The sequence below is a fragment of the Myripristis murdjan genome, chromosome 23 (assembly GCF_902150065.1).
Source record: "Myripristis murdjan chromosome 23, fMyrMur1.1, whole genome shotgun sequence".
In the NCBI taxonomy this organism is placed as follows: Eukaryota; Metazoa; Chordata; class Actinopteri; order Holocentriformes; family Holocentridae; genus Myripristis; species Myripristis murdjan.
In genome coordinates, this window is record NC_044002.1 from 11,729,674 (window position 1) to 11,871,674 (window position 142,001).

At 41.9% G+C, this 142,001-nt stretch overlaps 9 protein-coding genes and 1 long non-coding RNA gene across 15 annotated transcripts in view; 3 read left to right on the forward strand and 7 right to left on the reverse strand.

Annotated features, from left to right (window-relative positions):
• Positions 1-6,562: 6,562 nt before the first annotated feature.
• Positions 6,563-35,181, reverse strand: ube2h (ubiquitin-conjugating enzyme E2H (UBC8 homolog, yeast)). Its single transcript, XM_030046241.1, has 7 exons — positions 34,912-35,181; positions 15,154-15,230; positions 13,653-13,727; positions 13,517-13,556; positions 12,705-12,757; positions 11,021-11,149; positions 6,563-10,304 (listed from the first exon to the last, which is right to left on the reverse strand). Exons 1-7 carry the CDS (start codon positions 34,962-34,964, stop codon positions 10,180-10,182), a joined length of 552 nt encoding a protein of 183 aa, XP_029902101.1. The 5' UTR covers positions 34,965-35,181; the 3' UTR covers positions 6,563-10,179.
• Positions 35,182-36,220: 1,039 nt separating this feature from the next.
• On the reverse strand, positions 36,221-41,487 carry zc3hc1 (zinc finger, C3HC-type containing 1). The gene is made up of 10 exons (XM_030046240.1): positions 41,325-41,487; positions 40,318-40,420; positions 39,981-40,131; positions 39,776-39,859; positions 39,516-39,643; positions 38,964-39,103; positions 38,414-38,684; positions 38,036-38,239; positions 37,574-37,786; positions 36,221-37,406 (listed from the first exon to the last, which is right to left on the reverse strand). Exons 1-10 carry the CDS (start codon positions 41,456-41,458, stop codon positions 37,335-37,337), a joined length of 1,500 nt encoding a protein of 499 aa, XP_029902100.1. The 5' UTR covers positions 41,459-41,487; the 3' UTR covers positions 36,221-37,334.
• Positions 41,488-44,209: 2,722 nt separating this feature from the next.
• klhdc10 (kelch domain containing 10) lies at positions 44,210-52,404 on the forward strand. The gene is made up of 9 exons (XM_030046165.1): positions 44,210-44,437; positions 46,392-46,613; positions 47,190-47,344; positions 47,717-47,865; positions 48,183-48,267; positions 48,708-48,774; positions 48,872-48,919; positions 49,158-49,297; positions 50,274-52,404. The coding sequence occupies exons 1-9, from the start codon at positions 44,347-44,349 to the stop codon at positions 50,481-50,483; spliced, it is 1,167 nt and encodes a 388-aa protein (XP_029902025.1). The 5' UTR covers positions 44,210-44,346; the 3' UTR covers positions 50,484-52,404.
• A 337-nt stretch (positions 52,405-52,741) lies between these two features.
• Positions 52,742-62,690, reverse strand: cax1 (cation/H+ exchanger protein 1). 4 transcript variants are annotated; one of them, XM_030045350.1, is made up of 20 exons: positions 62,511-62,690; positions 60,936-61,109; positions 60,339-60,472; positions 59,963-60,071; positions 59,643-59,759; positions 59,491-59,552; positions 59,086-59,268; positions 58,368-58,553; positions 57,675-57,774; positions 57,002-57,143; positions 56,632-56,815; positions 56,401-56,500; positions 56,161-56,279; positions 55,889-55,926; positions 55,474-55,724; positions 54,974-55,107; positions 54,481-54,575; positions 54,145-54,223; positions 53,945-54,053; positions 52,742-53,249 (listed from the first exon to the last, which is right to left on the reverse strand). In XM_030045350.1, exons 1-20 carry the CDS (start codon positions 62,575-62,577, stop codon positions 53,176-53,178), a joined length of 2,457 nt encoding a protein of 818 aa, XP_029901210.1. In that variant the 5' UTR covers positions 62,578-62,690; the 3' UTR covers positions 52,742-53,175. The 4 variants fall into 4 exon arrangements, with proteins under 4 accessions (XP_029901210.1, XP_029901209.1, XP_029901212.1 ...); XM_030045349.1 differs by having other exon boundaries at positions 54,974-55,110; XM_030045352.1 differs by having other exon boundaries at positions 55,597-55,724; positions 62,511-62,689.
• Positions 62,691-63,594: 904 nt separating this feature from the next.
• On the reverse strand, positions 63,595-75,293 carry smo (smoothened, frizzled class receptor). The gene is made up of 12 exons (XM_030046227.1): positions 74,418-75,293; positions 72,546-72,754; positions 71,843-72,052; positions 71,237-71,409; positions 70,476-70,695; positions 70,202-70,325; positions 69,900-69,992; positions 69,478-69,586; positions 68,700-68,885; positions 67,395-67,543; positions 66,551-66,685; positions 63,595-66,305 (listed from the first exon to the last, which is right to left on the reverse strand). Exons 1-12 carry the CDS (start codon positions 74,677-74,679, stop codon positions 65,683-65,685), a joined length of 2,493 nt encoding a protein of 830 aa, XP_029902087.1. The 5' UTR covers positions 74,680-75,293; the 3' UTR covers positions 63,595-65,682.
• Positions 68,908-73,850, forward strand: LOC115355435 (uncharacterized). Its single transcript, XR_003927882.1, has 4 exons — positions 68,908-68,999; positions 69,496-69,589; positions 70,442-70,608; positions 73,731-73,850. It is a non-coding gene; the product is annotated as an uncharacterized LOC115355435 (long non-coding RNA).
• A 2,496-nt stretch (positions 75,294-77,789) lies between the features above and the next one.
• On the reverse strand, positions 77,790-86,261 carry tspan33a (tetraspanin 33a). Its single transcript, XM_030046108.1, has 8 exons — positions 85,717-86,261; positions 82,987-83,044; positions 81,966-82,093; positions 81,312-81,386; positions 80,491-80,586; positions 80,177-80,305; positions 79,871-80,032; positions 77,790-79,054 (listed from the first exon to the last, which is right to left on the reverse strand). The coding sequence occupies exons 1-8, from the start codon at positions 85,816-85,818 to the stop codon at positions 78,953-78,955; spliced, it is 852 nt and encodes a 283-aa protein (XP_029901968.1). The 5' UTR covers positions 85,819-86,261; the 3' UTR covers positions 77,790-78,952.
• A 7-nt stretch (positions 86,262-86,268) lies between these two features.
• LOC115355341 (zinc finger protein 260-like) lies at positions 86,269-95,694 on the forward strand. 3 transcript variants are annotated; one of them, XM_030046105.1, is made up of 8 exons: positions 86,269-86,412; positions 91,086-91,288; positions 91,466-91,576; positions 92,063-92,158; positions 92,650-92,760; positions 93,355-93,475; positions 93,985-94,185; positions 94,367-95,694. In XM_030046105.1, the coding sequence occupies exons 2-8, from the start codon at positions 91,139-91,141 to the stop codon at positions 95,413-95,415; spliced, it is 1,839 nt and encodes a 612-aa protein (XP_029901965.1). In that variant the 5' UTR covers positions 86,269-86,412; positions 91,086-91,138; the 3' UTR covers positions 95,416-95,694. The 3 variants fall into 3 exon arrangements, with proteins under 3 accessions (XP_029901965.1, XP_029901967.1, XP_029901964.1); XM_030046107.1 differs by lacking the exon at positions 86,269-86,412 and adding an exon at positions 86,540-86,560; XM_030046104.1 differs by lacking the exon at positions 86,269-86,412 and adding an exon at positions 90,549-90,664.
• Positions 95,695-97,213: 1,519 nt separating this feature from the next.
• LOC115355306 (glycosyltransferase family 92 protein F13G3.3-like) lies at positions 97,214-102,610 on the reverse strand. The gene is made up of 8 exons (XM_030046054.1): positions 102,543-102,610; positions 101,647-101,960; positions 100,638-100,794; positions 100,320-100,421; positions 99,653-99,848; positions 99,267-99,381; positions 97,609-97,783; positions 97,214-97,389 (listed from the first exon to the last, which is right to left on the reverse strand). The coding sequence occupies exons 1-8, from the start codon at positions 102,591-102,593 to the stop codon at positions 97,231-97,233; spliced, it is 1,269 nt and encodes a 422-aa protein (XP_029901914.1). The 5' UTR covers positions 102,594-102,610; the 3' UTR covers positions 97,214-97,230.
• Positions 102,611-114,385: 11,775 nt separating this feature from the next.
• Positions 114,386-142,001, reverse strand: part of cacna1c (calcium channel, voltage-dependent, L type, alpha 1C subunit) — a 239,468-nt gene continuing 211,852 nt past the window's right edge. Inside the window, exons 33-52 of the mRNA XM_030046392.1 lie at positions 137,250-137,435; positions 133,838-133,975; positions 131,409-131,474; positions 130,935-131,026; positions 129,169-129,331; positions 128,410-128,537; positions 127,936-128,032; positions 127,188-127,290; positions 126,877-126,978; positions 126,459-126,586; positions 126,228-126,368; positions 124,646-125,010; positions 124,111-124,137; positions 121,433-121,561; positions 121,151-121,275; positions 120,862-120,959; positions 120,249-120,345; positions 119,874-119,982; positions 119,355-119,523; positions 114,386-118,754 (exon numbers count right to left, since the gene is read on the reverse strand). Of these exons, the coding sequence (XP_029902252.1) occupies positions 118,242-118,754; positions 119,355-119,523; positions 119,874-119,982; positions 120,249-120,345; positions 120,862-120,959; positions 121,151-121,275; positions 121,433-121,561; positions 124,111-124,137; positions 124,646-125,010; positions 126,228-126,368; positions 126,459-126,586; positions 126,877-126,978; positions 127,188-127,290; positions 127,936-128,032; positions 128,410-128,537; positions 129,169-129,331; positions 130,935-131,026; positions 131,409-131,474; positions 133,838-133,975; positions 137,250-137,435 (2,976 nt within the window). The 3' untranslated portion in view covers positions 114,386-118,241. The remainder of the gene's footprint in view (positions 118,755-119,354; positions 119,524-119,873; positions 119,983-120,248; positions 120,346-120,861; positions 120,960-121,150; positions 121,276-121,432; positions 121,562-124,110; positions 124,138-124,645; positions 125,011-126,227; positions 126,369-126,458; positions 126,587-126,876; positions 126,979-127,187; positions 127,291-127,935; positions 128,033-128,409; positions 128,538-129,168; positions 129,332-130,934; positions 131,027-131,408; positions 131,475-133,837; positions 133,976-137,249; positions 137,436-142,001) is intronic.

A 142,001-nucleotide genomic window follows, 5' to 3' on the forward strand; every position in this document is an offset into this window, starting at 1 on the left:
ACTCAGTTTGGCAATTGTTTGTTTAGTATTCTGCCACCAAAAACCATATTCTCAAAACCATACAACCTGAGGTGGGTATGAGGCCTGTGGCGTGTCTTGTCCCGGTAGGCAGCAGCAGCTCCCGGGCCCCTGGGGGCCTCTGTGTGGCTCCTCATCCTCTACAGGCCTAGCCTAAGTGGTCCAAGCTCTCCTCGGCTTTTACGCAGAGCTGCGCAGCACCACAGGGGCCCCAGCTGAAGTGAGAGCCCAATGAATGGCCCTAGTTCACATTTGGTTGCCTAATATATGAGGGAGACTACTACCCATGCTCCTCTCCGATGGCCAGCCAGAGTCCATTTACCTGCTGTTGATAATTAGGCAGATAACTAGGTGGACAAAACTCGTCTAATATTTAGAGGTGATGTGGATGGGTTTGGTTACACTCCTTTCAGAGTGAATAGCGACAGTGAAATCTATCCGCGGTGACTCGCCGTCCTGGTCAGCATGGAGAGCCAGAGCTCGAGGCTCTCCAAATCGGGACTTTGGTCTCCACCTGGAAAAGCTGAAACTCGAGCCGCGGATCATCTGTGTGAGAGGCGGGTGTGTATAGGAGATGAGTAGCCCTCGATGAATATTTAAAGTATTCATTTGGTGCTGCGCTGTCGTGCCCGGATCCAGATGAAACAGCTGCCAGCAGAGGGATCAAATAGACGGTGTGCGTTTGTGGCACCGCGTCTCCTGTATAGGGGATCCAGGCCATGTGACGAGACTAGGCGGATGAAATAATAATGCGGGAAGATTTAGTCTGGAACTCAACATGAGTTCACAACTAAATACAAATAAATTAATCAATTAAAAATATTTCATCAGAGAGACTAATTTTATTGAGAATCAGGTTTGGATCAGTGCTCCAGAAAAATAAAAAACATAAAAATAAAAAAACATAAAATAAAGTAGGGTATTTTTATAAAGATTAACTACCACATTAATCTTTTTTTCATTTGTTTATCAGCAGAGAGGAATACAGTTTCATCAAAGCGTTGCCTCCAAATAGATATTTGCACCTGTTAATATTGTGTAACATTTTTAGCCAGTTTGTGCATTGTTCCTAATATCGGCTATATTGTGAAAAATAAAATAAAAGGATAAATGCAAATATGATATCGCACAAGATATTTAGCCTAAAAATACATGCTTACTGCGGCTGATTCATGCGGACACAATTTAAACAACAGCTGTTTTGTACATGAAATATGTTTGATACAAAAAAGAGGGGATGAAAATAAAAAGTTCCAAAAATAGATAAATTAATTGTACCTTTGCTTTAAAGCCTGTTTAATATTGAAATAGCAGGTCTGATAAACAATAGTAATCATACAAAACAAACAGTTAAATGGGTCATGTCGAAGGAAAGGCACATTTTACGCATGCTGTTATTAATGCGTCAGGATGTCTATAAATGTACGTTTGTCATTCTGTAGATATTTTTTAAAAAATGTCTAACTTATGGGTATAACAGATTTTATATCCACAATGAAACCCTGTTGCTTTATATCAGCAGTAAACAGACAGTCTACAAATTTACAATGAATGAATAAATATTATCATTTTATTATTATAAAGCATATTTAAATAAAAAAAAGGATTACTATTAACTGTTTTCTATACACACTAATTTGTTAGATAAATGTTTTTTTCTTGTTCATCTGAGTATCAAAACATTCTGTCTCTCTCTCTTTTTTTCCCATAAAAACCAGCACCTTCTCTCACGCCACATGTGTGCTGTCTGTGGGCTGTCTGGCTCCCTGTCACTGTGCTGCAGGGGGCCATGTTAATCAGTGGTCATCTATTAGTAAAGAGCCAGGGATCATTGTATAGCTGCCCCTCTCCCCCTGCACCCCCCACTGTGCCAGTGAAACAGAGCTTGTAACCTGACACAGACCCATTGCCTGTCACTCAAAACCCAACCTGAGAAACCCAACACACAGCCTGCGTGGTGGTGTTTTTTCACCCAGATTGGTTGGCATGTCAGCCTGGACAGACCGGCCAGCTCCAGTCTGCTGACTGGCAGCCAGATACAGGGAGGGAGCGGCGAAGGGAGCAGGCAAGGAGAGAGGGGCTGGGGAGAGAAGAAGAAAACAGAGTTAGTTCAGTGCTACTGAAGCATGGTGGGGTGGCAGAATCAGTAATGAACACCCAAACCAGCAAGAAAAAAATGCATGTTGCATGATAAATGTTCTTTAAAGATTCAATATTTAAACATATCAGTGGTTTCAGAATTTTGTTTTAAAATCTGGAAAAGCACCTGTTTTTTTGGAGGCATTTCACTCAGTATGTCAGTTCATATGGTGTTGATATTTCTTTGGTTGCATGTGCCAACCAAGACCAAGTCCAGCTGTGATGTGCTGACAGGAGTTAGGGTGAAACTGACTGGAAAGAGGGATGGATTTTTTCAAATGCTTAAAAACTTAAAATTTAACCACCCAGTCAAAAACATTTGATTTGATGTACTGTATATAAATAGGGAAAAATTTGAATTCTTACAAGAGGGCTCCTTTAAGCCCCATCTGCAGAAAACACCAAACAAAGAGTAAATAAAATCCCTAATTGAAAATGGCTGTTAATAATTGAGTGTAAATTTGTGAAATATTGTCATGTGGATTTGTGGAGGCCTTTTATCATAAAGCAAAGACAACTGGGCGTGTACATCTATTTGCTCTATAGTCTGATAAACATGGATAACCGTAACATGGCCCATAGTCTTCATTAAAGAATCTGCCTCTAAATCAGCCTAAAAGCCTGCTATGGAAAATACCACAGCCAGCAGTGATTGATCATAACTTGCAGCAGACAGCCCATGAGCCTAATGTGGAGCCTCGGGGCATTGTAATGCCTTAAAAGGCCACAGCGGCCCCGGTCACCTGACCACACTGCTCAGCACGGACCAATCAGACTGTTGGTGTATGGCTTGGGCATTACGTCATGGAGGCCTGCAGTTTGCCTTGACCAACGCACTGCGGATAAAACAGAAGCTCTAAATATTTCATTGAGGAGCTCAGGTTGCTGGACTTCTGGAGGTCAGGGCTGTGGAGAGACAGATAGCCTCTTCCTCTCCTCCCCTCCTCTTTTCCTCCTCCTCCTCTGATGCAGAAGAAGGGGAAAGAGGGTGAAATCACAGGGGCAGGTTGCTACAGCCAAACAGTCTGCTGGAAACAATAGTGAGACTTGAAAAGAGACTTGAAATGGAGCACACAGAGAGGGGTTATGGAGCCACAAAGCGTTGTCAGTCATTTACGCTATCACTAATGCCTCCTCAAATGTATTAACCTGAACACTCACAAGAGGGGCCTGCTGCAAAACGCCATCTGTCTCAGCAAAGGAGAGCATTTGCACCACTCACATGCTCTCCCTCCACGGTCCCCTGCTCTGAGGACGTGCACTGCAGTGAAGTGACTCAGTGTGAGGAAAACATTTTAAACATGCACGCATTTATCAGCCACGTGCATTTTGCAGAACCCTCTCCCTTGTTTTGCAGGTTGGTTGCTGGCAGACAGATGCGTGTCGATCACCTGACTGACATTCCTGGCCAGACTGAAGACCCTCTAGGGCTCTGGTGTGGACACGCTGGAGCTTGTGGCCCGGGACAGGATGTACATTCAGAGACACCGGGAGAAGGAGCTGTGTATAGGTTTATGAGAGAGTGAGAGAGAGGGGAGAAAAAAAAGATACTACATGGGACAGACAGATTCAGATTCAGCATTTCTTTGATTCAAGTATTTTCCTCTGCTTAGCAATAAAAGTGCAAAAAGCAATCCCACCAGTTCCGTCATGGCACGGCTTTGATTATATTCACTAAACAAACAACAAAGCTCCTACTCAAGACAGGTCATCTCTGTTTCAATCCTTTTTTTTCTGTCTGTATCACAATAACACCTTGTTGCAGGTTACCAATACAAACCTCTTTTTAATCTCCAAAAGAACGTGACAAATATCAAACTGTGGAGAAACTCCGTGCCTGGGCATCGCTGTCAAAATTAAGAAGGGCAGGACGAGCAAGCAGATTGCTGCGTGAGAGAATACATTTTTTAGACAAGAGGGGATTAAACAGCCTTATGTCACAGCATTTATTTTCCCCTGCTGTGATTATACAGAGGGGTTGGAACAGAGGGTGGAGGAGGATGGAGTGGCACCCTCATCTGGGTCAGTGGTGAAACTGCATCCATCACTACATGTCGAGGCCGCCCTCGCTGCAAGGTTAATCTGACAAGTCCAATGTCCCCTCCAAAATAAAACCCCAGTCAGTACTGAGATGCTGAGCAAATCTGACATGGATCGCTAAAGTAAGCAAGACTAATGCAGTGGTGCATAAACCCGGCCAGCACTCTGAAGGGTTAAGAGGCAGGTTGTTGGCCCAAACTTCAGCTGAGCTCTCAGCAGCATTCCCTCAGTGATGCCTAAATTGCAACGTGGACTGTGAATGTGTGTCTGATTCCACACTTACACAAACCACTGCTTGTGCATAATGTCATGGCAAAGAAAACAGCAGAATACAGCAGCTACACCTCGACTCTGGGAGAGAGCACAGTAGACAGCGCTGTCTCTCTGGACTGGCGGAGTCATTCATCACCACCATTTCAGACGTGAAGGCCTGGGGTACTAACCTCATTCTCAAGTTTCACAGCACTCACAGGGGTCCTATGTGAGACAGTGGCCCATATTGTACAAGCTGACTGAGACATGGCAGATGAGGGAGGGAGAGCCAGGAATGTGATGCCATACTGACACCTTGTGGAAGTGCTGCCATTACAGGGGAAAGCATGGGCTAGGCTGCAATTTACTGACAAACACACATTTATGTACATATTTGTTTTACCTATACATTATTTTATTCAGTATCAAATTATAGAAACTGATTCATATCCCTTAAGTCGTATTACGTCACTCGCACTGTGAGGTTTTCTCTTAAGCCTTTTTTACGACAAACTGTGCAGCCTATAAAAACAGAAGCTATGGTTAGTCTTTTGATACTGACTTGATGCCATGAAACCACCCCTGCTCACGATATTTTCAGTGAAATTCCCTGGATAAGATGTTTTTGTGCATGTTTCGTTCCAGGCTTAAGTACCAGTTGTTCATTTTTCACGCATGACAGAAGCAATCTAGTTTCTTCTGACCTTTCCCACACAAGCATAAATCCTCAATCAGTCTGAAGCTTGCAAAAATCACTTTTTTTTTCTTTAGTGGCAAATTCCACCAAGTTTGTTGACACTGTACAACCATTTCAACACAGGTGGAAATAACTCGTTACATTTACTCATGCTACTGTAACTGAATACATTTTGAGTGCCCTTTTAAGTGAGTAACTGTACTTTAACTTAAGCACATTTTTGCTGAAGTATTGCACTTGCCTGGAAAAGGTCACATCTAACAAAGACATTTCTGAAAAAGTAACTCAGTAACTCACTTTTAAATTAGCTACTGGGCATTTTTTTCTATTCTTTTTTCTTATATAAAAAAAACAAAAACAAAAACAAAACATCCATACTTCTGTTTAAGTAATATATCAGCAAAGTAGTAATACAGTCCTTTTAGCCTGGGTTGAATGTCACTCGACTAAAAGACAAAAGCTAGCTAGAGAACAGTGAGAATGATCAAACTCAGACAAGGGCCATTTATACACATTTATTGTTTTATTAAAAAAGAAGTTATAACAGTTTATTTTATACACAACTATTTAAGAGGTTATAAGCCTATTAATAGAGAGCATTTGTCCTTTGACAAGCATGCCCACTTCACAATGCAAAGGAAAAAAAAATAGAGAGAAGAGGGGGAAGAGGGAGAAAAAAAAATAAGACCAAGGACGGATTTTAAAAACAAAAATAAACCTTTTGATTTTTTTTTTAACCCTCAAGTATCACACACTAGGTACCAAATACATAGTTACTATAAAAAACAGCCATTTTCCATGCTGTGTGTGACTGCTAAGCCTCCTAGTGGCAACAGTAGGCCGGCACGGGGCACAAATCCACACAAGCACAAAGACGAGAATGGGAGGTGTGCACCGAGCGAGCCTCAACTCCACACCAGAAGCATGCAAGTGCACAGGAAGATACAGCCAACACATGGGGGGAGGTGATACTACAGGATTAGGGTGCTGGCTCTCTGCAGCTGCGCTGATAAAATGAAGAATGGGGCCTGGAGGTCCTCTCTGTGGATGGATAACGGACCAGTCCATTTAATTTGACAAGGGCCTTCGTCCACAGTGTCTCCAGCAGGGTGCGGTGGAAGTGTGAGTGAGGTTGTGGGGCTATGGCTCTGTACTGCACTTTGTCTGCAGGTTTACAGTTATGCGTAGGGCCCCGTAAATCCCAGATCTTGCAACACGTGAACACAGGGTGACCGGGTCAGTGATTAAAACTCTGGGTAGTAAACACACTCTAACTGTAAGCCTATGGTCTTGCAACAGAAGAGGGGGAGGGGGAGAAAGCCAAAAGAAGATGAAATTAAAGCATGAATAAGAATGTGTTTGTATTTTTTATCTTTTCAAAAAAAATAATTTAGAATCAAAGTTGCAACAGAAGCATACTCAGTCACTGGTTTATTGGACATTTCTTTAGTCCTTGAGGATTAAAAACAAACTGAAACACAAAGGCTATAAATATTTCTCTTGCCATCGGGGAAGTCTGGAGACTAAAAAGGAAGGGGAGAGGCAACTGAAAACACCAATTGGCCATAATGTTTACCATAGCAACACCAGGCTGCAGCTGAATAAATCATCAATTTATTGCCCAGTGGATGCACGCTGCTGAAAACCAAAGCTATGATTTTACCCAAACACAAGAGTCCTGTTTTTGAAAAAGACCAAAATATCATTTGTTCCCTCTTGCACCACTGCATCACAAGCAAATGTGCTTTATTATTATGTCTCAACTTGTATATATTTTCAGCTCTCAAGTACAATACTGCATAAATGTCAAGTAAAAAAAAAATCCAATCCAGAAAAAAAAACAAACCTCAAGATCAAATTCTCGTCAGTGTGACAATTTAGCTGAAACATAATCTACACCTTTATATAACAGTGGTGCTTGATGATTGAGATTAAAAACAGAAAAGAAATAAGTTTCTCTTTAATGAATAAATATAAATATATAGGCAGCTTGGGAGAAAACTCAAGCCAATTGTGAGACGAGGACTCTGCATACAGGTCTGCGGGCTACATTTTGTTGTGAGTAGATGCAGATCGCAAACCTCACACCACAGCCACTTTGAACACATGTCAATCACTCAGATGGCAATATATCTCCTTGAACACAAACATTTAGGAAATCATACTGACTTTGTAATATTCTCCCTGCACCAATTAAAAATGCTGCATCCTCCTGAAAGCTAACACCAAAGTAATACCCAAATCTCCCTTGGGCCAGTTGAGAGAAATGATTATCCCGCAGCTTTAAACAGTCAAACTCTTCGGTTAAATACTGAAAAATAAAAACAAACTTAAATGGGGCAGTCTCTATTCCAATGTGGTGCTGATTTTGGGTACATAATTTGACCATATTTTGTTTTTTTATGCCTTTGGAGATAATCCAATCTACTGTATGGGGCTGAACCAAGCTTTTGATTTCTATACACATTGAGATCAGGCTCACTACACGTCAAATGTCGCCCTAGTCTGAAATCACTCACACTCAACTGTACAACTCTGTCTCTGCAATAAGAGGACAAGCAGGTATGTCTATGGAGCATCTTACATATACTACGCAACAGACACTAACTAAAACTCAGATGAACAATGAATGCCTTATTAGATAATTATACCAAACTACCTAAGTCTATCTGTAATACAGCCATATATCATGTGTTGTTTAGTTGAAGTCACCACCCAGCAAAACTAACTATCCTGACATCATGTCAAAAAACACAGCTTAGCAAGTTCAACAAATGTTAGCATGATTTCCTCCCTTGCAATACCTTTTTTTTTTTTTTTTTTTTGGAGTGAAAATGTTAATCACTATGCAAGATACAAACAAACCGATGCCTTCCAAAACCCAAGCCACGAAAGCCTCTACCAGTCCTACATTAGCTCAGTAAAGCCCAATGCAATTCAACCCTGGGTCATACCCCTAGTCTGTACAGAGCAATTCAGATGTGGAATCACAAATTCTACAGGGTCAAACTGCAGGAAGAGGAGAAGAAAAGTAAACTGGGGAAAACAAAAACTGTGCTTGTCTTGTCCTTTCTTTTTTCTTTTCTTTTTTAGACCTTCATGGCTTTCTGGAAACATGGTTTTGGACTCCTTCAGTGGTCACCTTCCTTTTGTGATGAGGCACTGAAGACACTGCTGCGTGAGGGAGCTGAGATCAGAGGCGATGAGAAGACACAAACAGGTTCAGTTTTCAATCTCTCACCCAGGATCCACAATCTGCCGCAAAGCAGCCAGTGATTATTACTGCAATCTATAAAGTAAAAAGAAGGTGATATATATATTTCAAGGTTCTCTAGGTAGTTTGACTGCCGTACTAGCCTCGACAAACGACACCTGGTGTGTGTTTCAGTTTCGACGCTGTGTGATTCATGAGGCTTGAAACAGAGAGGAGTCTTATCACTGTACAAGATAGATGCTGTACACAAAGAAAACCCAAATGTGTTTAACCCTCATAGGGCGAAAAGTACAACAGGAAATCAAGTAGGAAAAAAAAAAATCCAAGCTGTGATTGCCTTCTCTTTCCATATATCTTGGACTCCAACCTCATGTCCCAACATGTTGAATTAAAGGCGAATGACGCTTTGCACTCAAAAGTCAAATCTGTAACCCATAAATGAATATGACATTATTTTGCCTTCAACAGAAATGGTCACAGGCATTAATATGACTGCCTGTGAGATAACCTATTTTGTCATCTTCTTCAAAACAGTGATCATGTAAAAAGGATGGGTGCCCCCCGCCCCCTTTAGGCAGGCAGGCAGGAGCCTCTGAGTCCAGTCGATGTGGCGTGGGTACATACCACAGGTCAGACCAATGTGAAGGGCATGCGTCAGAGCCAACGCCGGCTAACAGCGGAATGTGAGGAGGACCGCTACTACGCCAGCCCTGTGAAACTCGCTGTCATTTCCACTATTCACTCCATAACCATATGACCATTTCAGTGTTGCTATTGCGCTCAATTTACAGTCATGTTTCAAGCGTCAGCCTGGATGATTGTTCCTGACCGATCACAGAAGTAAACATTTGTTTTGATAACAGGCATACATGTGACTGCAGGATAATGGCCGTCCTGCCCAACACACTGGTGAGTCCAACGAGAACAACTGATGCTCGTGTGCTTGAGATACCTTGATGAGATTTGAAATTCATATGGTCACATGGTTAAAGCATAACTCTGAACATTTTCCCCTCTAAATTTATTCTACTAAAATCTCCACAATTACTTCATTATAAAAAAAGGGAACCTGCATCTTGCATGACTCAAGAAAAAAAAAGCATGTCTTCTTCTTACATGGATACTCACGCAAAGACATTTCTTTTTAAATTTCTGTAAAAATTTGTGGATGTATTTTGCTGAACAACCAAAGCATTAGCCAAAACAACACCAAACCTGGCCTTAGGATAATTGACATTTACAGCTTTTCATCAGTGTGTCTAATTACAGAGTGAGCATTCAATGTGTTGAACAAGACATGCTTTGGGGTTAACTTCTGGGCTGTCCACCAGCGGGACTGTGCTGGAGAGCCGTGCACTAAGAAGCTCTACAGTGAGCCATCTGATGATAAATAGGTCAAAACTGATAAGCATGATGCAAAACAATGAAAAAAAGAAATCTGACCCAGAGTTATGCTTTAAGATGCAAATCCAAGTGAAAATGAAAATGACATGCTCATAGGGAGAAATCTCAGCTACAACTACACAACCACACACACCTTAGAAAGGGAAGGGCGGAGGGGAGAGTGTGTGAAAGCAACCGCGACATCTGGGTGGGGAGAAACGGCTACAGAATGGGAGGGGTGTCTGTCATATACACCAAAGGCTAGATATCCATAAAAATCCTTGTTTAGTAGTAATAGTAATAATAAAAAAAATCAACTTGTTTAAATATGAATATTATAAGTCTGCTTTCTCATGGTTAGGAAATCAAATATAGTCTCTGTGGGGGTTAAAGGAGGCGGGCTGGGGGAGGAGGGGCGGGGAGGGCCCGCCTATCACTACAACTCCATGTCCTGGGCCTCGTCTTCTGAGAAGTCAGACATGGAGCTTTCAGATGAAGAGTCCCCGGCCCCTTCTTCTTGCTCCTTCAGAGCCTCCTCTGTTGCATATTTCTGGATGTACTCTGGAGAGGGGGAGAGGGGGAGAGAGGGAGAGAGGGAGAGAGAGAGAGAGAGAGAGAGAGAGAGAGAGAGAGAGAGAGACACGAGAACACAGAGTCAATGAATGACAGACAAAAACAGATCATGGCAGAGTCACATGTAACTTCAAGGGTTGGGAGGAGTACAAAGAGAGCACACCCAGGGGATACTGGGAGAACCGAAAGATCCCGTGGATACAAAGACACACACACACACACACACACACACACACACACACACACCATAAATAGGCGAACAATGAGACGTACGCGGCATCAAAGAGCAGCAGGGGGGCTGATGGCCAAAAGCTGTGATATACATTACAGATGACTGGACTAAAATCAACCATGAAATCTATTGTATAATTCAATTTGGTTTTAAACAAAATCACATCTATAAACAATTTCACAGCGGTGCAGGAATCCAGAATGTCTTTGTTGAACTTGGACATAAACCAAGTCTAGATGTCACGTCCACACTTTGTGAGGGACTGGTGACTCCTGGAATCTAACCATGCACATGCCATGTCAACAAAGGGTTTATGTGCTTGGTGTGATGGGGCAATGAGAACTACTTTTAATCCTCTGTTGAATAATAAACATAATTTCCCAGATAATTTAAATTCTTAATTAAATTTTTAAGTAAATTATCCATACTTATGTGACTGTAAAACACCCAACATGACTTAATGAGGCTGAACCTTTGATTTTCTGTTTGTACTCCTCTGGCCGGTGGAGGTACATGGCGGCGGCGTCTCCATTTAACGGGTCGATGGGGTTTGGGTAGGCCAGCAGTTGGGGCAGGAACGACTCAAAGATGTTGGTCAGATCTGGGAAAGAAGACGACAGAACATCACTAGCAACAACTCTACCCAAATACTTCAGGAAGTAAAATATTAATGTAAGAGTTAAAGACATTCCCTCCCTGACTGCCCAGTTTTTCTTGTGGTTTCATACAAAAGGAAGCATTTATCTGAGAGGACTTATCGGAGAAAAATGATGCTACATGAAAACTGGTACAGTGCACTGCTGAAGCTCATAATCAATTTACACTGATGTCAGTCATAAAAGACAATACAAAAGGATCAATCATGCAAGATGTAAGTCCCAGGTACCACACCTAAAAGTGTAAAATCCTCAGCCTGACAGCTTCAAGGAGGCCAGAAGTGTGACTACACTAATCCCTTTCACTAGCTGTGCTGCTAGCAGGCCTGCTTTCTCTCCAAGCTGAGGCCTAGTAGAAAAACCTGCAATTCTGCTACCGTCTCCTGGGTGTCACTGTTGGGTCCTCGTGTGGAGTAAATAAACACTTCCCTGTTGTCCACTGTTATTATCCTGTTTGGATGATTTAATCAGTTGCATTTGTTCTCTCTGTCTGCAGAGAACAAATACAGACAATGCTTGGTTGATTTGCCTATTCTCTCCATCAGATTTCCCAATCAGATCTTTTTTTTGTCTTTAAACACTCAACAAAAATAAATCACTGTATTCCACAAAAGCACAAACAAAGCTAAAATGTTCAAAAAAAAGACTGGCTACTCTAAAAGGGTCTGGCTTGATTTTAAAGACAAACTGAGCAAGAGCAAGCTACCTCACATGGTTGCTGAGTGGACCCTGGATCTGGCAACCTGATAATGATTGTCCAATTAGAAAATCCAGTCTCTTTCATATCAAAGCCCTTGAATCAGGGAGCTAATTTATTATCAGGTTAATTAAATGCCATTTAGGGCTTTTACATGCTCCTCTGAGTCATATCTGAGAACACCAGTGAAAATAAATAGGGTGGGCTGCTGAAACATCTGTTAAGGATATCACCATAAATCCATTTATATTGCTCAGCAGCTATCTCAGCCATGTGGAGGGGCTGTAATGAGAAATTAATGGGAAAATGTACAGAGAGAAGGGCACGGGGCGATCGAGAGCGGGAGAGAGCGATCACAAGAGAGACTCGGTGGCAGAGAGAAAAAGAATGAGAAGAGCAACTGGGTGAGAAACAGTAAGGACGCTCACTGCCATTGAGAGAGTGCAAGCATATACCTCTCTCTCTCTCAGCTGACAAGCAGTAAATCATTCCTGTCGGGGTGAATGTTTTCTGACCTTGCTGGCTCAGGGTATTACCTCGTTAGTGTTCACTTCACCCCCCAGTAAGTAGATTAGGGCCACTACTGTACCAGTGCATAATGCTACCACGCCTGCTAGACCGGGGCCTGCAGGGACTAGTAGTTCACCTTTTTGGTGCCGGCAGCCATTTGTCCACTTCTTCACACATCATCACACAGACCGAAATTAAAAAAAAAAAAAAAAAAAAAACAATAGAAAATGGAAGGAGTAGGATACACTTTGGGTCTATGCTGTAGCTTCAACACGCACAGAGGAAACACTCACCGTACAGGGCCGTCCATGTCTGGTTGATGACATCTAAGCACACTGTCCCTGACCTGGGAAATGGAAAAGAAAACCCACATAGACAAGGACAAGGGGGAGGGGAGGTACGAGAGAATTAGTGCCTATGTGAGTCTACACCAAAGCAGCTTGATAACCGGCAACAAAGAACCCTCCACGCACGTATGCACCACACCTGCTGTAACTGTGGTCGATAATGCAGTAAAAATGCGAGGAAAATTATTCTGAGGATTTGGAGATGGGATGTGGGGGGCAACGTTCAATCTAAAACATTCGCATTCACATGACAAATGCTGTTATACTAATATTGCAGTCTTAATACACAGCACTGATGTTTGTTCAGCAAAAATGTCCTGTGTGTAAATATCTTATGAAAGCACCACCAGCCTTCCCCGCAATATCGTTACAATATCGATTGAGGTAAGATATTGTGGTGTTTGATATTTTTCATATCACCCGGCCCTGGTTGAGGCAATGCATTTTCATCAGGCTCTAAAAGATGACTGGGTTCAAATTTTGAGTCTGGCCTCTCAATATTTAATCTCTGGGAGAAATAACAAAAACAAAAGACAGCATGCATCTTATGGAGATTACTGCTTTTGGTTATGAGAGGATGCATGCAAGGTGTATGCAAATGAGCTATAAATGTGCTGAACTAACGTTTACAGTATGGCATGACAGCAGCAAGTTTGATGAGCACCGGCTGATTTCTAATGACAACTTCTGACACTTTTTGTCAGGTCTTAACTAATGGAAACACATCAAAATACTGGCACTTCAAAAACATGACTTACGCTTCATCAATGTTGGGATGAAATATCTTATTCATGAATCCTGAAAAAAGGAAGGCAGAGATGAGGGCAGTAAGTGAAGTGAAACCTGAAAATGTTAGCTGATAATCCTGCACGCATGTACAGCTCGTGCTCCTACCTATTGATGGGGATTTGAAAGGGTATTTGTCGGGAAGATCTACTCGCACCTTCCACACGCCTCCCTCGTACGGCGCTGTACATGACCGAGAGAGAATAGGACAGAAAGAGAACAGACTTGAGGACAGAAAAGAGACTTTCATTCCTTTCAACATCATATCCCATCTTTTATGCACTCTAGTGGATTTGGACACTGTAGGGTTGTAGCAAATTGTGTGTGCTTTTTTCCTCCACTGCTTAGAAACACAACACAGAGAGAGGGGCACTTCACAAACGAGCGACCCACCCCCTCCCATTTGCTTTGATTCTGTTTCAGTAATGTATTTCAGCCTAGGGCCTTGCAGACTTCTTTACTTCCAAATCAATTGGGTGTAATACAGTGACATCAAAGAAAAAGAGAATGTGATTGTGTGTGCCTGTGTGTGTGTGTGTATGTGTGTGTGTGTGTGTGTTTGTGTGTGTGGTGCTCTCCCAGAATAGCTGTACGTAACTGGAGCCTCGTGTGCCGTACTGCAACTGGACAGCGCACAGACACAAACACTGACACTTGTTGAGGATGGATGACAGTGGGCACATGAACACATACGTGCACACACGCACACACACACACTCCTACAGAGAACACAGTTTCTAAGCATCATAAACAGGGCAAAACACCCACTTCCTTTCTTTACTGATGTGTAAGTAGCAGTGGTTTTGGTGCGACAGATGTTGCGAACAGCATAAGTAAGAGGAATTTCCTGCCAGGGACGCTGTCCTTCTCTTCCCCTCGTGCCTGGCTCCACTTCAGTTTACACTTTTGTTGCCTCGGGCCTGGTTTTAATCCACTTTATATTTTTGTCCTGCTCTCGTAAACTCCTCTTTATGTTCAAAACATGGTATTGACTGACATTCCTGCACTGGCAGCCCCAAGAGCCGCTTGCACTGTTGCTTCATGCTGTAATAGGAGCCAAAATTTAGACATGATCCCATATGGTCTTATAGTCAGATCTGAAATGTTAATTTGATTTGAGAGAAGGGAGCAACAGTCTTTCCTCTGTATTCATTTAGCAGTAGAGAGAAATTAAAATGAACATTGTAATTTAGTCTGTTATCTAAAACTGAAGTAAGTGTAGTCCAAATGCTAAAAAAGCCATGATTACATTTTGATTAAAACCATAATCAGCACTAAAACCTCAACTTGAACCATATCTTAGATCCAAACAATGACTGATATGGGACAAAACTAAAATTGTCGCCCAAAGTAACTGCATGAAATGACAGAGGAAAAACTGGGGGTAAAAAGGAGAACGTTTCACCCCAATCAGAACCCAAATGGGGAACACTCAAACAAATGTTTGACAATTTATTTTTTAAGAAACCAGGGTCGAAACATATCCTAGATCCTAGGGCCACTTTCTGGGACACATTAGCCCAATGAGGATTCACCACTGAATTAGGAAGCTTGTTTTATGTGTCAGGAAAAAAAAATCAGTCTTCAAACAGGGGAAAGAAACACTTACTTCCTTGTGGTCCAAAAAACTTGACTACGAATTCATTAAGTCCACTGAGGATGGTGACTTCATGCTTGCTCTCAATGCTGCACGGTTATTAAGGACAACAGCAATTTGGCTTCACAAAAACAAATATGCCTACACACAGTCTATAAAATGACTTGCTGTAATATAAATCATAAATAATTCATAGTTACTGTTTCAGGTCCTGAAACAATTTGACCTCTCTACAATGAAAATTCACATGCTGTTGTTTCCAGCATGACACATCATCACGCACTCTGTTACAAGGAAGATGAAAACGACGGCAGAGTCTGACCTCATCTTTCTTTCCCTCTCTCCCGCCCCATCTCATTCTCTTTCCCATCATACACAGTTATGACAACTGAAGAGAGAAAAGATAGCTTTTGACAGAAAATGAAAACTAATCAATGCAGGGAAATTCCATCGGGATCCCGTACTGACCGCCAATCTACTGCAGGACATTTGGAGAATCACCTTCAATGATGATCACTATCTGCATGTGGATTCTTCATTCTGCACACCATACTGACTGCAGACACACGCCAACAAACATCCTGAGACTGGATTTGAAGTTTAAGTCCATCAGTGACTGCAAGCCCAAAAATGAATACACAAACACACAGACACACACACACACACACGTGGATCAGAGCAATTTGAAATAGAAGGAAATGGTGGGAGGAGAAGCAGGAAAAAGGAATCTCCACATATTTTCTCACAAAAGGCCAAGCTCTCTCTAATGAAGGGGCCATTCATCAGGGTTAGGGGCCCAGCCGCCAGTGGATCAGATTCTACCATCCTCCTTTTTCAAAAACCTCCCTTTACATGTCATGTGTCCACCACACGGACAGAACCGAACAGGCCTCCTTCCACCTGTCACTCTCTAATAGCCGCCTTGGGGATAAAACACAGGTCCCCGCTGAGGAACACAGCAGAAGAGGCTTTATCCTCCAACTGAGGGCCTCACACTCTGACTTAAACAACGACCCGTTCTCCAAACAAACAAAATGTGCCCTCTTGACTTGCCTCTTGTGCTGCCAATAAGGATAAAAACATGAAATCAATTTTTTAAAAAATCGTTAGCATGTATTTAATAAGCTTCTGATCCCACTCCGGGATCACTGATGACACTGAGCATCTCAATTCATAACGACTTAAAGGACAAGAAGTAATTTTAGCGAAGAATCGGGTACAACCTGAAACACTTAATAAAGTTAGGTTGTTCCCTTCCCATTACTCACTACTGGCGATGTTTACATGCTTTAAGATTACACATTTGCAGGAATAATTCATTCTTGTTCCAAATGAAATCATATCAGGTGGTTCAGACAGACCAGAGTGGCCCATCCGGTCCAAAAACACCTAAGAAACCATCTGAGTAATCCAGCCGGTATGAAAACAGCAGTATAACATAGGAGCATGTCAAAAAATGTGCAAGTCACTTCACTGCAAGGTTCTTGTGCTCAAACTTCAAAATAGTTTTCAGTGTTGATTATAATTGTCCTCCCTGGTAAATGCTTAATGCGGTGTAAATTTGCATTTAACCAAACATTTAAAACAATCATTAGTAATCTTGTGTAATTAAGGTAAATTGTCAACAGCAATTATCAGGAAACCAACATCCCTTCCCTTGAAATTCATTCTAAAACCTCACATCCATTTCATAATTTCGTGACACATCTCTGCATTTGGATGTCGACAGCGTTGTTTTAAAACTCCCTGTTAAAAGTGTCAGACTAAAACTCTTCACAGGACAAAACTACTTCAATGTGACCATCTCTACGCAGCATACAACAGATGGTTGAGTAACTGTCACCACGCAAATGTACAGATGCTCATTAGCTGTCATTTTCAGCGTAAGTGAATAATAATAACACGTGAATTGCACATGACTCAAGCAACACAGATTCTCAACACATTTTAATAGGGTGCAAGAATCTTGGGACTCTGGGAAAAAAAGGCTGGATGCTAAGGCCTCTGCTATATAGGAACTTCATGCTCATTTTTGTGTTAATCTATTCTAATGTGATTCACCTCCAAACCTCCAAACCGGCCGAGCTTTAGAGAATTTGCATTTCCCCAAAAACATCTGCCGTAGATGTTTTTCCCTGTGAAATGGGTGAATAATCGGTTAGCGTTTTCCTCTGTTCCTGCCCATTTAAAATGGCAGCTACTCCAGTTACAGACATAATTACAATAATCACAGACCCTTAAGCATGCGTTAGTGTATCTTCTTTTATTCACAGAACCACATGGCTAAAACCAATATTATGGCTATGTGAATACACTCTACCCTAGCCTTATCATTCTACATCTCTACTCTCATTTATGCAGAACTCACATCCTAACAGACATTAGGCCTATCTTCCGATGTGCATGAACAAAAAGACTGGGGATTTAAAAACAGGTGGTATAGAAACTGAGAAGTATGGATATGAGATAGCGAGGGAAGGAATTAACAAAAGAGAGCAAAATACTGATAGAATTTGGTAAATAAAGAACAGAGAGACAACAGAAACGAGAGAAAGGATAAAAAAAAAATCCCAGCCATACAGTAGCAGCTGGCTTGTCAATCCTGATTGAGTGTGTATCCCATTAGCTGTGGCACTGACCCCCAAAGGGTTAAATCAAACTGGAGGCTATTTTAAGCTCTGACTGAATCTGTGAAGGGCAGACTGAATCCCTAGCTTCACGCAGGAAATGTGTCATTGTCATGAAGAAGAAAAACTTCTCTGTTCTGACTCGCGTTTGAGTCAAGAAGCCATCTGAGGTTCTTTCAAAAAAAGGGACATGGCAGAATGAATGACCACTAACACTAATGAGTGACTAATACTTAGAAATCAAGCCAACAAAACATCCACGAGCCTCAGCACAATAGCGACACTAGTCTGAGGCAAAGCCCCACCCACATGGGACTATATGCAAAATGTTTACATTCTGCAGCTTATCAAGCTCTGTCCTTCGTGTAAGGGCATCTGTGCACCTAACCAACAGGCCAGACACTGCTGTCTGAGGGAATGCGTATATGGAGGAGCAATCCCCAAGAGGGGGATGGGGTGGACTGTGTGTGGATGTGAGTGTGTGTGTGTGTTGTATGTGATAAAGGAGAGTGGGGGTCGGTATAAGCTATTAATGGGGTTGAATAAACAGTGATCCTTCTGCAGGCTAATTGACACAAGTAAAAGCAACCTAAGCCAGAGAAGAATTGGCCTCACAATGCTTGTCCTGTGTCAACTGAGACATTTTTACATTACATACATTTAGCTGACATTCTTATCTAGAGAGGCTTACTGCAAAAGTAGAGTAAGTTAAGAATAAGTTTCCTACATCACAAAAATTACACACAGCCAATAAGGAGACCAGTAAGGAGAACAGAGATCAAGGCCCTGGACCTGGAGAGCTTTGAGAGAGCACCTTGTAGAGCACCTGCTCATTTCTCACATACTGTTACACTCGCGTGATAACAATGTGAACACAGTGTGTTCAGTAGCAAGCAGAGCAAGAGTTTGGCATGACTGGGCACCTCCCAAGTAGGAGTGTGTGAATGTCTGTAACCCCAGTCCAGCACACTTTTACAAATAAACACGCACTCACCCCACCTGCCCCACCGCTTTCCAAACTCTCCCTGAGGCTACTGATGTTAATGAGAATGTGCTCATAGTTACCTGGACTGGTTAAAGAAGAGTTAAACACAGTAACAACAACAACAACAGCAGAACACGCTGCTCACATCCTGTAGCATAAAGAACGCTCCAGTCTCAGGCCGTGATGTAAACAAAGCCACACTCGCCTTTTCCACTCGTCTTTGTGTTTAGTGAGGCCAATCCCAGCACAATGAATTCACTCTGATGGGATTCTGGTTGTATTTCATGCCATCATGACACTTTCATGGTCTGACCGACTGGCTTTTTGATTGATACAGGGAGGCTCAATGAGCCAGGCACTCATCCCCCCCCCCAAGCCCAGCAGATAAATTCAAGTCACTGTCAACAGCTGCTCACTCCCAGTATGGAGGAGTTTGGCAAGTCTGTTAAAACAGAAGGGAGTTCCTGCTCGAGCTTGTAAAGCTCCACCTGTTTGATGGAGTAGATGATGGGGTGAGAGTGTAGTTGACAAACAGCCCTCCAGCCAGTCAAACACACAGGGAGAGAGAGGACATATGCAGATTGCCTAAAAACCTGACAGGCAGGAGATACTTTTACATTCCAGGAGTTGTGGCATTGGTGATGTAGGTTTACATCATTTTACGCTGTGTGTTACGGATAAAACTTTAGTTGAAAACAGTGGTTAAAATGAGTGGTTACATTATACATTTGCCAAAAAAAACTTTGTCTCAATGGCTTACATCATAAGCAAGTGTATTTACATGCATTGCAACCGGGACAAGCCCATATTCTGAATATGAAAACGACACTTATTACCAACTGTGCTGTGTCGAAGCAGTCATGCACATTTCCATAGAGTCATGAGCATCAACATTGTGTCACTAATGAACACAGCAGGAAAGCTAAACAATGTTAGACTGTCTCCATGTGTACAGGTATATGAAAAAACAGCTTACAGTTCTTTCCATGTAAACGTCATATCCTCACTAAAGACCTTAGTAATAATAAGGCTCATATTCAAAGTATTAGCGCGCATGTGAGCCTATTCATTGTAATCAAACCAGGATTCAACTGTAACAAGTTTAAGTGCAAATGTATGAACTTCTATGTGAAGTGTTTTAGTCAAGAATATGTGCTAATTTGTTCCCCACACCCTGCACTACTCCTGTATGTGTGTGTCCATCCCCCCACCTAGGATTAGTATAGATAAGTCATAATCTGTGGATAGCACTAGGTCAATAATATCCCTTCGCGCACACATATAATCTGATACACAGAGTCCAATCAATCCAGAAGAACGAAGACACACATCCTCACAGCCACATTTCCCTTAAAACAGACATTTTTTATTTTAAGACCTGAACTGCAGCCCTCTGGGAAAACTGTTAGTGATTTATGGGACTCAAGACACTGAACTGTTCACTTGTGCGGACAATGTTGAACAACTCAACATTATTTTTACATGTGTGGTTTATAAGTGAAAGGTTTGTTTTTGTTTACAACGTATGTAATTTAAACAGTAGAGATAGGAGACTGTAGAAGGAAAAAAAAGTTCTCCCCTTCTTACTTCATGTCTACAAGTGAACCTTTTCAAGACCATGACCAAATACATTCAAAGATTTCATTTACTGAACTGAATTTTTACACCTTGTTCTATTCTACGATTTCCCTGAAGCCAAGGCTTATAAGATGCCCCTTTCGTAGTCTAGGGCAAGCAACCTTTTTCCAGCACAGCTGGGGCTAAGCTTTGGTAGCACACTCTGAGAAGCGAGTGCCAACTTAGCTCTGGAGAAAGACAAATTTAGCCCAGGGCTAAGGTCAATGTTATCCTTGCAACCTCACTTTGTAATGCAAAGCCAAGGGCTCAAATGTAAAAATATGCAGTAAAAAACCTTTGCGGGTGTGGTTTAGACATGTCTTGTTTCCTTTTGGCCCAGTCAGACCACTATCCTTGTCTGACCCAAGCTCAAAATATCCTATCCTGACCAACCACTTGCTAAGCAGGGAAAACAAACATGATGCTTCATCATAAACAGCACTGTGTCAAACAATGCGGTGTAAACTGCACTTGACCGTTTCCCTCTTTGGAGAACGTACTTGCTGACCCGATGGCACAAAAGTTGAAAAAAAAAGAAAGACAAGAAGGGAAAACTCAAACTGATCCTCTAATCAAACTTCCAGCTGGGTTCATTATGAATTTTTAAAAAACAACATTGACTATTGCAAGTTTCAGTTCACAAACAAAAAAGCATTTTTACCCATTTTTTATCACTTATTTTGCACATTTCAAAATTCTGTGAAAGATGGAAAATGCTGTGTCCACATGTATCATAAGAACAAAGTCAGCAACAAAACATTGCAATACAATTCTTTCCGCCAGTGTTGTGAAGTCCTATGCCGAACACAAAGAAACCAGATTAAAAAAGGCCAAACTGACACAGCAGGCCAGACTAGGCACTTTATTTCTAAGCATCCAGCTCGCTGACCACCTGCTGAATGTTTCGGCTTTAAGTCAAACCTTTTCAAGGTAAGGTATGGAGTGTCAAGACAGATTAGGGAAAAATAATGGAAGAGGCAATAAGTCACAGAATACCAAAGAGATGGAGAGAGCTAGCTAACAAAGTGCAGATGATCCAAATGCATCACTTCACTCAGGTTTTCAAGTTCCAAGTCAGCAGTGAAAATGACTGTCATTAATAGCCAGTGACGATATAATGTGTTTGTATCACTTTGAGAAATGTGTTTGTGGTCATTCTGTCTCATATTGTGGTGGTCTGCAGTAAACAAATCTGCACTGGAAACACTGTCATTTATGGGCAGAGCCAGGGGGAACGAAAAAGAAACAAGGAAAGAAAGGGTACAATAAGGTCAGCCAACCACATAACCAGTGAGAGGGATGAAACATGGGAGGACATACATAAGATGACAGAGGGGGCTGACAGAGTTTACAGTGAAAGAGACAGAAAGAGAGAGAGGGAGAGATAGTGAAAATGAGAGGGAGAGTTGAGCCTGGTGAATGCTGATCTAGCCTCACAGGCAGATCTGTGGATGTGAATGACATCATTGCTGTGGACCGCAGGCAACAGCCCGTGGTGACTTGGCCTGTGTGTGTGTGTAAGCACATGCACCAATCTAAAAGTCTGTTATACGGGAGAAAAATCAGTGTAGGCAGCAGTTAACATAACACAGCGCGGAGAAGGCCAAAGCACAAGGCAGCTGAGTTGTCCATCCACTCTCCGTGGACAAAAAGGATAAGACTATTCACTGGTCAGTGGGCTGAGGCTGTGAAGTATCCTGCCTTAGGTGCAACTAGGACTGGACAAGCTATCAATACTATATTAATAATGTGACATGAGACTACTTAGGGGCTTTTGGCTTTTGTTTTCTTTCCTAGTTTAACTGGCCGTGTTACTGTAAAGACATGCAATTCTCTGAACTCTGTTCTATTGCCACCACCTGCTTGGTCACCATATTCACATTACTAATGATTGTTTATCAAACGTCTTTAGTGTGTAAATATCTTATGTAAGAACTAACAGTCATCCCTAAAATATTGTCACAGTATAAATGTTGAGGTTTGGTCAAAGACACTGTGATACTATATTTTGTTTTTATCGCCCAGCTCTATGAGCAAGGCAAATAATCGGGAGACCCACTGCCAATGGGGAATAGAGCTCTGTTTCAGAGAGGTGAGACTTCCTGGCAGCCTGTCAGCATTAGGCTGACTACATACTGACAGCAAGAAGTCCACACTCACTTGTGCAACTGTATTTGCCCCGGGCAGCTGTGTGGTCTTGGACAAAGATAATGTAGTGTTAAGATGGAATTTTACATCAGATAAGGACTGAATGATGTAAATTTGCTAGCCCAATTTACCGGGCTCTAAAGGCAACAAAAACACTGCAATCACTGTAACTTCCCCTGATGGCTACACATTTTAAGAGTGCATCTGCCGTTAGAGATGAGGAACTATGAGGCATCAACCTCTCTCTCTTTCTCTCACACACACAGAAACTCTGGCCACCATGTACAATCAAAGCCCTTGCAGATGAAAGGCAGGAAATATAGCAGCAGTCCTCGGGGTGAGAGCAATGAGTAGGTTTCCTCCACCAAAAGAGACACATGCTTTGACTACTAAAAGAAATGCACAGTCTATGATATAGTGCCTATTTCTGAGAGAGAGTGAGAAAGAGGGCTGACATCTGAAAGCATTAAAATTCATTATACAAAAAGAGGAGCAGAAGGAGGCCTACCACATCTTAAATACAAAAATGGAGCAGGCGGCAAACTCTATACCAGTATCCTACCATCAACAATGCTGTTCTTTCTTCTTCTTCACATGGTGGGCCGAGTGCCCACTCTGTTGATATCAGGCCTTACTGAAACAGAGACAGAGGGGGGAAAAATGCATTTCGGGAATAAATGCAGTTGGATGCGCATGCAATTTTTGGCTACTGTCTGCATAGCTATGTGTGCATGACTGTAAATGTAATCAGGTTCTCTTGTCTACCTCAATCGCTACAGGTGTGCACAAGTTTCTGATGTGTGTGTAAACTGTGAGTGAATGTGCATGTGCGTAAATGTGTGCATCCGATTTTGTGTGCATTAGTGTACTGCTCCGTGCCAAGCAGGATTACTGTGCGTGACCTCCACTACACTCAACGGTCTGGGAACACAGGCTGCTAGTGTAGCACAGCAACCACCCTGGGTACAGGCCACAGCAGGCAGAGAGAGAGAGAGAGAGAGAGAGAGAGAGAGAGAGAGAGAGAGAGAGAGAGAGAGAGAGAGAGAGAGAGAGAGAGAGAGAGAGAGAGAGAGAGAGAGAGAGAGAGAGAGAGAGAGAGAGAGAGAGAGAGAGAGAGAGAGAGAGAGAGAGAGAGAGAGAGAGAGAGAGAAGTGCAGTTGCTGTGAGAGTGTGATTTAATCAGCTCCACACCAAACAAACATCGCTATCCTTTGCAGCCGTCTCCAGCCAACCCCACTGACCCACTCCGGCACTCTCATTCCCTCCATATCTCTTCATCTTCCCCTCATACTATGAAGCTGCCGTTTTCCCCAACTATTTGCTTTCTTTCATTGCTCATTACGGCCAGGTCACACTAGAAGGTTATGATGCATATTCTAGGCAAGACTGGACCCTCCTGACGGTCAGGAGCCCCCGCACCCAACCCCACCACCAGCTCACTCCAACAGCCAGCAGATTATCCCATTGTGTGACTGGGCTCAACACTGGAGACTTTGGCCTTCCCCAAAAAAACAACGAAAAAAAGACCAGCGACAGCCCAACATTTTCTCAAATGTGTTTGATTTTGTCTTTCCCAGTGTGGCGAGGTTTGTGTAGTGTGAAGCAGTCCAAGGCTGCCCAACACTGAAATCTGAGAATGATCCTGGCAACATCCGATGGGCCATGTTTAACAACAACTCCTACTCACATAGTTTACATCAGAAGACATTCACAATTACACTTGCTCCATTTGTGATTACTTGCTACAAAAATTTATATGGAGGAATAAATCGCATAAACCGGCATATTACTTCAACATGCCTGGCTCAATTCATACCAGAATGCATTTACAAATAAAGGGAAAGAGGTCTCGTACAAAATCCAACCATGCTGTCCTTGTAACGCTGTCACTTCAAAATACCACTGTCATGTAAATGTATGCTGTAACTGTGAGGCTACAAAGTATAAAGCATCTATTTTATAACTGCATTCACATTGAACTCTCCTGAAGAAATGGAAGGAGGTGTTTGAATCATAAAAATCGGATATTGCGTGATTCTTCATTTTAATGGATGCGGCGCCCCAACATTTGCCCTGCTGTGTAGCAGGCAAGCAGTCCAGTCATTCAATCTGAATAGTGCTTGTTGGGCAAGATTTGAAAAGTGTTGCAGGTCACTTTCTGGCCTCGTCAGAAAAACTAGCCCTTACAGAATAGGAGAGTCCAACTCAGAACGCTAGTGAGGAGCTAGTAAAACTGTACAAGGGGCTGAAAACAGAACAGAAATCTAGGCTACTAAAGGAAGGTGTCCTCAGGGCTATTACAAATTGAGATCAACCAAAACCAGTAAGACCATTTTACAGTACTCTTTTTCAGTTAACTGAGAGGATGAGGAAGTATTCATTCATTTGGATTCTGCTGAAAGGTAGCTAATCTTCGAGCCTGCTTCACAGAATTCAAAAAGTGTCTGTTATGTTAACAGACAGATGGTGACTGATGGTAAAACAGGGCTATGGCAGTTGCTGCCATGTTTACGTTTAGTAATGAGGAGTTTAACTGCATGTTTGCCTGACTGATCTGGGAACTGTGGTAGCCTTCAGTGTACCGGACTCTCATAATTAAGAAGCTAATGCCTCCAGTTATTCATGGATCCAAATCTGATTCTGACAGGCTCTGCAACAGCCACCGCTCCTTAGCCTATTTGTCTCCCGATCAATGTATGGGCTGGCTGTTCTCGGCTCTCTGACACGCTAGGGCCCCAGCTGTCCATGACTGGCCTGGCCTCCTCCGATAAGTGAATACAGGTGGACCGGTAGGACAGTAACAGGCCTGCAGCCTTATACCAGCTGTTCTCACTTCCCCCTTTTCCTGCCCACACCTTAGGGGGGAAGAGCGTGTGCTGGCTCTGCCCTCCAGCTCCGCTCAGGGACACTAGGGTCTTAATGACCCCTAGTGCAACACAAACAGTGTAGCTGTAAACAGATTAAGCACATGTGATTGTTCTATGTGCAACCAAAACAAATGAATTAGCCATGAGGAGTGGCGTAATCCTTCAAAGAATAGCCTAGTCTAGTCCTGATACAACCCATGTTTACAAAGCAGCACTGTGCAGATTCACATTATGAACAGACCTAGGGAAAAAAAACACTACCTCCCATAATTCTATCACTTTCTGAAGTTTAAGGAGGGTTCAGGGGACACATGCAGCCATCAAAGCAATATTTTCAAAAAAAGGCTACAGGGCTAACCAATACACAATAACCTGCATGCACTAGTGAGAACATACAAGAACATCCTAATTTATATACGTCAAACTCAAGGCTCTTGACAAAATTATATCCAGCCTGTGAGACGATTTTTGATTTTCTATTAATACTGGCCCGGCATATTTCCCACAACACAGATACAACAAACCCCAACAATGCACTGCAACACCCTGCACTATCAGCAGCACAAAGCACCAGCGTGCCCCCGGCCGCTCTTCCTCCTGATGAGCTCATCAGAAGCACAGATCACCTCCATCAAGACAGCTATTAGCCAGCAAGTTTGTTAACAAGCCAGCAAAAAGCCAAGTCGAAATAAAAAGAGGAAAACAGGTGTTTCCAGGACAGGTGGGAGGTTGTTTTTTGTAATCACAAATCAACCTGCCTATATTTTTATGTTTTACTTTTTAAATACTTGACCAAATGACTCATGAGGTTTAGCATGAAAATATTAGTTTTATTTCTAATTGATTTGTGTGTCCGTGATGTGTATGTGTGAGTAAATACATGTATGACTGTATTTTTTTTTCTTTCAGCAAAATGTCAGTGATCTGGTTATTTTTGACTCCATGTGATGAAACTATTAGTCATTTGAAAGGATTCAGGCTAGGCTTGCAGATACAAGAAGTTATGCCAGAAATATAGGAATGATGTACTGGTCATTTTTCACTCTTTAAATCAGTGTGGTTTCAGGCATCCTTGTTTTATTTTACAGAAACATATTTTTGGGAGGAATGCTTCATAGGGAGTTCATATTTATGTATGAATTGTTATTTTTTTCACAGGAAATATTCTGATCAAAAGAATGACCACTTTGGGTCGAAGCGTTCAATAAATATAAGTTCAAGTTTATTTAGAGCCCCAAATCACTGTTTACAGTCTCAAAGGTCTTTACAGGCCCACAAGTATACAACAGACAAAACTGGCTGACACCCCCTGTCTTAATCCTCATCAGGCGACCCAGTGGGCCTTGTACGGCCCTGGAATTGGTTGTGATTTTTTTTAATATGCCCATTTAGTGACTAACTTTGACATCGCTGCCCTAATTGATCCCCAAGGAGAAATTGGTGAAATATGTGACAACCCTGAACAAAACAGGACTGTGATCCCAACTTTGATCCTTTACTTTGGCAGCTAATATTTAAATTAACAACAAAAGCAATCAAACTGAAAATGTGTGGGAAATTTAAAGCTTGGATATAACACTTTTTTTTTTTTTTTTTAAATTTTTGCATTTCTGCCTTATTTGATAGGGACAGTAGACAGAGACAGGAAAGACAGGTAAGACAGGTGAGAGAGAGAGGGGATGACATGCAGCAAGGGGCTCGGGCTGGAACCGAACCAAATGCTGGCAAGTTTTGGCAGCTAATCTCTTTTACTCTATCAGCCACTTTGCCTGGTTATATTTTGCGGGTGAAGAGTCAAAGTGTCTGGTGCGTTTTAGGGAACTACTAACCATTGTGTCAGTCAGATGAGATCAAGTAGATTAATTTCCTGCTCTGTTCTCATCTCTTTATCAGCTGCTTTCAACAACATTCATTCAACTTTCATTCAAGCTACATCAGCTAATCACTAAAAGAATGTGCGGGTGTGTGATGGTAACATTCTGTACAGCGAAACAGCAAAACTGTTCTCCCTGACAGCAGTCAAATCTAGAATATGTTCATGATGTTAATTCGTAACTAATGAATCTCTCCTTTCAACATCTCAACACTGGTGTTCCTGAGCAAAGCTGGTTCTGGCTATCTGTTCTGGAAACATCTAGCTCCTCCTGACACATTAAGTGTTTGAATACTGATGGAGCACCGGGTTCCAGTGAGTGCGGCCTGTGTAAAAAGAAAACCTGGCAGCACGTTTTACATATCAATGGACATATGGCCCCAAAGGTCTGACTCGCTGAAATCCAAATGTAAATGCCTTTGAGTGGCTCAGTACATACTATACTCACTGGGTGGTGGAAGGTAGATAAGTCTGCATTACTCAGTGTCACAGTCTGCTTTAAGAATGAGTGGTTAACATATGAAATGTTAATACATTTAATTGTGAGGTTGTGCCATCAGCTGCAACTTTGTGATGCAATAGGTAGAGAAATAGCCAATGCAAAACTTAAATAGGTAGTCTAACATGTTGAACCTGTGTACATTTTCCCAGTCCCATTCATAAGTCTGACAGGCTACATTTTCTCACCTCATGCAGAGATGAGTAACAGACTTACAACACAAGACACAGCCAGACACCATCCACCCCTGAGGCTAACACACCTTTGGATGAGCCTTTTGAACTAACAATATAATAACAGCTTTGACAATGTGGATGGATAAAGCTGTCTTCACAATCCATGATTTACAAATATGCACTTGCACTAAGACATCATGTGCATTATCAAAGTGTACTCTTCAAGCAAAAGATAATGAAACAATAATACAGCTCAATGCTTCACAGAAAACCAAAAATACTATAATTACACTGAGAGGCAGATTTGGTTCCCACTAGATATATGCCAGGCTAGCTGCTGGCTACCTCGCTGGAGCAATACAGTACAGCACAGGGTGAGCTCTTTGTCTTCTGTGGTGAGAGATGAGAACCCACCCACCAGAATCAAACATGAACCCCCGAGCTGCTCCTCCTCTCAACCCTTCACTAAATCAACAGTCTATTTACAGCAACAGCACCGTGTGTGTGCGTCTCTCTCTCTCGATCTGTGCACACAGGATATGATCATTAATGATCATGAAAACTCTGTTATTGAGCCAGGGCAGGAGAAACAATGGCCTGAATCCCAGGCAATTGTATAATGAGCAAATCTCCGAACAGACAAGGCGACAAGCTTGGCTGACTTGTAAGAAGAAAAAAAAAGAGAGACACTGAATTTCAACACTCAAATGTTGAGAAAGCTGCCATTGTGCTAGGATAGGCAAAAGGCAAACCTTGGTTGCGAGTGGTGTGAAACAGACACACATACGCACACGCATACACAGCTACTTTTATCAAGCTGATACAGACGAGAGACACACAGAGGCAGATTGTCAGATAGAGCCCAGCATACTGTATAGGGTGTGGATAGGACTGACGACATGTAGGTTCCACTCTCTAGATAAGGCCTCTTTCTGCTTCATATCTACGCTATTAGCTGATACCATTTGAGAAGCTGTGTTTATATTAAGATATGTTTCAGAGGAATGGATTCGGTGTTAATAGCCCTACACTCCATCATATGATTAAACATGTAGCTGGCCCATTGGCACTTCTTAGATTTTCTACATAGAGGCAGCCGTGCACATGAGCGTCACAGGCAGCCTCAGCTCCCTAGAGCCAGGGAAAAAAAAAAGAATCACACGAAACAAAGAGAGGAACTTCAGTCCATCTGTTTTTCTGAGAGAACTCAGCCATGCGTGCAGGAAGCTTCACTGTTTGCACTGCGGGATTAACAGTGAGGGCCTCAAATCTCCTACTGTCAGAGACGCCTTGTTCCTGGACCCCAAAAAACAGGACTGTCAATCAAGGTGGGGGTCCCCATTTATAAAGGGCCTCACCCATAATATACTGGATTATCTTATGGTCATCCATGAGCAAATGAAACAGGAAAAGGGCAGGATCTTTGTTAATGCTGGATGATATACCATGGATACACACAAGAGCCATACCCTGTTACAACAGCACTGTAATATTAGAGCCACTTACTATTTTGATGAAGTACACTGATGACACATAAAGTAAAAGGTATTATCCCTTATTATCCCAGGTAAAAGGTATTATCCTTATTGATTGCCCTTATTAATTCTGAGGAGGACGTGTATATAAAGAGAAGCCGCTGGGTTAGAGAAGGATTTTCAGACTTTGAGACAACTGAGATGTGGATTGTGCAAGAGGGGCTACAGCACAATATCAGGAAAAAGTCTCTGAAATATTGAAATATTGTGCATTCAGTGTATGATAAAGCTTTCCTTCTTTTGTAGTAAAGTACAAAGAGCAAACAAACTGAATGGAGAAGAAACCAGTGCGAAGCTGTGTTGATATCCTACAGTCAAACTGCTCACATTAAGTGTCCCTTAATCAAACACTGTCAAATGTTATTAGGAAAAATAAAATACTGACAAAATCGCCCCCTCCTAACCTGACTTCACCAAAAGCACAATAAAAGAATATATCAGTTTGTTTAGCTACCACAATTTCATACTGTGTCCACCAACAGAGTATGTTCAGTAGTAGGGCAATTCGCTAGATAACCTAAGTCAGTGTTTGAGCTCTTTAGTACAGATTAAAAATTAACCTTGAGGCACAATGAACATGGACCAGAAAGTGATATCTGGGCCTCAGGGTCAACAGTATAGTCTATAATAACCAAGAGGGGACCACTTTTACATAAACACAGCTCTCCTGTCCTAGGTTCCAATTTAAAAAAAAAAAAAAAAAAAAACATATTCTCAGGTAGGGTCAACCATACCTTAACATGTATTGTGTACTTTTGTTTACCATGTGAACTTTACTTATCTGCTGTCTTCACTGTCAACATACAGTAAAATTCGAAGAACTAGTACCATTGTTAATAACTCATCTGTAACCTCTAAGTGCCCTGATAGCTTGTGTGCACCCACTACGATGAAGTTACTTATATTAGATCACAGCAGCATAGCATACTGTTTGTTTATGCAGCTGCATCACCAGACCAGAGTTTTCCTCATTCTCATCACGGGTTCAACGTGCTCGTATTCATTCAATCCGCCTCTCAGTCAGGAGCAGGCAGAGAACTGCTGGCTCCTTCCCTACAGTCAACTGTGTCTAGTTGGTTCAGCTCTGCAATAATAGAGCTGGTTGCAGATTAGCTGCCTGTGACTGTGTGACATGGTCTGACACAGCAGCGGGACGTGGAGGTCACAGGGGCTCCTGTAAATGGGAAAGACAAAAGACCTCACTGCTGATGCTGTCCGGATGTCAGGCTACAAGGGCACAATAGGGCCGAAACGCCAAGCCGAGAGCAGATAAAGCCCAGGATTGGTATTCCACTCAGGGAGGGTGGAGGGTTGCTGCGGGGAAGGGAGTGGGGGAGGACGGTCTGGTAAGCAGGAAGGAGGTGGACATTGCCCCAACCAGCCTACCCCCCTGCTGTGGACAGCTAAATAATATAAGGGTCACCACTGCTGCTTCAGCAGTCACTTCAGGATAAAACTAAGAGTTCCTCTGAAAAAGATCGAACATACAGAGCTCTTCTGTGTGGTGATACATCAAGGCACATACCCTTCCAACGCTCAAGATGCTGATTTGGGGGAAAAAGACAAATGAAGAACCCTATAGACTGGAGTTTATGCCAGGTATTATGATGGATACTGGGCCTGATGAAGCATGCCAAACCCCTCCCAACAACCCCCTATCTATCTCCCATATAATTCACTGACGGCCATGCTTCACAGAACTGCTATCCAATCACTTTTAGGCCTTCCGGCAGCGACAGAGAGACTGAACAGCTCAACTAAGGAGCAGATTAGTTTATGCTAAAAAAATGTCTCGACATAGCTTCTGATGTGAGTGCTCTCATCTATGAACACTCACCTTAAATCTTCAAGAGCACGCTATTAACAACAAAGCACTTAATGAGAAAAATGGCCAAAACAATGACTAAAGTAGGCAATGGTTCAACCGTGCAGCTTCAAAGGGCTGAGCAGAGCTAGGGTCACCAATTTGTGAAAAGGTTTCACACCCTTAATTTGTCCCTTGATGTTATGTTAAAAATCCTTTAGCTGTCTTCAGTCTTAGGACTCCTAAGTCATGGCACAAGGGGCTATAAAATTTCATGACTTTCCAATGACATAAAGCACAAATTCCATGACCTGTATCTGCCAGTGGCCATGTGAAATATTTCTGGTAATATTTGAGTATTCCTTCCAAAAGATAACAGGCATGCCTTGCTCAATGACAAAACTAGCTAACTGAGGAAAACAAAGACTATCAACAAATTTCCATGAAAAACATAAGATAATGTCTATGAATGTATCATTTTTATAACACCGTATACCAAATACACATTTAGATATTTTTAGGGTTTCCCATGACTACATGAATCCTCCACTTGCATAAGCTCTCTCTAAATCTTCAAACTGTTGTACTGATAATCCTACACATTCTCATTTCTATCCTATTCTGTGCTTTACAATCCATAGGCCTTGTCTCGCAGACACTGTAAGGGCTTGAGGCTGCATTCACAAAAGGCCTAAGCTTTTGAAATCTACCTGTGCTCAAATTCCAGGATCTTACTGCTCAATAGCATCTGTAAAGTGAGTAGGCCTGTAATGAATAAATGGGAATAACAGCACAACTACCTACACAATATGTGCAGTCAAGCCCACACAACAGCATGAATGTAAACCTTTTCAGAGCAATATACTAAGGGCCATGTTCAAGAACATCATGTTCCTAAATTGAGGCAACATGTCCAACAGAATGACTGAATAGCAAATGGTCATAATGTACACAGGTACTTAGAGAGTTAAGTTGATTTAGGGAGGCCTACAGCCTAATAAAAAAGATGTCCCTTGCCACTTAAGATCATAAGTTTACAAAGTGGAGGAGGGAAATGGCAACAGTAAGGGACAAACAGATGCACACTGCATGCAGTATTAGCATAACACAACATTTGCAATGCTTCCTCCATATTTCAATAAATGCCTGCAAAGAGTTCATTAAATTGCAGTGTAAATATAGGGATTGTGTGTTTGGTGTAAAAGGCAGGTTGCCATTCCTTTACCTGGCTTCAAGTGAATCTGAAACCCTGTGATACTACATGCTGAGGTCATTCTAACATTCATTTTCATGAATTCCCTAATGGGCCCCGCTCTACATTCCCAGCTCTCCGGTGGCCACAGCAAATTAATGCGTGAGGGCTCTCAGTGTCAGCCCATAAGAGCGGCGCTGCTCCTGTCTAAAAGCCGGTGTGAGTTTCGGGTTTTGGTTTCACCGGGGGGAGATGCAGGGACAGGGAGCACAGAGAGGAGGTTGTTACTGCTAGTTTTGCTTCAGGGACACACACAGAAGGAACTGCTGCCCAGACCGGTAACCCAGAATCCTCATTCCCTAAACCCAACAAGTAGCCAACAGTGAGCTTGGTTATGTAGCCGAGTCAGATCTCTGTCCTATAGACCTATATACAAACACATGTGTTCACATATGTAGCTCCCTTTCTCAACACTTGCCGTGCAATTGCAGCTTTAAACACACACAGGTCCTTGTATGTAACTGAGCAGGTGGCACTCAGCAAACCTGCTCTCATTTGTCAGTGAGTGAGAGCTTCAGGAGAGAGTGGGGGCTTAGCTTAAGAGACTAGCCCCAATGCAACAGGGCACTGTGTTTGCATGTGTGTATGCTGCAACTCTAAATACGTCTTGTTCTATCTGCTGTATGGCTCACCACTTCGTCATGGCTGCCATAGCCTATATGGAAGTGGAAGGAGGTGAAGTGGGGGGAGCATAAACTTGCTCAAACAAGCACTGTTGCTAGCTAGCAGACGTTACACAAACGTCTCAGGCAGCAGGCCAAACTCACAAAAGTGGCTCAAAAAGAACTGGATGAGGCCTTCATGCCAATGTATAGTTCACATATTGTAGCCACCTGCAGGGTCAAAAGTATGGGCTAACAATAGTGACACTGCAGTTCCAATTGTAATGTGATAGTACGAGGAGCTATGTGCTATGAAATGCTGGGTGAAAAATATGAGTCAAACAGGATGGGTCTACTTAAGAATAAACAACTGAGAGACGGGTTCTCAGTTGTACAAACAAAAACTTAAAACCTTCCAATTTGTGAGCCATTACATTGACCTTTTTGAACCAACTTCCCCTTGTTTTTGATTTGTTTTGACCAGCCCAGTTCTAGCTCCATATTTGACTAAGAGCTACTGCCGTCCCATCAACTGTTTTAAGTCCCTCCCTCTTGTGGTTTCCGGCTAGTAACAGCCTACCCAATCATTAAGCTGGTTTCCACTGTGCTGGGACAAAAACAAAACTTGTTCTTCATACTGCTGCCTTCTAGAACATTGCAGGGATTGAAAATGTGTCACTACGAGTCTCTTTTAGCACTTCCTCTGTCGGCCCCAGGTGAACAAAAGCGCTGCAAACACAAACGTAAACAGTGATGGCAATGACTTGAAAAGAGAACACACTGGATGAGCGCTATTATTGCATGTAAAAGTACAGCTTTCCACATTGGGGGAAAGGGACAATTCATGTGCATGACACCTGCTGTACCACTCAACAAAACACTTTCCAATTGCAATACTTCTCAAACAACAGCCTACAACACCCCATCAGGCGAACTAACCATCCATATTTGCCTGCAGACATTAAAATACAGTGAGATACACAGATCAGGTGGCCATTTTGATGCTGAAATTAACCAGCAGACTAGAAAGCCAGGCTCAGCTGCGTGACAAGGTACATTTCAAGTGGCAAGATTCAACAACCCAATTTCAAGGCTACAAAGTAAGCCAAGAGTCAGGAGGCTGGACACACTGCTGTAACGTCAACATTTCTCCCAATGTGTCTCAGAACAAAGGCTGCTGCATTTTCACTTAGCCTGACGTTATGTAAACAAGCTCAACGTGTAAATGAGCCAATGTGACTCAACTCCCCTGACAACAACACACTGCACAAAAGAAACTACACGGCCGTGGCTTTCTTTTTAAATTAACCCACCGCTGCCACATCTCTACTAACCCGTGGTGCAACAAAATGAAAGACACTCCAGGAAAACGAGAATAGCGCCTGCTCGGCTGTTGCAGTCATTTTCGACTGTGGACAGCCAAGCTAGACAAGCTAACCTCATCGTGGAAATTACCAAAAACTACAGTTGGGTTAAATATTGAAAGGACGTGGGAGCGATTTGATTAGCTTATGCTACTGTCCCAAATCAGCCACGGCAGGCAGCCGAGCTGAGCAGGACAGAAATAGCTAACACTGGGCTTATGCTAGCAAAATATTGTTTACATAAAAATACCAGGCAGTGACAATGAAAGCTCTCAAAACGTTTGGTTAGCAAACACCTGCAAGGCAAAAGCAGCACCACCAGAGAATATCTTTTGGCTCATATCACATTTCTAAATACACCAGGACGCAGCTAAGTAGACAAGCGATTGAGAAGACTGTTGTTTATGTTCAGAAAGGATACAGTTTCACCACATCGGTATCCATTCGCCTTTTACCCGGACTTGGAGACGACATTTTTGCTATTCCACCGTAGAACACCGATACGTAAACTGGTAGCCAGCCGCCTCAAACGCTAGATAGTCTAGCTGACTGTACTATCCGAAAGTTAACATTTGCTTTCAAAAATGTGAACAGCGAAACGTCTCCACGGTTCAGTGTGTCTGTGTCCTGATCAGCTAGCGTCAGACCTCTGCTGTTCACTGTCTCTCAGCGCCCTGACAAGCTCCTATCCCTCCGCGGGACACGTCATATATGGGCGACCAAACGTCACCATAAATGGCCATATTTGTAGTTTTGACATTTAATTGTATTTTTTTTTTTTTTTTTTTTTTTTTAACTATTCTAAATTTCTTATATTTGTCAATGGGCTTCAAAAATGCTGGCGAGCCATAAACATTGAATTCATTCAGTTTCTGTGTGCCAAGGCTGGTTGCTCCCAGCCACCTTACTCTACCAACATAACAATGCACAGTCTGAAATGGCAAGAGTTGGCTTCACTTTACTTATTTACTTATTAGTTAGTTATTTAGATACTGGTGGGCCCAACAAACTACTTATTTCTTTGCCAGTGTCAGCAAATGATCAGCTATACTGCTATAAAAAAAACACCTTTGTGAGTGTAGATGTCTGAAAGTTAAACAATGATTTTTGCACCTTTTGGCCATTGTAAGATCCCATTTTTACCATGATTTAGGAAAGGAACATTTTTCATTTTTACAAGGTTTTTACTTTCACAGTTCAGGAAGTTACCCTCAAAATACTGCAGCAGTGGCTCTGTCCTGTTCTTTTTCTTTTTCTTTCTTTTTTTTTTTGGTGGTGGGCTGGCAAAGCAACTGGGGTTCATTCCCTCTCACTGTAAAGTGGATGAAGCAGACTGAAGTGCAGTTTAAGTCTGCAGCATTACAGGGTACAAATGGGACCTAATCAAGAGAATGTTTTCGAGCGCACAGCCGTGACTATAAATACACCATTGCTCCAAGGACAGGCTCATGGCTGCTTTCCTAAGAGCCATGTTTTCTGTCTTGACTCCTAACTATTGTCAGCAGTTAGAGAGCTGCACTCAGTGGAGCAAACTTAAGTCATTTACAAAAAATAGACAATCCTCATGAACATAGTTTTGTTAAGCCCTCTTTACAGCAGCAGGAGGAGGTGATGCTGTGCTCCAGACAACAAAATGGCTGCTGGTGGGGAAGTGCTGAAAGGCAGGGGCCCACTGCCAGTGGAAGAAATTATTTACCCCAAAGTAACTAACAAATGTAAGCGGCAAAACATTTGCGACAAGAGTCAGGCTGTTTATTTCAAACCTCAGAAAATACTTTAACCGACAATAGGATCATTTTGAGAACATTTCCGATTTCTCTTTTATTATCTATCTCATATTTAAAATGATGCAGGGGGACAAAATGCAGAGTGAAAAAGCAAAAAAAGTGTTTTTTATTAAAAGCCCTTAGGATATTCTAAGGGGATAAAAGAACATGCACAATAGAAAGGACTGCATTAGCTATGAGAAGTCACAGGGAGGTAAAATGAAAGCCTGATCCTAATCCAAAGCACGTTTAGAGTTTCATGGCACAAAAATTCTACCTGCCTGCAATATCTAGATTAGCATAAACAAAACAAAACAAAACAAAAAATACCACCACTCCAAAAGGACTTCTTTTTCTTACTATAAAAAGGACTTGTAGCTATATTTTTTTTTTATCAATTTAGTTCAAAGGTTGTCCAACCTGTTGTTAAATGTGTAAATGCAGTCTAGAAAAAACAAGAGCACACACAAAAAGGACTTCCTCAGTTTCCGCTAAGTTGAAGTTAATGTTTACCGTTCCCTCGAATGACTCGACATACATTGAAGGTAAACATTGCCTTTCCAGTGTCAAGCCATTTGGCCCTTTCTCATGTTCAGGGATTCATTGTCTTTTGTATTTCACGGAAATCCAAACCATCTTGTTCTCGTGAAGGATTCCCCAAGCAGACTTCATGTGAGGTTAATGGTAGATGCCTCGTCTGTGGCTTCATTTCATATGCTCGGATGTGTTTTCTGTGTGTGACATCTCTCTACTGATCCACATGATGCAAGGCCTATACATTCCCTGGTAGATGCACACCTCAATATCCATCCATGTAGCAGAACTCAACATGTTTTCCAAAGCCACTTAGGCAAGCTTCGTGTATTTCATTGTTCACAGAGAAGACAATCATCCTTTTTGACTACACACATCATCAAACTGCCTTCCCTTCAAATACATTTTGGCTGTAAACACGACTTAAAGGATGGGAGAAAAACATTGATATGACACTCCTGTCAGTGGCTCTACAAAAGTCAGTACCACAAAGAAGAGGATAAGTCAGTTCAGAGTGTTGCAATGCTCTCGGGGTGGAGACGGTCTACTGAGATGGAGAGGATACCTGCCACTGGCGAAATATAGCAAACACCCTTTTAGACTTGGCATTAGGGTTCTGGAAGGAGAGAGAACAGAGAAAAGTCAGATGTTGTTGCTTGCATGCTTGTAGGGCTAAAACTAAAATCCCAGAGCTCTAGTTTATGAAGTTTGCCAAACTTCTGCTGAAACTGAGCGATCTGCACAAGTCCCAAATATGTCCAAAATCTAGAGTATTCAACTTGCCTGGGCTTGACTTCCATTCCCTGTCTTGGTGTTCTTCTTCAAGGGGATGAGGAGGTCCAAAGTGGCTTTCCAGCCCTGCTGATACAGTGTGGAGTCTCCTTCCAGGACGGGGATGGCTCCTGGGTCAGCGTTCTCTTTCCCCACATTAATCCAGGGACACCAGTCTCTATGCTGGGCGAGTGGGTCAAACGCATTCCTGTGCAGAGGTCCCTCCTGAAACAAAACCATAAGACAGGCCAAAAATGGCATTTGAAAAAGCTTATGCAAATATGTAACCCGAGTTCATCTTTTGAGATTAACTATCAGGGACATTAAGGTTAAACAGTCTTGGCTTTAATGCCAACATTCAGTAAGCTAATGCTGTGCACTTAGTGATGTAAGCACCACTGATCATAATAAAATGCAACAATCATGACCAACAAAATGGTAAACTAGCCACAATGGCAGCTATTTTGCTCTTACAGGACCACTGGCTGATGACAGGCGCAGACGTTTGGGAGTGTTTTGCGGGCTGGCAGTCCCATCGCCCCCTGTATTGTCCCCTTGTACTCGACTCCGGGTCCCAGGCCTCTTGCCTCTGGTCAGGGGACTCGGCAACTCTTCATTGGGGCTGGGAGAGTCTCTGTTGCGGGCACGCAACACCAGGGGGGATGAGGTGCTTTCACCCTGTAGGTCACAACACCAACTGTGGTTAGAAAACAGCCCAACATGTTTGGAAGATTTCACTGACCACTGTTGTACATGAAACAAGCAAAGGAACACACCATTCTTATTCATTATGATTCAACATACATCCATCAACCGAGTTTCTGTGGTCAACTTGATTTGCTTGAAGCTCACCTGCTCGGAGCGGGTACTGTCCTGGCTCCTCAGCTTCATGCGGCAGGGGGTTGTGGGAGGGGTGGGGGAGGTGGAGGCGGACCTGTCCCCCTGACTCTCTTGTGGCGCCGCTGAGGCAGGAACTGGTGTTTGTGCAGAGGGACTTAGAGTATCTGAAAAGGTGTCTGCCTCCGCTCCTGTTCCCTCCATCTGGTGGAAGTTCCACAAGCCCACCTTGCGCATGCAGTAGGAGCAGGTGAGGATGGGCAGGTTCATGGCGTGCATAGACGGGCTGAGGAGATACAGAAGATGGTAGGCCATGCTGTTAGGGTGGTGCAGTTAACATTTGTACCATGTTTCCCCTCAGTTTTTCAATTGCTGCCTTTGTTTTTTGTTTTTTTTTTCATGCCATGTCTGTATGCACCATCATTCTTTTGACATCTGTATGAATGCTTACCCTGGCTTTCTGCACAAATGGTGGTAATATCAAAACATATCTTGGATAAATGTTACATAAAATGAAACCTTATTTTCTGAGGAGTTAAGTAAAACCAGAGGATTTTCATCTTACCTAGCAGCCCAGCCACACAGAGAAACAATGCATGCAGCAACCTGGACGGCCAAGGGTTCAGAGGATGGAGTCCCACCCTGTTTTTTCTGTTCTTCCTCGATCAGCTGCAGCAGAACACTGATAACATCCTCAGTCAGAGACTGCAAAAAACAACAACAGCTAATTACAAGAGCTCAGATGAAAATGCAGTGTCTCTCTGAGATATATACATTTACACATAATGTTCATGTTTTTCATTCTACATCTGAAAATCTCTATCCTCCTCCCCTTCTGCAGTGTAACAATGGAGTCTGCTCTTCACATAGCAAGTTCACTTCTACGATCTTGCCTATGTTAGTGGCTCCCATGTTTTTAATCTCATGCACTTCCTCTCCTCCTTGTATTGCTGTTTGCATTTCCTGCCTTACTTCTATTGCTCTTTTTTGTGCTCTTTGTAAACACTATTTTTAGAAAAGTAAAAAAGTAAAGTGATAAAGTTTATTATTTGTTTAGAGAACATGTTTTTAACAATTTTCAAAAAACACTAAGAATAAGACTCCTCTCCCTCCTCACCATGGATTTGAGCTGCTCTGGCTTCATGGCAGGCAGCTGCTGCTCGAGCAGACAGGCGCTCTGGAAGCGCTCTAAGAAGGCAGCGAGCAGCACTGAGGGCTCAGAGGCTGGCACCAGGCAGAACCGCTCTGAAACGACAACAACCTTCATATATAACCACCATGTGTAACACACATAACTAAAATATTCATCCAGCTCAGTGACTTCATCACAGCTTATGTTTTGCCATTATGAAACCAATGGTAAGCTGTTACTCTTACCTGGACATGGGAAGTCTGGCCAAGGACAAAACTTCTCATGCTGTGTCTGCAGTTGCCTTGATATCTCTGCAATGCGGGATTCATCTGAAAGAACAAAGAGAGATGGCTGACCTTCATGATTTGGCAAAGACTGTATCAGCCTAAGTTTGCCAAAATATAGTTTACCCTGGCTTTGACATTTTGAGTCAGTCAAGCTTTTGCTCACATTTTTCAAAGTCCAGAGTTGGTTGCAGAGATGCACAGAGGAAAGCCTGGCAGCTGGAGCATTTGAGCATATCACAGCCTACGTTGATCCAGCCATACCTGGCACACCTCAGAGGAGAGAGCGTGCGGGGCTTGCCTGCCCATCGCAAACAGTGCAGTGCTAAGGAAAGTTTCACTCAGACAAGTTCCCAGGGGGATCACTGACGTTTCACAGCATCAGTCATACAATAAAAGACAGGAACATAATGAAAGTGTTGCCATTACAGTCATACAAGGGGTTATTATGACTTGAGAAAGAGCAAGGTGCTCCATGTTGTATCAACACAGTTAAAGGATATTGAATAGGATTCCACTCTTGAGAAAAAGGCTTCTCTGTTGGTTGCCTCACAAGGCGCTTGAGTGATGCTGTTTGGCTCCCCAACTTTCGAATCCCCTTGTGAACTGAAATTCATAAAAAAAACCACATCAACACATATCAAAGCTTGCACTGCCTTGTTTAACAGGTTATTTGACACATTTAATACATATAATCAACTGACTTTTTGTGCACTGTGCTATATGTCCTGGTAGGCAGACCAGTCTCATTTCAGTCAAACATTTACATAATCTAATGTGGTGTTTTGTTATCTGAATGCAACAATGTGCACAACGGAAAATGAAGGAAAAGCAGCTTCATCCCATCTTGACACTTGCAGAGATATAGGTCTTCCTGGGCTGTTCAGTCACACACACACACACACACACACACACACACACACACACACACACACACACACACACACACACACCACACACACAGAGAGAGAGAGAGAGAGAGAGAGAGAGAGAGAGAGAGAGAGAGAGAGAGAGAAAGAGAGAAAGAGAGAGAGAGACATGTCCTTCCACATGGCCTACATATTCGTAACAAGCGAGAAAGGGAAGCACCAAGTGGACAATGCACAAGCAAACAAAATTCAACAGCAAAGTGTTTCGGGGCAATTCTTCCATGCAAGCACTGCCCACCCTCCCCTCCTCCTCCTCCTCCTCCCGCTTTATCTTCCTCACGAGGGAGTGTGCAGAGCTGATTATGTAACCACGACAACACAACAACTGTAGGGCTGCATGAAAAATAGCAAAGCAGCGGATCACAAGTTAGAGAGTAAACCCGAGGTATGACTGAGTCTGGTTTGCTTTACAAACTGTGAAACCCCACGGAGCCTTGCCCCTCTCCACTACACTGGCTGAAGGCGGCTAAAGCAGCAGCGCCGCCGAGCTAAGTGAAGCTAGCCGAGTAGCTCGCATCAAGCCGCTCTGCATCTGTTTAATATGAGCTCAAAAACTCCAGCAGGACTCCTCCAAAACACACCTATTGGCTCTGCTGTCCGCCGACGACAGTCCCTCATTGAGGAGTTCACGGACTTTCTCCGGGGACGCTAAAGAAGACTTTTGGTGGCTGGAGTTGCCGAGACGATCCCCACGACCGCCTCCGACAGTCGCCATGATCGGTTCTGAGTTTTAACGTGTCCCCCCCGGAAAATAAGCCCTGCGCGCAGCCTAACTGGGGTTCCGCTTTGCAGGAGCCCACTTACCATCAGCATGCACAGGCACATGGAGTGAAACTACCCGGGAGCGCGTGTGCTTTGTGTTCATAGATGTATGATGGTGTAAATGAGTCTTTAAAACATGTAATTTCATCTCATGGAACTTTTGTATTTGTATTTGAGATTTTATGCATTTTGTGTCAGAGTTTTGCTTGTTTAAAAAAAAGAAAAAGAAAAGAAAAAAAAAAAAAACCCGGTGAGTTTGGCATTTTCAACAACAACAATACAATTCAGTGCACGAACAAAACCCATGCACTCTCACTTTAAGTCATTTACAAGTACACACAATACCACAGATACTACTAACAATATTTTCTCATGATAATGATGCTATCACAATACAGGCAATTCTGCGATATGTGATATATTGTAAGATAATCAGCTATGATACATCAGAATATCTGCAACAGAAGGAGAAAAAATACCCAGAAAAGGCAAATCACTTCCCAGCATTGTTTACTGTAATTTGAAAAAATATTTCTTTATGCTGTAGGCCTAAGAATCCTTTTCCTGAGTAGGCCTATGTACTTTTCATGACTCCTCATAGGAATATGTGGTATAGTGGCATACAGGCAACATTCACGCTGCCTAAAGGATGACCCCTGTCAAGTTTGGTGACCCCATGACCCCCCCCCCCCCCCCCCCCTCTAGCGCCTCCCGCAGGCCAAATTGTCAGTATTGCAGTGGTATATCTCAAAATGTACTTGGCAGATTGCCATGAAATTTGGTGGCAGTATCATATTGGCCAGAGGATGAAATCTGTCCATTTTGCCAACCCTGTGATCTTCCCTCTAGTGCCACCATCAAGTTATTTTTGCTTCATACTGAACACTAATATCTCTAAAAGTCTTTGAATTGCCATGAAATCTCTTGGCAACATTCATGTTGGCCTGGCAATAATAGTGACGCTATGCCCTTCCCTCTGGCACCACCAGCATCAGAATCAGGAATAACATGTTTGTTGCATCTCTGATAATACTGTAATAGCCAAATAGAAGCGCACCCTTCCTCCATTTACTAAAAGTTGTATCACAAAAATGTGGTTTAACTTTGAGCAGCAGAATGAGGTATGGTAATATAGATAAAAGCACAAAAACTGCACAGGGAAATCGTATTTGCCAGCCACCTGTGAAACCTGTTGAGCAGCTGGACAGAGTGGTTTCAGAAACAAAGTAAGAGTTCCTGATATGACATACAGCTTTGACAAAGCTGTACAAGCCGTACTGTGAGCTTAAATCCACCCAGTTCTTCATTTGAGCCAAAGATATGTGGTCAAGCTGCACCACAGATCCTCTGTCCCCTCACTGCATTATTCAGAAAAACATATAGGGGAAGCATTTCTGAGGGAGCAGTGGCACGATGTCACATTAAAAGACCCTCTGTTTTGGAGCCACACGAGTCTCCATGGTTGCCTGAGACTGAATCACGTTTCAGATTTCAAAAACAAAAAAAGATGATATCCATCCAAAAACAACTAAAATAAAATAAAACTGTCCCAGCCACAAGATTCATCCAACTATGCCAAACACAATGACATCCAAAATATAAAAAAGAAATTCTGAACAAAAATTATATCCAATCATTCCAACTTAAATGACAAAGTAAAAAATTAAAACCAGAACCACATAATTGACATCTGTCACTGAAACATTTCATTTTGAGAAAGTTTTTGAAACTGTATCTGTACGCTGTATCTGGCCAAAAACATGCAAGCTGTTATCCTCACAGTGTTACCAAAAGATCATTCGCCTGATACGATCATGGGGTGCAAATGAATTAATTTCCAGCAGGTGAAATCACTTTATTAGTTCATAAAATTTCAGTTGATCCCACAGTGAGGGAAATTGCAGATTTTATAAAATAAGCATCATATGAATCTTTTTAATTTCTCTTCATCTTCTCATCTCCTAAGCCCTCTCTCTCTCTTCCTTTCCCTTACACTAAAATGCACGGCCTTTCTCTCCACATAAGAAAATACAGAAGAGGAAGAACAGTAAGCACAAAACTCTGAGCGGGTTTAAAGAAGGAACCTAGTAGCATTAAGTTAAGCCACAGTGGTGAATATGAGTGAAATGGAAAAACGCTATTGTCGCATTGGCATGCAGTTAATCTTTGAATAGTGGCATGCCAACCTAATGACAAAAAAATACTCAAATAATAAATAAAGACAGTCCACTCATAGACCATTGATTCTACAATCTCAACTAATCTTGCAGCATTTTTGCGAATGGGGAATAGCTTGCACAGACACACGGGGGCCATGACAAAAGGATACAACATGCCCACATTTTATAGAGCATATTGTCACCTTTGCATACACAGTCCAATCTAAGCAACTTTCCTCTTATTTTGTCTCAGGAACCTGATGTGCAAAGTGCAGCCTCCATGGATTTCATATGAATTAATAATACAAGTAACACAAGGGAAGTCACACCAAGTCTCAAAAGCTGACAGTAAACAATGCAAAAGGTGGGGCTCCCCAGACTTGATGATGATGATGATGATGATGATAAGGGGGGCCTGGGCTGGACCCCAGTGTTGACCCAGGGCAGCTGTCAAGTATTGTTGTTGTTGTGGAAACACGCACAGCCCCGCCCACCTCTGCTGACGTTACGCACCAATAACAAGCCCTCTGATTGGTCCATTTTTTGACGGCCGGGGGGAAATTTGTGAATGGCCTTAGCTGAATGAGATGTGCAGTCATTTATGATGCTTTACCTGCACTTTACAAGGTTGCGTTTTCATTTTGCGTGATACTAACCAGGACTGGACTGTGACAGGGACAATATGTCGGACGCTGGAGGCACCCGGAGTCCAGACCAGCTGAATAAATTTGAGAAACTGACAGGCAGGCCGCCGCTCACTGTAACGCTAGCAGGTCAGTCAAAAACATTAGCGAGAAATGCTAGCTAGGCTAACTAGCCGTCAAGTTATTGATGTCACATTAAACCAAGCAAATCAGCGCCGCACGACTGAGATGTGCTCCACACGCAATGTCAGCTTCACGTTTATGAATTTCGACATTGCCCTTAGAAGTGACATTGATAACTGAGACACTTCAGCTAGCAACATGCATGAAAACCTTCTTGCCGTTGCTAGCTTCTCGTTAGCAAGCACAGCCTAGCAAAGGGGTGTGTTGTAAAGTGCAAAACTGTTTAATATTCTGACTCTTCATCTGTAAAATCCTGTCTTTTATACAGTTAACTCATTGTTACGGCTCATGCCTACATAGCGTGCAGCATCGTGGAGAAAGTGTGCTGCTAAATTGGGCCGAATAGCTTTAGACTGTCCTAGTCAGTTCAGAATATGATTAATGTTACATTTTGCAGATTAAATTTATAGTTTACCTAGATGCAGTCACTCTGTTGCTCAGTTAAAGATGTATGTGTGTTTGTGCGTGTTGGAGAGGCACTCTGGGAGCCTCCATTATTTTGTTACCCCTTACTAGACGTTTGTAGTTGCAGCAAAAGCACTGGATGACTTTTTAGAGGGTCTGTTCACCAGCCAGTAAGCAAGCATGGGTAAAACACTGATCCTGTGTCCATGAGGTGTTCTCAGTAACTAGTCTGTGTTTGATTGCCAGTACTGCAGTGGCTGGAGAGGTATCCTGGCACATCTTCACCCACAAACATGGTTCATGGATGCATATTGTTTAGTACAGGGGAAGGACAACAACTGCAGGCCTAAGAACATAGAATTCCTTGTAAAACCAAATGCATATGACTAATGAACCATGATGCCCTGATGACGCCTACACACCAAAATGATCTAATGAATCCGAATTGCTAGAATCACTTTTTTTTTTTTTTTTTTAAACTATAACAAGTGGCACATCCTTTGTAGCCCTTATAGATTTTAAGTAGGATAGGCTTACCTGTTGACAAGGTTTTGCTGGTCACTCCTCAGATTTGCTATTCATGTACTAGCAGATGAATGGATCATGAGATGTAAACTGGGCACCAGACTATACAGTGCAAGAAAAAAAAGTATGAGCTGTTATTAAGCCAGTGCATTGATTAAGTTGTTGAGCGCAGAACTGACATTGGGTGTACAAATCCAAAACAGTCTTTTTTTTTTTTTTTTTTTTTTTTTTTTTAATTGATTACATTTTACAAGCTCTTTTACTGTCATAATAATATGATGTGATATCCGCAGACTGATCAAAGCTGGAGAACTCCATTGCTCTGAAAATCCTGAAACTGGATAGGCTTGCCTAGTTCCTTGAGCTTCAGACAGCTTTACTTAGTTCACAGATATTTTGATATTTTGACTGTAGCTGAGCTTATCTTGTCTTTTGACTTGCTTGTGTTTGACAGCAGCTGCTTTGTTTTAGTATGTGGCCACTGATAGAGGTTTATCATGGTGCTGTGTATCTGTGGGTCACAAATCAAATGAGTCTACACTTATGTAATTGAGTGTAATCGGGTTGGGAATACCGAAAAAGCAGGAAAAGAAGAACTGTCCAATTTGAGTAGGGTTGCATCCTTGGTCAACAAGTGAGAGAGAGACAGATAGAAAGTGGCAGAGACAGGCAGACAGAGAGAGAGACAGAACATGTTGCAAGTGTAAGCAATCTTTTGTTCTTCATCAAGAGGGAAGTTAGCCCTGTGTTCTCAGCATGCCCTCTTGAAAGACACTCTTCATACTTTTGAGTGATCTTCAATATATGATGAGCTCTTGCAAGCTTTTGTAAATCTTCTTGTTCTTCTTCAGTTGCCAGAGTAGTCAAAAAGATTCACATAGACCCACACACAAATTATACCTGCACAGTTTTCCTGTTTGCATGCTGCTGTATTCTTCAGGCCTTGTAATGCTGTTCCCTCTCCCTCCAGGTCATCGCACACCCCCTGCCCGCAGTGGGCATCGCTGTGTTGCTGACAACACCAACCTGTATGTGTTTGGAGGATACAACCCCGACTATGATGAGTCAGGTGGCTCGGAGAACGAGGACTATCCGCTGTTCAGGGAGCTTTGGCGGTACCATTTCGCCACAGGCTCCTGGCAGCAGATCCGCACAGAGGGCTACATGCCCACGGAGCTGGCCTCCATGTCAGGTGAAACACTGTATTTCCACCAGGGTTGAACATTTTAATAATTTGCAACAGTCAAGCACCAGGATTTTTCAGGAATAATTTGTACACAAACAAAATGCAGTGTTTACTATAATTTTTGTAGATGCAGTGTTAATTTTTGGTTCTGAGACCCAGATTCACTCCTGACAATTTCCAGGAATTACTTCGATATTTTCATCATTATACATGAAAAGCTGTACTTAAACTGGGGAGATGGGCTGAGCAATAAGACCAGATGATAAATTTACTGTTGGGGCAATTTCCAGCTGTATGGAGCAACTGCAGCAAAGTGAAGGTACTTGAAATAACTCCTATTTGCACAAGGCATTACACAGTAGGCTCAGGTGACTGCCAAAGCGGCCACACCATCAATATTTCAGCTGTATTAGCCTAAAAAGCTTGACAGACAATTTGTCTCACAATGGCTCCAGGGATCATTAATTTTAAGCTCACAATGTTCAGTATTCAGGTCTGCCTTACTTTATAGCACAAGGAGATTATAGTGACTTTGTGAAAGCACTCGCGGCTCTAATGTTTTGTTCTGCTCTGTTCCTTCAGCGGTTTTGCATGGCAACAATCTGCTGGTGTTTGGTGGCACCGGCATCCCCTTTGGTGAAAACAATGGGAACGACGTGCATGTTTGCAATGTGAAGTACAAGCGATGGTCACTGCTCAACTGTCGGGGGAAGAAGCCCAACAGGATCTATGGCCAGGTAGCCCCAAGAATCATTTGGTCATTTGATTTGTATGTTGTTGGGCATGTCTGCTTTATTTGATAGTGACAGTAGAGAGACAGGAATGGGAGGGGAGAGAGAGGGGATGAAATGCAGCGTGGTACACACTCACACAATTTTAATAGAAAGAATTGAGGGTAAATACCTGGTCGTAATGCATGAAACTCTTCTTCTTATGGTCCACTAGAAAGATGCCATTTTGTCGAGTCACTACCTTTCTAATGGAAATTATACTTCTTGTTGTTATTTTTAACTTGGTATGAGCTTTTCAGCTACACAAACTTTATAACACTGACTTAATAAGGCTGTTGCTTGTTAAGCTGCAGTGTCATATTTTTCCACCTCATCTAGGCAATGGCCATTATAAACGGCTTCCTGTACGTGTTTGGAGGGACAACAGGCTACATCTACAGCACAGACCTGCACAGGCTGGACCTGACCACCAGAGAGTGGATCCACCTTAAGCCCAACAACCCGCCCCACGATCTGCCTGAGGAACGGTAGGGCATTTCACCTCAATGCCCCGCAGGAACAAACCATGCTAGGAAACTTTTTAGTCCTTTAGTACAGATTTTTTTTTTTTTTTTTTTAGCTCCTTAGCACGTTCTTTTTTCCTTAGCGTCATCTCTGTTTTAATGGAACGGATGACACAGCAGTGAAGGTATATATACCCAAGTACTAAACACATTTGTAAATTTCTTTGTGTTTCACAGATTGTCATAGTAACTCTCTATTGGCATGTGGAAGTAAAAATATATAGAAAAAAGCATCCTTCTTCTTGCTGACTGATAGTGACATGGTGTTGTGTGTTTCACAGGTACAGGCATGAAATAGCACACGACGGACAGAGGATCTACATTCTGGGAGGAGGGACGTCCTGGACATCGTACCCTCTGGACAAGGTGCTGTAAGCTCACAACATATTTATCTAATAACTATAGATGTGTGCCAGCCATGTTTTTGAAATATGGAAATTTCATCACAGTCTCTCACAGCAGATCATCTTACTTTTCACAAGACAGCTGGTCTAAATGTTCAGTTTGTCATCCAAAGCACATTTGTAGGTGTTTTGCAGCAAAAAAAAAAAAAAAAAAACACTTTTATGGGACTAAAAATTTCTAACAAACAAACAAAATCTGTCATATTAATCAGCTGCATCTGCATTACTGTACCTTATTATTTTTTTCTTGTACACAAGCTGACTCTTCAGCACTACACAAAATACCCGTGGTAGTGCTCATGTTTATGTACTGCTAATTACTATGCAGGTAGGCAATGAGGGTAAGACAGTGATGACAGGTTTTCACTGATAGTAGCTCTTCTGGATTATGTTTTTTCATAGATACATGCTTACAATCTGGAGACCAATTCCTGGGAGGAGATTACAACTAAACCTCATGACAAAATAGGTTTGTGTTGCACTGGATGATCTATAAAGCTTGTTTTTTTTTTCTTCTCACGGCCGTCTCATTGCAAACTGTTCTAAACCCTCCGTGACTTTGACAGGGTATCCTGCTCCTAGAAGATGTCATAGCTGTGTGCAAATACGGAACGGTGAGAATTTTCTGTATGAAAACAAATACTGCAGTGCCACTATTATCACTTCATATATAATTTTTTTTCTCCCTTTGTTTTCTATCGTAGTGCAGAGGTAAACAAGTACTGCCGACCTTTGGTATCACATTCTCATCAGTGAAACCTTCACTGCTTTGTTGACTTAAAACCAGTCGATTCCTGGCCAGCTGATGACAACAACTCCGTGTTTCTGACTGTGTACTCTTCTCTGTTGTAGACGTATTTATCTGTGGAGGTTACAACGGGGAGTTGATATTAGCGGATCTGTGGAAGATCAACCTGCAGTCGTTCCAGTGGAGTAAACTACCGGCGGTGATGCCAGAGCCTGCCTACTTCCACTGTGCTGCTGTCACCCCGGTTAGTACAACACTACCCTTTATGGTAACTCTGTGTCTTGGCCCAAATGCCTGTGTGGAGTCTGGAATAGCAATATTGCCGTGGCCAGTTGCTGTTTTCGTGCCAGTGGAAACAATCATCAGAATGTACACAGAAACTGAGCAAAAATAAAGTGTTTGAAACTAATATCACATTCCAACATGACATCCTTCAAGAAATGATTTTAGGCTTCATTTCTCATTTAATTTGTGTCAATTTTTGTCTTTTTACTTGTCCTCCTCCCCATATGGAGGTCAGAGGTCAGGGTCAATCATAGAGTGTTGCTCACAGACACATGGTTGCCAAACACACAAGAAGAAATTCCTTTTTTTTTTTTACCCCATTTAATTTTCAGGGCATCTACAACACTCAATTTGTAATATTGTTTTTTACTACTTAAAATCATTATATGCCACACGTCTGCCACCTCTTTCTCTCCTGGAAATATAATGCAGACTTTATAGAGGAGGATGGTGCTGTTTTTACCCTTTCTGGCCACAATAAGTCAAACGTCTACTCTTTGCCTGTTGATTTTTTATTTATTTATTTATTTGATTTTTTTTTTTTTAACACAGTGGTTTGCTTGGAATCTGTATTTTCTTCTATGGCTGGCTGTTTGGTGCCAGCATTTCTACAGTCTCAGGTTGCACGCTCGGTTGTGTCACGATCAGAAATCGCTCCATTTTTACTTGCCAAGAATGCACTGGAAAGAATCCCTTGGTCATAGGCGCCAGAGACTCCTCTACGGTGGCTCATGAGGGACAGTTGTCGCTTCCACCTAGGGATGTTGACAAATGAGAGGAATAGATGTGAAAGAGGTTGAAAGCAAACACTTGGATTTCAGCTTTTGTCCCTGTGCTTCAATTTCAGTGGAATGCTATATGAAATTTCCTCTCAGCTCCCATGTTTATGTTTTCATTTCTGTCTCTTTCTCCTCTTTCCCGCCCTTCCTCCCCAGGCCGGCTGCATGTACATCCATGGTGGCGTGGTGAACATCCATGAGAACAAGAGGACTGGCTCTCTGTTTAAGATCTGGCTGGCTGTGCCAAGCCTGCTGGAGCTGTGCTGGGAGAAGCTGCTCAAGGCTTTCCCCCACCTGACGTTACTCCCCCCCATGCAGTTACTCAACCTGGGCCTCACACAGGAACTCATTGAGCGCTTGAAATAGACCGCTCAGGGGAGGATGGACAGACGAATGGATGAGGTGGGAGGGAGGCGGTGATGTCTGCCAGAGCACAGGATTTATTTTGCGGAAAAAATCTCGGGAAAACGCCCTCTTCTTCCCCTGCCTAACGTAGCCCTGCCTTAAAACCAAAAACAATGGGATGCCTTTTTTGTTGTTTTCATTCTTGTTTGTACTTATGAAAGAAATGTGGAATGTTTTATGGATTTTACTCAAACCACCCTGCCACCAGTGTCCCCCACAACATGTTGCCTTTGCAGTAGCAAGGTATGAGTTCCACCTTCCCATCCTCCAAATTGTGACTTCTGGAAATATTTTATTTCACACCATGTCATGTTTATAACCATCTCTCTCCTCACCTTTTTTTATCAGCTTTCTTTACCACTTTTAAGAATGCTGTTTTCAAAGGAAAGCTGCATGTATATTTATTTAAAGGACTAAAGCAGTGTCTTGGTTTGTTTTCTTCATAAGATTTTGTGTTTCATACCTGTTTGCACCTATTTTCCAGTACCATGAGGCATTAAGGCACTAAGTTAGAAGTGATCAGGCTTGTAGTTTGTCAGTCTAAAAAGTGGACAGCAGTGGATAAACTGCAAGACCTGAGCTCAATAACACATCTTTCCTCCACTATGTGGGTTTCACTTATATGCTCTTGATTAGTGTGTGTGTGAGGCAAAGTCAAATGCTGTTCTTGTCTGCTCCTGCACCATTACATTTAGGGTTAGCTGTTTTCATTGATACCTTATATTACAGACCATTGTCTGAGGAGAAAAGGTGGCAAACTTTAAAATGCATCAATAATGCTTTATTTAAAACAGTTCAAGTAACTTCATTTCCATCTTGTTTGCTTGCAGCTCTCATTTGTAAACCAAACCATACATCACTGTGAATTTGGTGCTCCTAAAGTTACTTTAAAATTCTTTTATTCAAATAAAGACTAATCTAATTGTGTTTCAATCTTTTACTCCCTCTCTGATGATCAAATGGAAGTGAATACTTTGGCAGGGGAGTTGCTTTAGTAGCGGGCTTATACAAACACTTGTTTCTCTAATGCAGTGCCTTTCCCAGAATTTTAATGTTGTTGAAATATCACGAATTTGGGCAGTGAAAGATCTTTGCATGTTTTAACAAACACGACATTCTCTTAGAAAAGTACTTCAGTGTGTTCATGTATTGTGGGACTCCATTTCCCATGAGATAAACAGTAGTGAATGTTTTTTAATCATTTATTCTGCTGTTACTTTTAACTATGCTACCATTATATGTACTCATTCCACATATTGGTGGCAGGAGTTTAAATTTTGTATCCTGTGTTAAAACTTTGCTTCTCGATGTGACTGCCTGTGAATGGCCAGACACAGAGGTGTGCTACAGGACAGGATGCAGCATACTAAGCCTAAGAACCTTGCTAGCAGTATTGTTGTAAGGATGAATTACCACAACTGTTTCCTTTTAGGGATTAATCCTAAAAGCAGTTTGAATTTTCTTATACCAAGTGTCATGGTAATGTGATCAATACAGTTAATTTGATGTTTAGTTCATGAATATGTAACTGATGCCAAATATTGTTGCACCTTGAGCGGAGTGTGATCTTAATCTGGTGTGAGAGGATAGAATGGACTTTGGATTCAGGATCACGATGTGATTTTTGCCAATTTGATCAGTGGTGCTTCCCATGAATGCATGAGTCTGCCTGCACTTACGTCTTTACCTTGCCCCTTTTTCTGTTCTGCATAACAAAGTACTAGTTGCATGATATCATGCCCCTGCTTTTTTTTTTTTTTTTTACATGGACTTTGAATTCTTTATTCGGTGACAAATAGTTCTAATACGACCACTAAAATGTTGACCTGTATATGTGAATGTTGTGTTTGAGCTCAGTCAATAAAAGTGTACAGTGGTTTCACTTCCTTTTGCTTGTCTAACCAGGCATGGCATATTGTGGAATGAAATAATTCAGTTTTGATGCTTTTAGATCGTATGTAGCATTTCATGCATAACATAACTGCTGACTACTTTTAGCCACGTAAACCCACTTTGTAAATACTTGACTAGGATAAGTCTGGTCACATTTGCGTGCCATTTCTGCTGTTAATTTAGCCGAAAGACTGACGATCCATCAACTCTTATAAGCTTGAGACAAAAAGCCAGCCATAATCAAAATGAAATCTAATAGTCATGCACCCTTCTTACAAACACCACGTTTTCAAGCTATAAGAGAATCATACATGTAGTGGAGAGTATTGGTTGAGAAACTGATCTTATTTAATAACAGCAGCCAATGACAGTTGTATAAATCAGTGCACTTATTACAATATAACCACCTATTACAACAATTCATACCCATCTTTACAAAATTACAAGATTTCTATCCATCTGCACTTTCCATGATACACAAGTACAAAAATAAATAGTGTAGACTGACATTACAATACAAGTGCAAAAGTGCTTCCACATTTATTTTATTTTTTTAAAGATGGAGGACAAATCTGTCTCTGAATCCCATTTAAAGATACAAAACATCACTCATTCATTTACGGATCCATGGACATAACAGAACTGGATCAGCTTGAAAACTAACTTTTGTGGCACAAGTAATGTATAATCCACATTACTGAACAGAGGCCTCTAATAGTGGCACAGTAGTGTTGCACTTGATTCCACTTCAGCAAGCAGATCAACAAGAGCGAGGCGACGGAGCGAAGAAGTAGACGGCCAGGAGGATGAGATACACTGCAACGAGAGCAGTACCTGCAGACAAAACAGAGCATTATACACTCATTGGCCACTTTATTAGCTCCACCCGTACAATCTACTGTAGTTCAATGCAACAGCTCTGTCGCAAATTCTACCTTTTAAGAAAGTTTATGTTCAGTTTTTGTTGCCATTGTGGAGAATGTGTGAATTGAATTCTTTTACTATAGACGTTGTAGTTCACAGAGGTCTTATTTTGGACTACATTATATTGAGGTGTTTCTAATTTTTTGTCCTCCGTATTTATATACATGAGGGGGACAATAGAAGAAACACCTCAATAAAATGCAGTCCAGTACCACAGCACCATTAACTATGAGCTCTATGCCAAACAGAACTGAATGATCACCTCTATTACTGTGACAAAGAAAACCAGAGCATAGGCATCAAAAAAGTAAACTTTATGGCAAAACAACTGTATTAGATTATGCAGGTGGACCTAATAAAGTGGCCACAGTACATTTTACCTGCTGATACATCTACATGGTCAGAGTTATCAATGACTGGCCAGACTACATGGCAAGACCACAGACATTATCATCCTCTGCTTGGCAGATCATGAATCTGCATGGTTTGGGTGTTTAAGTGTAGATAATACTGGTTGTAACATCTTTATTCAAACAGCCTGTTTTGATAAAGCTGATTAATATTCTCTATTTATGTCTGTGTGGGGAAATTTTGTTTTAACTGACCCTGAAAATAGTCACATTTTCCATCCATGAAGATATAGTTGACCAGAATGACACTGAAGATGCTCGCCCAGAGATGGATATCACTGAAGACGAGCACAAAGCCCACATCCTGGAAAAGTAATGATTAAACAATTCAATTACAAACAAACAAACAAACAAAAAAAACTTAAACTGCTTTGTTGATGGAAATTTTAACTTACATAGAATGCATTGAAGAGGATGAGCAGGGGGATTTGAATCATGCAGACCTGCACAGCTATACAACTGCCCACTTCAAGACTGACAGCAAACATGTACAAAAGTTAAAAAGGTATTGTAGTGACAAAATTGCTATGTTTCTGCAAGGTAAAAATATCTACAATAATTAATGTATTTATGTGTGTAAGATTTACAATTGTAAACTGTGCATCCACAATTTTTTAAGTATATTATGCAACTTTATTGTGCAAGTATTTACACAGCATTAATCGTCTTACCTCTCATTTACTAAAACGGCAACTACAGCTACAACTGCAATTTAATGGCTCATACTGTACCTAAGGCTGATATTGTTCTGCAGTGCAAACTGGATCCCATTGACAATCTCAGGCAGCTCTGGCACCATGGCCAGCACTGTGACACCAATGAAGTACTGCAGAGGGGAGACAGTGACAGCTTTCAGCACACTGGAACAGACTGGGGGAGACCAGGGTCGAGCCAAATAAAAAGCTTACAAATTAATTGCTGAGCTCAAGTAGTGTTCTACTACAAGTTTTTAAATCTACATTTTTGGCAAAGTGAGGTTACACAAAATACTGAATTTATTTTCTCAGTCCTCTTGTTGTGCACAGTTAGTTTAGTGCACCAAAAGTGCTTATTCTTCCCCTGCTAGTGAGTAATAATTTCGAGTCCAGTTTTGGTGTCATTTTTAATTTCCACTTAATTGAAGGTTTTATGTAGGTCTTACGTGCCAAGATGGTCTTGTGAACCAAAGACTTATAACGCCAAGAGAGTTTTGTCCCTTACAAAGCTAAATGCTTTTGTGAGTACCTGCGAGATGGAGGAATGGGCCACAATAGGCTGGATGTTCTCAGTGGTGAGGTCAGCACAGGCAGCCATCAGCAGCGTGGCAACAATCAGTACTGCCAGAGCCCTCCATCGGGACCAGTGGACTACATGGTGGCCTGCTGGTAGCACACACACACAGTAAGTGGAAAGGCAAGCATTGGCACATATTCAAACTTACCTTACTATTGGAGAAAAGCTTCAACTCACAACAATGCAGAATCCATTCAAATTTCACATTCATTATACACATGCACTTAATCACCCTCACATGCATAAGAATATCTGCATGCACACCAAAGCTACCAAGCATGCACAAATTTACAACTTACCTCACTGCAAGAGAAAGGCCTTCTCTCATTCACATGCATTGACAGAATATGGTAAAAAGCAGGCAACAGGCAAAACTCAAACTTTCCATTTTTGTTGCTTCAAGTACAGCTAATTTTACTCTTGTATGCACCCATCTGTTTCACTAGACACACCTGATGCACCGAAGCTGGTGGAAATAATGCTGGCATTAATGCATGCGTGATCTGCGTGTAGATGACCAACGGGGACCCCAGTACTGGGGTGGCAGGTGCTGGCACCCTCGTGTAGACACTGACCATGTCCATGGCCCCCATGACCATCACTGATGTGAATATCATAGATATGGGAGTGGGTCTTCAGCGTGAAGATGAGGCCTATCAGGTACGCAGCAGGCAGCATCACGGAAATGGTGTACACCAGGGGTCTGGGGATACACAATAAAAAAATAAATAAAATAAAATAAAAAAAAAAAAAAATCAATAAATAATGAATTTGTGAGACACTGACATACTATTTTGCTGCATTTTGTTGAAACAGTTTCTTTAGGAAAGTGTTGCAAAATAAATTTAATGTATCAGCAGTACTTACTCAATATGGGACAGAACCAAATGTGGGTCAGTCTCACTCTGTTAAAATGAAGAACGAAGTGGAAAAATATAGAGGATCATACAGGTGCTCATGGCTGTGGTTTATACATTACATAAGGTTGACACAACAAAAAACAAGAAAATTTCCCCCTCAGTTTGACAGCTGCGTTGCTGCTTGCTATCATCTACAACACACTGCCACTGGAGTCACAAGATTATTTGTGTCTCTCTGACCAGCTGGAAGTCAGTGGGAAGTTGAGTGGAGCAGCCCACCGTGTCGTAGTGACAGTCTTTGCACATGAAGGGGGCGCTGGCGTTGCCCGGGGTGTTGGTGCAGCTCTCACACATCAGGTTACCGTAAGTCTTCGAGAAGAGTGTGGGAGCAAACACACCTGGGGACAATAGTACAGAAGGTACTAGGTAGAGAGATCTAAGAAGCGACTGATACCATAATGCCTCCTGCATTATGGATTAGGAGTGTGTTTGTGTATAAAATGGAGCTGCTGACCATACCTCCTATGGATATGAAGAGCAGGGCTGAGCTCACCCCTGCTGAACGGCTGTTAAACCGCTGCTCCCTGTGCTTGATACCCCCGATGACCATGCAGATACCCTGACAAACAAGGGAGACACACACAAAGTCAACAAGAAGTTACCTATTTCAGATAATAAATAAATTAAATTAATACATATCTGTTCCTCCAAACCACACATACACACTGCATACTGCTGTCAGACACTCACTGGAATGAACAGTATGCACCCCAGCAAGGTCCCAGTGAGTGCAGCTTTGACAATCTCCTCGTAACACTTGCTGCCGGCACGGTGGCCCTGCAGCAGTGCTGTGATGTAGAACGTCATCTCAGTGATGGAGCCAAAGGTCGCATTCACCACAGCTCCCACCGCAAAGTTACTCTGTGCTGAAATGCTGCAGGAATACACATATACAGCAATAGCCAGACCTCTAATCAACTCAAGTGTTATGGCACCAGTAATTCAGAGGCACATGCATAATGAAACAATATCCCTTATACTGGTTTCTGTGATTACACAGCACCAGGAGTGACTACAGTCTGCTTAACACGCTTAACATGTAGTAGTCAAAAATCTTTACCTTGCAATACCCATGCCAATGTAGTAGGAGAGAGGGATGATGGAAGTGATAGCTAGGGCAAAACAGGTTTCTGCGCTAAAGTAACGGTGTCCTCTGTCTGTGTAGCCGATGACCAAAGTGACCAACACCAAGGGAAGAAGGTCTAACGGGACACAGACTTAAGGACAACAGTGCAATCGATACTGATTTACAGACACTGAACACAGTGACAATTTATCTGCAACACAATGTTTGGAAAGAGGATAATGCTGTATTACTCAAGCAGGATGGCTACATGACTTCAGCCATCTGCCTGCTGTTTTTTTGTTTGTTTGTTTTTTTAATTGAAAAGACTATGTGGGTTTGCCTGACTCCTGCTGGTCATTGTAGAAGGTGCCACTGCCTGCACGCTTGTCCCTGAAACTCCTGCAGACAATGGTGTCATTTAGGACAAGAGGCATTTACTAAAACAGGTTTCTAATTTCTGTTGTACCCATCCATTTTTTGAGCCATAGGCTGACAGAACACACTTACCCCACAACTCTACCATGATTCATTCTGAGTATTTAACAATGAATGCATGAATGCCATGGTTTCTGAGGGTGTCACAGCTGAGCCTAGTAGATTAGAGCTAGAGCCTCTTTAAAGCCCTTTGTCTACCAGTCTGCACTTCCTTAACCACAGAAAAGGATACTGAGAGCAAAGATGTTGATTCCCTGGACAGTGTATTTGTAGTAGTATACATTGAAAGCTCGATAACAGCACAGGAGGACCTTTGTCTCATATCCACGGGTCTGCAAAAGAGAACAAACTTAACACCTTGGAATTATAAGGTTCTGTGTTTTGAGATACTGAGCTTCGAAGATCAAGTATCCCATATAGCAAGAAACAAGTCTAAAAAACGCATAAAATCCACACACGAAACACCACACATTAATAAGCTGTCACAGAATAAATATATCTGAATAATTCAATTCTGACAAATGTCAGACAGTCTTATTTCAAAGCTTATTTCACTTGCCTCAAACACAATTATATACATATATACGCACACACAAATATACAAGGCAAATTAAATGGTGAGGTTTAAGTAAGAGAAGCAAATTAAAAAAAAAAAAAAGTTGCAGTAGATACTTAAGTTAGATTGGCTTCTTCTAGAACAATTCACCACAAACTGCAATAGGAAACTAGAGTGCCTTCAATGACAGTAATAAGTGGTGTACTGCTGAAAGAGTCCTTCAGTTATACACTACACAGCCTGCAACAATCAGTAAGAGGGTTATCACAAGGTGACCATGTAAAAAGTTCAGTGTTGGTTTAACAAGTGCAGTATTTCTTTTGCCCAGAAATCTACTAACCACTGGCATTACAGGGCATAGCCACATACCTTATCCGGTGTCTGGATGTGGATGTCCTCTGGTGCCATGAGGAGGATGGTGCCCAGGATGCGAGCATTCATCTTGGCCACAGGGATGGTGAAGACCAGGAGCCATGAGATCACGCAGACCAGGGAGTGGACCACAACCAGCACAGGGTAGCCTAGGAGCAGCCACACATAGGTGCTGAAGCGACACTGTATGGAAGGAAATGTGAAAAGGCTGACTCAGGCAAAGCCTTGAAAAAAAGAAGTAAAAAAGAAAGAAAAGCTTAGGCCATGAGGGTAGTGACACAGATGCAGGCCATCTGCCTCCTACACAGGATGGACTGGATCAACATACCACAATATTTACAGGCTGTACATCTCTTTAGTAATAATCAATCTTTGCAGTTGTGTAATTCATTTTTTAGGATAGGTGAATATTTCAGAACATGTTGTATGACTAAGGTTCATCATTGTAATTTATCAGCACTTCTATTTTTTTCCCCATCTAAATACTTTCGCATGCCTACTTTCTATGTGAATTATATGCATGACCCAACACAGGTAATGCTAGGCACACGTAGGAAACAGCACTAGTCACTTTAGCACCAAATTTGCTGTTGACTCAATTCCAGTTGGTTGCATGTAACCTATATGCTATGGTATTTTGCCAGCTGACAGGGTCCAATGCTACCAAGACAGAGCTGAAGTCACTAAGTGAATGAAGCGGTTCAGATTTCCTCACCCAGTGGGAACGTTTTTTTGGTCGGACTTCTGGTTCAGGGGTCTCGATGGGGACAGGCGAAGACACCAATATGGGGGCAGAGTCCTTAACCCTGGTGAGATCCTTGCTGTCCTCAGTGTCTGTCTCCTCAGGGATTGCCTCACAGTTTGGAGATTTCACACATGTCCTCATTACATCACTGGCCTGACCGCAGCAGGGGTCAGACGAGAGACAAGAGATAGTATTCCAATGAGTATTACAATTGACAGTGTACACAGGATATAGTAGCTCCATAGAGCTATGTACACACACAGGAATACACAGGATGTTCTGAACGTTACATCCCTAATTACCGCAGGTATCTGAGGACATGAAAAACAAGCTGAAAAGACATTAGATACTATGTGTTATTCGATATATCATTACCTTCTCTATCGACTTTCCAAATGGCCAAATGAAGAAACAAGTCATTCTCCAACACAGTTTCCCTGGAAAAAGAAAAAAGTTATCAGATTTCCCAGTTCAGGGGCACATATAACACTTTTGAATTGTGCAGGTTTTTTTTAAAGAATGCCTACCATAAGGAGCACCACAGATTGTGAAAAACATCACGGGACAAATCAAAAAGTAGATTAGAGAGATCCACCAGCCAAATAAAAACACATAAACGATGTTTCCAAAGGTGATAACGGAGCCTGAAAAAGAGAAGAAATGGTACAAGCAAATGCATTTGGCCCATCATCCAGCTGTGGTAAAGAGGACCCTGAGACCTTAACCTTTAAAAATTAAAAACAAGGACATTCTATTATTTGGACAAATATTAGGTCTACACTTTCTGGCAACTTCCTTTCAAACTGAATTGAAGTGAAATAAATTAAAATGAGGCAAAGAAACAGACCTGCCTGCGGTTTCACAGTGGACAGATCCGAGTAGAGCTCTTTGACAATGTCTGACCGATCCTGAATGGGCCTCTCTGTCACATTTCCCTTCCACTTTCTGAAGCCAAACTTAAGAAAATAAACGGCGTCAGTTATGCATCACCAAGAAAAATGAACACACACACAATATCATCTTATTCCATGAAAATCTTTGAGCTGGAGATAACTGTTGTCAGAACATTTAAAGATTAGTGAATGCACCATGTACAAATTGTAAGGCTGTTTCCATGGGGTTAAATGCTACTCATCCATCATGCTAAGCTAGTAGTGACCAACAAACCAAATCTGTTCAGTTTTTTAGCAAAATAAATGCCTACTGTGCTTGACATGGCTCACCTTGTAGTTGTTTGCCTCCCTGTTGGCCTCCACCTCATTCTCTGCTCTAATCGTGGTTTTGGTGGTGCCATCGTGCCAAACCTCCTCTCCATACCGTAATGGAGTAGACCGGCATGAGGGGCCACACTGCCCTCCTGTGTAGAAACTACTTTAAGAAAACTGTGTCACATGATAGAGGGGCAAACCCAGTAACCTACAGCCTACAGATGAGCTTCCATGGACCTAATTCAATAGCTTTTATTATCCCAATGACTTGATGATCCCCGTCACCATCCTTTCTTCTAACACCTGAGCCATTTTCCCCACACACAGGGGTTATTGGTCTTCATTTTCTTCCTGTATTTCTGGATAACTGCTTACCTGTCCATGTTAAACTTTCTCATTAAGCCTTTATCTTGTCTCTTTAGAGCTCAAAATAAGTCTTGTTTTTACTTCTAGAGCCAAATATGTTTCTGTCAAGTGAAAATGTAAACTTAGGTGTTTGGGAAGTCAATACTCAATGACTTATTTTACAGTTTATAATGATATGAATCTATTGTATGTAACACTATCAAGAGAGATTTGACTTTGAGGACAGCTGGCTGTGTGTGGCCTCACCTCTATGAACAGCAATGAGGCATTTTGGTGTATAGTGGCAGAAGTGGTGGGAAGCATCCGGGGAGGGGGTCTCAGCCACAGCCAGGTCTGGGTGGTGATGGCCAGGACAGATTCTTTCATTATGGGACGCTCGCCGCAGAAACTGGTGAGGCTGCTCAGGATCTGCATGGCTCTCTGATGACAGGAATGTTAAAGAGAACAGAGCTCCTTTGATGGGGAATAAATGGCATCCAAATTACAGTTATGAAGGTGCATTATGTACACATAAATCAGATTTACTGCCCAACAGCGTGAAATGACCATAGCATATCTGCAGAGGCAAGGCTTGAAAGGGTTGTTGATCAATACTATTGATTCAACGATGACTTCACCTGGTGCTAAGATTTTGGTCTCTCAGAACTCACTTTTCAGGATGTACTGTTTTTCCACTCTCACCTTCCATTTCCAGCTGCTGAATTAAGGTGACATCCACAAGATTTTTTTTTTTTTTTAAAGCCGTTATAAAAAAAAGCGACTGAATCCAACCCAATCCAGAAACTGCATGTGACGAATTTAATGATGACACTATAAGCAAGGTGTGACTTTCTGAAACAAGCGAACTTTGCTGACCCAGCAGGGTGGTCACACTTGCTGGACCAGGGCACTGGAGCTATCCCATGGAAATGTGTGTGACTAACAAAAAACTCCTGACAGTCATGCAATATGCTCCCATATTCTTCACTGTCAACCAGACATCAGGCCTGCTCTGTTGTGCCATGTCTGATCGCATTATCAACAGATTACAACAGTGGATTTCACAACTTCACGGACTGCACTGTTTTCTTTAGTTTTAAAAAACTAAAGTATGCTGGTGTTAAGTGGACCAAGGTATATTACATGTTGCAGGTGCGGATCTCACAAAACCATCATCATCCTCTGACTAAAGCTTGACAAGGTAAAATGGAATCAAAAAAAAAAAAAAAAAAAAAAAAAATTAAAGCAGTGGATAGTATTCAACCCAACTCCAACAGAGACCATAAGATTTTATTCAGAAGACAAAGATTTTCCATGAGGTTTTTGAGAAGCTTTTACAAGATTTACTGAAACTTTATGAAAACCTCGGAGACGATTCTCATACGACTTCCATCAATTTGGCTCTATACACACTCTTATTTCAGGCTAGAAACGGTCAGTCAGCTCTACTCCACAGGTGAACAACATGGATATATTGAGTTCTAACCTGAATATAACAAATATGTTGGACTTTAACGCCATTTTTTAAATATTTTGTCCGATTGATTTTGAACTCACTCATGTAGCGCGGAGGTAAAGTCCTGTTGACTGAAGTAGAGCAGCCTCCCAACGCAGGTGATTTGGATGAAGCATGATTAAACCCAATTAACTGCAGAGTTAATATTTAAACAAACGTGTAGACAAATGTCCACCTCTGTCAACCCTAAGGAAAGTGCCTAAGTGAGAACATACATTTTCATTGAGGTTTTTCACAGAGGCAAATAAAAACGGTTAAGAAAAAGAGGAAAAACTCGTGGAGGACATGAAGGAAAAACAGTCCATAGTTTAATATTTTCGTCTCACCTGAATTGTCCACCGTTGACCTTCTCCGCAGGGTCTCCGCATCTCCTGGGGTCTTTCTGTGGGACATGTCTGTATCTGTCCGCCGCTGCCGCCTGTCCTGCTCCCCCGGCGCCTCCTGCTCTCATCCCGGTTATAAAGTCCACCAATCACCCGCTGCTGGGAGCTCCCTGTGGAATGCTGGGAGATGGCTGTGGAAAACCACCTACTTTTATCTGCCGTGGAAATATTATATTATGAGCCTATTAGTTACACCTAGAGTGTCCTTAAGGCTCATGTGTACTCTCACTCTTTTTTCCCCATCTTTTTTTCAGGTGCAGTTTCAGGTTTCATTTTTTAAATTCATATTAAAGAAATAAATTTAAAAAAATAATAATAATGTAATTTTAAATCAACCTTTCATTTCATATTATATTTACATGCCTAATTAAGTAAGTGAATAAATACATGAATGAATTCCTTCATAATCCCTGGGCTAAGTTTGCTGTCACTGTGTATTTTGCATCATTCATTTGTTTAACTGAGTGATATAAAACATTGCTAGATTTATTTTAATCCTTTAACAAAATATAGAGGAACGTAGGCCTACAACTACAAATCATGCAGTGATATCACTGACTGTATATTATACAAAAAGTAGACATATAGACATGACATCTTTTTTCTCATAATGTAGGCTACATTAGAAGGTAAAAAATATGTGCGGTGTTTGAAAAATCAAATGCATAGATTTTGGTAAAAAGTGGTTAAGTGCCACTGGTTATTCATTATAAGTACATTAAGTTCTTGTATCATTCATTCAACCTTTATTTGGCCTTAAAAAAATCAGAGGGAGCCCTCATTTACAGCAATGAGACTATATGTTTACGGCCTGCCATGTTTTGTTATCCAAAAGCTGTAAAACGTGATGGATTTTGTAATATCAGTGAGGTCATGTCATAATGTAAATGAAAATCCTGCATGTATCAGGTAGTCATGGCAAGTGCTGCATCACAATCGTCTTCCTCATGTTTCTCACTGCCCTGTGGCTTACCTCTATAAACTGGGACAGCACGGCTTCAGAGGGTAGAAGAAAACACTGGCGAAAAACTGTACGATTACTTTTATTTACATTTACAAAAGTACAGCTGCACAATAAAAGTGACAGAAATGATTCTTCCAAAGCTGGGAGACAACACAGAAGAAGCCAAATTGGCTTAAAAGGCCAACCATCCATTAATGTGACAGCTTACAAAAACAGAATTTATACCTACTTATTAAGGCATAAAATCAGAGGGGTTTGTTTTCAACCAAACAGAGGTAAACAGTCTTAACAAGGGGGTGCATTTCAAGGTTAAAATGATCTATGAATATCATCTTGTTGAGTGGATATCAGATATAGTGTCTTCTTATGGTGCAAAACTCCAAATATATGAATCACTAAGTCTACAGTGTTCGTTTCATAGCAGTGCTGTACAGCCGGCTTAACGCAGAAGACCAGGTAATGACATAAATAATCCTCTCTCATACACATCGCACATCAATACGTAGGCACTTGCTTAAACTAATCTGCATTGGCTAAGGACTATCACAGTCTACTTCAGCATCATTAGTTCATGGTGTAACATGACATGGTAATACTAGGTGACATTTTGGTTACAGCATAGGTACATTTATAGCGTGATTTTTCATAGCGCAGTTGACTCTTCCCTTTTCTTTATCATCTCAGCATAGAAATCAAGTGATTTGAAATAGAAATCTGTACAAGTGATAACCGATATTGAGATAACTATGGCCAGTCGGTATATACACACATTTAAGAAGTGAGAAATCAAGAGACGGGCATTTTTGCAGAATGGAAACACAAAAAAGTAAAACGGAGAGGACAAAAAGAGACATTTAACCCATTTTAGGGTTACAGTACATCACAGAAAAAAGGCTCACAACTGGACTGAGCAGCACAGAAAACACATATAAAAGCTGAGTTTACCTTAAATATGTACAAAAAGAAAGTAGAAATACTGCTGTAAAAAAATAACCCTTTTCGAAATAATTGTAACATTGGGGAAACGCTACACTAAAATATACAATGAGAACTCATTCAAGGACTGCCATTTCATTCAGTCTATGGAAAAGCTGTTATATATCTTTTTTCTTAAGGTAAATTAAACTAGTTGTTGATTTACTGCACCAGGCAATAGAGTGTATACAAATAATTAGTATGTTTTTTTTTTTTTAACTCAAAAGCCTTAATAACATTACACATTTACTGTAACGAAATCATGTCACATAAAATGAGGGGAGGGGGGCGTAAAAATGCAATCTCTGAAACGTCTACCACTTTGTGTCAACTTTTGTAATATTATTATTAATAGAGCAAAGAAGATGTGGCTAGTACCTCAGGCAAATTGTACACAAACATAATTATTAGTTACACGTTGTGGGAGGAGTGTAACACTTAAAGAAAACAGTACACCCGTGTTGAACAGTACCTGCAAGTTGTCTCCAATATTTATTTTAACTTGCATGGTTTACTACATGGGTGGGCTTTACCACATCAGGACAATTCCTAATTGTCTATGATGTTTGAAATTTTCTGTCAGTGAAATTGTCCAGAGTGGCAATCCCAATCCAGCTGGTACCTAAAGGAGCCTAAAACAATCACTGAAATACCTTGCAAATACTACTTGACTTTTGTTCAAGAGCAGATGGGGTCATTTGGCGATCCATCTGTGACTGTTGTGTAACCTCATCTGACACAAAACAAGTGAGCAAGTTATCTTACAGGGCTCACGCTGTGGCAAACGGGACTGAGAGGATACCTGCCACTTGCCATAATAGAAAAAGGGGCACAGATTAATGTCTTTGTTTCAAGCCATGAAGATTTTAGCTGCCTCGTTTGTTCTGTCATCACGGAGTTGCCTATGAAATTTTACTGGACACATAAAAAGTATAAAAAATATCTTTTTTTTTTTAATCATTCCACTTATTTACAACATGATATTTTTTTTTTCCTTTAGCCTTTCCCTTTTAAGACAAACAAACAAAACAAAACTGACCGGCTTTACTCCATCTTGACCACGGGACACTTGGAAAGGGTGCACCTTAGTAAGAGTTTGAAAGTATCCAGCACTTTTTTCTAGCTTACAGTCTGTGTACCACAAAGCAACACCCAGAACGTACTGTAGCCACGCTCTTAGAAGTCTGAGTCAGCATCCATAAGCTCCGCCTCCATAAGATTGGTCCGGGAGTGGATGGGGCCGAACCCTGCCCTCCGGCCTACTGGTACTCGTGCCACGTGGGCCAACCTCTCTGACACCCCTGCAGTGAGATCCACCTCCCCAGGGTAGCGGGAGGATCTGCTGGGCTGCCAGGAGGGAGCAGATAGGGGGCAACGGGGGCTGAGGCCTAGATCCTCTGGGCGGTCACTGAGGTTGAGCGAGTTGGGGAGCAAGCTGAGCCCATGGTTGCTCTGGTCGCTCTGGTATGGCAGGTAGGGATGCCTCTCCTCACAGGGCAGGGGGTGGGTGGGTCGGAAATCTGGGTAGGACCCCGGCAGGATGTCCTCCTCCAAGTCCTGCCGCTGCCTCTGCTGCTCTCTCAGGTTGGCGACCAGGCTGGGATGGCAGGGCAGTTTGGGCAGACGGGGCACAGAGCTGGGGCCAAACTCACGCTGGCGGTAGCCCTGGTGGTCCACCACCTCCTCCATGGGACGTACCTCCTTCTTCCTCTTCTTCTTCTTCTTTTTCCGCTTGATCATCTCCGGGGAGATCTCAGCCTCTACCATCCACAGCTTGTTCCTCTCCTCTGGGGGAGGCACTAGGAGAAAAGACGGTGAAATGAATACCATGAAAAAAGCTTGTGTTAAATACGTCCTTCTAAGATGGCAGGAAAGGGAAAAATAAAAGGAAGGACAGAAGACAATATATGAGAAAGGAAGGAAGGATGGATAGAAGTAAAGCCACGAAGAGGAAAGGAAAAGGTGATTTTACTCAAGAGATAAACTTGGGAGGTCATAAGATTCATAAAAAGCAAAGCATTTTGTAAAACCCTTCAGCACTCACCTGGTGTGCCTGTGGGGGTAACAGAGATATCCTGAGGCAGGATGGCGCCTCGCCTGGCCACCATCTTCGTCACATGCTGCGCCCAGGCCGACGACATGTCATTGGATGCCTCATTTAAGTCAAAATTGATTCCAGCTACAAAAGAGTAGAGGCAAACCACAAACTCTCCATTTAGAAACATCAAAGAAAAGCTTAAATACAAAAAATACTGTTAACTGCAGCCCTGCGGTGCCATGGTAACACTGAACCGCTCCATGGAAAACAAGCACACCAGCCACAGCAGCCTCACTGCTTATATGACCAGAGGAATCTGTCGTTCACTTCTTAGATACAGACATAACAATTGTCCCTTGCTCTGTAAGCTGCTAGCCACAAAAAAGCATGGAAAATCCATTCAGCCCAATCATGAACACAAAAAGAAAATATTGCACATTGGTTCATGAAAGCAGTAAATTATTACATCAGCAAGCATGACACCATTTTCACCATTTTTAAAAACTATATAATTGAACACCGAAGTAGCTTAACATAGGTGTCAAGTGGAAAAAATCTTATTAGATATGAAAATTTGTAATATCAATATTTGTAATGAATCATTCATCTAAGACTGGCTGCAGCAACAGTTCCTTACCACAGGGTGGAACCACACACACACACACACACACAGACCAGACATGGCATAAACTGTAGCTGAGAATACATTTATGGTTTGTTTGACTCTTTTTAAGCACCAAACTGGTGCTTTTTGCTATATGGGACAATTAAGTGAGTCTCCGCACAAATAGAGAAAAATTAGTGGTCTTTCAAGCAGGTCAAAACGAATGTGATGCACTAACACACTCACCCACTGGGCCGTCATGTGAGACGGTGTGCATGCTGAATGACAGCTCCTTCTCCGGGTCCTTGTGGAGCTCCTTGCGCTTCGAGAAGGCCTTGGCAATCATCTTGCTCTTCTTTAACCTTTTGGGTTCATCGTCACTACGGCCAATAATCCTGGCACAGGAACATGAAGATGAGTGAATACGCGAGGAAGACAAGACAGTGATAATATGAGTGCAGATATTTGAAACTAGGGTTGGTGATTGGCAGGGAACTCACTTTATAAAACCCATCACGATGCATCGCTCACAACATGATACATTGCAATAATCTACAGAATTAACTGAAAATGTATTGCCACAATGTACTCAGCGCACTGCACAGAAAAGGAATTGATAACATCATATTAAAAGAGTATAAATGATATCCATTGATACCGGGCTTGAAAATCAATGCTGTATTGCAAATAATAATATTGCAGTATTCAGCTGTATCAGAGATTTTTTTTTTTTGCACAGCTCTACTATAAAGAGCATCCTGATGTTTTGCTGGTACTCTCCACAAATGGGCCTCTAACATTATAAGAAACCCCTCACACCCCAGAAAACCCCTGCTCACCACATTCCCCTCAGGCAGGCTCAGAACCACACACACACACACACACACACACACACACACACACACACACACACACACACACACACACACACACACACACACACATGCACGCACATTAATATGCAATGACAATAAAGCATATCTTTCTATCTATCTATTTGAATGCATGTATATGAAGAACATAAGAGAGGACATGATTTCAATATTCAGAAAACAAAATTACAGAAATCCAACTATGTTTTGAGACAATCTGGGTCAAATAGTAGCTGAAATAATTTCTAGTTTTTGCTGACACCTTAAGTTATCTAAAACAATCCTAAATACTTTGCAAATGCTATGTGATTGGGACTGCTGGCCTTGATCAGCGAACTCTGTGTCCTCAGAGAGAATAAAGGAACACTTGTCTTTTCAATGGTGCATTAAGTGATAGGTCTGTGTGCAAAATGGTATGTTTCCCACATTGCTATCAGATGCTCAAAACCATATATGGAAGAGGACAAGCTTGCAGCCACAAATACACATACAAGCAATGAAAGAGGTGGAGAGGAAGTTAGAGAAAAAGTCATGCAGAGACTGATGTAAATAAATTCAGCCACAGGAGACAAATAGCAACCAGGCCAAGTGTGGCCATGCTGTGATCTTGTTAAATGCAATCTTCATAATCAGATCTACATAAATCCTGTCAAAATGAAAAAAGATGATGTTCTCTTACTTGCACCAGGTACGTTTCCAGATAAGGATGGTGGCTTTGGTCCACACCCAGGTACTCATAGCGATTCCAGTCCCAAACATGGAGAACAGGTTGATTTTCTCCACCATGAGGCTGGGCCGGTTCTTAATGGCGCATTCAGGGATTGGCTTGTTGGTCTGAGAAGCGATTGTCACATTTGCTTCGCACCTGTTTGAAATATTACAGAGAAGATCAGCCGACGACTGCAGCATGCCATGTTTGCCTCTCACACCCGCTTGTCATGTAACCGAGGTGCACTGAAATGCTGGGTTTTTGGAATAAGTAAGTCTTTTACTTGTCAGGGCAGGAAGGTGGTTTACATTTCTGAGGTGAAATTAATTCCGAGCCAGCCAGTGTCAACACTGTGGGGAAATAGAGCTGCATTCACTGCTGCAGCTGAGTGGTTAAGCAGTGGTTTGGAGGCTCAACAGCATCAGTTTGTGGATTTCTGTGTACTTGATAGTGAAGGGTAAACCAAAGAGATAGTTGTAATTTATGTTCTTAGGTATAAATTAGAAGTAAAGCAGACAGGTGTAGACTTTTTATAAGATATAATTGCGTGTGCATTTGCATGTGCATGTGAATCGGTTCAGGCTGGATAGGAGTAAAAGCTTTACCACCTTACTGTAAAATAACGGGAGGTTTCTGACACCTTTAGGAAGTGTATTATATTTAAAGCCTACATACATTTAACTCTGTGGCACTGAGTTATTTGTTTGGGTAACATAAAATCGTATTAGAAAAAAATGTCAAAACTTACAGCACGTATTCTCTGAAGCTCCTCTCCCATTCGGCCTGGTTGAAGAAGTCATAGAAGTGGCAGCCGAAGGTGATGAAGACAAAGCCAAAAGCTAGGAATCCAAATATACCTGGTAAGGAGACACAAAATTAAAAGGTGAGTCAGAAATTCCAGACACCTCACTCTCAATCATACAGAAAGGAGAAAATGCTGTATGATAGGTAGAAATCAAGCAAACACAGGACAAGCTCTACACCCTAAAATGTACTAGTTGAACACTGAACTGAAGTTTGCCTTGGGTCTCAAACCTTATCTTGACCAGGATGGTTTTGCAGGTCCGTTTATCCAGGTCACACATCCAGTTCACACAGATGGTCAAACATTATTTCAGGTTCAATATTCCCGTCTGCAAGAATTATAATTAACAGATAATAATAACATACCAAGTCTTAGCATTGTCTCGTTGATTTTGCTGGCAGCTTTCTCACTCAAAAGTCCTGGATGGTTACTCTTGATGGAAAACAAAGTCATGACCCCTAAAAAGAGAAATAAACATAGACATGTTACTGTGGCTGATACAGAGGATGGACATTGAAATAGCATGTAGTTTACAGTCAAATGATTCAATTCAGAATCAGTTCTCTGAATTTAAGACGATGATCACCAAAGCACTGGACTTGCAGGTATAACACCCACTTACTGAGTGAAACAGCATGTCACTGGTTTCCAGATGAAAGGTACTCACCTCGAATGAGGAAGTAGCCACCCACAACAAGCACCACTCCAATGGGTGCCAGCACAAAGCCAGCGCGGTATCGGTAGTTTTTGTAGCCCACAAAACAGATCCCACTCACCGAGTCTCCATCCACCTGTGGGGTATCGCACAGACACAACACATGAGAAACTATCAAGCTGATCAGCAAATGGAAGACAGCAGGAAAGACTGTGTTAAAGTGTGTATTCATTCGTTCACATTTGCTTCAAGTGTAGGTGAGTGAAGCTTCAATTTCCACACACACCTCAGCGATAGCCAGAATGGCCACTGTGAGGATGAAGGGGATGGACCAGGTGACCATGTGGAAGTAGGAGGTTCGGCCAGACAGGGGTTGGTGGGTGGTGCCCAGAGCCTTGAAGGACGTGTGCCAGGCGTAGGTAAGCATGACGAACCAGATCACGCCCGACATCAGGGAGTAGTACACAATGATGAAGATGGTGACACATGACAGCGTCTCTGAAGACCTGCAGAGGATGAAAGGCCATAAAGAGGGCTTTTTTTAAAAAGGGTAGCTAAAAGCTGCCTCTGTTCATTTCTAAAGGGATGACACCATGTCCTGCTTTTGTCTGACTTTATTCTCATTCCTAAGCACATGCCTAACCAACAAAGAGAGGGAGTTACTGCTGAGAGAAATCTGTTCTTTTTTAATAGAGATATGCTGCAGTAAATGTTAAATGTGATTAATAATGTGATTTAAGTCATCTTGAATTGAATTTGAATTTGAAATGGGCTGAACTGAAAATGAGGGAAAAGGGAAAGGAAGGAAGGAAGGAAGGAAGGAAGGAAGGAAGGAGGTAAGGAACAAAGAACGGATGGATTTATATTCCAAAATTAGCATTGAATCAATGACTAGATAAACAGAGATGCATAAAGTAACCTAGTTATTTCTGCTTCACTGAATGATGCAGGCAGTGATAAAAAAAAATCTGTAAACTTTCTAAAACCAACCGAACCAAATGGAATCCAATCTAATCTTTCACTGATCCGTTGAAACTCGTCACTTACGAGGGCTCCCCAAGTCGCATGGTGTTGTCGCTCTTGCACACGATCTCCTTGCGCGCTCCATCGAGAAACTGGGCCAGCCAGCCAATACTGCCCACGAAGAAACAGGCGTTGATGTAGAAGAGAATGACAGCCGGGTAGCGATTGGAGTTCTTCCAGTCGGCAAGAAACGTGGCCTGTAACAGGGGAGATGATGAAGTCAAAAAAGGAATAAAAAGATAAGGGCCCATAATAGGTCCATGGGGCACTCCTAAACAGGAGGGGAAATTCTATGTATCCACCTACCTGCCTCAGGAAGTAATTACCTGAGGCAGTTCCTGCCACTAAAATATCAATATTTGTTAAGTACAGAGTTCAAAATAGCCACAATTATGTTTAATGCTGATTTTTTCTGTTATGAATATTGTCATTTTATCAGAGTATGTGTCTTTTGAATTTAAGACTGTTAAAGATTAGGCCGCAACAAAATACTTAAGTGTAAAAGAGACATTGCCTTCATGCCTAAATATTTAAATCAGCTGACATTCTGACCTAACCAAACAAATGTTAGCCAACTGAGTGTTACGTCCAACAGTGAACATGTGGAATTATGGGTACTAAAAGGCTCACCAGAGTGAAGAAGGTGCACAGGAGAGTTATGGAGCCAAAGTAGGCGATGTAGGCATGCATATCATTATGCTCCTCCTCAGTGAACAGAGGATTGTCACACTGGATGCCACAGCCCTCCACGTCCTTGTACCAGCTCGACTGGATGTCCGTCTTCACCAAGGGGGCCTCACACTGGCCAGACGTGTTGAACCGCAGCTTCTGCACCTCGTTCTGTGGAGGACGGGATCAGATGTATGTGCTTATAATGACGCTTGGCTCATCAGGCAACACAGAACTCAGTTTATATAACAGTACCAGCTGAAAGATGCTTTGGTAGTAATGCAGACTACTGAATTTAAACTCTCCTTTCAAGATAAATGCATGCATCATTACTTGACAATTACACATACTCTAAAAACCAAAATTAAGAATCTATTGCAGATCTGTTTTTGTGTATCGTGACCTAAAATCAGAAACAAAAAAGAAAAACAGAGTATTATGGTCTTGTCTCTTTTGGCGAGTCCTTCTGTACAAAAAAAAAGAAAAAAAGAAAAATTAACTTTATGCAGCAGGATGGCTTAGTGATTAGAAGGAACCATAAACCCTGCTGAAGTGTCCTTTGTCCTTTAGCAAGACACTTGCCACCAGATTCATAAACCGTGGTTCCTAAAATATCACATGACATTACATCAAACAGTACACAACAAATCATGTCAGTGCATACCGAGCAGCCCATGGGGAATTTGCTCTTGTCCTCACACTTGAGGAAGTTGGGCCAGCCTCTCTCCTGGTCAACGATGCTACATGGGCGACGTGTGGCCGCACACAGACTCTGGCTGGGCAGCTCCACTCGCCCGTTCTCACATTTGGGCATATAGACAGCACACAGCAAGGGCTGGATGACTGACCAGCAGCGAGGAGCGTTCCGCAGACCTGGAAAGTACAAACAGTTAGTTTAATATCCTGACACACACAAATGAGCAATCAGACATGGGCAACAAGACAGATTTATCAGTAATGATGACAGTCATCATCATGTAATGAGCTCACAAACCTGGAAAGTTGAATCAGAGTTTCATATTTTGATATATAAGAAGAACACATAGCGTATCAGTTTGGTGATTATTATAATATGATGACTGATTACCAGCATTGTCCATAATTTAATGTTATGGAGATGGGGATGACAGCTGCAAAGCCAAGGAATATTTTTTATGATGGTTATGGTGAAAAAAAAATAGGACTAGTTATACTGGGGAACAAAACTCTCTACACTGACAAACTGGGGAACAGACCTGATAGAGGTGGATTTTCTGAAATGTCCATACTCATGAGGATTTTACTGGTAATACACCAGACTATTTGGGGGGAAATCTAGAAAATGGGACAAAAAGTTTCATAGCAGAAAGAGGTCCCCACTGTATGTCATTCAATGCTAAGGCAATTCAGTCCCTTAGCATTGCCCATTAAAGCTGCATAAAAAGTTTTGTGTACTGTATAGTTGACCACTGGGTGGGACCAGGGGGTTCCCAAGCAAAAAGAAATTGAATGTTATTTCATAATGACCCGTGGTACATTTTGTTCTCTCCATTGCTGTTATTTTATCAGCAGTGGCAATTTCTTAACTAAATCTTACATAAAAAATCTTCTGACTTGAGGTACCTTAGCTATCAAATGGAGATCTGTGGCCGAACCCTACTCTGAGAGTCCTTGACTGTAATGACACCTCTGATTCAATGAACTGCTGCCTGACAGGACAGGCCATTAATGAGTGCATATGCATGTAAAAGAACTCTGACTTAACACCTAACACCTTTATTAGTGAGACACTTCTATTGCTGCAAGTTAGCACCTGTGAGTGACTCCTATTGTCATCTTTAATGGCTTTTAACCTCTGTTTCCTGCTCAGGCTCCCCTCCCACACACCTGACAGCACCTGGGACCTCTCAACCAAGTGCCCCAATCTGCTGCAATCATTGGCAGTCCATTGTTATGTCAATTATCTTCATTATCACAAGGAGCAAAATAAACAATCAATAAGAAATATTTCTATAGTGGAATATATATATTTGTCAACTTTTAGGACGAAATTTTGCTTAATATCTATGCACATTTAAAAGTGAGAGTGTTTTTATTACTATTTGACTATGAAATAAATAAATAAATAAATAAATAAATAAATAAAAACCAATAGTGAGTTCATTGCTGTTATGCTATGTGACATTTCTTTCCTGTGGTATTACTATAATATCCCTGTTCCTGTAGTGTATACGTGGTACTTAATTTATAGAGAGCATTTTGCACTTGACTGTATGCTCCCAAGTTACCACTCTAATATCACTGTAATATCCCGATAGAGGCTTAAAGTGTGTCCTGTGATGGTGTATAGTGAATTTATAGTGACCTTACTGTACTTCATGGAATTATTTATCTCCTGTGGTTTCACTACAATATTCCTGTTGGGATTTATCCTGTCTCTGTGCTTATTGAAGAATATTTCTATGCGATTGTAGTGTGGTTTAGTATTACTATAAAGGACTAGATAAAATGTGATAAAAACATCTTTTAGCCTGTAGTTTAACCCGTTAAAGCTTACCAGACCACATGGTCAGCTTCTCAAAAGCCTCCTCTTGGGTGCTCGAGTCCTCGGCCAGGATCAGAGATGTGTGTGTGTAGGGTAAAGGCGATCCCAGACATGTGTTGTATTTTAGCACTTCGCAAGTCGTCGTCTTCTTGCAGATATCATTGAATATGGTCCCGTTTGGAGACAGCACCGCCTCGGTGACCATGATCCAGGCGGCCCAGACGCAAAGCATCCCGTTAACTCCAACAATAGGGCTCCTGCTCTGGGAGGACATCTTGGGAGAGAGATTGAACTGTGCAACTTGGTGCCAAAAAAGATACTTTGTATTCTAGCGCTTCAAAATCCAGCTATCCAAGAAACGCACGGAGGAAGTTCTCTTCATTTGGTTCCAAATACCTTTGCAAATCCGGCATGGTCAGGGGGAAGTTTTGGGGCTTTTTCGAAGTTTTCACGCAGTCCTCCCAAACTTTTTTACTTTGCACTTCTTGTCCGTTCCTGGATGGATCGCTCTGAATCCCTTCATTATCCACACTGCAGCGGCTCCAAACCGTATTCAGATAAAACAAACACTGATCATCAACTTGCAGCCATACAAAGTATTCCTTTGAAGCGCTTAAGCTGGGTATAATAAAGAAATCAGGCCGGGAAAGTTACAGATTCGCCCTCCCCCCACCTCCAAAAACTTGCGATGAAAAAGTCTGGATCTCTGTAATAGGATCTCTAGCTGAGATGCGCCACCCCCTTTCTCCACAGCCCCCTTTCTGCTTGCAGAGAAAAAGATGATAAATTATACTGTATCTCTCTACGTGTCCCAAAAAGCGTTTTTCTTCAGAGATCCCAGGTTGAGTTTCTGACGAAGGCTTTTAGAGTCTCTGTTTTGTTCCTCTCACTTGCAGATTCATGTCTGCTTGTTTTTTATGGCTCTGGTATGCACATGGTGGGGGAGAGCCAGGGCAACAAAACCTCCCCTCCCATCCCCCTCTTCAAGTGGAAGAATGTGCCTTATAGTAGGGTTTCCCAAAGTTCCTCATATCCAGGACCCCAAGACAGATATGTGATAAGACTTAGTCCCCCACCTGAAAGGATACATGTTGATACATATGACTTGATACTTTCCTCTAGGCATTAATACAAATTTTAACAAGTTGTCCTTTAGGGGGTCTGAATCATAAATTGACAACACACTATCAACACCATTTTGCCTCCACAATCTGTTACATGCTGTCTTTGAATGCAACATAACATCATAAAGAAACCTGCCAGTGAAATTAATAGAGCCAAATTTGAGGAAGAGTGTGTCCCCATAATTAAGGTTATAAGGGAATAGACAGGGAATAGCATCCACTTTTTATTTGCAGAGCAGAGTGCACACTCCTTTTGAGGTTGACATGAATCTTAAAAAAAGACATTGTGAACATCATGCAGAGTCATAATAATTTGGTCTATGCCAAGTAAGAATGGTGATGAAGTGGTGAAGAAAACACATTAATGCTTTTCAGAAATGCAAAATTAATTCTGTGTATATTGGTGGTTGTTTGCCTGATGATAATCACCATTGCAGGCCATAGTTTATCCACTTTGAATTTACAGCTACATCATTGGGAATGTTCCAGGCTTCAGCAGTGATTGTGTAAGGCTATGGCATTGCATGAAGTTTTAAAAATGCATCACATATTTACGCAACAATTGTGGTAGATGTTGGTTTGAGTGTGTTAAGTGTATTTGTAGTTTGTGTGTGTGCGTGTGCTGTGTACAGTTAATAACTCAAATACTACATTAAATCAGTTTCCTTTGGGACATTCATAATGGGTATGGACTTCCTCTCCCCTGCTTAAGGTGGCTTCAGGAATATTTTACTGCAGCATAACTATTAACACAGACAATAACATACATGCAGCACAAAAATAAAACAGTCAAATTATTTTCTGTTTATGCAAATTTTAATCATGTAAGCGATATCAAAATACTGGATCACCATATGAAACATTTCAAACATGTTTACTCCCCCCGCGGTGCTGTTGTTGTTAAATTAACTGGACAGTGCACTTGAGGTATGTGTACAGCTACAGATGCTTTGTTTCTCCTCTGCTGTGTTGCATGTAGCTCTGGGTTTATTCGGCTCCTCTGTGCGTCTGTCTGGGCCTCCTTAAAGCCCACAGCAACATGGCTGCCTGAGTGAGTCAGAGGCAAAAGCAGGGACCACACACAGAGCAGCAGAGCTCAGGCCAAATCTCTCTGTCTCTCACACACAGCAAAAAACACTCAACAACAGGAGAAACTGCTCTGCACAGCCAGAGCCTGTGGTTAAAACTTTCATTTTTTTCTCTCATTCACAACAGACAGTATAGTCAATTGCCTCTATCCAGATGCATTTATTACATTATGACACACATTGCCCTCTCAAATCCACTTTCACTTGCTTGTGCAAATGGTTGCTCCTCTTTTAAGCGCTTTGGAGAATTACAGGCATTTGTAATGATTTAAACTAACTTACAAATGCTGTGTTTACATGGCAAACTTGCATTAAAGAGTATTCATGCATGCAGGATTGTTTCTATTCCCAAAGTGTACAGGCATCAGGTTTCAGGCTGGGAATGTCTCAGGTCTCAGGTTTTCATTTGCCAGGCAGAGAAACTGGGTGGAGATGAGAAGTTGTGTTAGTTTATGCTTCTTCACAGTTACATTAGACTTTTGGACACAACTTCCAGGGATAGACTTGAGGGAAGAGTGAGGCATCTTCAATCAAATGACAGTAAACATGAGATTTGCCCCTTGTCATCGTAAAAATATCATCAAAATTGTTTTGAATACTCAAGTTTACCCCCATACTTGTAGCTCACAAAAATAAACACTATCAACCTATGACCTCTAAAAAGTTTCATTACAGCATATAAATGCACTTCCTACTGCTTTCAGAGAAAATCAGGCTCTAGTATGACAACAGGTACGGATTAAGTTGAAAGAAGTAGAGAGGCTCGAATTCTTCTGTTTTTTTTTTTTGTTGTTGTTGTTGTTGTTTGTTTGTTTTTGTGTGTGTCTGCTAAGTGAAATTTTGCTTTCTCTATCAGCTAACCTCAAATCCTATCTGCTTCTACTGACCGGCAATAAAATGCAAACAAGGAGCCTTCCAGTCACTACATCAACAAAACAAGTCTTCCTCCTGCACCCGAGGCATTCACACAAGTGTTTTGTTAGTGGGAGACGGGAATCCCTGCTCCTTTTCAATATAAACTTTACTGCACAACAGAGATGAGAAAGAAGGTAAAGGCAGGTTTCAAACATGAGATATGGGAATATCAGCCCACCATATTCCTACACAGAAATCTCTAGTTCTGGAAAAAGTCAGTTTGTAATAACTCTGTTTTGAACCATACACTCGAGAGAAAAAACTGTGTGGCTCTGCAGTCGGGCTGTCAGCTGGCAGAGATGTTGGGAGGAAATGACATCACGAGCAGTGTGAGGTCTCGGCAGCACAACAGCTCAACATGGCCATGTTATGGAGAGTTAGACCACCAGAGTAAACATTGGCGTTACAGTTCTTGTCAAACCAAACACACTGAAATCATTATGTAAAAGTGTTTATTGTGTAGCCAGCATTTTTTTCTTTGTAACAGGGATACAGGGCATTTCTGGGACGTAGAGGTAAATATTTATTTTAATGTATGGACCAATGAAAACATAGAAAACTATATAACAAGAGGCATAAGTGAAATACTCCACAATTCAGAAGATATTCTGTATCTCAGAAATGTATCAAGCAGAATAAGCATTTCAACTATACAGTAAAAAAGCAAATAGTTTAGCATGTGGGAAGAATGGACATTATAAGGGAAACCCTTTTTGTGAAAACACGTCTGAAACAAATTCCAGTAACTGTCACAAATATTTCACACACCTATTAGCAGCCATGAAGCAGCATTACTGCAAATGAGTATGTCACACTGCCTGACATCATTTTATTTCATTTTGCTGAAAAGCACCTACAAAACTTCTTGTTGGTTGGTTAGTGCCCTCTGCAGTTTGGATGCAGTCGAATCAAAGGGCATGGACATGCATGAGGCTGCTCTCTGGTTTTGCATCTCTGAGTGAGAAAGGAATGTTAAAAAAACAAACAAAAAAACTGAGTTGCTGTAGATAATACTTACTGTAGTCTCTGTTTACAGATCAGTAAGATCTTGAACATGCACAAACTTCTTCAGCAGGATTGGGTCTGAAAAAGGATAAAAAAAAGGCCTCTTGCTAAATGTAATGCTGGTCTTTGTCCAATAGGGGCTGATAGAGTCTTGAAAGCAGACTGTTTCAGACTTCTCCGGCTGTATCCTCTGTATATGCACAATCCCACCTTAAAAGTACATTGTTGGTCTGGTTGTGTTCTCATAAGACTACTCCAATGTCTTCACATGCAGCTGAAATGTAGAGTGAACGCTGTCCTCAGAAAGAATGGTAGACGACACCTGGCACAAATGACTCAACTCTTTTATTCAGAGACGACGGTCACACCGGACTTCTGTTTCAGTCCATCTGAATCTGGTTTGATCTGGCCTGAGTCAGCGCCACGGGTCAGAGCGGTGCTGGATGTTGTAGTTCTGGAGCTCGATCTGGTCTTTAATCTGGTTGATCAGAATCTGAGACAGCAGGATCCCAACCAGCTGCGGGAGAGGAAGCATAAGACAGACAGAGGTCACTAGCTGGCTACAACGAATAGTCAAGATCACCTGAGCGAAGTCCAGATCAGCTCCACGGCCAGATCCACCAAGCTAAGACCAGGACGAAAGGGAGTCAAAATCAAGACCAGAGCCATTCAAGTCCAATTCAAGACCAAGAGCAAAATAGGCAATGAGGATTTTAAACCTCAGCATAGATGTGTATCTATCTGCATGACCTCCTTTGACATCCAACAAGTTGATAAATAAGATTTTGACTAATGCATGGACATTTGAGGACCATTATACTGTTGTTGGGGAAAAAACATAAAAGGTAGACTGAGTGATAAAAAAACAACAACAGATCTTTCAAAATAATTAGACATGCAGAAAAAAGTGCAGAAAAAAAAATGATAGTGGCTTAGATCATAAAAAGTTTGCGCCAAAATTGCCACCAAAGTGAATTCCACAGGTCAAAAAAAAAACAAAAAAACCCCACTGGAAACTGGACTCAGGTCCTATAGCCATAGGTGTCACTATTACTAGAACTATAAGCAAAGACAAAACAGAGTTGTGTTAGCAGTAGAGAATTTCAGAACAACACTACCTACAAAGAGAACAAGTCAGAGTGAGGTTAGGTATATGGAGAAGCTGGGGAAAAGATGAATCGCTGCTGTATAGAGACTGGATAGATATCTAATTGTGGTTTTGTTTGTGTTAAAGCAGAAGATCCTTAGTGAATGGCTTCCTCATTACTTCCTTAATATGCAAGTCTTGAACACAAAAAGTGTGCTGGAGCGTATGCCATCCACCGCGTCCCACCTGTGGTATGGCCAGCCCTAAAGCGATGCCTCCCAGCATGAACAGGTTGCTGTGGATCCAGTTCACCAGTTTGTCTATGCAGCCATTGGTGTGGATGACCTTTCCAGCATTGGGGTAGGTCTCTTGCTGTATGTTGTGGCCACACATGGTGTTGATAACTGCCTGCACAAGCAAATGGAAAAACACACACACACAGCAACTATCATGTAAAATCATTCGAGATTACCGACAGCTCAGTATGAATCCATCCACACCTGAACATATTCAGCACACTTCTACTTTCAAAAGAAGACAGAAAGGCCTGACCTCTTCTTTGGATATGAGGCAGCAGGAGTAGGGAACAGAGCAGCGCTCATTGCTGGGATTCTCCTTGGTGCAGTTGAAGTACATGTTCTGGGACCAGTCAGTGTAGGTCACACCACCACAGCAGCTGAACTAAGAAAAGACAAATTATATGAGGTATGTTAGACATGCAAATATAACAACAGATGCTTAAGTATATTACTGATATGGTATTTGTACTGACAAAAAAATGATGATAAATAAATGTGACATGAATATTTGAATATCAGGGCTTCAATTAAACAAACATACAATCACACAGTGGAGAAAATCCTCACCTCTCTCTGTCCATAGTCAATAAGATTTTGTAGATCAATATCATCTCTGTAATGGACAATGGCATTGCTGATGATCTCAGTCACTTTATTCTGAGCCTGTGCAGAATACAGAAAAAAACAAATCACTCCAGTTTATATAATCAGAAACATCACAGAGTCTGGAGCATGGCTGCATGGTTTATAAAATTTAAGATGCAACTGTCCAAACGGTTGAACAAATAAGAAAGACAATCCAAAGACAGATGTTCATCCTGACAAAACAAAGTTGTCTGTCTGACTGTCCCATAATCACCCGATCCAATCCCTTCTCAAGCTCAAAATCAAATTTATTTTAAGTGAGCAAACCTGAGTTTCTCATCTAAACTGTAAAGCAGTAACAAACAGCAGCCAGCAGAGGGCGATCTTTCAGCATCTACAAACTTAGTGAAATATCAGTGAAAACCAGATTTTCAGGGATAGTGTCAATAGATAAGTCACATTTAGTGAATTAATCAATCAGCCATTATTGTCTCATCAAGAGAAATGTTGCTCCTGGACAGGATTTCAGCAATAAAATATTACAAACTTCAAGTGCATTCATACATTAAAATATAAAACTACAAAACTTAGGACCACATTGGAATAGACTGGTACACCATAGAAAATGTGCAATGTGTTTATGCTGATTGAAAACACAGCAGTATAAACTGCTGTGTCAGAAATGCCACAAAAATCTGCATCTCTTCCAAAAACATTCCTAGCTTTTAATAAATCAGGTCACTTTAATGAAAGCCACTAAATACGGAATATCTCACAGCATTTTACTAATAATGATAGGTTACCTTATCTGAGAAGATGAAACCCAGGATCCCAGCAACCAGCTGGAGTATGAAGATCACCGTCAGACAGATACAGAACTGGGATAAGAGGAGAGAGACGGGAACACTTTTAAAAACACTGCAAAGATAAATCTGTTTGTGCTCAGCCTTTACAGAATGAATCATGCCTGTTAAGGAGTTGACTCAGTTGGCAGTCCTTTACTTTCCCCACCACAGAGGCTGCCGTTCCTGCGTGAATGAATCAAGTGAGTGGATACAGTACATGAATAAATCAGTGAACGAATGAGACTTGAAAGGAAACGTGCAGGAAAAGAAAGAAACCTAAGAGGGCTTGGATAAGGACCTCCACTAGAGACAGAATAGAAAAAAAGAAAGAAAAATAAAGTATATCACAACTTTGATTTCAACTTTAATTTTTGTTTTATTTCATGGTTCAACGCCTTTCCAATAGCTCAGTGGGCATGCTGGTGCAGTGGGTTCGAGGCGTAAGTGTAGGTGTGACATCAAGTTTAAATCCATGATCTACAAGTCATGTCACACTCTCTTGTTTTCCTGTCTCTCTGAACTGTGCCTGACCTGAGGAAATTTAACTTTCTGAAAATTAATCCTTTAAGAAAACAAACACCTTGAAGACTGTTTTGAAGACTGCTGACTTACTGTCTGCAGGAGGCAGATGTTTTCCCGCAGCGAGCCCACACAGCCACAGAAGGTGAGGAAGAACATGAGGACCCCCACGATCATCAGCAGAATGGCGGGGTCCACGGTTACACAAGCCAAGGCAGCCTCTGAGGCCGACAGAGAAAAAGAGAGGACAGACGGAGTGATGTGAACAGATCAGGCTCTATGGGAGACTGATGAAGCCAACAGTTTTGCAAAAAACTGGCCCACATATTTATTACTGCTGAACATGGTTTAAAAATACACACTGGAAGCAACACCTTCCCCCACAACATCGCAGCTTCAATTATTCCACCAAAGACATTCCTTATATTTGCATTTCTTTATGCATAGTTGTTCTCAGCATCTGTATGCACCTACACAACTTTTGAAGTGTGTTAAAATGTAATTTTGTATTACTGAGAGAGTGATACAGCTAGTGACGAGAGCCTTACATCATATGAAAGGCAAATGGGGCAATGTACATTAAAAAAAAAGCAAATATACGGAATATCATTGGCTGAGGTGCTTGAAGATGTGATTACACCAGCAAAAATGCCACTATAACATGTTCAAGTATTTTGCAAGATGATTTTTACTCCATCAGCTTTCAACAAACTTATTTTTTCTTTAAAGAACACAACTGATACGCTGTATGGTATATATATTTTATGCTATAGTTATTTATACTAGATTTATACCTATATCCATAAATCTGTATTTACTTTTATATTTATATTCATTGCAAAGTATCCTTACTACTAGATTACTACTAGACTAAGATTCTCTGTCTCTCAAATTATTAATAGAAGGAATTTCCAAAGTTTAAACGAGTACCTGCAAGTGGAAGTACTTTTCCATCTTTGTGTTCTGGCATTTTATTTCCTGACTAAATCATGAGCCACAGACTGCAGATGCTGTGTCACCGGTCTGCTCAGAGCATATCCGTGTTGCTGAAGGCAGGCCTGTTGAACACAGCTTCACGAAGCACAAAGCTATGACACAAAGAAGGATCCTTTACCTGCATGTTTCATTACGCGGGCATACACGCCTATCGACACCATCACCAGGGCGATGATCTGTGGAGGAAACAGATTTTAAGAATTTTTTTAAAACTTTAAACTAGGTATCGTGCATGTCACAAGATTAGAAATAGTATAATGAGTGGAAAGTGAGTTTTCACCCTGAAGGAAATGGAAAAAAACATGATTTATTCATTCTTTGTTTGTACTTGTCTGGGGAGCGGCAGCTTTTCTCAGGACGCTTAATCATGATAGATGATTTAGAACAGCGTGGGTGGGGATGTTTGGAAATGCACAGAAGTATGAGTCATGGTAAAGATGCTGACACTGATCAAGTAAATCAAAAAATGAAAATATTTTGCAGAGATCATGAAGAATCCACCTTGAAAATGACCTGTACCTTTGATGAATGCACTTATCCAAAGCACTTTAACAGCGAACACATTTTCACCATGGACACCCCAACAGGACTCGCACTCCAGGCTGCAGCGGTGAGCTACAGCGCCACAACACTCATTACACAGGGTTAGAGGTAGAGAGACTATTCTGTGGAGTATCCTGCATCCACTCTGCTTTCATTTAACTATGTCCACTTGGCAGCGATTGGTACCTTCCCCTAAAAAAAACGAAAAGTCCCATTGAATCAGCACTCCTCTCCACCAAGGGAGATCCAAGCACAGTTTCAATAGAATAATAGGGAGCCCTCAGCAAGCAATACTCTTCACTCCCCAAATCAGATGGATCCAGTTACCACAGGCATGGCACCTATTTGAGAGGGAAATACTACATTTGTCTGGTCTCTGTGTAAAGGTTTAGTTTCATAGTGACCAGACCAGACCAAACACCAGATGCAAACATGATTTCTTTCATTACATACATGGATGTTGCCAAGCAAAAAGATTGTGGAATGGGAATAATCTCTTTCTGCAGCTTGGTCGTCTTTATATTTGTTTTATTCTCACAATCAAACGAGAGAACAGTTAAGGTGCATTTAAAATTCACTCGGCAATAATTTTAACTTGTTCTTGCATACATCCAGAAAGTGACTCATTGAAAACATTATGGTTTCTAGAAACTATATCCTTGTTTGGTTAGTAAACATCATCACAAAAAATATATTTCCCATGAAAATCAAAACAGGCAGTCTAGAGCACTGAAGTACCACCAAACTGGGAGTAGTCTTAGACGTTTCTTTTTCCGGCAAAGCCCATTGTAGCCAGAGGCAACAAAAATGACAGCAACACATTCCACGCTGAAAAGCTTCAGGTCTTTACATGGTCTGATCCCGTTTGTGCAGCAGCTTGGACATGTTTTGATGCACTTGAAGGTTATTTTCAACTTACAGGTTCAAGGGTGTTCGGCTATAGCAGTTAAAGGATAAGTAAGGACAGAAGAGTGCCACATTTGTGCCATAAGACATCATTACTTTTCAGATATCATGCTGCGTAAACAAATCCAGCATTTTCTCAAACTGGACAAGCACAAAACTAACTCCCAAACCTCACTTCTCAGTTCTACTTGTTTCCTCATTCCCATGAATTTCCAGTGTGTTACAACTCAGCATAATGCAGTTCCTATTTTCTCTGTGTTACTTCCATCAGGGTGTCTGCTGTTCAAGAAAGCATTATGACTCTCAGAGTGTAACTCTGGCAAAATCTCCTCATACGGCACTAAACCTCAACAATGCAAAGTTCAATCTGCAAGAACAGACCTGCTTTTTGAATCAGAAATCTCCTTATAACAGTTATGGTCCCCGAGCACCTGACACCAGGCAAATCTAATGGTATGAACTTTGCATATTTTACAACCTGCAGGTATGCTTTGCAGTTACTATTTCAACAGTTTTTATCCTCATTAACATCCTATAGTGCTGTGGGAGACATGGCACAGTTGTCAGACAGTGAAGCAGCCCTAATAATCCACTGTAATAACCTGCAATGTTGACCAGGGCTTGATGAGGAAAAGTAAAATATCTCATTAACTGTAAAATCTGATACAAACCACCCATGTCTCCCTTGGCCTGGTAAAAACGAAACAGATTTTGAAGTGGTTGCCCACTGCTCACACAACTCTGCGTGGTCCCATCAGCATATGAATCAATGAAACTTTTGTGTTCCTTGGCAACTGCATAAGCCATGAAAGGGGGCCGGTGAAAGTGGATTGGCATAAAGTACAGTGTATGGTGCCTAAAAAATCTCAATGGAGTTTTGTGTGCGGAGTCTACAGGCTTCATGCATTGTTATTGTAATGAGTGTGAACAAGAAGTCTGAGCCAAACAGCCTCTGAGCTCAGGAAAAACAGCCTCTCGATGATGAAAAAATGACTAGGTGTTTACAGCTTAAAAAAAAAAAAAAAAAAAAGCAATAATAAAAGTTGGCTGTGGGCCAGTGTGCACACCAGAAAGCACCTGGTGTGTGTATGTGTGTCAGGTATGCATGTGGGTCCAGACACGAACTTCCTCTTTTTTTCAACCTGTACAACACCACAACCTAACTGCAACTAAATCAAACAGAATGCTGGTTATTTGTGACATGCTTCAAGCGCCTACAAGGTCTCTCCTGGGTTTTTTTTTTATTTTTTTTTTTTATCATTAACAAACAGTTTCGGGCAGGCTACTGGGGAGCAAATCCTGCCTGCCAAGCCAAACAAATGATTAACCAGTAGTGAAAACACAGAATGGAAACCACAGATTCCAACGCCCGACGCTTTTCAGTCATCATAATACTCACCCAAAATATAAAGTTAAATATAAACAGCAGGTACTTGACAATCGGGCTGACAAAGGTGAAGTCCTCGTCATATCCAGCTACGCGTCTGAGTCTTCTTCCCATGGCGACAAGTATCCAAATCTGCTCTCCAAATGCGCACAAAGTATAGGCTGCCTTTTAAAGCATCACGGAGAAAAGTTAATTCTCAGGATGACAAAAGCAGACACACGTCAGCATGATGATCACACCAAAAGCCAGACGAGGAGCAAGACGTTTCTTTGTAGAGCTTGGACCGATTATCACCAACAGGACGGGGTTAAGATACTGCCGGCTCCGTTTGTCCGGTTGTTTGTGAGCGGAATATCTCCAAAACCTATGAACGGATTCACCTGCACCTCTGGGGAGAAGTTGGTCACTCAGCAAGGAGGAACTGATTGACTTTTCACAGCGACAGGCCCAGGTGGGGTGTGACAGTGGGCGTGATCAACTCTGGTGAACATCCAGCATGGAGAATTTGCATTATCCTGACAACTGCATGTAGTGCCGGCGGATGGATACCCTTCCGCTGAGTGGTTTCGGGTCGACTCTGCACTTGCTTTGACTTGGCTGCCGCCCCTCTGCTACCATTGTGCAGCCTGTCTCACCTGTGATCACGTGATCCAACCTGGAGCGGTGGTTTCCCAGCTGCAGTGCAGGAAGCCCAGCAGCTAGGATAGAGTGAGATTTTACTTGTTATTTGTTTGTGGTCTAATGCCTCTTGACCCGGGAGTCCTTGACATGAAAAAGGTTTGTGAAGTCCTGTGTGAGGGAGTGCCTGATTCTGGCGTGATGTGCAAGATGCAGTGAGTTTATAGCTCTGCCTCAGGTACCTGCTTACCATGTATTATTGATTTCCATGCACGCCATCAGTCAATAAACCTTTTAATTTGTGGTGATCAAGGATGTAAATTTGTTTGAGTGGTCTGTCTAGGGTCCTGGAAAACTGACTGGATTATGAACAAAGAGCAGAAAAGGTATGGAGATGTTAAACCCACCGCCTTTCTTTTTCTTACATGTGATTCTGAAGCCACCGCCAAGCTGCAATAAACATGTGATCATTAGAATGAATGGTGAAGGGACCAGGAGGCTGGTCTGATACTGCTAACCAAAAGTCCCAACAGAAACTGCATCACTACTAAGATGGTTAATTTGTTTTAGCAACAGACTTTAATCTAACCATTCCCTCTACAGAGAAGGCAGATTAGCTCAAACCAATTTATTGTTCCTTTCCTCTCTAAACAGCCAAGAAATGAGCAGCACCATGGAGAAAGACAGTGTCATAGAGTGTGTACACTGTAAACCAGTAGCCCTCTAAGTGTGACTCACAAGCTACCACTAAATCACTCCCTTTTTCTGAGTAGCTCATCATATGTTTTTAAAATTATGTCAAAAAAAAAAAAAAAAAAGTCAGTGAGTCAACATTAATGCACCTTGGAACCCTGTTTCAGTTTCAATCCAGTCAAATACACAACCCAGCCCCCTCAAAGGAACATCCACCAAACAGCCCTGAATGATATGCATGTCACAAAATCTAAATTCACAACACAAATTATAGATGAAAATGTGAATGAGTGAACCTGAGAAATGCAGACTCCAGCATACACCTGTCTCCTTGACTCCATGCAGTGATAGTCATCTCACTGTGAGAAGGAGTGAATGCACTTATTACACACATGCACTGTAAAATGATGATGATGGGAGATTGTTGCTGTATATTTGTATGTACACTACTCACAAAAAGTTAGGGATATTCGGCTTTCGGGTGAAATTTCAGGATGAACCTAAAATGCATTATAACCTTTACAGGTGAACTTAATGTGACCTTCTGTTAACTTTTGAATGCACATGTCCAACTGTTCAATGTTTCAGTACTTTTTGCACAAGTTGCTGTTCTCTAACAAGGAGCTTAATGGCAAAATTCACAACAGGTGTTTGATCCATGAATCGACCAATAAATTTCCTGGTTCAATTAGAATTGGTATTTAAACAGTCCTCCTCATCATGCTGTTCACATTTTGACATCATGAGACCAAGACGACACCTAACAATTGATCAGCAGCACCTCGCCATTGCGAGGCTTCAAACAGGATGTTCTCAGACGGAAGTGGCCACTGAGCTTAGAGTGTCACAGAGTGTCATCAGCAGGTTGCAACAGAGATACAGAGAGACTGGAAGAGTCACAGAAAGGCATAGAAGTGGACATCCTTTGGCCACATCCCACACTGATGACCACTTCATTGTGAACAGTGCCCTACGGAACCGGATGATGAATGCCACTCAACTCCAGGCACATTTAAGGGAGGTGAGAGGCACCCAAGTGTCACGTCAGACCATTCGAAACCGTTTACATCAGCATGGTCTGCGTGCTAGACGACCTGCAAGGGTACCTGACCACACCACCAGGCACAGGTGTCATCGTCTTGCATGGGCCAGGGAGCATTTACGCTGGACGAGGGACCAGTGGGCCTCAGTGCTGTTCTCTGATGAAAGCCGATTCATGTTGAGCAGAAATGATGGCCGCCAACGATGTTGGAGACGTCAAGGAGAGCACTATGCATCAGCCACTGTTGTCACCAGACGAGCCTTTGGTGGTGGTGGTGTTACTGTGTGGGCAGGTGTGTCTAGTCAGTACAGAACTGCCCTAATGGTACAGTGACAAGCCCATACTACCTGAATAACATCATTAATCCAGTCTCTGTGCCCCTGCATGAACAACACAGGCCTAATTTCATCTTCATGGACGACAATGCTCCAGCTCATCGAGGTCGCATCATTAGGGAACGGCTGCTGGAGACTGGGGTACCTCAAATGGAGTGGCCTGCACTTTCTCCAGACCTGAATCCCATAGAAAACCAATGGGATCAGCTGAGTCGCCGTGTAGAGGCTCGGAGCTCTGTACCCCAGAACCTCAATGTCCTGAGGGCTACCCTTCAAGAAGAGTGGGATGCCATGCCTCAGCAGACAATAAGTCGACTTGTGAACAGCATGAGACGTCGTTGTCAAGCTGTAATTGATGCTCAAGGGCACATGACAAGTTATTGAGACATTGACATTTTTTGTTGTGGTATACCCACCACTGTTGTTGGCTTTTGTTTCAAGAAATTGTTTGAGATGAGGAAATCACCAGTGCATGCTTCTACTTAAATGCCCTACTTTCATGATATAATATCACTGTAGCGTGAACTTTTGACATTTTCCGTAAATTTCACCCGAAAGCCAAATATCCCTAACTTTTTGTGAGTAGTGTATGTTGTATATTGATAAGTAGGCTATGTCCTTTATGACTTTTTTTTGTGAACTTAAGGTGTTTTATTATGTTCTCATGCAAATTTTGTTAATGGAAATTTAAACTTGGATTCAGAAAATGCACATCACATGCCTTTTGATGTGCATTTTTTGGATGCAAAATATGGACTTTGACACATGAAAAATTTGCTTCATTTAACTGGAATGGAGTTAAAGTTCACTGATGAGTGGTTTGACATGTGAATAAAGACGTGTAGCTCTTGGGCACTTTAATTTTTTTCAAAGTAGCTCTTGACGAGATGGACAAAGTAGCTGTGCAGAGAGCAAGACAGAAGAACAGAAATCACATTATCCTGCCTTTATGTGATAATTTGAACTGATGCATGGAATATAGAAGAAGGAGGAGGTGAGAATCCTGTAAAAACAAAATCAACCATTTAAGAAATTAAACAAGCAAAAGGCTAGGTAGTTTAGATAATTAGTTTATAGGAAACACCATCCGCATAGATGGGCAGCTTAGACACATCCTCAGTGAAGAGGATGTGTCCAAGCAGCTAATTAGATGGATAATTTAAAAAAAAAAAAAAAAAAAAAGTTGACCATCTGCTGGCCTGAGACTGGACCCAGCGGCTGTGTTAAAAACTTGAAAAGAAGAAAAAGAGTTTCTCACAGTCAGCCAAAAATAAAACCTATCAAGCTGCAATAAATGAATAGCTATAAAATTAAAAAAGGAGAGGTTTAAGCCAGAGACAAAAAAATAAAGAGCTGTGTTGAAGTATGTGGTATTGATCTTTTCCACAAAGCCAAAATTACTTACATTAGAATTTTACACTCAGTAATAATCCTAATATACATAATGTTTTTTTTTTTTTTATCAGCAAAATGAAGGTATTTCTACATATATTTTATGGCAATATGGATCAACAAGTCATACAGAAAGTGCAGTGGCCCCTGACTTCCCCTCCTCTCTGACAAAAGTGAGACATGTGCACCACCCAGCGGCAGAAAGTTGCATAATTTTAAACGCTTGAGGCCAGTTAGTGTCGGCCCATGTGCTGTTCACTGACACTGTGACAGTGTCTGCCGTGATTTTATCGGAGACATAGTCTGGTTATTATTTTTTTTCTCCAGCAGTGAAATACCTCCTGTCCTCTCTTCCTCCATCTGGCCACTTCACTCATCCTCTTTTCTCTCAACACTTCCCCTCCTCCTCTTCCTCTTCCTCCGCTTTCTCTCATCTTCCTCTTGACATAGCCTACTCTCTTTTGCACCTTGTTTATATTCAGTCTTCTATATTTTCTCTCAGTTTAGAGGCTGTTGTCCTCACTTTGACCAGCAGCAGCGCCTCCTTAAGTTTCTATTGCGTTTTTTTTTCCAGTAAAGTGACGGATTTTTTAATTAATTTAATTTAATTTAATTTAATTTAATTTAATTTAATTTAATTAATTTATTTATTTTTACATTTTGGACAGTCATTTTGGCTCATTGGTTACGTTTAGAAAGAGAATTAATTTAAATCGATTAAAAATTCCGTCGCCATACTACGAAAAAAATAGTCGCTATTGAGAAACACAACATCCGGTTCTAACCCGGAAGTTCTTTATGTCTGATAGGAGAATGAACTCTGTTAGTAATTAATGTGTAGCACGTATTCAGACCATGGATATTGTGTGGAAAAAGGAAGGTTGGTGAAATTATTCATCTCTCAAAGATATAGGCGGACACGATAGTTATGGCGGAGACTTGAAGGTAGCTTTCCATGCTGGGTTTAGCTCAGTTAGAAGTGACATGTGGAGCTTTGAGGTAAGCAGATAAAAACAAACCGAGCCCACAGGTCAAAGAGGCGGCTGAAAACCTGACGTGCTGCCTTAAATAAATAACTTAAGCCATAATAAAGCCGTGTAAACTGAGCTGTGGAGCTGCTCTGAGCTTATTTGAACTTTTATGCCCTGATGCTCTTGGGTTAGTGTCACCTGGAAGCCATATAAGAAATTCAAGAAATTCCCATAATAAAAGTGACTGGTTAGATGTGGCTGAAAGCTTGTGTCATCAAATTCAGTGAAGTTTTGTTTGGACAGTAATCTCCTCTCCCGTCTCCCTGCTAGGTTCCCCTCTCCCTCTGCCCTCCCTGCATCTCTTGGTCCCCCCGGTGCGGCTCATGTCTGCCTTCATGTGGCATGTGGCCCAGCGGCACCACGTGATGCAGTACGACAAGCTGGCCGAGTTCATCAGCTTGGTGACAGAGATCGTCCCGGAGCTCCTGAGCTGCGGCCAGAGGGCTCAGCTTGTCATGGGGCTGAGAGCCCGGGTGAGGAGCTGAGCTCAGATGTGATTCTCCTTCTAGGTCCAGTGTTTGTCTGTAGTGTTTAAAAGCATTCGCTGTGTCCCGACGTCTCAGTGACTCTTGGAGGCATACATTTGAGGGCTCCGTTGAGATGTTTCCTGCTCTTTGAGCTGCCTGTCTCCCACCTCTGCTCTTGCACAGCTGGTTTTGGAGCTGTGTCGTGATGACGGCCTGGCCAACCTGCAGACCATCCAGAGCCACTTGGATAAAATCCACGCCTGCACCGCCGACCTGAGCTCCTCTCATCAGCAGGTGGGTGGAGCTCCACATTCAGAGCAGCTCTCTTTACAAAATCAGTTACAGGATCAGTTTTATGTACCATCAGTCCTGCAGGCTGGTTCTTAAAGTGAATTACAAATATAAAAGTAATAGGATTACAGTTACACTCTAAAATTCACTTCTGCCTTGTTGGATTTCGCTAAATATTTCAAGTCTTTTTAGATTGTGGTATTGTGTACAGCATATTGTGATGATAGTGGTGGTAATCAGTCGTGCTAATACTAGTTAAGGAAGCAGAGATCTCTTTCTTTACTGCACACTTCTCTATCACAAACATCATTTTGGTTAAATCTGTGGTCAAACTGCTGTGGTTTGACCCTCACCCTCCTGTTTGTTTGTCATGCTGATGATTATCGGATTCCTTGCAAGGATAAAAGACATCACTTTAGTACTTAAAATCTTAAAATGTGGAATATAATGTAAATGTAACCTGTGCTGACGTTCTGTGCCTCTTGCCAGACCAGCATGGAGGTCCTGAAGACTTCATACACCAACTTTGCTAATCTGGTCCAGAAGTTGTTGAATGTCCCTTTTGAAAAGGAGTACTTCTTCCAGGTGAGTCTGTCTGTCTAAAACTCATCTGTCTCTGTAAAATCCATATCTCCACAACACGGAGTGGGAAAATAGACAATAGACCTTTTCTGTAAATGGATTTTAAATTAATTTCATGACCTCATCCATTAAGCACGGTGACTCACAAATCCGCAATTTCACTAACCATCTTCTATTTTCTCAGCCAAATAGAGTTTGTGAATAGAATAATGCCTCTAAATGATTGTTGTTCTTCCAAAGTAGCTGGTAGAGGACACAAACAACCAAAGCCCTATCTAAATTCTGCTGATGTCTGGTGTTAATGTTGCACATTGGCAAGACCATTCAGTCTCTTAGTAAGTGACAAAAACAAGAACAAAAACACCAGCATAAGTGGAGTCAGTGTTTTTAAATGAGCAATGGTTTCCTGTTTATTCAGGTAACTTGGCAGAATGTGCTGGTCATTTCAATGTGAAGTGTTGTTGCTGTTTACTGAACCTTGTCTGCCCCTGTAGGAGGTTTTCCCAACAAACTACGGCTCTGCCTACGACCAGACGCTGCAGCAGCTGGTGTCTGAGTTCCTGTCCAGGCTGGAGCAGCTGCTGCCTGCACCAGACTACACACAGGTACTGAGGCTGTGTAAGGAGGCCTGGCATTACTAAACTCAGCTCTGTTGCAAGATTAATCGTGCAGAATTGTAACACAATGGGCAGAACAAGAAATATCCTGTATCGTTTCACTCTGACAGAACATTTTAAATTCTTAATATGAGATGCATGACAATGGCTAAAATGTTAAACCTGTTTATGCAAAATGCCCACAATTATTCATCATCATTAGTAGTCTTAATAAGTTGGAGAAAATTATTTTACTCTACTTTTAAGTTCTTGTTCTCAAAAAGAAGCACCATTACCACAGAAGAAAATAGGCTAATATTACCTTTGGATACTTTGGCATGCATGCAAACATTCTAAGTGCTATGCACACTAAAAATATACAATTTTTAGATTGCTTTGATAAAATAACACTGTGACTGATAAGGCTCTAAAGTTCTCTGTCACTCTGTTACTTCATATTTAAACTAGTGAGAGTTTTTAGCCGAAATTTCTTAATGTGTCACAGTTCAAATACATATTGAGGCCCAAGTTGTTGCACTAGAAGGAGCAAATGTCGAGTCCGGCCTCCCTGCATCTCTGTGGTCTTGTCTTTCTGTGTGTTAGACAGCAGCCTGGCTCACTGAAACAACCGCTGTAGCGGAAGAATTTGGACAGCATCTGTCTGAGCCCTTTGCCCTGAAGACACTGCTGCTTTATCACAGGCAGCTAGGGACGCTCAGCACTGGTGAGTTTCACATAGAGTGGGTGGATCATTTTCTCTTCATTTCATTTTGTTCCTTTGCTCTTTCTTCCAAAGCAGAACAGAGTGCACATTCATTTATTTAAAAAAGCAGGAGTTTTTATGGATCTTCACTTCTGTGTCACATGTACAGTATCTTAGAGGGATGCTTCAGATTAAATTCATCATGGAGTGAATTTTAAAGTGAAACCAAGCAGCAGTTCCATAAAAAATGGGTTTGCTTTGTTGACTGCAAAGTAATCAGTATTCGTTACATTTTCATCTTTGCTCCCTGGTCCTTCACTTCTTCAACATCTCTCAGTATTTGAAAGATAGTATAGTATTTAGATAGTAATATTAGTAACATGTTGAGTGAGTGCTATGGCTTTGTCACTCACATGCTTTATGTTTGGCTGCTTGCAGGCAATATTGTTATCTCTTGCACTTATTATAAGTCCCTAAGTAGATTAGTGCACCATCTCAGTGTCTGATATGCAAAATGTAAATTTCTTTAGGTCCTTCATGTAGCCAGGAAGATGTCATCCTCTCCACTCTGGCCCTCCCTCCTGAATTTGATGTGGAGAAGTTCTCTGTGCTCTACAGTGGTGATGAAGACTATGAGGAGGAGGGATTGGCGATGCTGGACTCCGAAGATAAAGACTCGAGTCAAAGCTCAGACACAGGAAGTGAAGATTTATTGCCAACAAAGAAATCAGGTTAGACAAAATCAGTTGCAGTAGTCTGTGCTCTACCTCTGGTACTGCACATAACTACAGTACCTTAGGAGAAAATGTCATTAATAGTGCTCATCCAAAATTCTGTCAGTATGATTTTAAGTCATATGGAGACTACAGTCGATACATCATCCTAACTCTCTGTGCTAAATGCTGTTCCCAGGTCCGCTGGCCAAGTTATTCATCTGTCCTCAGTGTTCATTTGCTCACCAAGTAAAGAGGAAGGTTCAAGAGCACATCCAGAGGGAGCACCAAATGAGAATTACCCTTGATGGGAAGGAATCTGCTAAAAAAGGCAGAAAAAGGGCTGAGCAAAAAAAGAAAGACTTAATTATTAAAAACAAGAAAGTACACAAGCAGAAAAGTGACTCACAGAGGAAGTGGGAACATAAACGCAAAGACACTCTTGAAAACAAGAGAGAACGCAAGAGGAAGAAGGAGGACAATTCTGAAAACAAGAAGGAACGGTGCAACCAAAGAGAGCTCAGTGCAGACGACAGGAGGTTTCTGAGCACGCGAGCAGTGAACAAAAACTTCACAGAAGAGGAGACCAAATGCCCAAAGTGTGACAAAGTTTTTGAACTTCCAAATCAACTGAAGACCCACCTCAAGCTCCACACGCTGCCATATCACTGCAGCCAGTGTGAGAAGGGGTTCACCAGCAAGTCTGGCTACTACCAGCACCAGAGGGTCCACAAGAAAGGACGAACATTTGTGTGCTCCCACTGCAACAAGGGATTCCTCTGCACTTATTCGCTCAAGCAGCACGAGCTCATGCACACCGAGGGCCCCAGCCACCTGTGCACTGTCTGCGGGAAGCGCTTCAGCAAATTGGGCATCGTGAGACACATGCGAATGCACAAAGGAGAGAAGAATTACCTGTGCACCACGTGTGGGAAGTCGTTTCTGTCTTCAGGGGAGCTGCTGCTGCACACTCGGTCTCACACGAGGGAGACGCCGTACACCTGCACCCACTGCGGAAAGGGCTTCACCAACACCAGTCACCTGAATGTGCACGTTCGCTCTCACACCGGGGAGCGTCCGTACCTCTGCTCACAGTGCCCGAAGCGGTTCATCACGTTGAACTGCCTCAAGAGACACATGCTCTGCCACGACGGGGTGAAACCGTACAAGTGCTCAAACTGTGGGAAAGAATTCACCCAGCAGGGCAATTTGAAAAGACATTTGACAACTCACCAACCTGACACGTGATGCGGCCTTTTCACTGTGGTGTCCTGGGCAGCCGTCACAGTGCTGGAGCCACCGGGCATTTTCCCCAGTGGAAGTTACTGCAGTGCTAACGAAGACATGCAGCACTGTGATACAGAAACACTTTTCTAAATGCATCATATCTTGTAAAAGCTTAAATGGTGTAGTTTCTTATGGCAGCAAAATATTGTGTTCATCACTGAAGATTTTTTATGTTTACCTTTTGAAGTACCTTGTTAGGAGTTTGTGTATTTGTTTTTACAACAACGGTTTGCTGTATAATTTCTGTGTTCTGTTGTTCTTTAAATGGCACACCACATGTTCACATTTGAGAACCACTAACCTGTGAAAAACTGAAAATGGGCTCAAGTGCAGTTGTCATGCCATCAAGTGATAAGTAATATTCCTACATATTTGAGTAATCAGGAATTTTGGTATGGTGCATCTTAGAGTTTTCTGTAAATGTTGATTATTGTTAAAGGTTTCCTGAAGTTGCTAGAAGTTCATCTGATCAAGGCAGTTCAGCAGTTAGCCAAACTCCATGGAAATTGTGCCTTTTAGGTTTAAATGCATAATTCTTGGGTTTCGTGGTAAACAGTATGGCCTGACCATGCAAAACAGTGATTACTGAATGTGGATTCATTGTTCTTCAACTTTGGAAGTGTCTATGAGGAACAGGTCAGTTCCTCATAGATGCAGCAGGCTGGCTGGAGATCCTTAAGCAGAATGGGCGTCCTCACACACACTCACACTTGTATATTGTGGCTCAGGATTACTAAAGAATGTGTACTTTCAATGCATGAAGAGTACTTGGAAAGGTGAATCTAGAAAGGTATTCTGTATGTAATCATAGGACTTACTGAGTTTTTAGTGTAGAAGGTGGAGTCATCTAAATACTCATTGGTTTGTGTTTCTTGTAGGTAATGACAGACATGGTCTAGAAAAATGGAAAAAAAAACTTTGAAAAAATTCTCCCTCCATGGTGGCATACACCAATAGATATAGACATAGACACCAATAGTAATAGATACTTGTTAAACCAAAAAACCTTTCCATCAGTAGCAATACACCTTAGAGAGAAAGTGTGGAGAGTGAAGCCTGAGGTTGATGAGAACAGCAGCAGGCGAGTGCTGATAAAATCTTGATGTTGGCATATTAGTATTAATGCAACGAGAATAGATCTGCTGTGGGTGTGAAGAGGGAGGGAAACAAGTTATTTTAGTTTATTGTGCTCATGAGATGGCTTTTTGGAAGCCAGTGTGCACCATAAACACAACACAGATACACACATTCACATACCAGTTACAAAAGCCTTTACAACAGACTGCAACAGTTTTACTGAAATGACAGGAAAAGAAAGGAAAAGGGGTTTGTATAGCATGTGTATGGCAGAAGGCACAAAGCTTTTCCTGAACAAACAATCTCTGATCCAAACATAGCACAGGTTGACTGGATTATCTCCAGGTGTGAATGTGTGTATGCCTATGTCTGCTGTTTCATGTACTTTTGGCCTGGAGTTTGTGACACTGATAGAGGAAGTCAGTAGAGTGGCTCTCCTAAGACTGCAAGTGATTTTGAAACTTTCAGCAGAAAATAAGCCATAGCAGCAGTGACAGCCGGCTGTGCAGGTGGTCTGAGTTTTAACCGATTAGAAAGTGAGATTAGGTTGTTTTCAGATTAGCTGGAAAATGCTCAGTAAAAGAATAATAAAAATACTGGAATAAAAACAACAACAACAATAATAACAATAACAACAGTAATAAAAAATAATAATAATATAATAATAATATTCCTCCTCCACTTTGCCAAAGATCTTTGTTAACTGGGCAGCTTCATGTTGCTCAGGGCGACCTTAACCCGTTCAACCAGTCGCGGGCCGAATCTCAGCAGTCCCTCATCCCGGACCAGATCACTCCTTTTGAGTGCCGTATTCTTCCGCCTTCGCATGTGGTAAAGTTGTCCCAGCTCTGGGCCAACCTTTATTGAAAAAGCCAAACCAAAACAAAATAAGGTGAAACAAAATAAAATAATGTTACTATTCAAATGATTAAGTAAGTAAACAAATCCAGAAGAAAATGATTATAAGAGAAAGCAAGTAAAAACAACAAATGAACAATTCTGAATGAAAAACTGAATGAATGAATGAATGAATGAACAACCACAGAGGAACCCCCCCCTCCCGTGCCAGCTGCTGACCTTCACTGTGTGTCCTCCTGGGTTGTGGAGCTGCACGGCGTGGACCTCCATCTGCAGGACGCTGCGTGGGTTTAGGATCAGCTTCCCTGTGGTGTAGCCTGAGCCGTCTGGCTCCTTCAGCACATGGAGCAAGAAGTTGACTCCAGGAAGCCCCGCCCACTCTGGACGATTAAACCTGGGCCCATGTTATTGTTTTATCGGTCAAAATACAATACAACATTATTTGTCTCATATGGGCCGATTTCAAGGTGCAATCAAGTGAGGACTGTGAAGACTCAGCTTACAGAAAATGTGGGATTGGCACGAGGAAGACCGTGTAGACCCAACCTTCAAATTTTGTTCCTATACTACTTTTTTGTCAGTTGAGTCTAAAGGGTCCTCACTCCAATGCAGTTTTATGCAGTGCACCTTTAAAGGACATAATTAAAAGTACAGGAGACAGCGCTCAGCAGTCAAATGCGTACAGCAAAGTCCACATTAGACCTTTTTCACTGCAGCCACTTTGACATGAAATAACAGGGTAAGCACAGGTGCTGCTAGTGACTGAAAAAGGTCTAATGTCCAGTGGTGGAAGCCTTAAAAATTCCTACTTAAAATTTGTATTTCTTATTATACAAAAGTATTTTCCTTCAACATATCCCATGTTGGAGTAGCAGGTGACACCTAGCTGATGGGTGGAGGCTGAATTTATGGTGGCGTGTACTGCAACCAATCTAATATTGACTGGGCCTTTATTAGGACTTGTTGATATTACAACTCTGAGATTTTTATGAGGTAATTTTGAAGTGCATGCTGACAGTGCCAGGCAGATTATATATTATATACATCTCTCTGACTGACACCTGCAAACCAGGTAGTAAAAGAAAAACATAATATACTCTAGATGGAAAAACTTTATAAAAGTGTTTTTTTCACATGCCATTTCAGCATGGCCTTATTGATTTTCCCACAGAGGATTCCCTGCTGCTTGCAATTACTCAAGTCAGCTTTATGAGATGAGATCAATCCTTTGAAGGCAGAGGAAGCGAGTCAACAACTCACTTCACACACAATGCATTGTGATGCCAAGTATTAAGTCCCATCCACAAATCTGCATGGTGTCACAAGCAATTTGCATAAGTAAACAAGCAATATTGAGAGAATTTAATCTTGATGAAATTAACTCATTTGCAGTATTTTCAAACTCCGCTTCCTTCTCTGTAAGTGGCCACTCACATGGTACCACGACTAAAATGAGTCCTGAAACAGGGCCTGCACTCACATTTTAAGGAACGGTACAAGACCCTGTCCCCAAGTTACTTTAGTGATGCTCAATAAATATGTCAATTTGCTCAGTTTTATTTTGGCTATTTTCAGTTCAGTTTCACCTGACTGAAATGACACTGTGTTGGTTTGTTTGAGTCCAAAGTTGCTGCTGATTTTTGCTGATTGGCTAAATCATACAGGAGTCACAACAAATCATCTCTTACAGCTGATTGATTGCTTGTTGATTCACTTGTTTTATCCCTTTCTTATTTGATGATGGTTATTATTATTTCCTTTGGTGGAAGGAGGCATTTTTACAACATTTTTACAAGGTAAAGTACTCATTCATTCTCCCACTCACTCAATGACTCACTCTCTCACTCACTCACTCATAGATTCACTCTTCTGCTAACCTGGTGTCTGTCTCCTTTTCTTCTATAGGGAAGACGTTGTTGTCAAAGTAGTAGTTGGCATTTTCTCCATGTTTACTGTCCAGAGTAGACAGCAGCTCTGTCCAGCTGTCACTACCTGACAATAAAACATATGTCAAATCATATCAATTAGCCACACGGCTGCAATCTCACGTGTTTACATTTATATGTGCATTAACATGTACTGTCCCATTTCTTTTAAAAAATAAATAAATCTACAAATCTACAAATGTCATATCATATATTGAATTATTATGCTCCTCCAACTTTATTCTGACTACACACTCATCCACACTTTGTCCTCTGTCTCTTTTTTGTAATTTTTGCAATTCTGTTTTTCTTTCTCGCATGCAGACACACACAGCTACCTGTGGGCAGGATGACCTCGTCAGCGTCGTGCATTAACAGGTACCTGGTCTGGTACATGTATCTGTACACACAGTCGTTGTTGGCAGGTATCTGGCCGTAGTAGTGAAGGTCACCAGGCGACAGCGAGGGCAGCCAGCTTGATGACACATTGAGATGGGCATCAACTGGCCAGGACAGCACCTCAACCAGACCCACCTGGATGTTGTTTCACATGAAAGGACAAGTGTATCAAGTGCATTACCAGTTCACCTGAACGTAAACAGAGGCAGCTTGCTACAGTCAATTTTATGTGGTGAATTTGCACAACTTTTTGCGTAGGTTTTGGATGTAGATGCTTGATTCTCACCTTGGATTTTACACGCATTCTTGTTCGTTAAATCACCATCTAATACAGCCTTGACATTCACAGTTTGCAAACTAATATAGTGGCTGCATTGTGTTGCATTCACATCAAATAGGAATAATCTTTCAACTTCATGACTGAAAGCAATTCTCCATCACACCATCAAACACCATGGCTTCAGTTTGACATAGACAGTGGTTGGTTGGCTGGCTGTATTATTATTATTTTTTTTTTAAAGCAAATGTCAATGTGTGCAGTGTCACATGTTGCATACTAAGCCCAGAGAACTAAAAAGCTACTCTGGTCTCTGTAGTGTGCTGTACCTGGCTGCTGTAGTAACGCAATACTTCCTCCATAGCTGGGGAGCAGCTATTCTTGTAAACAATGACCCTCTGAGCCCCCAGGAGGCGATAGAGCTCCACTGCCTGGAAACAATCATTGTAAAAATGCAAATTATGGGGTTGATTTCTCTAGCATCTTCTCTTGCATTTTACAACCTGACCTGATTTCAACTGAATGCTTAGTAGAGACACAAAATAGCTAAAGCAACATGGCTGCAAAGGGGAAAAATGACATCAGATAAAAGAAACAAGGCTATACCATGTAGTTTGATGTATAATATACACTGAAGAGTCACTCACCTGGATGAACTGAAGCACATTGTTGTAGTTGTTAAACATGGTGGTTAGGCACACAGTGAAGTTTAGAGGGAAACTCGATTGTCGCTCAGCCTGGTTCAGCACAGGTAGAAAAGTGATGTCAGCCTGGTTGATGTTTTCAGACATCAGCCCAGCATACCTGTAAAAAATCAGAAAACATTATTCTCTATAAAATCGTCATCTCAGATGTGGGACACAAAAACAAATAATGTATAGTTCTGCTAAAAGCATGTAGCAATTTGAATTGGATTTTGCATTTCAAATGACAGTCCTGTTAAAGGTGCAATACACAAACCTGCACAGGATTAATTTAAGTGATGACCCTTTAGACTCAGCTGACAAAAACATGGAGTAAGCACATCACTTGGTTCAGTCTACATCGGTTTCATCATCTGATTATCCTGACTCGCCAGTAAATTACATGCTTTTTTCATGTTTTTGTTGAGACTCAAGGTTTTCACTTAAATCAGTCCTCGGCACTTTTGCATTGTGTACCTTTAAACTCACAAAAACATGACTGACCAAGTTCCTGGGTCTATTTTCTTCAGCCGCTGTTAGTAAGATGCTGCTAACAGTAGTACACTGCAGCTGTGCTTAACAAAAGGGCTCACCTGTGTTTATTCTCTTGAAAATATTTTTTTTTATTGTGAATATCTTTACCCACCATCAATTTCTCACTCACATCCTGTTAGATAAATTGGCATTGCAGAGCTGGCAGTACAACCAATCTTCTGCTTATACAGGCCACTGTGCAGCTCCACTAGTAGAGGAGGTAATTGGGAACAATAGGTCATCTACACATAAATACTCATTGTACTGTCAGCATGTACTGTTATGCCTGCTTACTTCATTAGCCTACAAGAGAGATTAATTGTGTGGCATTTCTCAATACCAGTTCATTTTCCCTCTGAAATGCGTTCTGACAGTACGGCAGGTCAGAAGGTAATTGCTCATTTTCACAATGAAAAGGTAAATGTAGAGTCTGCAGTACCTGGGCTGGCAGCCGTGAGGTATCTGACACAGGAAGTCCCCTGTGCTGTAGGGGAAGAAGTAATGTGATGGGTGGGTGTTTCGTTCTGCCACCACAGTCACCAGACGTCCGTCGTCATGGCAGCAGAGGACACAGCGGCTCTGTGCTGTGTCCTCTTCCCGCCGCACAATGCCAAGCAGGCGGACGCTGGCTTTGGCCACCCTGTGCTCATAGAAGGCATTGAGAAGTAAAGTTTTGGAGCCGTGAACCAAGGTGAAGGGGTTGGATGTGACCTTGACATGACACTGATCCCTTGACTGGTGGCTTCGACTTACCTGGAGACAGAAGAGAGAGAGAGAAGCAATGAGATTCTAACACACAATGATATGAGTGCAGTATATCAGCAGGGCTGATATACTGATATATCACGGTGGCTTTGAAAATCCATTTGAGATTATTGATTTACCATCTTGAATTTGTGAGCAGCTACGTAATTGAGAATGCACAGATTTAGTAGAATAAACGTATTTCTCTCCACTATTTGTCTTTGCCTTGAACAGCCACTGAATATGCAGTTAAAGGGGCATGAAACCCAGGTAGGAAATATAGACTTTGCTGGCATCTAGTGGGCGAATTTTTTACCTTGCTGAAGTGATGTAGTTTTACACATCCAACCACCTCAAAGTGATGCTACGTTTGTGCAAGACAGTTTAGGAGTTTGAGCCGTAGGGGGTAGTGCAACAATTTGTGTGAAGTGATGTCACCACCAAAGACCAGGCACAATTTTTCACCCAGATTTAAGTTGGGGGTTTAGTGTCTCTTCAAGGCAATGTTTTTTTTTTTTTTTTTTTTTTTTCAAATACACAGAATGTAATGTGAATAATGTTCTCATATATCCATGCATTATTCAACTTCACCAGCTCATTTGTCGCCCAGTACTTCTTGGGGAAGAGAATTATAACTCCCATCAAAGAGACCAGCAGACACAGACTCAGGAGGACCTCCCTCTTCTGTCGCCATATCATCGTGCTAACAATCTGGTGGGTTAGATCAGATAAACAGGCACTAATTACATTTATGTAATGATGGAAATTGGCATTCATGCATACAATACATCAAAAAGTACAAATGGATGACTAATAACACTAACACTGGTGCATAAGTGGTAGCTGAATTTTTTTGTATACATCTACTTATTGATTTTTGAAAGGCGATATAGAAATATAACAGAGCGAACACACAAACATCAAATGCACGGGAAAAAACAACAACAAAAGAAAAAACAAAGACCAAAAAAACTGCCATTAACACAAAGAAATTGGACTGGGGACACTGGGAGAGGTGCCCTGACCGGAGGAAGCTCCTTATTAAAAATTAAATATAAACTGAACTGAAAAAGAGGACACACCTGGAGAAGAAGAGGGACACAAGACTGGAGGGAACAGAGGAGTGATGGAAACAGCACAATGAGGACAGGAAGCACAAGGACAGAGCTAATGCAACAACGCAGGACACGCTGACAAGACTTTGGAAGAACAACGGGGCAAAAAGAGCACACACAACAAACGAAAGCAAACACAAAAGTCAAAAAAGTGGTTTTGTGCTGTGGTTGAGCAGACTGTGAAATGGCTCTGAATGGCACTGAAATGCCTCGCAGGAAGAGGAAGTTATGATTCAGACAAAACTCATGGCAGTTTAGTTGGAATTGATCTCTTCTGTAAGCACCTGAGAGTGGCTAAGATGTGTATACGCTTCATATTCATCTTGATACTTTTGACTCTTTTGATGTACAGTAGTGATAGTATTAGTATAGTAGTTCCATTGCACTGGTTGCAAACAGCAAGAAATGACCTTGAACTTGAACACGCTGCTTGACTGAGCGAACAAGCAGGTAGTTACAAAGCCATTTTACTGTGATCTGTAATTAAATAGTCTGGATATTGTCTAGCAATAGCTGCATCTGCAGGGTTTGAGCCATTCTATGCCTGTGTGGTGAAATCACTGAGTTGTGAAGAAAAGAAAAAAAGAGAAAAAAGTTACAAACCTCAGTACTTTTTTCCGTATAAAACATCAAGAGAGAACTGCTGGTCTTCAAGCCACAGACGTCAGCACCAACTTTTCACACACACTCTCTCACACCATGCAATAGGGAACTGTTCATATGACACACTCTGGCTTGACACTAATCAGTGAATCAGCCGACTGTTTCACAGCGGCAATAACTGTAAGGTGTGGTGTGAGATTACCTGAATGTGTTGCATTTACATCCTCTCTCCTCACAGTGCGCCACATGGTGAGATTACATCAAGGGGTCAGAGGTAATGTGCTTGTAAATGGACTGCTACAGAGATAACATGGAAATTGAATTTTTGACACAGCGATGGCAAATAATTATTACTGTTTCATACTGTGACTTCAAAAAACTTGCTTGACACCTCCCACTCACATACTCTAGATAGATATAGATAGATAGATATACTTTATTGATCCCAACCAGGGAAATTCTGGATAATTACATAATTACTAGCTAATTACAACAGCCAAATGGGAGGAGAAAACATTTTATTTGCTCATGTTCTGACCGGCTTCAAGGCCACAACAAAAGGAGGGAGATGTTACTAAAATTCAGAGATCACCTACTGCATAAGGAGACAGACAACGCCCAGTTGAGTAGTAAATTTTTACTTGCAAGGAGTGAGTAGCTTACCACGTTGGGCAGCGACCTCTCACTGAGGCACTTGTTCACACATCAACAGTTATCTATTCTATTCTAACAGGAAATTAATCCTTACATGGTAATATTCAACAATCCAGCTACAATACAAGGATACAAGGTCATATTACACTCTCACTTGGGTGAAGAGTGGAAAACTACTGTCTACACACTTCTATATAGTGTCATGGAAATAATGGTAATATAATGTAATTTTATAAGATTAAAGTGCAATTTTTATAACAGGAGACATGTATGCCAAACTTAATAATTAACTCAACTTTGTTAAAGTAAGCATAAAATGTAAGTGCAATGAGGTGTGGTCGTCAGTATCACTTATTTGTTTGGAGGTTTATGACTGCAGTGACTGATATGCGTGTTGCGTGTTGAGAAGGATGGCGCCTAAGAACCAAATACGCTGGGTTTGTAGGAGGAGGGCAGGGGAAAAGTCTCAGGACTGGCAGCTTGAATATGCCTCTGGGAAACTGGCCAGGTGTTGCCGCGGTTTAAATTTTTTGTGAATCAGTAGCAGCACCATTTGTAACAGCACATAATAGAAAAGGAATTAGGACAAGGGGCCAAAAAATGCATTCATCTACATAACATTACAGGGATCTAGGATCGGATTTCCATTTTGTGAGTGTAAAAAATTCTTGTACATTAGGCCACTTTTTGGCATGGTTGGTCGTACATTGTACTAAGGGTAAAATTACCGTACAAATATGGTAATAATCATACATCTTGCAGTGCTGTTGTATCTTTACTGCATTGAAAACACTCTCATCCCACCTGTGGCTCCACTTCTTGGTAGATGATTGGCTTCTTGTGTCCTGCCTGCTGATTGGCTGTCCTAGCCATCAGCAATTTTTACAATTATTGCTCAGATCAGGTTAATTGCAGTCCAGTCTATTGCAAATTGTTAGAGTTGTAAGTAACTGTAAGCTGTAGACTATGGCAGAGAAACAGTTCAAATAATCCCTAAACCCACTAAAACCACATAGCCAACACACAGTTAAAGCCAAATAATCCAAAATAATTAAAGCACAAAAGCTGATAAAGATACATGCATAACAAAACACATCAAATCAGAATACTGATGAATATTGAGTATTGAGTGACAGCTTCAGCTCAGCCCACACTGAAACCCTCTGATGGTCGGCAGACAGAAAAGGGAAGCAAAAACCACAGCTGTAGGAAATGCAGTTTATTTGCAATTTTTTAATAACATCATTCCTCAGATAAAAATGCAATGTTACAGGAATATACATCAGAGATTAATTTAAAACTTGCTTTCAAGGGACCATACAGTCTAAATATACTTTTTCCTTTTTTATTTACTGGTAGCGTGCGTTATAAGCAAGACAGACTCTGTCACCAATGACAGACTGACAAGTTACAGATACAAACTGTACATCACCTATTTACAAATCAACTTTTTGTTTGGTTTTTCATTTCACTTTTTATTGAAAATAGGAGTAGAAAAAGTGATTGAATTAATATTCTGATTTATTTCATTTGTATTCTTTCCCTTCTAAAATCTAAAATGAAAAGAATGAACAAACGGAAGAAAAGAAAGGAAATTTTCCTTTAGAAAAAGAAAGAGAAGAAGTAGAATCAGAAGAAGAAGAAGAAGAAGAAGAGCAAGAGGGAGAAGAAGAAGAAAAGGGTGTGTCAACCGTGAGACTGTGCAGTCGTCACCAAGGAGACAAGGTAACTGAGGAAACCAAATGAGGTCGGGCCGGTGTCACTTAGCAACCTCAGAACCAATGGAATCCCTCACATGGTGGAGGGGGAGTGGCTTATATGAAAGAACTCAGTTACAAAATGGCCACCTGCCTCCAAAGCTACCATAAGCACAATAACACACTCTAGTTCATTTTTTGACCATAAATAGTGCTGTTATTAAATACTACATTTAACAGTAGCGCCACTACTAATATTACAACAAATAGGTTGTTGGTCTCTGTGTGAATATCTCTCTCCAGAAAAATAAACTTGAGGATTAATAGACTTTTCTCTAATGGAAAACAGAACAAAACAAAACAGCTCCAACCTGTCAGTGGCCCTTTAACGCTTTGCATGAGTCGTGAATTAAAACTAGATCATAAGACACTACTGACCAGTGTGGAACACAAAAGCCTTCACAGCACTGCCATATACTCCATATATGGAGTTATGTAACCTCGGTCATTAAATAATGGAAACAGGCTGCGGTGGCCATGCCTTAAAGTAAAAAAAAAAAAAAAAAAAAAAAATTACTATTGGTTTCAATGGAAGGTTCATGCTGCTGAAGAGGCCTTTCCACACCAGCAGGAAATAAATAAATCTGGGAAGAAGCAGTGCACACAACAACCATGCCTGATCTGATGCTCGGAGATGGGCCAGCTCATTCGTTAAAGCTGCTCTGACACAGGCACGGCACATCTGTTTTTAACCCTTTGTGGTACAGGTGCGATCTCCGTGTGGCCGTCCAAACAAGAGGAAACCGCTCAGCTTCGACGTTTTCCCCCGTCTTGACCGCCACGCTAAGATCCGCTCTGTGCCAGCAGAGGGTTAAATGAAGATCTGTTGTGTCTGTGGAAATCAGCCACAGATGAGACAGCTGAAAAGATCTTCCTCCACATAGGGCTGGGAAAAAATCTGAAAATATCTAACCAACTATGTCCAAACATGAATCAACAATCTAAATATAATTTTAATATATTTAGAGTGGATATTTCAGATATGGTAGAAGGCTAGTTTGAATGACACAGCCTCCTATTTTTGAGGGATGACAGCGTAGAGATATTTATTATTAATGGCGCAAAACACACTGTATATTCTCTCTATTATCTCTAAACTACAGGGAGGAAGCAGATGCAGGGAGACATTCATGGATCTACAAGTCAGTCCGCTCCAAGCAGAAGGTACCGAACAAGCAGGACGAGTCGTGGTCGTGCCATTGTGTTGGTTAAGCCAGAGTTTGTGCCATAGATGCCATGTTGCTGCCATGTCTGTGGGTCTAAGAGGCGCTGGCTGGAGATAAACAGCCATGGTGGGATGCTGCCCAACGTTAGAAACACAAGCTGGTGTAGAAGCAGCAGAGGGGTCCTTAGCGACAGACATGGAGCGGGACGGTGGAGCTAAAACATGGCTGACACTGAAAACCGCAGTGATCCTCTCCTCAATGGCTAAGCAACGATCCTCTCAGTGCCTTGGGGACAAACAGCGAGGAGTCAAACTTGGAGTTCTCTATTTATATGTGCATATGTGCAAACAGTAAATTTTTACTTATATCGCCGCCTCTGCATATCAATAATATCAATGAGGATGAATGAGTGATAAATATGAGACGCTTTAGAAGTCATGACAAAACTAACAGTCATCCTGAATGTTCACATAGAGAGGTGCTGCTGTAGGTGCTGCTACACAATGGTTTTAGCTAGCTATCCTATCTGTTATATCTATATCTATGTACCTATTGGACACGTGCAAGCCGTCTATGTGGTTCATGTGTGGGCTCACCGCCCCAGGAAAACTGGGTGAAGTATAACAAGGAAAATGGTTATGAATGTGATAGTTATTAAGGGGATCTACAATGTTATTATTGTACTATTGATGTCAGTCTTCACTATTAGCAACGTTATAAGCAAACCAAGACTTCAAGAGTTGGTAGGTGAGGGGTGAAGACCACGCATGCCTCCATGGGATTCGTCATGCATTTGGAAATCTCTTGCCTTTTACCCCATGAACAAAGTACAGTACTTACTGCAAATGGTTAATAAGGCTACATTCAAAACATATTGTATCACCTATGAATGGTAATCAGCTGCATAACCCACAGGATTACACAAACTTCAAGATGTAATCGCGTTACTTTCAAGACATCTGAGTAACTTTGCCTCCAACATGTATATAATATGAATTTATTCCAGTTTACAGGCTGTAAATGGAATAACTAGATGTGTTATCAACAATGATTACTGAGAACAAAACAAAGCTTTTATCCCATCATCTTACAATCTAATGTTAGGAAATGTAACATACCACAGTCGCCATTATCTCATAATCAGATTATTATAATTCCACTGCATGAGAAAGGAAATATATCAGAACTGTGAACTTGAAACTAAAGGGAAGTGTTCATCTGATGCTAAACCAGTGAGAAATTTATCCTCTAGTTCTAAAATAAAAAATGCCAGCATGTAGTGATTAATACAACTCCCATCATGGCACTTAGAAACCTCATTGGAGCATCGGGGCAGAGAAAATGATTTGTTTTAATGTTAATAACTCTACAGACATGTTGTGTCCAACTCCAAATTATCAATCGATATCTTATCATGTAGATATAGTTTTTCTATATAGAATATCTAAAATAGAAAACATGTATTATGTATTCTTATTTTTATACTTCGCTCTTTCACTTTCATTTTCCATTTCCAGAAGAATCCAGCATCGATAAAACATCAGCCTCAAAATAATATCTGTACAACAGCAAAACAAAGAGGTGGATACTCTTCTTGTTTCTCCAGAGAAAAGGGAATTCATATATTTTTTTTTATTTTATTAGATTCCTACAACAGGCTATGCTGATTTTTTTTTGCCTAGAAAAAAAGAAAATAAAATCTATATTCAAAATAGTCATCTTAAAATATTTCTGTCAGGATCAAACAATGATCGACAAACAATTCACTTTACAAGAAAATAGAACATATATCTGTTGCAACTATGGTAGATCTATATAAGGAAATCTTTGAGTGATCTGACCAAGACATGAGAAATAACAAGACTTGCGCTAGCCTGCCTGCCAAAAAACTCTCTGTCTGCCTTCGATGCTTGTGTCGCACTCTTAAAAAGGAGGAGCCATTTGCAGCACACCCTTGTGTCTGCTTTGGGATGACACACACACGTCTCTCTCTTTTTAACATGACAACTGTTCATACCGTGTGTAAATGCACGTTAAAACGTGTTGAAAATGACATCCTTTTTCAGAGTGTGTAGTGAGCAGCTCAAATCTCATTTCTTCACATCCAACAGCACTTCCACATATATATTAAATCAGCTTTCATCCCTTTGTAGTTCATGTATTATCCTCTTATTGTCAAGATTAAATCAAATGGAATTAAACATCTAATTAATAATAAGTTGATCTTGTTTGGAGATCCTATAGAGATTCGTTGGGATTCGTCTATGTTGCCATATAGTTGAAGAAAATCAGATTTGAGCCTGCGGTATAAATGCAGCATGACAAAAAAAAAAAAAAAATCAACTTAGGCCTCAATACTGAACAATTTATATATCAGTATCATTGGCCAGTACTTCCTTGTCAGAAATTCTCTTGAGACATGTCGTCACCCAAAGCCTTTTTTTTTTTTTTTTTTTTGGAAGAAAAAAATAGAAGCTACATGAATTTCATGGCTCAAAGCATAGAGAGATCTAGTCCTCGATAGGTTGGATTTTTGGTTTGATGTCTTTAGTAGCTCCAAAACAATATGTGCATGTGCGCTTGTGTTCATGTGCATGTATCACTGATGTAGGACTAGTGAGAGAGAGAGACGGGTCTCTGCGTGCTACAGTTAGACAATGTCCAGCCTCTGACCTGCACTGGTGGGTTGCTGGTAGTTTAACTTCTCTAAACTGACTTCACAAAGCACAAAACAAACCATTAATAAAACAAAAAAATATGTGTGCAGCTTCTGTTTCCCTTGATAGGCAGAACTTGCAAAAGCATGTTAGAGTTATCTTTATTTTGCTTAAAACTGAACAAGGTGGCTATCAAGGTGGGGAATTAACACCAGCCACCAGCCAAAAACGATGGTACACTGTTTTCTACATTTGCTAGCATAAAAATGTCGCTGGTGATTGCATGAAAATGCCAGCCACTGGGGCCAGTGGAGAAAAACGCCACGCTGGTGGAAACCCCGGCAGCTGGATTGCAGAAATAGAATAGATAGAGCAAATATTCCTTTGGACTGGATATCCACAATGATCTCGAGCTGTGCCAAAGGAGAGATGATCCACTGGGAAATGTCTGAACTGAAGATCATCCTAATGCTTGTATCACAGCAGTGGATTTATCCTTTCTATTGTTCTTAACGTGCCGCAAAATTTTGTTGAGAAAGCCAGCCCTCACCATTGCAGACATCTGTTGGAAAACGACTGGAAAACGACTTGGACTGGGAGTCACCCGAGCCTGTTCCTTCACATGCCATCAGCTAACATGTCCGACGTCTTTTCCTCAGTAAACATCACTACATTGTCCTCTGTTGGTCCTTTTTGACCAAAAACATAGTACAGTGGGACATTTTACATTTTACAGTGGGACAAGTTAATATTTACCTATGATTATATTTTCATAACTAATATTTCATTTCACTAAATACATTCCCAAAGGAGTGCCCTTTCTTTCCCTTACCTTAACATTCTGTTGATTAAATACTATATATCTGTATATATTTCACTATAGAGGGTATATAAAAATATACAATCATTGGCTAGTGGTGAGACAAAAGATATTATCATTCACATAGGACCAATACTTTATACCCGTGGAGAGTGAAACCCATGCACATAAAACATTATCAGTTACTTGGATACATAATTCACCATCTCAGAACTTGTACCGCCCCAAAAGCCAAACACAATCAAAAACCTTGTACGATCCAAAAAAACATTCCAGGATCCATCCACCCTGTAACATCCAAGATCAGTCCAAACAATCCAAAAGCCTGCTGGGTAGAGCAGAAAAGCATTGTCGTTGACCGCCAACTAGATTGTCATCTGACACAAACCAACTCATTCAAAATGATCCTTAGCTCTGCTTTAGGTTTGAGACAATTTCTTCCACTGTAACAGGACCAATGTTTATGGAAAACACTACTGGACTCCTTGGTGTGGCAACATAGCAACAAGATTGGAAATTAGCATATATTTGGAGGGTGCGGCTCATTGTGTCAATATTAAAAATTTAATTAAAACTTAAATTCATGAACTTCGATGAGTCACTGTGTCTAGCCTTCACAAGTTTGACATTAGCTCCCATGTTCTGTGCAGGATAGTGGTGACGTATAACCTAATCTTGGTATTGACACATACTGGGGAAAGTAGATTCACATGAAGGGATCCACTAACAAAGACCAAGTTATCAGTTCCTACCAGTTTCTAGTCTGATCGCAGCAGAAACTAATTATGTAACCAATTATGTTAATATAGCTGGCACTGTAGGCTATAAATGCTTTGATTTGGTTTGCAGACAAACTGAAACAATGTGGTAGGGACGTGACGGGCATTCACAAGTGAAGGACGAGTGTGTACCCAAAGTGCCTGCCTTATAACATACTTGACACTAAACATTTTGAGTAATTTAGTCAAATTATCAGTCTGTCTTGCACTTGCCAGGAAGAGCAAAGGTTTGACGTTGAAGAGGAAACGAGAAGCCAAAGAGAGACAACATCTAGGGAGGAAACGGAAAATCTGATTTGTGAACCTTCGTGGCAAAGAGGTCCTGACACGTCAGGAATATGAAACAGTTTGGTGTTGTTTCTCGCACGGCAATCATAGCGAGACAAGATCTGTGCCACGCAGGGTTACAAGTCGGATCATGAACCAGGAGCCACGCAGACACAAGATATGCAAAATCACCTCTCCAAAACTCTGCCACTGCTGCCCGCCGTCCAAAGTCTTACTCTGACTTCAAAGTTATGTACACTAAAATAGAAAACAGCTACTCTGCCATAACGTCAAAACGTGATATGATACTCCACCTGATAAAAAAACAAAACAAAACAAAACAAAACAACCACACAACTTGGCACACTGAAATGTCAAAATGTGAACCTCATGCAATACTGATGGTACACCCAGGTAGCTCAATCAGTTCAAAAAAACTAACTCGAAATAAACAAGCGAGAAAAAGATACAACTATAACGTACTGGGGCAGGGAGTCGGAGTTTGTTGTTTTTGTTGTTGACTCATCAGAGTGTGTCCAGCTCATAAGACGAATGTCAGCTTTTGATTGTGGGTCTTCATTGGCCTTGATGCTCAACCAAGTGAAAACAACACACGCACAAATCATCTCAGGACACATTTTTGACTGCAGATCCACAACCCTGGCACAAAAGACATAAATACTTCTTTACTGTACTGCACTGCACCTGATTTCAAGTATGTTTGGCTTCACTCGCGTTGAAACCACTGAGTTTAATTCAAAATATAACAAACAGGAAAAAAAACAACATATCTTTATGATTTAGATTTTTTTTCACTTTCACAAGTATAATATTCACTTCAGATACCTTGTATACAGTCACAGTTATTGCATTGTTTTTGCATATCTTGTGGGATGCAGGAACACACCCACTCACACCGTATACTACAACACAACGCCTCGCAGTCGTGCTGACCTGTACAGCAGTGCCGCTCCACTCCACTCCACACGGGGGCGCCACAGGCCTCTACATCTCTCACCAACATCTTCATCAACCCAGAGAGCCTCACAGTAGAAAAGCACTGCTCAAGCTGCTGTGGCACCCCTAATATGCATACTCTGACAGGGTGTGTGTGTGTGTTTATGTGTGTGTGTGTGTGTGTCGTGTTGCAGTCCTGGCTCTACGGGTTTCTTTCACATGTGCAATTGTGCATCCCCAAAGCATATAAACTTGATATTTACTTGGAAGGACAAAAATGAACTCTGTCAAAATGTCTGCAAACCACAAACTGCTCTGACACCAAATAAAAAGCTATGAAGTGAATGTAGTGTTGTATGTGCATGTGTGTGTTTTGCTTTATCTTATCCACGAGCATCTTACTCTCTGAGGTTTGGAGGTGATACTTCCTGTTCATCTTGAATCTGTTAGTCGACTGGTGAACTCAATAAGTTCATGAGCGCTGATCATGAATCACAAAACCGATGATGGTAAATTTAATGGTGACAATCTGCAGTGTGACCTCCTGGAAACCTGCACGCTGTAATTTTGCTCTGGCAGCTTTAAGAATGATTCGAGCGCGTCTTTCTGAGGTGCATGTCTGCGTTGGGGGAGATTCAAACAACTTCCTGTGATGAGGAGCAATATAATGTTGAAGATGTTTCAGCATAATTCGAGGGGTGGGGGGTTGCTCTTGAGAAATAAGCATACATTATTAAGGTCAGAAATACAATCATTATTAACCTACCTGTCAAACATCACTTTATCAATATGAATGCAAATGATTAATGATGTAATTTAATTAATGGATAAAAGTGTTAATTATCAATTAATTTGGTTACTTGACATTTTAAGAGAGTAAAATTCACTTTACATAATTATGAATGGGGATTTAGCCCTAATAGTTTTGGGTTATATGTAGTGTTTGGAGAAGGTCTTCTATAGTCTAACGTCTGGCTTCCTGGAACATTGAGAGGCAGTCCTGGCTGAACCAACAAAGAGTGCAAACAAAAATGAAAAAGTGAGGTGGAGAGGAGTACCTCCGCATTGCAGACACAAATAAATCCTTTACCATACCTAGAAAGAAACTGACTTCTTAAAATGTAGACTTATATTTTGACTCATAATCAGCTTATCATCATTAGTACACATTATTGATACTGATGCGTGGCACTCGCCACTGTTTAGCTTATGGTACACAATGATTTCACTAAAGAATGATTTCAGCACAGCACTTTTAGCCCGACAGAGGCAGAAATGCTCAAGATTTTTTTTTCTTTTTCTATAATGTTGATGTGTTCTTGGATTTGGAAAACAACAGGATAGGATGCAAAATGCCAAAGTATGCTTTTGAGTTTTTTGGGGCTGCACTATGATGACTACAAAAAAAAGGATAACACTGCCACTAAATATACACTCAAGACCCACATTTAGTTTGCATATTAATGACAGAAGTGTGTTCCCGGCACAGGATGCACTGTATGGCAGTGTGTACATGCATATCCCTCCCTGCCAAAACCCCGCTCTGCTTGAAATGTAGTAGACTAATAACAACTTCATAGTTAGCCCGGTGAAAGTGAAATTCAGAGAAAACTAGCAGTTGTTTAGAGAGCCATCACTTGCCATGGGATTGTATCTCTGGACTGTATCTCAGACTAAGCTGACAGGTATTTTCCTTTTTTTTTTTTTTTTTTTTTTTTTTTAAAGCTCATCCTCAAAATCAATTTCTTGAGTGGTGCAAGGGCATAGAAATAACATATGTGGTTTCTTGGAAGTAGTTTCTTCAGTTTGTCAGGGGATAAATTGACTTTCTAATGTAATAACTCTTTTTTTTTTTCTATGATACCTTGCTCATTGTGGTGTATCTGCATGACACGAGCAGATCACACCCCCACACACTGTCTTACTACTTGCTATAAACTTTGTCAGTGCACACCGTTTTGGTCCTTAGGCCTTCATCACAGGAGAATCAGTCTCTCCTAATGAAGGTTGTGCATTGACAATAAAGTTTATTGCACATGTTAAGACAGTGGCCGGGAATCTTCTTTTCATGCTGGTTGGTCCACAAGGAGCTGAGCCCTCCTGAGCCTGCATGAGCCTTCAGAGTCAACATTTACTCTAAAATGTGAGTGTCTCATGTTATTCCATATCACACAATGCTCGGGAATGGTAAATTTGGCCATCGGGCACTGAAACCAGCGATGAGGCACTGATTTGGTTAACTTTAGGTGAGTTGTTTTGAGGGAAGATGAGTATCATATCTTGTCCTAATTCTATTGATCAACGATCAAACAAAAATGGTCAGAGTCTATTTGGAGGCCATATCTGACTCACACAAGGGGAGCATCCAGGACTTTCGTTCCCTCTGAACTGACTCTTTTGTGACCTAAATCCAATAATTTGTCACATTAATCAAAAATGTTGGCAAAAGAACAATTGATTTTTAAAAACTTCTTTGCACTGGATTGAGAAAATTAGACATGCGTCGGTATCTGGTGAAGTGGAGGTGGGTTTTCTGTGGCCCACTGTCATACAGACTGTTGAGTTTAACCTAAACAGCCAAAGACAAGCTGTCTATTCTCCATGGACGTGGGTACAGTCTGGACTACGCACTGCTGGGAAACGTCTGCAGCAAAAACCCAAACTCACATATGTTATTCCTATGATCTTGGACCGTTTTATTAAAATTTTCAAACACAAACAAGTTGATAAAAATAGGGGAAGATCGTAGGAATAATGTGCCAGCTCGGTTTCAAGTTATTCGTTGTCGCTTAAATAGAATTATAACTGGAATCATGTGCTGTGGTCGATTTACCACAGGAGCCAAACACACGCTCTCAGCATACAGGCCCGACTTTGACAGCTTGGAGTAATCCTTATAGCTTAGCTCCAACTATGAGAATAAATCATAACAATTTGCGACACGAGCAGACCTCAGACAGAGAGTCCTGCAGCGTCTGTCCGCCAGCCGCGACATGTCATTTTGAAGCTTTAAGTGTGATTGAACGGTGAAATCAGGTGTTCCGGTGTGTTCTAGTAAATCAGGGTGTCACCCGGCTATTCCATCATGAAGCATCACTGTGGCAGTGTGACCTTGGTATTTCTACGATTCAGAGCGACCGTCCGCCATGAAGAACAAGAAGCAGCAGTCGCCAAAGGCTTGTTACCTTCTAGCCAAGCTGCAACACCGGAGCTCATCCCCACTGTGAACCTGTCACTGTAATCTCACCGGAAACCTTCGGCCTGACTCTTTTGGAAATAGAGACAAAAGAAAACACTTTGCCGTGATGACTGATGTTTGAAAATCGACCTGTTTTTCACTATGCAGCTTGGCTAAAAAGTAGAAACCGTGCTAAAGGAAACACAAAGCTTTGGAAGCATGCCTGCCCATGGTAACCCTGTGTTAAGGAGGCCCATTATCACACACACACACACACACACACACACACACGCACACACACGCCGCACGCACGCAAAACCATACTTATAATGCTACCTTAATTTACTGTCTAGGCTTAAAATCTGCTTTTTTAGAATACGTAATTCAACACACACTCAAACACAGGCGTACGCACATACAAACGCACACCCTCACACACACACACATTTTTTTCTCTTCTGGGAAAAATAAATAAATAAATAGATACAATCTGTAAAAGGTGCATACTGATAAGAGAGAGAGACCCCCTTTTAGATACACACGCTATCTCACGCACTCATACATACATCCTGTACTAAAACGCAGACGCACACACACTCACACACACACACACACACAAACAGACGTAGTATACACACTCGCGCGCAAACACTACGCCCTGCTCGCACAGGATTCGATACTTAAAACTTCTTAAAATTCTCCTAAAATAAACCGAGCAAAAATACATTTATAGGACCAGCACCCCGATTGTGCAAACAAATCAAGGATAAATTAAACCAATAACATCATGAATATAAAACAAAATAGTCATGGCTAGCCAGTTTTGCACAATACTGAACTGTTAAATACATAGTGGGTGTGGTCTGTAGAGAGTGTGTGGTTGTTATCCAATAGGATTCCACGCTGAGAGGAAGAGGAGGGTCTCGGAGAGGGAAGTGAGGTTGATTGATGGACAGATCCTCTGCAGATCCATGTCCGGAGTCTTTTTTTTTTTTTTTTTTTTTTTAAACTTTCAATCTGTCACATCCCTTCTTTCCTTCACCCTCTTTCTCTTTTGCCCTGTTCAACACAAGCCTCGCGAGGGCCCAAAACCAAAAATGAACTCAACCCAGTGATGGAAGGAGAGGGATGGGTGGAATAACCAAAGATGAGGGAGGAAGGAGAGAGGCAGGAGTGAGGAACGGCGAGGTATGAGGCAGAGAAGGGGGCTCGCAGTCTCTGCTTGGCCACCGGCTGCTCCTCCTGTTTCCTGTTTGGCGCAGGAAGTGAGCGCTGCAAAAGGAGGAGAGAGTGGCAGAGGAGGCGAAGCCAGATCAAGGTGAGTTCGTCTCTCTCTGGCTTCCCGTTGGTCAGCGGTTGAAGAGCTGGCTGGCCAGAAAGAGTCTCTGTCAGTGGCCCCCCTCCCCCACAGCGGCCATGTTGTGGCTGCTGGTCCGTCCCTCAAATCCTTCCCCCCTGTGGCTGGGGGTGGTCTGTCAGCTTAAGCCTTCCCCCAGGCTGGCAGGGCTGTGCTCCAAGGTTCCCAGCTTTGGAAGAGGACGAGGAGAAATGAGATTTCAAACAGGGTTGTTTCTTGCCCCTGTTTGCTCAATACAGCGCTTCATCATCAGTGAGCCAAGAAGGAGGAGCTGACCTTTGACCTTGAGTGGGTGCGGTCAGATATGAATCCTTTACTGACCCCCCCCGTCAAGCTGGTCTGCTGTCCCCTACCCGGCTTCCATGGCGGCCAGACAAACAACAGTAACAACCCCAAGGTAGACATAGGAAATGAAAACAATAAACACACCATGTCGACTCTAAACGATCAGACTTCCTGCTTCTGTTGTCGCCTTTACCTCTCCTTCCACCTGTCTTTTTTTTTTTTTTTTTTGCTTGACTCTGCTCCTCTGTTCTTCACACTTTGAGGACATGATAAAACTGTGAGGCACTTTAGAGACACACTCAGACACGTGTGGAGAACACACACAGTTACAGAGAATCAAAGATCACACACATACAAGCATACACTCATATAGTATAGCGTATAGTGTGACAAACTCTAATTACACAAACTTCCAAACATTCAAACACACACACACTCATATAAACCAATAAAATCATCATAATCAGGTGTTTAAGTTTGTGTCACTGGCCGCCATTGTCCAGAGGGTTACATCTGGTAGAGAGGCAGACAGTGTGTGTGTTTTGTGTGCGTGCATGTGTGTGTGTGTGTGTGTGTGTGTGAGGGGTGGGGACAGACAGAGCCAGTCATGGCGCTGTTTCCCAGCGCTGACAAGTGTCAGTCTCTGATGATGTCAGAGGGGCCAGTTGGCCAATCAAAATCCGCTGAGCTGACCCCTACAAACTCGTCACGCACTCCAAATCCTCGTCCTCCAATAGCCCGCTGTTCCTCTGCCGCCCTCCTCCAATCACAACCGAGCCTCTGTGATGCCCCTCCTCCCTGCCACCTTCCTCCTCCTCCTCTTCTCCTCCTCTTCCTCCTCCTAGCAGCTCCTGCCGCTCCTCCAGCGAGGAGGGTCCATGGATGGAGACTCCGCCTCCTCCTCCTCCTCCTCCACCTCCTCCTCCCGCCTCTCCCCCGCCCTCGCTTGGACTCAGGCCGACCGCTCGGTCCCTGTGTGTTGCTGCTGCTGTGTGGTACGGGAGGAGGTTGCCGTTGGGGCTGTGCTGGGAGATGGAGGAGGTGTTGGAGGTGGTGTTTGTGGTGGTGGTGTTGCCGTTGAGGATGTTGTCTGCAGCGTGCTCCATCTCCTCAATGGTCATGTCGCAGGCATCAGCCAGCTCGGCTTTGGTGGCCTCGATGAAGGACGGGTCTTGGGCGAAATGGCCTAAGCCCTCCGATATTAGTACCTGGAGCACGGGAGGGATGAAGGAGGTGGTCAGGGAGAAAGAAGGAGAGAGAATGGATGGAGAGGAAGTGAGGAGGGTAGAGAGAAATGGAAGGATGGGAAGGGAAGGAGGAGATGGTGGTGGCACAGGGGAGAAACAGGTGTTAGGAGAGAGAAGGAGGGGAAAAAGGGATGGATAACAAAATGAGTATGGCAAGGAGAGAGGGAGTGAGAAGGCAGAAAAAAGAAAAAGAGGCAAGGAGATAAAAAGGAAGGGTTATGTTTATGTGAGTTTATGGATAAAATCGTTAAAATACAAATTTGAGCATATAATCACTGATCTGTGTAACTACACAGTCAGAAGGTGAGCTTGCGCACCGTGCAGACACACGTAAAGACAGACGCACTGACTCATGGCTGAGTGCAGATGTTTTGTTTCAGTGAGCTACGATGGGCGATGTTCCTGCACAAAGACAATTGCAGCACTGTGTTCTATGGCAACCCCTACCCATCTGGTGCTGCCGCGCTCCCTGTAGTACGAACCAAATGCTGGGAATTACTGTGCGCTGAAGTAGTATTTCACCCAGCTCTGGGTCACACACATGCACACACACTCACTCACCGCCTCCACCAGACTGCCTGCGCTGCCATGAGACAGTGAGCTGGCATCTTTGCCCAGTAGCGAGGGCACTGTGAGTGACACCGGCCGCTGTGCTCTCTGATTGGGCACTGACACACTGGGGGTGGGGCTAGGGCTGGGCACTCGGCTGTTCCCGTTACTGTCACTGTACCTAAGGACAGTAAAATGTGTCACCGCCATTAAATGATAGCATACAACATGACTGCAACAGTTTATTTAAGATGAATCTGAACGAGAGGCAAGCAATGTGATAAGCAATGAAACAACTGAACGTAGCACTGTGCCATTTTATTGCCCTTTACTGGAGCAATAAACTTAATCCTAAATTCTAACTGCACATTAAAACAGGGTAAAAACAGAGCCCCATGCTGAAGAAAGTTAGGGTTAGGGTTCAGTCACATCAAAATATGACCAAATTGACCACTGGATAATCTTAATTAAATTTTCAGGAATTAATTTATATCAAAATTATGATTACAGCATGCACAGTTGAGCTCTTACCAAGGCCCACAGTTGACTGAGGGCAAGCTGCTGTTGAGCTTTTCGTGGGAATTGGTGCCCTCTAGCCTCAGGGAGGGCACATGCTGGTAGGAGGCATGGCCACCATGGGCTGCAGCAACAAACACAACAACAGCAAATCTCACCAAACATCAGCAACAACAAATCTCTACCATATGAACAGCATGCACTTGTAAGATTACATTAGTTTCTAAGTAAAATCATAAATAATAAAGAAATAGCTTGTCATGCCAGCTATGTGGGTGCCATATTATCCTTGCTTGTTTATTTTGAGAAAATTTAAGTAGGGATTATGCAACAGTTTTGCCAATAATCATGACCAGCAGCTTGTTTTTCCTTCCAGCTGTCAGCACTGACCTGTGGGGCTGCCTGGAGGCGTGGAGCACAGCCGACTGAACAGGGTGGGGGAGTGACTCCGTCTGAGCAGAGGACTCAGCCCTGCTACTGCCAGAGCCTGCGGGCCGAGGGAGGAGAGAGACAGTGTTAGACATGAGAGGGGTCTGAAGGTTATATCTGTGTAGTGGAATACACTGTGTGCCATTTGGCGGATGCTTGTGTTCACTGTGAGTGGATTGGGTTTCTGCACGGGTGTGAGAGTGGAGCGGCCCGGGTGGTGTTAGTGCCTTGCTCCTCCCACCAAACTGCACGCCCAAGTGCAGCTGTGCATGTATGTATATATGTCTTTGCACTGATTTGATGGTGTATGGATTTGCATATGTGTGTGTGTGTATGTTCATATGCATGTATTTAATTTTTAGTTCTTTATCATATTCTCTCAGCTTTTCATTTTTGTTGTTGTTGTGTCTCGTTGTGTTTTATTGTCTTTTTGATGTCTTTAATTTTCTTTTTTGTTTGACCGTAAAGCACACTGCATTGCATTTGATTGTGTGTAATGTGATATATAAATAAAGGTTGAGTGGTTTGAACTGGTTTGGGTGTGTGTGTGTGTGTGTGTGTGTGTGTTTTCTACCTGATGGTGTACAAGGTGTAGCGGTAGCGCTGTCTTCTGAGAGACGTCTGTCCTCGTCTGTCTCCTCAGACACTCCAGATGGAAGGACGATCTCCGCCCTGTGACACACACACACACACACACACACACACACACACACACACACACAATTAGTAACATTGGTGAAGCTGGATACTTGCAGCTAATGCTACAGACAAACTGTTCCAACATTTTCCTAGTATTAACTTTGTGTAGTGTGTGTGTGTGTGTGTGTGTGTGTGTGTGTGTGCGCGTGTGTGTGTGTACTTACCCAGTGCAGTGGGGCAGAGGAAGACTCTCCTGGGAGACTGCCACCCACCTCCTCTTCTGTCTTCTACCTCTTCCCCTTCCTCCATGGGAGTCAACTGCTTACACTTATCATCATGATACACCAGCCTAATGCACACACACACACACACACACACACACACACACAGATTAATGTAATGAACATCAATCACAATAAACTTATCTTTGTGTTTATTTTAAAGAGCATATGTGTGTGTGTGTGTGTGTGTGTGTGTGTGTGTGTGTGTGTGTGGTTCATCAGCACATGTCAGAGGAGAGCGAGTGGTCGTCGTCATGGTACTCTCTGTCGTCGCCGTAGCTTTCGTCGTACGTCTCCTCCGTCGATCCCTCCCCTCTCCTGATGATTGGCAGACGGCTGTCGCTCGAGTCCGAGCTACGGGACCACAAACCGACAAAACAAACAAACAAACAAACAAATGCATGAACAAACGTGCAAAATAAACAGAAACAGAGGCAGCAGACAGAAAAAATAGATGGACACGCACACAATACGTCGACAGACACACACAAACAGAGACAAACAGAAAAAAAAAAGAAGCAGTTGATTAGGGAAAAACCTCGGACAGCAGCTTGGTGGGAGGGAGAGATAGAAAATATCCAATGAGGCTTAACTACTGTTACCGTGGGGAGGAAGAGGAAGATAAGAGGAAGAAGGAGGAGGAGGAGGATAGTTATGATGAGGGGATAAAAGCTGGATTGTTAGAAGCAAAATGGTGGAAAAGCCTTAAAGGTAATATCCAGAATATGACAAACTGTTAGCATGATTAAGGTGCAAACATCTGTAAAAGACAAAGAGGAGGGGACTTAAGTTGATGGATTTGTAACAACTTACATTGTTAGCTAATGTCTATAATGCTACAACAGCAATATTTGAATATACTGGACCTGGGAGATAAAGTCGTGTTTTTTCCAAGTCTTAATACTGCTACGGTGAGATAAAGTTGCTCCCTTTGTTGCTGTTGTCATCATTTGAAGGCCATAAAGACCTCGAATCAAAAGCTGACAGTTTTTTTTTTTTTTTTCTTTTGGCCCGGACTTGTGTTCACAGCTTATGAACATAAAACACCCTCGCTGTCCCGATGCCTGTACTTTCCAAATGTCAGCTGAGATCTCTGTTGCAAGGTGTTTTTCTGGGGCAAGGCTTAATCTGAACGGAAACTCCGAAAATGCGTTTTGGTCTCTTTGTGCTCCACAGATGCCATGTCACCCCATCTCGTCACAGCTGTTCCATACTCCAGATGGAAGCATTGAATTGACAATCTGACATTTAAATTTCAGGCTTTTCTTCATCAGACTGTTGCCATATTATAGGAAAGACGTTTAACCTCCCCAAAACCACACGTTAACGGTAAAAAACATTACAGTGACTTGTGCTCTTAACTGGTGTGTTGATCAAAAGGTCAAGATTCAAAAGAAATTCAAAACAATAATGTTTAATTTACAAGAGTGCTTCCTCTGTTAAGCTGGGCAGCCACACAGGTGATTTCACTTGTGTTGGCTGGTTAGACCTGCCCTGCGTTCCAATACTCATACTACTATACTATTTAGTAGGGAAAAAAAGAATTAGTATGTCCCAATACATACTAAACTACATACTTTGTAAGGGCAGCTGCAGTACATACTAAAAGTAAAAAGTATAAGTATGCGATTTGGAACGCAGGGCTGGACTCAGGAGTGACTGTGCTTGACTGACATCTCATTGGCTCTCCTATGACAGGTTTGTTGCACTTGTTAGGGCGGGACAAGTGAAAACACCTGTGTAGGTGCGCTGGGTCTTTCAGCTGGTGCCTTGCTGGGAAAGCTGAATGACACTGATGAAGGTCTGGAGCTGAGAGATTGGTCTCTTCTCTTCCCCTGAATGTTTTATCAAAGCAATACAAAGGTTTTTTTTTTTGAGTGCAGACCTTCTTTTGCAAACATTATGACACCGTGCTCGTTTCACCAAATTTGAGGAAATCAGCCTGGGTTCCTTTTGTTTTCTTTAGTTGGGTGCCAGCACAAAAACTCTCTCCCACATTACTGAGACAACAGCCTGATGAAGAAAAATAAAATTTCTAAATGTCAAGGTGTCCTTTTAGCTTACAGCAATGCTGAGGCCCCTGCAGCAAACTCTGGGTTAGAACATTTCAACCAGACTGGCTATTGTTGTGGATGTGTTTGATCGAGCTCACTTCTCTGGGTGCTGTTTTCCTTGTTGCTATATCAAGCTCATCCAAAGACACAGTGCATCTGACAGCTGATACTTGCAGCCCACAACACAGTATGCACCAGAACTTCACAAAACTCTCACCACTTATCGAAGCAGGGAAAGTGAACCGCACTTTAATGTGTAGTGCAGTACTGTGAACCCTGTAATCCTCTGTGGTTATAATGCTATTGAACCTCTAAATGTACAAAGCATTTGCACTTAAAACAAGTAAGTAGTGCAAAGTATGAGCTTTCAGATGCTGCTTTACATTAATGTTTTGCTATTTCTAAGGAAAAAGTGCTGACAGTGTCTCTAACCCAGGCCTGCTTTATGCAACAGTAAAACAGAAGAGAACGGCAGCAACAAGAGCCCTCGATACGAAGGGTTTGGCCACAGTTGTACCAAAGAGCTTTGGTAAGCAAAATTCATAATAGCAGCATGTATATTAGCTTTCGCTATAGCAACCAAAGAGGCATTGTGCATAGCAACCAGTGTCACTATAGCACTTCCAGAGCTATAGTTACGCCATTCCATATTGCATTATGGAAATATACCTTTTGGAGCCCACGTAGGTGACTAACACAACACAGACTCGCCCTCTTTCTCTCTCGCGCTGTCTCACGCACGCACACACACACACACACACACACACACTTAAACACACACATAAATTCATTCATTTGCACTTTCATGCACACACACACACACTCTTTCTCTGTCTCCTGGCAACATACCGCATGAGGGTGTCATAAAAACACGTCCTGCTCGCCACCAGAAAAAAACAAAAAACAAAAAAAAAAACAAGGAAAGAGAGAAAAGGAGGGAAGGAAAATGAAATGCAGGAAAAAGAATAAACAAAGGAAGGAAAAAGAGTGAACAATCTGAGACACAAGTCATACTCAAATGTAATCTTGACATTTGGAATTGGATATTCTGTTACTCTGGAATGCTTGTAAGATTGGGGGAAAAATACAGAGGCTTCCAGCTAACTACATTTCTGTAATGATGGACAGCAACAAAGAGAGAGAGAGAGAGAGAGAGAGAAAGACACAGAAAGTCAGAGAAGTACATTGGCTGTTCCTGGCATATTTTGAGGCAACAGCCGACATTTAATTTTGGTTTATGGTCACAATAAAGTGGTTGCTGCTGCCTGAACTAGGATCAAAACAAGGATAATGATACATTGTTTCAAGTCAAAGCACCACTGCTACAACCAGGAGAAAAACATATTTAACACTTACTGAGACACAAATTTGTAAACACTCTCACCTTTTTGGAGGGAAGCACCAGGCAGACCTCGGCAGCAGGATGGGGGTCAGCGGCTGCCCCGTGTGCCCGTCCACCGTGCTTATGGACGGGCTTGGGAATCGACTGATGCCCTGGGTCGCCACCCCGCCCATGCCCGTGTTGTTGGCGTTGTTGATGTTGGCGTTCGAGCCCGATGAGGAGTAAGAGGAAGGGGTGAAGGTGGTGGAGTCCATGAGCTTCTCGTGGGACGGGCTCTCGCCTTCGCACGGCGAGCCCTTCTGGCTGATGTGCAAGGGACGCTGGGTGGTGAAAGACTGAGGGAAGGATCCACGGCCGTCGCTCTGGTTGTAGTAGTTGACGTGGTTGCCGAACAAGCCGCCCGTACGCTGTGGGGAGGGAGAGAGAGATACAGAGCAGAGGGAGGAAAAGAGGGGAAGGAAACAGACGAAACATGGGCAGATAAAGCAGGAGAAGAAAAGAAAAAATGGGGAAATGGGGAGAGGGTGGGAGGGTGGGAGGGTGAGGAGTAAGAGAGATTGATGGAAGAAAAGAGAAAAGGAGTGGGAGGGAAAGGAGGTGAGACAGAGAAAAGATGGGAAAAGAAAAGATAAGCATGGAGAAAAGAGGATGACAAAGAGGGAGGATAGCAGAAAACGATGTCATCTATTAGTCCAATGTTTTAGTGAAGTTATTATTATGTTGCTAGACTCTAACAACCAGGCAAAACTATTGCATTCAACAACAAAACTTTGCTCTGCCAAGACAAAAATGTAGAGCACAAAGCAAAGGACTTGGTGTCAGAAGCCATGGACTGTTTGTAGTTACAGAGTTTTGGTTTTCCCAAATTAGTTGGTCCTGCTTGTCCCACGGAGTTAGATGCATTTAAAATCCTCCACTTTTGGATACCGCAAAATCCACTTGTTAAAATTAGTCGTAAGGTAGAATGAGATTGTAACAGTAGCCTGATGCAGTTCCTAATTCAGTACAAAACACAACAACAGACTTTGTAGAATGACACCTGCAGGTCGGGGTCCTGTTTTACACGATTTGCAAGTTGAAATTAACAGACGTGCATCATGTCTGCATCGCACGTATTGGCTTCTGACTCCTTTTTAACTCAAGACTTGCAGAGGAGTTCTGTCTCTCATGCCATTTTGTGCCCTGAATGAATTTAAACCCAATACTTGCAAGGAGGGACACAAAATGGGGAACAAAATGGAACATGAAAAGTGTGTCTGTAGCGATGACGGTGAAAATGGCAGGCTGGTGACTTACCCTGTCAGCAAAGGAGCACAAGAGGTTGTGTTTGAATGTGTGTGTGTGTGTGTGCAGTTTTCTCTTGGAGTTACAAGCATCAGGTGCTTCCCAAAAAAATGAATCAAAATTTCATTGAATGTGTGCGGTGATAGGTAACCAGACTATGTGGCGAAAATGGGGCTTTTTGTGACCTTTAATGTCCTTTACATCCGTGCGCGTGTGCTCATGCAAGCACGTGTATGTGCAGTAAGTGCATGGAGCAATGATGGGGCTTCAAGCTGGATGCCGATCATCTCTCGCTCGCTCTCTCTCTCGGGAGAGGTGTGTGAGGGTGTGTGTATCCGACCTTTACCCTGAAGATATCGTCCTCTGATGCAGCTGAAACAGGCTCCTTCAGGCCTTTATCCAGCTCCTCCTCCACAGTCAAGTCTCCAGAGATGGCCCTCCGGATCTCTGGACCGATGTCGTGGAGTGTCCGCAGGCCCGCCTACACAAAGAGGAAAACACACTTTGACACGTACGTGAAATCCCTAATGAACCCCTGATCGCAGGCTAATATAGTGGTTTGTTTTTGTACCTGCAGAGACAGAGCAGTCTTGGGGGGCACCTTGGCCACAAGCCCCTGTTCTTTCCTCTTCTTAAACTTGCGGAAATATTCCTGGATGAGGAAGGTGGCGTAGAACTTCCCGACTGTTACTTCGTCATCTACAGGAGAAAATCAGACAGATACTCAACATGTTTATGTGGTGCTGAAAACTCTCCTGCAGTTTTTTCCTGCAGAAAACTCACTGCCAAATCATTTGTGTCTCAACTAATCGCAAAAAACATGTTTGGTATGATAAAAGGTTTTGCACGTGTTTAGTATGTGGCTACTTGTGATTATAGTACTCCCAGATGTTGACTTAACCAACAGTTGTGTTTGCTGTTGGCTCGTCTGGAGCGGAGCGTCAGCTGAATGCCTGATTTGGTGAAACTGTTTTGTAAGAACCGCTTACCACCAGCAGGGGGAACTACTTGATCCAGGAGTTTCATGCTGGTCCTCTTCCAGATCTTCTTCACGATGGCCCTCAGTTCTTCGTTAGCCTGCTCTAGGTTACCTACACACACACACACACACACACACATTTATTGGATCAAGACAGTGCAGGCTTGAAAACAACTGAGCACACAGCCAGGTCAGTGCTCAGAATATAGTACGAGTATGATTTGTTGATCTCTGTCAGACAGTGTATTTTGTGTGTGTGTGTGTGTGTGTGTGTGTGTGTGTGGGTGTATGTGTGTTTGTGTGTTTGAGTGTGTGTTTCACCTTCGGTCTTGATCCTGAGTGCGGTTCTGACCAGAGCGAACAGTGTGGCGTTAAACATCACCGTTCCATCGCTGTTCAGAGGCATGTTCATTGACACCAGGCGCTAAAGCAGAGAAGAGACACACACACACACGCACACACACACACACACACACACACAGTGACACATAAACATATGTTTACAATTAAGCATTGTGTGAGTAATATTACTTGTGAGCATCAAGTCAGGATACCGGTGTTACTATGTGTCTGCCTGTTTGCTGTCATTTGCTCCAGCTTGTGAGCACTTTGCTGAAAATGAGCCAGCAACAGTTTGGCAATATGGTCGTCATTGGTCTTAATGAAAATTAACAGGGGACGACAGGAAATGTAATTACTGTCAGTCGTCTCTCCATGCAAAAGCTGTTGTCCATGTACAATTTGTACATAGTCCTTTAACCCCTTTCTCCCCCCTATAAAATACTATTATGAAGGGAAAATGCTTAAAAAAACATTTCAAATTTTCGTATGGATTTGTTAAATTTTGATGTTTTGTGTTTTACTTTATAAAAAGTAAAAAAATAAATAAATAAAAAAAAATACAATGCATGCAACACAACACAGTGTAATGCAAACCCAACCAAACCCAGTAACGGAACTCAAATTGACTCTCCCATTTGGAAAGGATGAATTTCTTTTGGCAGAATTCATGAATTCATTACAATCAGTGTGTTCACAGTGTTAGGCTGCGGTGTGTGTGTGTGTGTACCTTGCAGGCTACCCTGTGTGGACAGAGCTTTCCAAAGCCGAGGGGAGGCTGGATTCTCCTTAGCAGAGTCACCACGTCCAGGTGCTTTATCCTCCCCCTGGAAACAACACAGAGCCTGAATCCAAACACTAGAAAGGAAGGATGATGACATGCTTCGCCATTCTTTGCTAATACAAGAGGTGAGTTGTGGCTTTTGAAGTGTGAGATCGAGCCATTACCTAGAGGCAGAGTCTACAACAGTCTACATGCATCAGGATAAAATGGTGTAATAATAAAATGACCCCTTTTACAGCTTTGCCAGCTATGCCAGTTTTGTTTTTTATTTTCTGAGCACATGCAGCCCACATGGCAAATTTTGCTCCCGAGGATCTGTTTAGTCCTTAATTTTCCCGCTCAGTCTAGCACTCAAATGCTATCCTTTCATATCCATGAGTCAGTCATGTGATTAAATATAGCCAGTTTAAGAGCACTCACTTGGCTTCTGGGTCGTATTCAGCCCAAATCCTCTTGAACTCGTCAAGGTGATGTGGCCCCAGGATTGACCAATCACGCGTCAGGTAGTCAAAGTTGTCCATGATGACGGCCACAAACAGGTTGATGATCTGAGGAGAATCAAGGTAAGGAACATTACTTTCACTGCATGAAATTATAACCCATAACACAAAAGCTAAATGTTAGATTACTGAATGTGATAATTATGGGTGACCTTTGAAATACCATATGCTTGAGTAGCCTAATATTCTCAAATATAACCTTCAATGCACAATTTATTCCAACTGCTGCTTTTAAAGCCTTATCATCATCACGTACACCCACTACTCACCATCATGCATACAATTCAGTGTTATTATTATGTTATTATTATTTTACTTTAAACAGATTCTATATGATTTTGAACAAGATAAGACAAGTTTACATTTGCAGTCTGAGTGATTTTATGAAGGTAGACAGTCCATATGGACACATTGGCAGAAATGTTGTCTGGACCTAAAACACCTAAAAAAGTTTGTTAGTGTTTTGTGTGTAGAAACGTTCGACTTGTGTAGTAAGAGAAATAGAAGTAGAAACTGAAACAGAAACAGAAGTGAACAGTCAGAAGGTACAGTGGAAGCCCCCCAAAACTGGCAGCCAATGGGCTCTGTGATTGATTTATTACCAATATTTGCCATCCTATTACTCTGATCTTGTTCAATCCTCTCCTTTCAATCTACATTTTTCTGTTTCTCTACTCACCAGAAAGGCACAGAGCATGTAGAAGCTGACAAAGTAAATGATAGCAAACTGGCTGCCACAGTCCTCGGTGGATGAGCTGTTCTCATTGGTCGATCCTTTCTCGCACGGCCGCATGGGTGCACACGCCAGCATAATCTCCTGCCACGCCTCACCTGTTGCACACCTGATGGACAGATACGTGCATGCATACACACACGCACGGATGTCGCCATACATATGCATGCAAAGACACGCGCGAATATAGATACACAAAAGACAAATCAAGAGGCACACATACACGCATAGATGTGCGCATGTGTGCGTCAACACACCAGCACAGAGTCACATGTGCACGTATGCATAAACACACACAGATGCATGGACGTGTGCGCATATGCGTAGGAGCATACAGGCACGCAGTGACACATGCATGTGTAGACACACACGCACATAGATACATATACATATAAGCAGACATGGGGACACACACACACACACACACACACACACACATAAACACAGACAGACATAGACATATGCAGGTGTTAGAGACTGAACATCCTACAGAGCAATAAAAAAACAGGGACTGCAAAGTTGAGAGCATCATAGCTAAATTTACAAAGCAACAAATACACAAATCTAATGGATTTATTATCTGATTCCATGGTGATATTTAGATAAAGGCCTTCTAAATCAATGTCTTCCATTCTGAATACCTCCATACTCTTGAGCATGTGGCTGCTGTTTTGCCTTGAACTCATACGTTTGCTGTTATTTTTGATTAGTTGATTAGTGTTGACTTATTGTATTGTCTGTAAACTGCATTAGAAAATGTATGGAGTATCCAAGTCTGCTACTTCTCTGAATGGAAGCCTGCTGCTCTATATTCCATGAAAGGGTCAGCCCATAGAAATAGAATGGATAGAAGAGATACAGTAGATTACCACAGTAAACCCCTCTGTGGTTTAATTTGGTAACGTAATACAGTGGCTGCCATAGCATTTTGATGACATTTCCATTGGCAGTGAAATGTGTGGACATCACATGATGCCCAGTCTATCCATCCACTTTCTGTGGATCCGTCTTTATCCCCTGCATGGAATCTTACCATCATCAAAACCACACAGGACAGAGAGGTTTCTGGGACTGGATCCAGGCAATTTAAATGAGCAATGTTTTGCCAGTGGAGTCCCACAACTGTGTAGAAGATAACCTGATCATTGGACCAGAATATTTGGCAGTGAATCAGTGTAACGTGTTAAAACCTCAGCATCTTTGACAAATATCAGCCGACAAGCAAGTACTTTACAGAGGTGTGCACAAACACAATTTGGCTGCTGTTAAAGGGAAATTCCTTTATATCTGCTTAGCAACTGGTGATTGTCTGTCAGCTCTTTTAGATGTTAACCAGCTTATTATGGTTATGTTTTGAAGTGCATCGCTAAACATTCGCAGCCAGAACTTGTTAACTCTTTGCACTGGCAGCAACAACATGCCCTTAGCATAAACTGACAAAACACTTTCCATCTTTGACTGTAACTATTTGCTGCAATTCAGTAAAAATATGTACAGCCGTCACTACATTTACTTTATCAACTACTGACATGAATTCTTAGTGATAACCTCCAAAATCAGATAGATGTTTTGCAGATTAAACAGGAAACAAAAAGAATAGAGATTAAAGAGGAAAACAGAGGAAAGAGATTAAGAGAAATGGTGGGGGGAAAAAAAGAGGAAGAAGAGAGAATAATGATGCTGACGATGAGGAGTGTAATTCACTTCCTCACCTGAAGAGCAGCAGCACCGCCTGAGGAAACGTCTGGAAGTTGTTGTTCCTGTTGATCTGCGTGTTGTCCCGCAGCGCTATTTTACCAAACATCTGCACAGGAGGGAAGGAAGTGGTCACAGCACACAGGACATGAGGTCAGCATTGACGGGAAGAAGCCACCGCTCTCTGGGCCAATCAGAATGAGAGGCCGGCTGTCCCCAACCAATCAAAACATCATCAGTGATACAAACCATACAACAGCTAGTGGAGGAGATAGCTAGAAAGGCAGAGAGGGAGAGAGAGAAGAGAGGAGAGACAGAGGAGAAAGGCTGGGACGAACTAGTGGAGGAAGAAAAGCGTAGGAGATAAAGACGAAGAGACTGAACGGGAACTCTGGGTGACAAGACTCCAGGAGGACAGACACAGGATGGAGGCCAGCTGGAGGAGAGAGAGAGAGGGAGGAAAAACAAGACGGGGGAAGGGGGCAGCTTACCTGCATCCCGATGACAGCGTATATGAAGAATAGCATCACTATAAGCAGAGCTACGTAGGGCAGAGCCTGAAGGGGAGAGACACACATCAGTAACATGCCAACAAGTCACTTTGCACAGAGTTACAGTCAGTTCACTTTCACTCAAATCCAGATCTGATCTGTGAACTGATTTTATCATTCAACAAGTTTGATCAACTTTTCATTCAATTCATTCATTTTCCAAACCACATCCTAATTAGGGTCACGTCCTGTTTTTTGTTTTTTTTTTATACATATTTTGAACATTTAAAGGACTTTGCACAATCTCTTCTTCTTGGGACTGTATGAAGTGAAAGTGAACTGGTCTGTAACCCTGTGCGGCACAGCACCAAAAACAACCCTCAACCAATCATCTGACTTTGGAGTGAAAACCAAGCTCAGGAAAATAGAAGCCGCTCTCTGAGCTTAGCCAGGAGAGCCAGTCCTAACAAATGTTCGCTGAGCCCCAAACACGGCCAGTAAAGCTGTTTTTTTTTAAATTTTATTTAAGACCTGGGCCCTTGTGTAGAACTAGGCTCCTGGCTAATATTACCCCTGTGCTTGGGAGAGCAGGGCCAAATCATGACAAATGCCACTTGGTGTTTTTAGTGAAAAATTGAACTGAAAAGGTAGAGGAGAAACTCAAATGTATCACCCACTAGCAAGCTAGTACAAGATAACAGAAAAGGTGAGAAAAACAGAAGCAAGCATGATAAAAAATAATTTTTTGCTTAAAACTGAATGTTAATTAATGCATGTGTGCACTGCTGAATCTTGGATGGACTCGTCTGTCCCATAATAACATGAGCCTGGTTGCAGTTGCACCATTATGGCTCGACAGCCAGTTGGACAGTTGACATGATGCAGCCCGCCTCGCCTAACACAAGAGAGAGAACAGATCATTTTTTAAAAAACTTTTTTATCAAATGATTTCCTTTTTTGGTGAAGTGCTTTGTCAAATTTAACTAGAACCCGCCTACAGGGGAATGGTGAGCTCTTCAGGGTTAGTAGTAGGGCGTTGGAGAGAGAGACTGAGAGAAGAAGAGAAAGAGAAGAAGTGAAGAACAAAGAGAGAGAGACCAGAGGAAGAGAAGAGGCGAGGGAAGAGGAGAAAAGAGATTGTTGGTGAAGGTTTTTGCGTCCCTGCCTGTGTCCCTACATCCCTCCCTAACACTGCAGCGAGTCTCCTAAACCTCCTCTCCGTTTCTTCACACCCTCTCTCCTTTGCCATCGTGCTTAAAGCTCTGATTGGACGAGACAGTCAGATGTACCGCCCCTCTGACTTTCTACACCAATGGAAGATGGAGAGGCGGAGGGAGGAGGCGAGGAAAGGAAAGGCGGCTTGTGAGACTCAGTTCGGCTGGATTTACACAAGAACAACGGAGACTTTTTAACCCCCACGCGACTCAGATCTGATATTACAAAATCATTACGCTGACACAACTAAAAACACTTCAGTTTGGGGTTAATTAATGACATAATTGCCTGATTTAGTGATATTTTATGGTCACAAAGTCAATTAAATTGAAAGTTTTATATTTGGAAATGGTGATAAAAAAAAAACAGTAAAATCAAATTAAGCTGCAGCTAACATCATATCTGGTTTAATCTTTTGAAACCTGAATAAAATTCCCTTTATTTCTTTCAAAAATATTTAAACATTGACACCTTGGCCTAAGAAAATGTAATTTTTCTGTCAAACCACAGGCCCTTGTATTCATTTTTTTTGTTTCTTTTCTCATATTCTTATATTTCAATATTTTTATTTGCATATAAAGTTTTAATTTTCATATATACAAATTTACAACTACTTTTTTTTTTTTTTAACTTATTTTTTTCTTTTTTTGAGATGAGACTTTGTGGTTTCCATCAAAAATACATCTTTATGGGCCAAAGCAGTGATCTTTGTTATTATTTATTTATTTATTTATTTTCGAAAAAATGCAGACAACTGAAAAAATAAATAAAACATAAAAAAAAAACAAAAAAAAAACTGTCTTCACCAATGGGAGATGGAGAAGACGAGAGAGTAATTACTAATTACTATTTTTTTCATTTATGTAAAAAAAAAATAAGTGCTTTCCAACAAAAAAAACAAAACAAAACAAAACAAAAAAACAAATAAACAAATTACATTTTTTTGGGCCAAAGCAGTGAAAAAAAAGAAAAAAAGAAAAACGTACAAAAATTTAAAAAATATATATATTTTTGAACAGAGATAAAGGGAGCCTGCCCCATGGCACTTGGGTGTCACAGTTAAAAAAAAAAAAAAAGAATAAAAACTATGGGCCCCAGACAAAAGCTGTGATCTGAGTCGCGTTTGGGTTAAAGCTCCACTTCCCTCTGCCATTTCCTTCCTGTGTAAACCCAACCGCCCTGTTCCAGCATGTTGTGTCCGGTTCTCCCCTCACTTGGAAGGATTTGATGAAGGTCCACAGCAGGGTCCGAATCCCTTCCCCGCGAGACAGCAGCTTCACCAGCCTCATCACGCGGAACAGCCGGAAGAAGGTGATGGAGATCCTGGCGTTCTCTTCAGAGTTCTGCAGTCCCTTTTGGTGGGGTTTGGTGTTTTTTAAAAAACACACAGGACGCATGGGGACACATGCACATGGACGGGGAGGGGGCACAGACACGCACGCACACACACACACACACACACACACACACACACACACACACACACATATACACACATGCACACACACACACACACACGCACACACACACACACACACACACACACACACACACACACACAAACACATATACACACACACACACACACACACACACACACACACACACACACACACACACAGGAAGCAGGGGGGGATGTAGACATGGGTACACAGATACACCCACACATCCACACATCCACAGGCATCCAGACAAACACACACACACGCACATACACATATAGACAAAGACACACATACACATACAGGTAGGCATGCAGACACACACACACACACACAAACACACAGATGCACAAAGAAATGCACGCATCCAAAAAATAACACACACACATATGCCACATTCATATGCATATTCCCACCCACATGTATGTGTGGATGCAAACAGGCATATCACACACGCACGCACGCACACACACACACACACACACACACACACACACACACACACACAGTTAATAAATGGGAAAGCTGCGTCCTACAAAGTCCCATCAAAATCAACTGACAAAAAGAGATTTGGGAGAGAATCGGGCAATCATGCTCATTTTAGTGGCTTCATGGAAAAATCACTTGGCAGCAAACAGACGGGCAACAAACCACACAACTACATTTCTTTCTGGATACACCTGCTACAGCCAATACGTCTTCTTATATAGTGAGCAGGTCTAACCATGTAACGCGAACATCCCAAATTGTTTCAACAACGGTGGAAACTCCCATAAAAGACAGCCAGCCGTCTCAGAAATAGATTTGGTTGCTATGCTAATTCGCGAAATAACAGCAGAACCGATTCTAATCTTTCCCCCATTTCCCAGCTACATTATTCTTGAGAGTATTCTTCTCTGTGATTACAGATACTTATATCATGACATTCTACTCTTCATCCTTTTGGGGGTTATTTCCACATTCAACAATATGTAAATCCAGTCATGCAAGATGTTCTGCTTTAAGAGCCGTTGTATGCTGTGCCGTATGAAAAAGGCTTTGGTTGCCCTGCGCTAGTCCGGGCTAAAATAATAATATCCACAGACCAGTGGGCTGCTGAGATTTCCATCCATGAAGGTAATCTCTTTCATAAAACATTGACAACATTTCACAAGAGATACAGTACAAAAATCCCTGCCCGCAGAAAGATTTCTGTTTAGATAAATAATGCAGGGAAGCTGATTGTTTTTCTGTCACAGAGCAGCTGGCCACCAGGAGGAATCAATCTAACGATGACATTTAGGAGATAAGGATATTACTGTCCAGTGTAACCACCTCCAGGTAAAAACACAATCTTTTCGTGGCTGGAAAATCCCTTCATCTTTATTTTCTGGGTAATATGATCTTCAAGAAACCGCCTTATAATCCCAGCAGTCCTTGCAGAACCTCTTGCAATGATCACAGTGTTTTGCTTTGCATTCCCAAGCAATCAATAACTTCGAGTCCCTTTAAATCACTGCTGTTTTTCCAAAATGTGCCCGAGCAAGTGCAAAGCTGAGAGGCGACGTAACCCTCTAACTCGCCATTGTCTCATCCATCTACGAAGTGCTCGTCCATAGTACATTACTCAATGATGAAATATTCAGCCATCTAGCAGAGTGCTGTTCTAATATGGATTTATTTATTTATGCTGCTGCTGCTTCTTCCACGGGACAAAAAGGCTAAAAAAACAAAAGCAACGGCATTTTGCAAACAGCTTAAGGCATGGTGCACTTTACACAACACCTGAGGCTCCAGTGTATTATTCACATCAACGACCTGGTACAATTTAGAAAGCATTTCCATTTCTCCATCAGAGGAAAGGTGTGTTGTTAGTCACTCTGAAATCTAGTAGCTACACACAAGCAGGCTGGTAAAAATCTTTCAGCTCATACTCCACTATTACCATCAGCAACTAAAGTGATGACAACAGTAACAGTCAGTTAATAAGAAACAGGAACATCTTTACAATTTAAGCCTAAAGCCATACCATATATAAAATCTTTCCTCTACCAATCAAATGTGACCATGACACACAAAATCTGTCTTCCTGTCCCATGAATCGGTTTGCTGCCATTCGTGTGTTTTTCCAGGAAGCCGTCACTTCTTTGTGCTAATCCCACAGCAAATACACAGTGTGCTCCTAAAAGGGACCTGCCATTCTCCACACATCTTATTGTAGCTTGGCATAACAGATATCAAATGTTACTTTTCAACAGAAATATGTTGGAGATGTATTAAAAGGAATATTCAATTGTAGAAAATGCTCGATAAACATTACAAATTTGGATTTTTTTTTTTAACCAAGCCCATTTAGCATCTCTAAAATATAGTGGAGTCAGTTACTAAACATGTTATCAGAACTCAATTTATCAACAGAAAAGTACCCTGTATTGCTTTTGTGTCATAAATTTCATATAGAAGACAGTCTATTTCTGTTTTGTTGACAAGTAACCCAAGATATGAGCTGTCCCAAACTACACTGATGGATGTGTTGAAAATGACACCTCCCTTTTTAAGAGTTTAGGCAAAGTTTCTGTACTGCATGTAATACCACAACTGGACCACAGTGGGGACCATTGCACTATTGAGAGAAAGTGGCAGTGAGCGGGAGAGACAGAGGGACAGAGGAAGAGGAAGAGGGAGGAGGAGAGAGCGACTCTGAAGGCGAAGGATAGTTTGAATTATTCAGAGACAAACAAACAGACAGATTCACTGATAGATAGATAGATAGATAGATAGATAGATAGATAGATAGATAGACAGATAGATAGGGAGGCCAGTGAAGAAGAGTGGAGGAGGGAGAGACCGTGTGATAGCGTGACCATGATGGCTTGCACCAATGATGAAGCACTAAAGCGGCCACACCCAGAGAGTAACATAAGGAAAAAGGGGGAGCGAGTTGCAAGCCATGGGAGAGGTGGGGGCAGTGGGCGCCATGGCAACAACAGTAGCCACTCACAGGAAGATACAAGACTCCAGTTATATTATGCCTGCACGATATCGTGTCCTTCAACATACACACACTTGTGCATACACAGATAAAACTCCAAACAAGTAAAACTGTCAGCATGCTGCAGAAGATGGCAGTGGGAGCGGAGAGAGCGAGACAGGAGGAATGACAGAGAGACAGGATGAGTGCTTAGCCAAAAGTTTTGGATCATACCATGGATGGCGTAGTAGAAGGAGGGATGGAGAGGTTGAGGGATGGAGGGATGGTGGAGGAGGAGGGGAGGCGGACGAGGTTACCGTCGGGGCGTACCATTGGTCTTACCACAGGGGGGTGAGAGGAGGAAGAGGAGGAGGAGGAGGACGAAGAGGAGGAGGACGAGGACGAGGAGGAGTCAGCTGGCTTTAAGGAAAGGCAACAAAGATCAGCACTAGAGCAGCGCCTGGTTGTGTGTGTGCATGTGTGACTGTACAGTGCATGTACTGCATGTGTGTGTGTGTGTGTGTGTGTTTTAGCATTTGTGTACATGAGTGCGTGCTTGTGTGTGAATATGAACGGGCTGTAGTGTGTGTGTGTGGCAATTTCTCACTAGCCTAGACTAAGACCTCCAGGCTAGTCGAGAGAGTGAGTGTTCAGTCTCTGGTCAACCATCACATGATAGGAAGGTGAAAAAACATAATTTCATCTGGGCCAGGAGGGGGAATACTGTGTAATATTACTGCATATATCGAGAGAGACTGGCCCTATTTTCTTTGAGGGCCACAAGATCAAGGAAGCGATCCAACAACAGGTTTTCCATGTGAGAATAGCAGAATAGTGAAACATATAGGAGCGTTAGGATATTGGGATATTTCTGTCCAGTGCCTTGAGGGCAAAAATAATGAATGATGGCCCGGGTCAGCCAGGACGGGGGAAAGAAGTTGATTGCCTATATGTGTGTATACATTTATATGTATGCCACATGGGCCTATGGATGTGTGTGTATGATGTGTGTGTGTGTGGTGGGGCATTGAGGGGCGCCTCTGTAGCTATCTCTGTCTTCCTGCCAGCTGAGGATACAGTACAATAACAGTGTAGAGGCTTTGGCTACAGTTGGGCTAAGTTTACCAAATGCATCTTGTTAAAGGGAACCGCCTGTTTTTAATATGTGTTATTCAGGCTGCTCCATGACCTGGCAGTAGTCTTGCATCCAAGGGAAACTGGAATGCATTATTTGGGACTTTTACTTCTTATGCAAATTCACATGTTGATCTCAAATGCTTTAAGACAGGAACTAAATTCCTGACCGATGTTTGTTTGTGGTTCGCGGTGATGAACTGTGCCACATTTCAGTTTCAGCTACTCTCAGGCCAAAGAGTCATCAGAATATCACATCACCAAGCCAGGAGCTGCCTCTTTAGATCATCTCAGCTCCACTGGTGTGCAAGCCAGTGGACAGAGATGATTTTACATCTTGGATGCTTTTGGGGAAATCAGAGCCCATAAGACCTGAGTAACACTGAAAGCACACAGGCTGTATGTCACATATGGAGACATTCACTGGTCATCCCTGGTATTGCAACATTTTTAGACTGCTCAGAGCAATAGATTAACAACTAGTTTAATCTATGACTCGGGAACTGTTAAGCCTGAGTTGGTTGTGGACCCTGTTAAAATGCCTTAACACAATACGAATGCACTATTTCTCCCTTTCTTCTGCTGGAATCACACACACTGATCTGACAATGCAGTATTAGTAAGAGCTAAGAGCAGTCTGGAGTGTAGAAGGAATGAATGAGTGAATGAGGGAGGTTTTTAAAAGTAGTCAAACAGGGCCATACAGGGCTATTTCACCACAGAGGTACTATTTTATCGGGTTTTATTATACAATCTGATTGGTTGTGACCTCAACTACAGGGAGAGAGGAGGAGGAAGAGGGTGGTGAGTGGAGGAGTGTGTGAGGAGAGGAGTCACAGTTGAATGAGTGTGAGTCTGTGTGTGTGTTGAGGAGACCTGAGTACATTAATGTGTGGTGGGAAGGAAGGAAGGAAGGAAGGAAGGAAGGAAAAGGAAGAGAAGAGGGATGAAAGGGGGAACAACATGAGTCGGGAAGGGTAGGAAGGGTAGGAAGGAAGGAAGGAAAGAGTAAGGGAGGAAGGAGTATTTGAGGCAAGTTCAGAAGACACAGGACAGGACACTGAAGGGAGGAGGACGGGTGTTTGCATGTAGGTGTGTGTTTTGTATAAGGTGTTTGTTGTGGTTGAGTTGTATTGGAAGAGTGTCGGTCATGTTCATCCTGTTTTAATCCATGCTCAGTATCATGTTTTGTCTTGCTGTAGTTTAGGAGAAAGACAGCCAACAACCCACTGTAGTCCATCAAGAGAAAACTGCTCAGCCCTCAGTCACAGAAAGGGCGAGCTGGGTCAATTTGAGCATAATTTCAATCTGAATTTGCTCCAGTTTCAAAGTGAATTCAAAGCAGCCCCACCATAATTCTTAGAGTGAATGAATGGGTGGCTTAGTTCACTTTGAATGCCCAGCGAACTAGAATCAAATTAAACTCAAATCTCCCCACATCATATTTCTCCTTAGGTTTTAATAAAACTGCCATAACACAGCAAATCAGATGTTATTGCAGCAGACAGACTACAGTGGACTCGTGGCCCCGGAAGACCCATGCACAGAGTGACGTTGTAACCAGCAGAAATTCAGTAGAAAAACAAAACACCAGTAATATTTTTTTTTTTTTCAAAAATAAATACAGTCCATTCAAGCTGAACTGAAGTGCAGATGTGAGTCACTGTGGCCAGCAATACTTGCAGCTCACAGCGGCAGCTTATTTAAATAAAAATTTAAAGTCAAGAACTGTTTTCTCACATTGCACGTCATTTTTCCGGGCAAAACATTTCACAGTTCAGTAGGTAACATAGGTCTCCTGAAGACATTTTTACCTTGGTGTTTTACTTTTGGCACTGGACAATACATATTTATATATCTTTTTTGAAGGTATTTTTTTCTGTTTTTATTTTGAAGAATTGTAACAAGTGGATTTCATTTAAATTTGTAGTGTTTAGCATGATGAATGTACTAGGATACTAGGAAGAAATACAAATCACTATTAGAATCTCTTCTTAAATAAACAGTAGATGATTTGTTGACCTCTCAGGTCATATAAAATGCACAAGAGACCCATGCTGCCCAGCTTGCATTTCAGGTGAGCAAGCAGCACCGCAAACCAACGAGAAAGAGGAGAGAGAAAAGACAGAGATAAACATCCATAAAAGAAGAGTTAAATGCACTGAAAAAGGCTCAGAGAGAGAAGGAAAGAGAGGGAGATGGAGGAGAGGAGAAAAGGAGGATGCATTCCGATCAGAGAGAGAGAGAGAGAGTGAGAGTGATAGATAGATGCAGTCCATACTGGCATCGTCCGCAAGACACCGCTCAGAGCAAACCACTACCAGTCTGTTCACACTAGTTCTACTCAAACCAAACCAAAAAAATGTAAAAGAAATCATATAAGATTTAAGAAGCACCCGCAGGTTGCTAGGCAGACTTGGAGACCCGGAATTAGGGAATGAATCCGATTCGCTGACCTCGAAAAAGCAGCTAATCTCAACCAACAAGCACCCGTATTGTGGAACAAAGCAGCAGAGGGGTGCGCTCAATGGACAAATTTTGGCCCTTCAATATTTACTAAAGGGAAAGTGATGACTTCTTAAAAGTTGGCCTGTTAATGCACTTCACCGTGCAATGGAAGAGAGGTAGCTGTTGAATAGCTGCTACCATTAGTTTCTAACAGCATTACTCAATGTGTTAAAAAGCATTCATTTCTGCTTAGCGCCTCATGAAATGCAGCAGCAGGCTAAAATTAAAACTGTCTTGGTGAAAGGGTCCCAGTTAAAAAAACAGTCAGAGTTATCAGAGGATTGGAGTGCGGAGGGTTTCTTAAAAAAGAAAGACAAAAAAACATGGCAGCTCAAGAAAATTGCAACAACATTAATGGTAGCTTGGGCATCTCATCACCCAAATTATTAAAAACCACCAGAGGAAAAAAAAAAAAAAAAAGACTTGGGGCATGCCTTTAGGTTAGAAGTTAGAGAGGAAAAAAAAAAGGAATCAATCAATAAGAACTGCAAACCAATCAACCAAACCAACCAAACAGAAATCCAAACCAAGGTATTAAGTGCAGTCAGTGTCAGTGACCTGTATAGATGACAAAGATGTATATCACCGGCCAAAGATATATCATAACCATAAGTGTAACCTCAGTGTAGGCAAATCAATCAGTGGTTAAATATCATCAGCCTCTCGCAGACATCTCATATCTGATTTTGTAAAAATTTTCACAACTTTTATCTATCTATCTATCTATCTATCTATCTATCTATCTATCTATCTTGTATGACACTAGGACAACTCGCTTTTTAATCATTGGCAGCCTCATGAAAATTCATAGTGAAATGCCGAACCTCGGTGGATTCCACCAGATAAATTAGTTTTCTGCAAGGCAACAGCACAACATACAGAATTTTGTGATTGTCCGATCCCCGAAGGAGAATTTTCTGTCATAACTAGATGGAATAATTGAAAAAAAAAAAAAAAAAAAAAAAGATAGCCAAGTACAGTCGAGAAATTAGACCGGCGTCATTTATAAGACGCTTCGTCAACTCCCATGGGGACGGACAGATCTGCTTTCTAAAAGCAAGAAAACAACTGCCAAGCTCATGCACCCTTGGGATACGCGAGGCTGATTTGTATGCCTGACCAGCGCTGTCTGAGGTGAAACTCACACTGCATCCCACCACAGGGGAACATGCCAGTTTTCTAGTGTGCATCTCTTTTCCTTGTTTCATGCCCTCAAAACATTGGTAGACTAACAGTACTGGAGCCACACCATTGGATTTTCAGCGAAAAAGGTAGAAATAGGTTTGACGTAGCCAAACACTGGTGTAACTAACACAGTTCTACCAGACTTTGTCTACTCTGTAC

Excerpts from the sequence above, each read along its gene's own strand:
- ube2h (XM_030046241.1), bottom strand. The coding sequence starts at position 34,964 with ATGTCGTCTCCAAGTCCGGGTAAAAGGCGAATGGATACCGATGTGGTG. Across the intron at positions 15,231-34,911 it reads GATACCGATGTGGTGAAACT|CATTGAGAGCAAGCATGAAG; the intron begins GTATCCTTTCTG and ends ATAACCGTGCAG. Across the intron at positions 13,557-13,652 it reads TTTCAAATCCCCATCAATAG|GATTCATGAATAAGATATTT; the intron begins GTAGGAGCACGA and ends TCCTTTTTTCAG.
- cax1 (XM_030045349.1), bottom strand. The coding sequence starts at position 62,577 with ATGTCCCACAGAAAGACCCCAGGAGATGCGGAGACCCTGCGGAGAAGG. Across the intron at positions 59,760-59,962 it reads CACTGTGAAACCGCAGGCAG|GCTCCGTTATCACCTTTGGA; the intron begins GTCTGTTTCTTT and ends TCTCTTTTTCAG. Across the intron at positions 57,144-57,674 it reads AATCAACATCTTTGCTCTCA|ACCTTCTTCCCTTGGTGTTG; the intron begins GTATCCTTTTCT and ends GTGTCCCGTTAG.
- zc3hc1 (XM_030046240.1), bottom strand. The coding sequence starts at position 41,458 with ATGGCGACTGTCGGAGGCGGTCGTGGGGATCGTCTCGGCAACTCCAGC. Across the intron at positions 40,421-41,324 it reads GCGGACAGCAGAGCCAATAG|TTCACAAGGGGATTCGAAAG; the intron begins GTGTGTTTTGGA and ends TATGAATTTCAG. Across the intron at positions 38,685-38,963 it reads CTGTGTGGCTGGGCTGCTAG|CCCGTCTATGCACGCCATGA; the intron begins GTAAGATGAAAA and ends GTATCTCCTCAG.
- klhdc10 (XM_030046165.1), top strand. The coding sequence starts at position 44,347 with ATGTCGGACGCTGGAGGCACCCGGAGTCCAGACCAGCTGAATAAATTT. Across the intron at positions 44,438-46,391 it reads GCTCACTGTAACGCTAGCAG|GTCATCGCACACCCCCTGCC; the intron begins GTCAGTCAAAAA and ends CTCTCCCTCCAG. Across the intron at positions 46,614-47,189 it reads GGAGCTGGCCTCCATGTCAG|CGGTTTTGCATGGCAACAAT; the intron begins GTGAAACACTGT and ends CTGTTCCTTCAG.
- LOC115355306 (XM_030046054.1), bottom strand. The coding sequence starts at position 102,593 with ATGGGAGTTATAATTCTCTTCCCCAAGAAGTACTGGGCGACAAATGAG. Across the intron at positions 99,382-99,652 it reads CGAGGTCATCCTGCCCACAG|GTAGTGACAGCTGGACAGAG; the intron begins GTAGCTGTGTGT and ends TTTTATTGTCAG. Across the intron at positions 97,784-99,266 it reads GAAAAGGAGACAGACACCAG|GTTTAATCGTCCAGAGTGGG; the intron begins GTTAGCAGAAGA and ends ACATGGGCCCAG.
- smo (XM_030046227.1), bottom strand. The coding sequence starts at position 74,679 with ATGTCCTCCCAGAGCAGGAGCCCTATTGTTGGAGTTAACGGGATGCTT. Across the intron at positions 72,053-72,545 it reads AATTCCCCATGGGCTGCTCG|AACGAGGTGCAGAAGCTGCG; the intron begins GTATGCACTGAC and ends CGTCCTCCACAG. Across the intron at positions 69,587-69,899 it reads CGAGACAATGCTAAGACTTG|GTATATTTGGATTCCTAGCT; the intron begins GTATGTTATTAT and ends TCTCCTTACCAG.
- LOC115355341 (XM_030046104.1), top strand. The coding sequence starts at position 90,640 with ATGGATATTGTGTGGAAAAAGGAAG. Across the intron at positions 92,159-92,649 it reads AAAAGGAGTACTTCTTCCAG|GAGGTTTTCCCAACAAACTA; the intron begins GTGAGTCTGTCT and ends CTGCCCCTGTAG. Across the intron at positions 94,186-94,366 it reads ATTGCCAACAAAGAAATCAG|GTCCGCTGGCCAAGTTATTC; the intron begins GTTAGACAAAAT and ends TGCTGTTCCCAG.
- tspan33a (XM_030046108.1), bottom strand. The coding sequence starts at position 85,818 with ATGGGAAGAAGACTCAGACGCGTAGCTGGATATGACGAGGACTTCACC. Across the intron at positions 83,045-85,716 it reads TATTTAACTTTATATTTTGG|ATCATCGCCCTGGTGATGGT; the intron begins GTGAGTATTATG and ends TTTCCTCCACAG. Across the intron at positions 80,587-81,311 it reads GTTTCATCTTCTCAGATAAG|GCTCAGAATAAAGTGACTGA; the intron begins GTAACCTATCAT and ends TATTCTGCACAG.